Source organism: Asterias rubens, chromosome 15 (assembly GCF_902459465.1).
Source record: "Asterias rubens chromosome 15, eAstRub1.3, whole genome shotgun sequence".
In the NCBI taxonomy this organism is placed as follows: Eukaryota; Metazoa; Echinodermata; class Asteroidea; order Forcipulatida; family Asteriidae; genus Asterias; species Asterias rubens.
The window spans coordinates 1,030,707-1,172,604 of record NC_047076.1 but is presented as its reverse complement, the minus strand read 5'-3'; the positions used below and the strand labels follow the sequence as shown (position 1 = coordinate 1,172,604).

Genomic DNA, 141,898 nt, shown 5'->3' with positions numbered 1-141,898 from the left:
AAAAACCCAGACCGAATATATAAAAGATGCAATATAAGAGTTTATTTGTTCTCCCATTGAGTCACTTAGGTGTGTGCACTTTGTGCCAGCAGGAAGTCCACGCTCTGTGGCTCATTTCAGTTTATTGTGTGAAACATCGATTTTAGTGGGAAAGAACGCATTTTCATAATAATGAATTATTTTCTTTCTGATTTACATGCAGCCATTTTAGATTAAACTGAAGGTAAATTCGGTCAGATATGAAACTGCAAAAAAGGACGGTGAAACACCGAGTCAATGTTATAATTATTCATTTATTTGTATTTTACTTTATTTTTGAAGGTATTTTATTGTATTTTTCAAGGACGCATCTTTTTTTCTTTTCTTTTTTAATTAACTGAAAACAAGCATGGTGAGATATGAAACTGCAATAAAAATTGAACATTGAAACACTGAGACAATGTTATTATTATTCATCCATAAATAGTTTCGCTATTCCTATTGGTGGAGAGCGCATCACGTGGGGGTGTTTAAACGGTTGATAATGACCAGCTGGAGCTCTGTTTATAACCGGTTAGTCTAAGTGCAAGACGTTTTTATATTACGGATGGTGCGGGCGCTGTCGGTGAGTTGGCCGCCCTTTATTCCCTTATTTATGTATTTTTGAGGGACGCATTTTTGTTTAGATTAGTTTACAAGGTTTTAGACAAGAACATTGCAAACATATGTTGTACCTTTTCACATAGTCTCGTTCTTATTCATAAATGTTGTAAATTTAAAACATATCCATTTACATTTTGCACTGAACTGTGAACATTTTACACATCATACAACAGCTTTTGCTATAGAGCTTCAACGTACACAACATCATTAATGTATGGAAATTGCTTTGCAGTCGATAGTTGCTACGTGGGTACGGGTCATTAGTTTAATTAGCCAAAATTGGCCAGAGTTATTTCCTTCAGGGCTTGTAATTACCTCGAGAAGAGACTAATGGTGACGTCATGGTCCCAATGGTGCAATGAGACTTTCTTAAAGGAACACGTTGCCTTGGATCGGTCGAGTTGGTCTTTGAAAAGCGTTTGTAACCGTTTGTTATAAAATGCATATGATTAGAAAGATATTTTAAAAGTAGAATATAATGATCCACACAAGTGTCACTCGATATTGCGTGGTTTTCCTTTTACCTCGTCGACAAACACAGTCGGCCATTTATGGGACTTTCTAGTCCTTTCTAGCAATATAATATCAACTGCTATCCAGTGCTCTTTACCAAAGTTGGTCATTTTTGGAGTAATTACCAAAAGTCCACACTGCCTTTAAGACCCATTCAGGTACCACGGTATGTAGTATTATTATTCCCTTAAAGGCAGTGGACACTATTGGTAATTTTCAAAGACCAGTCTTCTCACTTGGTGTATCTCAACATATGCATAAAATAGCAAACCTGTGAAAATTTGAGCTCAAATATTTTGCGTAGAAGTTCCGAGATAATAATGAGAGAAAAAACACCCTTGTCACACGAAGTTGTGTGCTTTCAGATGCTTAATTTCGAAACCCCCAAATCTAATTCTGAGGTCTCGAAATCAAATTCGTGGAAAATTACTTTTATTCTCGAAACCTACGTTACTTCAGAGGGAGCCGTTTCTCACAATGTTTTATACTACCAACAGCTCTCCATTACTCGTTACCGAGTGAGTTTTTTTGATAATAATTTTTTTGAGTAATTACCAATAGTGTCTACTGCCTTTAAATGAAAGTACAACACGCCCTTTCAGATACCACTGTATACACTGCAGTCAGCAATCCCTTTACTAAAAGGAAAATACAAAATAAACGTTATGTCGCCAACTTGCTCATTTTTATCAATTATAAGTAGATTTGTAATGCCGATGTGCGTTTAACCACACCATATATCCAGATGGTCATAAAATATATAAATTTCCGTCTACACTCTAACAGAATTATGACAAATGAATGAACTCCTCTACATCAGGCAACGATGGAGTCGTTTCAAAGAGTTACCATCCCAAACGATGGTTATAAAACTCTCTAAAGCGTCTGGTCGCCATGACAACATTTAGTTAATTGGAAATACCTCTGAGAGAGAAGTGTACAAAATAACGTCGTAAATTAAGGCGAGCAAACACACACGCTTTACTGTGGGCATCCTCCAAGCATTTTATCATGAGCCGGGACTTCAAGAGATTTGAGTACAGGGTTCGAGCAAAAGTGAGATTTCAGTGTGGAATCTCACTGCACTGCAAAAACTGGGGTGTTAAATTGATTCTTCCTGGTATGTGACAACACTAACATGGTGTTATTTATCCCCATTACTATATCGTTGGTGAAATTAACACCGTGTCAATGTTGTCACAAGATACCAAGACATTCAATTTCACACCCCAGTTTTTGAAGTGTAGGAGTCAAATTCATACCCAGTACACATCCACAAGAGAAATATGGCCTTTCTAAAATACTGTTTAAGTTATACAAAAAGAAAGCAGTAAAGCGTGGGAAATAAACCGTGCGTGTGGATAAAAATAGTTTCGTAAACGGATTCTACTTGTGTTCAATACTTTCTGAAACAACAGCACAACAACACGATCATAAAGCTTCGATCAGAGCAAAAAGAAAGGTTCGTCTTTTATCGTGTTTTGCGTGTTATTCATGCTTCTCTACAGCTTTCTATTTCGTTGGAAGCTTTAAAGGCAGTGGACACTATTAGCATTTACTCAAAATAATTATTAGCGTAAAACCTTACTTGGTAACGAGTAATGGGGAGAGGTTGGTAGTATAAAACATTGTGAGAAACGGCTCCCTCTGAAGTGACGTAGTTTTCGAAAAACAAGTAATTTTCCACGAATTTGATTTCGAGACCTCAGATTTCGAATTTGAGGTCGTGAATTCAAGCATCTGAAGGCACACAACTTCGTGTGACAAGGGTGCTTTTTCTTTTATCTCTCAACTTTGACGACCAATTGAGCTAACAAATTGTTATTTTATGCATATGTTGAGATACACCAACTGTGAAGGTTAGTCTTTGACAATTACCAATAGTGCCCAGTGTCTTTAAAGGAACATTACAGAATCGGTAAAAAAAAAAAACTCGTCTAAGGTCCACATAAAACTTACAGGGTCTAATGGATTTTCCTCAAAGGGTTTTCCTTTCTTGAATCGATTTAGAAGACAAAAATGTCCCCTTAGTAACGCACTACGACAGAGTGTGCAGGCAAAAACTGCAGGTGAAGACGCGGATCGTGAAGCGCCAGGGGGGAGTGGGGACAACCCATTCAATGGTTGAATACCATGCATCGATGCTGGTTATTGTGTGTACCATACTCCATGAAGACAACGAAAGACAAATGACTACAACGATAGCAAAACAATAAATCAGATACAAATTCATATTTTGTTTATGGTGGAAGACGATTTCACCTGCAACAATATTTACACATTAACAAATGGCCTTCTTTTTTAAACAGAGTTAGTTTTTAATAAAAACAAACTTAGCATACATTCCCTAACAATTTGCTTCTCGCTCAAAAGTAGGCCTTACTGTCAAAAATCCATTTCCTCAAAACCTCGATTATTATATGATTTTATATATTCTTTATTTCTTTAACTGATTGAAAACAAATTGTTTCCCTTTTTCCTATTACCTTTATCGAAGGTCGATCATCTTCAAATATTTTGTGAGTATTTCTGAATATTTTTGCATTTAGCGTATGGTGTGTACACGTACTTAGTGTGGTGTACCCACAACAAAAGGGGTCTCTTTTACCTGCAGTGGAGGCCTAATACTCCAAAGTGGGTTGCCTCCATCCCCCTCGTGGTAGAAGAAAACATCCCTTCAACTATTTCTGTATGATATGTCGTATTTTTAATGAGAAATAAATAAAACTAAATCCCTCGTTGGAGTTTTGTATCACTCAGTGAGCGTTTTATTCATTTTTATTTCAAATCGATGCTATGCTAAATGTGGGATCGTTTCTTTTTTTCTCAAAATTTCTCGTGACACAGATGGCCGATCGATCTCAAACTTCTATAGGTAATTTGTGGATTATATAAAAGTACTTGCACTGCCAGCAACTGTTCTGTAAAACAGCAGAAACCAATTTTGTGATGTTACTTTAAAGGCACCGGACACTATTGGTAATAACTCAAAATAACTGTTAGCATAAAAACTTACTTGGCAACAAGCATTGGAGAGCTGTTGATAGTATAAAACATTGGGATGAACGGTTCCCTCTGAAGAAACGTAGTTTAAGAGAAGGAGGTGTTTTTTTCTAGGGGGTTTAGCTGCACGTTATGGGAGCAGTGTGAACGTGAACGTTTGAGAAAGAAGCAATTTCTCACTTAAACTGAAGTCTCGAATTCAAGCATCTGAAAGCATCTGAACTTGTGCGACAAGGGTGTTTTTTCTTCCACTATTCTCTCGCAGCGTCAACAACCAATCGAATTCAAATTTTCACAGGTTTATTCTTTTATGCATATAATGTTGAGATACACAAATAGAGAAGACTGGTCTTTGACAATTACCAAACGTGTCCAGTGTCTTTAAACTGGAACAAAATCAGTTTACCCCGGAGTTCATCACAAAGATATTACATTATGTTTCAATTTAGTCCCAAATCGGTACAGTCTAAAAAAACTGTTACGTAGGCTGGAAGGCTTAACTCAATTAAACATCTAAGTCAAGGCAAATTGATTCTCGTGCCTTAATAGACGTTTTAATGCAATTTAAATTAGATTTATAAACCTCGCCGCAACATTTTCAGAGAAAGGGGAGGGGGACGAACGTCAATTATGGCCACTAAATAGGCTAGTTTATATCAAATAGATAGTCTGCTTTTCAATCTTGTGTTCTGAATTTGTTTCTATTCATGGTTATATACAAGGATTACTTCATGATTGTATAAGTTAGCATTATAAAAATCCAATTTGCTTGGATCAACCCAACTCCTAGCACACGATCAATTTATGAGCTAATTTTAAGAGAAATATGCTTCCGTTTTTACAGTTCAGCAAATTATTTTAAACACAGTTTTGGTTTAAAGGGTCTGTTTATATTTTCGTTTGGTTACGACTCTGAAAACGAGTGTCAGTAAAACTCAGTTGTAAGAAGTACATCAGCTTTGGATCATTACTAACGGAAAAAAGTGAAACTTAGATACAAATTCAAGGGTATGTTGAAATAATGGCATTTCTACTGTAAGGTATTCTCCTGGGGGTTATAGATTTCAAGGAGCATTTGGAAAAAGTATCCAAAGTACTAGAGAAGTAGACCAACAGGATTAAAAATAAAATATTGTCTGATTTTCTTCACCAGGCCGACATAAAAAGTCTGAATCCAGCCAAAAATTCTGAGCAATCCCACCCCTGGACATAATTCATTTTGATAAACTGTTCACTTCGAAGTAGGCGACTGTGGTTATAAATGGACAAAAATGGCAATTGTTATCCTCAAACATTTGATTAAAACAAGCTTCCCCGAAACGCTTATGAGAATAACGTGTATTCCTCTAGTATCCTGTGGACATACTCCCTCCGAATTTTCTGCGATTTCTCAAAAAAAGCGACCGCCTTTAGAAATGAAGTTTTCACATTTTAGTTTCATCATAGACGATGTGACCTGTGACATCACATGTTTACAAGACAGCCACAGAGCCTGGACTTCCCGCAGGCACGATTTGTACACAGCCTTATAGAAGAAAACATAAAATCTTGTATTTTATGGAGATTCACTGTCTTATTATTATCAACTTTTGATATGAAAGGGGGCACATCTCAAAACTCGTCCAGCTTTTGCTTTCGTAATTCTTGGATTTATGTGGAAATTATGACACAAAATGTCAACTTTCCCATGACCTGTGCAGTATTGTGCCTGCCAGAATACTCAAGGTCACACTTCTTGTAGTTTAAGTTTACATGGTCTGTACATCTCAATTATACAGGATAAAAACAATCTAGCGGTTCCCAAAAACCAAAGGTACACATTGCCGTTAAACATTATGCCTTTGCTTTCACCACTGATGTCCATTCAAACGGGTTATTTGCTTCCACGCAACTTAAAATTTCATCTCCACAACCCATGTTCAATTTCGCCCTAAATATGAGCTAACCTACTACCCTTAGCTTATCAAAAACATGATATCCACAGAGACGCTAGTCTTCCTGCCAGTCCCAAGGGTCAACAATAAGATCTTACACTGTATTGGTCTTGATTGTTCGCTAACTAAGGATACAGTGTTACTGATTGAGAGCAGACTACGAGTGCAGTGTAAATTACATCATAACACTTTCTTGATATACGTCATCAAAGGCGCACCATCCGCATTATTCTTACTTTACCCATTTTACAAAGAGCCAAGATTGATCTTAACCGCAAATCTCTCTTAATTGCAGGCTAAGTGTGATATCATATTACAAATCACCATGGTGATATTGCATTACTCACCATCTTACGAACAAGATTGATCTTAGTGCTATGTTTATTTTTCTACCTTCAATCCAGGCAAAAAAGCAAGACAGTTCTTTTCAGACCTGAGGAGTCTCCCGAATTCCGAAAATCTACTTCAAACAGAACATAATCTACTCTAGATATATACATTTTCCTTGTTTGCATTGACACACTTAATAATAGAGTAGATTTTCTACAGAAAGTACAACGTCAAGTCTCCCTTTTATCGAAACCAAAAATCCTACTCTTAGATGGCTGTCGAGGGTATTTAAGCTTTTTTTTGAAAAGACATTTCAACAAAAAATGATCAACAGAACACGAATTAAACTCGGTAAAAAAAAGATAAAAAACGCCAGCGGCATCTTCTGCAAATTGCGACACCTTGCAGTCGACTGATTTTCAAATAAAAAGTTAACCACTTACCTTTGATCTTCGAAGAATCTTGGTCAGGAAAAGTTCTCAAATCTTAAAAGCAGCTGGAGCATTGCTTATATTAAGCCATTCCCATGACAACGTCAAGACGTTTCTGACATTTTGTTCGTTTGACTTCTCTACTCGTCTTATTTATAGTCACTCAGCCGAATCTCACAGTTCAAAGACGTAGACTAGTCTCATCTTATCACAGCCTGTTGCTATCTCTTGTCCTTGTTCAATTCTTTCACGGAACTCCTAGCTTCATTACTTTGACCTTAAAGGGGAGGTAACCATTTGAAGTCAGTATCAAGAAACAGTTAAGAACTTGATAATCAAAAATGACAAATGTGGTGTCAGCATCATAGGTATATATGGGGCGAGGGGGCAACTGCTCGCTAAAATTCGGGCAAAACAATGGGGACATTTCTGGCATCAGCAAGAGAACAACTGAAAATGGACAAAGATCTGACCCGTGTTTTTTCTACTTTGTACAATTGTTGGTAAATCGACCCTTCTGCCCCGGTTATAGTTACGAATGGTTACGAATGTCTGTCATCAGTCTTAACATGAGACCCAGGAACTTTAGGTACGATTTCAAATTTCTTAACATTCGGGCGATTATTAATTATATGGTTTTGGTTTCTAGCTTTTAATTTTTTTTTATTGTTTACTTGATTTAGTTAGTTATAGGCGTAAACATACATGGAGTAAACTGTCAATTATAACACCCCTCCTATTCATTGACAATCTCCGACGGTTTCAAATTAATTCAATTGATTTATCTTTTAAGTAGTTTCTCCATTTACCTTTAAGATGACACATTCAGCCCAAGACGTTGGCACCAGCAGGCAATTTAGCCTTCGATTGCAGCAGTCTTCAACACCTCTCATAAATACATTTATATTTCCTTCTTTCATTGTGCCTTGTTTTGGGTCACCTTGAAAAATAACCAAGTAAAAAATTCAACCTTGTAAGCATTTACACCGAGAAAAAAAATAAACCACTCCCAAATATTGAACAATTTACTTCCTCGAGGTTTAAAGGCATGGACACTATTGATAATTACTCAAAATAATTCTTAGCATTAAAACTAACTTGTTAACGAGCAATGGAGAGCTGTTGATAGTATACAACCTTGTGAGAAACGACTCCGTCCGAAGTAACGTAGTTTTTTAGAAAGAGGTAGTTTATCACTTAAAATAAAACACCCAAAAACCTAATTTGTGTGCAACAAGGGTGTTTTTTCTTTCATTATTCTCTTGCAACATTTCGACAACCAATTGAACCCAAATCTGTACAGTTTGATATTTTATATTGGGGTACACAAAGTAGGAATACTGGTCTTTGACAATTACCAAACGTGTCCATTGCCTTTAAAATTAACATGTGTTAAATTTGCATAGGGGATAAAGAAGGTTATTTTTGGTGTTATACCCTTACAAAAGCACTGTATACTCAATACTGTTTTGAGGTTTAATAATGCAAATTGTTGCAAAGATGTCATTGTTTTATAGAATATCCCTTCTTTTAGAAAGGTTTCCCAGATTTATTTTTGAACCATTCTAGCTGGATGTCACTTTTAATCACAAAAAGGCAAAGACAAACCTGGGGAAAAACAATCCTACAGTTAGAAACCTCAATAACAACATTATGGAAATAAAAACCCAATAAAACCGCATGGACAATGAACAAACAAATTAATCAAATAAATAAATAAACAAACGAAACAAGAAACAATTTATTAGTAAATAATACACATACTTGCAACTTGTAATTTTCAACATGAAATTCTATCCCACCAGAACTAGTACAGTATTTTTTTTATTTTCAATGGCATAACATTCCAAACAAACAGAAACATTCAGATGATCTGTTGTAACCAGCAGGTGTGAAAATAATGCATCATTTATAGCCACCTGAACAAACTGATTTATAGACAAAATAAAATATAAAACTTTCTAGAATATAATTTTCTATTCAGTGACATTCGGTAATGTCTGCAAGCAAATATAACAACATTCATTTGCAAATATTGTTTAACTCTGCAGTTACACAGTCCAGAGGGCCTTTATTTGCAGCAGCCTATATATTGCAGTTAATGAAGTGAAAGTGATTAAAGAAATAGGACATATTTATTTGTTGGACATTTTGGTTCCCAGAAATATAGCGTGGGAGCATGAGAGAGGGGAGGGGGTAATATTTAATTCTATTTTCCTAGCCTGGATCTTAGGTGTAATTTATATGGATAAACCAGGATATGCAAAACCAGCCTCTTGAACATTTCATAAAATGTCAATAATTTTGTTGTGTCTGTTTTTCTTTGTGTTGTGTTTTGTTTTTGTTTTGTTTTTGGTTTTACTGCGCCTTGAACACCCAGCAGGGTGGATATGTGCGCATTACAAGTCTTATTATTATTATTATTATTATTATTATTATTAATAAAAATAAATTAAATCATTAAAATTATTTGCCCTCTGAAGAAGAAACAAAGATAATAATTTTGATGAGTATGCATAGCTTTTGATATCATTTTCAGGCTATAAACAAAATCTCGAACAAAATAATTGTATAACAACTAAGTCCAAATCTGGTTTACAAAGGAAGGACTTAATATCTGCGAATTTTAAAAAAGTCCTTCATTTTTTCCTTCCTGTGTAAAATCCTACTCGACACCCATTCTACTTTGTAAGTTGTCACTTTCATTATTTTGTCTCGAGAAAATTAATAATAATTGTTTTAAAAACTATCATCTGATCACTGCCTAAGCAACTGAAGTACGTCACGAGGGTTGACTGTACGCCAAGCTGATTATTTCAAGGCACCAACAATCACTCCATCATTCAATTAAGTACAATAATAGGTCCCCTTGGGATCACTTATATCCCCACCTTCCCTCTCTCTTTCTCTCTAGTTGACCGAGGTCGGAATCATGATGAGATTTTCAAGTTCTTGTCCATCCCTCATTAATTTAGGGAGATCAGTTGGAAGCAACCCAATGCCAATGACAACGACATCTTTATAGCGGAGCTCTTGTCTAAATCTCCTGTTTCTCCTTTCATGTGTTGGTATTGGGTGATAAGCTGGGGCCACTTATAAATATTCGCTTTTTATGTTAAAAAAAAAACTTCTTGATATTCTCAATTTTAATGGAAATATACAACCCCGAGATTCCCATGAGCAAAAAGAATTTCACATTAACCGCGTGGACTGTTACAGTGAACTATTTATACACCTGGGTGAAGAGAAGCCCATTATGGTTTAGTGATTTGCTCATTAAAACCAACAATCTGAAGTGACAGCCACTAATAGTTAGTTTTAAATCGCATCATGATTGCATCTTGTGAGATTTCACTATTTATACACCTGGGTGAAGAGAAGCCCATTATGGTTAAGTGTCTCGCTCAATAAAACCAACAATCTGAAGTGACAGCCACCAATAGTTAGTCTAAATAACATCATGATTGCATCTTTTAAGATTTCACTATTTATACACCTAGGTGCAGAGAAGCCCATTATGGTTAAGCGTCTTGCTCATTGAAACCAACACTCTGAAATGTCGGCCACCAATTAATCACATCATGATTGTGGCTTTTCAGATTTCAGAATACTAATTGCTCCACTTTCTTCAAGTTGTTGTACCTGGGTGGGGTCGTATCCAAGGAGCTCCTGGAGCACCTGTTGTGTGTGTTCAGCTAAACGAGGCGGGGGAAGTCTAGCATCGGTCTGGATGGTACTGTAATCAACAGGTGGTCCTGAAGGAAAGGACAGAGAAGTCATTTCAAACATTTGTTTTAACTCAAGAACTTATTACAATTGTATATAGGATTTGAGGCATTGCATGGTGAGGTACCAATATGTATTTGGTTTGCGGTAACACCATGTGTGTATCTACTTGCCAGGTAGAGTTTATTCTTAGAGAACCATCTGGTCTTGATATATATTATTACAACTGATTTCAAATTGCCTCCTAGAGAATCAGCCCAACCCCAACACAGACTCCTAGCACCCCAAACCTAAACAAAGCACTCCAAAGAAACACCCTACTTCTAAACAAACTAATCCTGCTAAGAAACAAACTAAATCTAAAACAAAATTCAAAAGAACAGCCCAACCTAAAAATAGCACTCATAAGAAACACCACAACCTCGAAATAGTCTCCAAATAAACACCCCAAACCTAACTCAATTCAAATTCAAAAATGGTTTACACTAAAACGAGTTTCGCAGTTAAAAACTGAATTGCACATGCAAACATCAAATATGTAATTACAAATATAAAATCGCCTAAAAAGAGAAATCCAAACATAAACAAAAATAACCTCAAAAGATACACCTCAAACCTAAAAAATAGCGTAAAAACACACCCTAACTGAAATTTAGCCTAAAAAAAACACCCTAAACTTAAAAATAGCCTTCAAAAAAACACTTAACCAACAAATACCCTCAAAAGAAAGGCCCCCATAGGCCTAGAAACACTTCGAAATCTAAACCTAAAAGTAGCCTCCGCAGAAAAACCTTTACCTAAAATTAGCCTCCAAATAAACACCCCAAACCTTTATAGACTCAAAATAAACACCCTAAACCTAAAAATAGCCTCTGAAGAAACCTCTGGCTAGGTCACTTCCCCCTTCCTTTCCATGTAAAATAAAATTCCCAGCTACATCCCCCCCCCCCCCCCCCAAGAAAAAAAATATATATATATATTTTGTAGGATCCTGTTTAAAACAGCTTTCAAAATTTTGTTATTTACGCTCTACCACTTATGTTCAAGTACATTGATGTACATAAACAATAATATAGATTGGTCGTCATAGATGGCCATCATCACAATACAACACAAAGCTCGAAGCAACGCAGAGATTTTTTGTTTAACCCACTAGGGATTCAGAAACCACTTAGTCCTAACTTTCCTATGAATGTGAAGTTTCCGCTATTTCATTGTTATAATTTGATTCATGTCAGTTATGTATATATTAGAGTTAAGTCAAATGGTAAGTTGTAACAACGAGGGAAAATGGCTGGGTTAATTTTGAATAATTGTTGGTCAAACAAAGCGAATTGACTAGAGCAGGGGGAATGAAATAAATTACATTTTGTAATGAGCTTGATGTCAGTAACATAGTAACATAGAAAAAGAGAGGGGAAAGGGGTAAAGGGAAGGATCCAGAAAGAAGCGGGGAAATAACAGCCAATCAAAGTTTCTACTGCAGAAACAATTGGCGGCTATGAACCAATAGGAGTAAAGTGGCAAGGACAAAGGATGCTTAGTATGAAAGGATGGGTTACTGGACCATAAAAGTAGTAAATGCATTGTTCGATAACAATGCAGGGAAACATGAAAGGGTAGGATTAGAGAAATAATATTATAATAGAAATAATATTATATTAAAAAGCTCTGATTGTGCAAATGTTATAAAGTCAAAGACCAAAAAATTGACTTTATCAGAGGAATAATTATAAAGACTCTAAAGGGTTCTTTTACATGTGTTACACAACACATTAGATTATAATTCTTTATTGTCCGCATAACATATACAGATAATTCTTTTCCATTGGCAATTGGAGACATTAAAAAATTATGGGACCAACGGCTTTACGTCCCATCCGAATGACGAAACAATGGTCAAGTGTCTTGCTTAAGGACACAAGTGTCACGGCTGGGGATTCGAACCCACACTCTGCTGATCAGAAACACCAGAGTTTGACTTTGATGCTCTTAACCGCTCTGCCACGACACTTCCATTATGTGATGCTGTCAAGCTAACTGAGTCGTTTGTTGCAAATAAAAATTTAAAAAATGATCTTATTTGATATTGGCAACCTCCTTCCTGATAAGTAATATCAAATAAGGCTTAAAATTAGCATTGAAAGAAAATGTGCGGATGTGTGCTCAATAAACAACTCAACTTTTAACAAATTGGCTGCCGATCAAATTGCAGTTCACATATAAGTTCAACTTAATCACTTTCGAGGTTCTTTATAGCCGATGGCCTGTCAATCTATATTTCTGATCTTCTTCATAAATAAATTTCTGTTCGTCCTCTTCACTCTGCTGGACAATCCCTACTGATGCAGACTACTTTTTCCACTAAATTTGGTCAAAGAGCCTTAAACTTTATTGCACTCTCGTTATGGAACGATTTACCCCTATCGGATTCCTCCAAGCTGACTCTTTGATTTTCAAGGGACTTTTAAAGACTCATTTACTTTGAATCTTTATTGTTGTAACTATTGCTTTATATCTTTCATGTCAGTGTTTTATGTTATGTGTTGCACATACAGGCTCCTACATTATGTCTAAATAAATGTCTTGAAGTACTATTATTAAAATAAGCACCTTGAGCGTCACTGATGACGGATATGCGAGCTATATTAAAAGCTACTATTATTATTTTTATTATTATTAGTTAAGGCACTGAACACATTAGGTAATTACTCAAAACATATATCAGCATAAAACTGACTTGGTAATAAGCAATGGACAGCTGTTGATAGTATAAAACATTGTGAGAAATGGCTCCCTCTGAAGTAACTAATTTTTAAGAAAGGGGTAACTTCTCATGAAAGTATTTGAATCTGAGAAAGACTTCAGGCCTGAAGCCTTTCTCAGGCATCTGAAAGCACACAAATTTGCGCAACAAGGGTGTTTTTATAGGATTTGAGGCATTGCATGGTGAGGTATCATTGTATATTTGGTTTGCGGTAACACCATGTGTTTTTTCTTTCATTATTTCTTTGCAACTTTGATGACCGATTGAGCCAAAACTTTCACAGATTTTATATGTTACGCATACTGTATGTTGGGATACACCAAGTGAGAATACTAGTCAAGGTGTCCAGTGCCTTTAACAATCGTGTTAATAATTGCCTCCACCTGTCCTTACCTGGTACTCGCACCTGCCCAACGGTAGGATGCTCCAAGCTCTGGATCATCTTATTATGAAGAATCTGAGGATCTTGAAAGACTTGCTCCATAGATTGAATGGGACCGTAGGGGATACTACATCCATCAAAGACATCTTCCCATTCCGATAGCGTCTTCTCTTGAAACCTGGCAAGGTGGACAAATTAAATTACTCAACTTTAGATTTGGAGTATACTGAGTACATGTAGGTGATTGTGAAATTTTAAAATCTATGGTTTATTATGGACTGTAAAGAGGTCCATCCATAGCAAGGTGTTTAAAAGAGTGACTGCTCTATATTCCGACAACCCTATGTTCTGACTAACCTATATTTTGAAACCCTGATGTAGTTTACATGCTAGGGCTGGGGTTAGGGTTAGGAATAGAAAATTAAATTATGGTGTCTGTTTGTTTGTTTGTTTGAATAATCTTACCATCTCGGCAAACTCCCACAAAGGGATATAAACACCAAGCTAGCAACAGTCAATCTCTCACATACAAAAATCAGTTTAATGTCTATGATTATGAATTGCACAAATCAAGAAATTGTGATTCAGTAACTAGACAACAATATTTATTCCAGTCATTCTGAACATACGGGTGTAGGAAACAAAGTGGAGCAACCATTTAGTTACAATCCCAGTGAACAGTGGTGCTATTTATATACAAATCTGACCAACAAAATCCATCAACCAAGGCAGTAGTTGGGGAGGGATGTATCACCCCTTTCCAAGACAACAAAGAAAGTTGTTGAGACATATAGTTTTACTTGTTGGCAAGAAGGACGTGTCTTTTGCAAGCGCTGTATATATAGACTCAATACCAGTACTGGTAAGTACGCCGGACATGCTAAAATAATTGAGAAGAATATTATATTAACTCATTTCTCTAAAACTACAGCACCTCAGCTAGTAATATTTTAAGGGAAGCTTTCTAATATCATTATTTTCAAACCGTGTCAGTTTAATGTAAATCTGTGGACTGTGTGTTTTGTGTCCTTACAAAAAGTACCAAAACCTTTTTTTTAATTGGTAATATCTTACTTACCTTTGAGACAATCCTTCTATAAGTGGTGTTCGGTTGGCAACCCTTAATTCATTAGATTCATATCGCTCATCATTTAATAGATGATCCATTTTCAGAAGCTGAAAAAGATGGGGAAAATGTCAGGGCATTGATGTAAAAGGTAATGGCAATCTATTTAAAGATCGCAACACCCGTTTCACACAATGGGGGACTTTTTGGATGCTCTGTGGCACCAAAAGTACCAGTTAATAAATTGATCTTGGTAATGTGCTCAGAGCTATATAAACAATGGAAATTTACGTGGGGCCCAATTTCAAAGAGTTGCTAAGCACAAATGTTTGCTTAGCATGAAATGTTTGCCTCGATGAAAACAGGACTACCAACCAAATTTTCACGTGATTTTCAGGATAAGCAAACAACAGCTGAATACCAGTAACAAGCACTATACAACAAATGGAAATTTAGTTGGTAATCATGTTATTATCAAGAAAGGAATTTCATGCTAAGCAAATGATCGTGCAATTCCTATGAAATTTGGCCCTGGTAAGTTTGCTGCCACCTAGCATTCCAAAGTCTCCCATTATAGACACATTGTGTTTTCTTCATAGGTATTTAGGCCTAACAGCTAAAGTACTAACTAGGCCTACATGTAGTAATTATTGCATAACAGCTAAAGTACTAACTAGGCCTAGTACTTATTGCATAACAGCTAAAGTGCTAATTAGGCCTAGTACTTATAGCATAATATGGATTGCATTGGTTTTATTTTATAAAAACGATATAAATAAATGAATTAAACCTAGGTAACCTCAGGGTTTTAGACAATTTAAACACAGAATAAAGAATATCTCAGAAATGATAAAGTTATCACATAGTATTAAATGTAGTAGATGTTAAATAAGCAAAGTGTTCGAAAGTAGATTAAAAACATCTTCTGGTGGTCCAATGCTTTGTGGGCGTGTGCCCACAGGAACGCTCATTTGCAAATTAAAAAGCCAGAATTTAGAAACGCACCTAAAAAAGAAAATGAACAGAGGACACCAGCTGATCAGCTGGTGAACTGTAAATATAGTAGAGAAGTATAATTCATAATAAATGCAGATTTTTGTCCAAATATACATATAGAAGGACTAGTTTTCACATAAACAAGCAAAAAACAACAACAAATTACAATTAACCATGAAAAAAACATTTAACGCATTCAAAACAAAATTCATAAAAAACAGTAATTGCAATCAATCAATCAATCAATCAATCAATCAATCAATCAATAAATCAATTCAATCAGGAAACATTTATTCAGCACCAAAATCAACAGAAATTTTCCATAGGCGCTAAAGACAGTTACATCAAGTAAGTTACAGTACACTTGTTGAAAAAGATAATTTTTTTGCGCAATTTCTTAAAAGTATGAGTACTCTAAGGTCATATCCAAATTAGCGGCTACGGCTACGGTGGTTGCTGAGGGTGTTGTTAAGGCTGCCTATACCTCAACGCATGATGACGCGGAAATCTAGCCGTAGCCGCCAGTTTGGACACGACCTGAGCAACCTTGAGGCAAATGACATCTGAGGTGAGACAAAAGAGAAAACTTGGGTACCTTGCATAAAATCTTAAAGTGACCATTATTGCCAGCTCCGACAATAAGAAATCTGCCATCAGATGTCTTGAACGCCTAAAACATTAAACAAACAAAAATCAATTTCAAAATAAAAATACATCATATCAGTTTTGAGGTTTACATGTTTTGATGATCAATAATTTCTAATAATGTGACCTTATTGTGTTGATTCAGATTTAAGTATCTCTTTCTATATCTCTAACTTTCAATAAATGTTCCCAAAGACATAAAAGAAAACAATATTTATTAGAATTTCAAAAGACAACACATTATATCAGTTTGGGGGTTGACATATGTTTTGGTGATCAATAACTTGTAATAAAGTGAGATTATTTTGTTGTTTCAGATGTAGTTTCTCTTTCCTCTCAATTTAAAGTGCATTGAGATGTTATTGTGATTTGCTAGAGACTCCTTAAAACGCTACAGGGTCGCTGAGCTCACTCACGCTCATGTTTTTATGCACAAAGAAAAGCTATCGTTTTCCTCCTTTGACCCCAGAGAGGGCGCTTTTTACACCCAGTGAAAAACATACCTGGTAAGGGACGATGCTACTATGCCCAGTTCCCCATCTTTTGGCCTCCATACCTCCCATTAAGTAATTAGTTCCAATGTGAGACATGATGGCGACCTTCACAGAGAAACAGAATAGAATAGCAATTTTTTTTCAACCTTAATACATTCAAAAACAGTTGTAAAAATTACTTAAAAACTACAATACAATAAATTAACTGTACACATTTGAAAAACATTTTAAAAAGGAATCCGTCAGACCGAAAAGCAATAGCAATAAGGAAAATACAAACAAAACAACAGAAAAGCGACTGAAAGGAGAATGGGCGAGAAATTTAAAACTAGAAGTTGTAAAAATAAATTTATAAATTTCACAATGAGATCAGCAACAAGAAAAAGATTTACAAAACAACATAAAAAACAAATTAACGTATAAAGTATAACAGAACTAATACAGAATGAACTACAGAGCAACTTAAAAAACATGAGATAAAAAATATTTGTTGCTTTATGGCTAATTATTGGGTTGGTTGTACTGAGGACTGTACTGATTAAAAGCTTTATTGGATCAAGCACGACCATCTGACCATAATTGATATTATTTTTTTTTTTAAATAGTGGTCCCTACTGGATTGCACTGTTTGGTTTGGTGGATGTGATCAGATTTAACCAACTGTAATAGTATTATAGTATTTTGTCCGCAATACTTCAAATTATTATTATTATTGTTATTAATTTTTAAAAAGATTTATAACAGTAGGATTTGAAACTTTGCATGGTTGAAATACGATATGGAAAGGTTTGTGGTAACACCATGTAAAGATTTATATAGCGCGTTTCCAAAATAGACCAATGCGCTTTACAATAAAAAATTAAATTATATACAATTGAAAGCAAAAATGCACACATATAAAGGCACAAGAAACAGCACATTAAAGAAGTATATAACAAATTTGAAAAATATCAAACCTACGGGAAAAGCTTTGCCAAGAAAAAATTAAACACGCAACATTAAAATTCATTTGGAAAGAGGAAAGTTTTTAAAAACTTCTTAAACATTTATAAACTAGCTTATTGAATTTTGTTAGAGTGAGGACAAATTCTAATACCTCACCCCACGGCGTCATGGTTCGGAGAAAACAGAGTCCACAAATACAGTGGAAATAAATGGATGTATAATCACGAGGAAGAACTATAAGATAAGAGGTTGAGGAAACCTTGAGAACTCACTTGGGTTGAGAGAAGGTTGCAGTCGATCTTCTGCCCCTGACCAGTTCTTTCTCGGTGGTAAAGAGCACCGAGTATTGCCGCTTTGGCAAACAGACCCGTTGATAAATCAGTCATGGCCACGCCCACTCTCACTGGATCACCTTGCTGGATAGCAAAAGTAATAACAACATTAGGACCACACCCATGATATGCTACAGCCACACCCATCAATGACCAATTGAGCTCAAATTTTCACAGGTTTGTTATTGTATGCATATGTTGGGATACACCAAGTGAGAATACTGGTCTATGACAATTTATCAAAGGTGTCCAATGCCTTCAAGACTAAATGTTTATGTCATAGCCATGCCTTATCACCATAAATTAATAATAAAACAAATCCAAACACAACAACCCCCCACACGCATTTTTCATTGCCACACCCAATCTTTTGATCCTCTTACCTAAAACCAAAACCATTTTGTAAGAGATGTTAAATTTGCATCGGGGATAAAGAATATTATTTTTATTTTTTTTTACCCAAACACTGATGTGTGTTAGCACTGTATACTCAGTACTTTCCTGAGTCCTGTGAAAAAATATCACAGGCATTAATTTACTCGGGTGGGATTCGAACCCACGACCCTTGCAATTCTAGAGCAGTGTCTTACCAACTAGACTACCGAGGTTGCCCGGTAGCTAGAGGCAGTTCGAATCCTATGTTTTGGCAGCGGGTACCGTTTTGCTTAACCACACCCACTTTAAGTCAAAGCCACACCTATTGCATACGTTAGCTTACTGGCTTACTTGTGGTCCAGTGATGTGAAGGAGACCCCCCATAGCGGCTGCCACTACATCGTACCCACCACGCCCAGCATAGGGTCCGTCAGGCCCATAACCTTAGTACACAACCACAAAATCAGAGATAAACCAAGCTGCCATAATGTTTGTCATGTTCCCTGTCTACATTAGTAATGCTGAACACTGGTTTGTAGTATACCAAAAAGGCACCAGACTGTTTTTGTCCCTCTAGTTTCAAGCCCGGTTCATATTGCAAATGAAAATGCTATACGAATTTTGACGTCACAAATGCGCAACGAATAGTTTGCAACAGCTGAAATGAGTTATTATTGCGAAACATACGCAGCGAAAACAGAGCTGTGAGGTCAAAATTCGCTTTGCATTCGCATTTGCAGGAAGTATGACCCGTCTTCTGTTTAGTAAATGCATTTATTTGATTTCATTCAATTACAAATTTCTTGGCCCACAGTCAAAATTGGATGTAATCAACATTAATCAATTAGGAATAAATAGCAATTTAAAAAAAAACATTACAAGAAGAGTTAAGAAACTGAAACAAAAAACCTGAAAACAGAAAAATGGACAAAATGTTTAATCAACAATTACAAGTAATAAACAATGACTGCAAAATCACAGTGAAATATAGGAAAAAGGATAAAACATTGCAAGTAGAATTAAAGTGTAAATAAAACATAAAACAGAAATGGGTGAAATATACAATCAATAACAATAAGCAATAAACAATAACTTTAAAATCACAGTGAGATACATGTACAGCAATGATCTGAACGGAAGACAACAGTTCAAAAATAGTTGGATTAAAAACAATCAAAAATTATCAAAGTGATAATAACAAAATTATACATTTTTTAATTATTTTTTATTTTTTATATTTACCTGTGATCGAGCAATAAATGAGAGAGGGTGCAATCTTTCGTAGGTCTTCATAGCCGAGACCGAGCTCTGTCAATTTACCAGGAACGTAGTTTTCAACAAGAATGTCACTCTTGGCCGCTATCTTCTGAATTATCTTCAGACCATCAGGATGTTTTAGATTCACACATATACTCTGGTTGTAGAGACAACAAAGATGAATTATTGGAACATTTATTTTCACTCTTTGATCGTTAGGGCCATGTCACACTGGATGGATCACCGGCCCGAGGTCAGTTATTACATCGTCAGGCCAGTTAAAGACACTGGACATTATTGGTAATTGTCAAAGACTAGCCTTCACATGTGTATCTCAACATATGCATAAAATAACAAACCTGCGAAAATTTGAGCTCAATCGGTTGTCGAAGTTGCGAGATAACTATGAAAAAAAAAAACACCCTTGTCACACGACGTTGTGTGCTTTCAGATGCTTGATTTCAAGACCTCAAATTCTAAATCTGAGGTCTCGAAATCAACCTCGTGGAAAAATACTTCTTTCTCGAAAACTACGTCACTTCAGAGGGAGCTGTTTCTCACCAAGTTTTATACTATCAACCTCTCCCCATTACTCGTTACCAAGTAAGGTGTTAAGCTAATAATTATTTTGAGTAATTACCAATAGTGTCCACTGCCTTTAACTCAAGACAGGACAAGCCTAATGGCCTCCTGTTTTCAATACAATATATTTGTTTACAAAAAAAACGATGTTAAAATTCATAAAGCTGAATGTCTTGTCTTACCTTTTTGTTTCGGTTGATCGATAAAAAGTAGCAACTTTCGTCAGCAACAAACGGTGGACCCCACTGGCGAGTATCATCACCAACTCCTGCAGTAATCAATCATTTAACTTATAGATAACTGATATAACTGATAAATAACTGATATTTATAACTGATGAAAAAAATCAACATGAATACCATACCTTGAACTTTGCTTTTGAAGGGGCACAGCAATTTTCCTCTGGTAAGGGGAACTTCCATGGGGAAAATGTGAATTTGTATGGGAACATTGCAGAGGGCACCACAGGGAAATCACAGGGCAGCAAGACAATTGCTATGGGTGCAGTTGGTAATTTTGAGGCCTGCACTACACATAAACGTATATCTGACTAATATAACTCTTTGTTCAGACGACTTATCAAAACCATACATGTAGCACTTGAACAAATTTCTTTAGAGAGATTTGCATCTCATTGACAACAAAGAATGTATTTCGAGATCTGCTCAGCGAAGAAATCAGTTAAGAAAAAATCTTTTTCTACACAAACTTTAAAATGTCTTCTGATGCAATAGTGGCAGCAGGCTTACCTGGTCTTTCCACTTTGATAATGTCTGCCCCTAGATCACCGAGCATCATCGTACAAAAAGGACCTGCAAGTACTCTAGAAAAAAACAAAGTTTGTTTCTTTAAAGATGAAAAACAAACCAAAAAGCTCTTTTTACATTATTGAATTTTCTTGACAAGAAAGAATGTAAGTAGTAGCAATTGTCCAAACTTTCTAGCCCCTTTGGTCCAAATCCACAAAGTTACAATCATTGCATATAGACTTATTAGTTTGGTTACAATTTTTGACAACAAAATCATATAACACGGATGTTTTACAGTGATATAAATCATATAATTTAAAACAATAACCAATTGCAGAAAAATGCATAAATAAGTACAGATAGGCCTACTCAAAAGCAAAATAAGAAACGGAAGGAAAACATGCATCGATAACACTTTAATATTGAAAGGGTTAAAAATAAGAAGAAAAAGGCAAACAGACAATTAAGTTTGAAATGGTAGAAAACCAAAGGAAAAAATGCACAGATAAACACATTCATATTGAAAAGGCTGGCAGAAAACAGCAAAAATAATGCATCTATAAGTAGGTCACACCTGAGATTGAAACGATAGAAAACAGAAAAAAAATGCATTTTTAAAATGAATAAACAATTGAAAATTGAAACGATAGAAAACAGAAGAAAAATGCATTTAATGAATACACAATTGAAAATTGAAATGGTAGAAAACAGAAGGAAAAAATGCATATAGGCAGTTAAAAATTGGAAGGGTAGAAAACAGAAGAGAAAATACATAAATGAATAGACACTCAAAATTTAAATGGTAGAAAACAGAAGAGAAAATGCATAATTTAATAGGCACTGAACATTTAAATGGTAGAACCGGAAGATAAATGCATTATTACACTTCATTAAAAGTTGAAGAATGGCAGAAAACAGAAGAAAAAATGCATGTATAATAAATAGACACTTGAATTCAAAATGAGTAGATGAAGAAACGCATAATTAAGATAACTAGACACTTAAAATTTGAAATGGTGGAAAACAGTAAGGAAAAAATGCATGAATAATTACTAAGGGAAAAACAGAGATATCTCGACCGCCATGCATAAAATACAGGCACTCAAAAAATTAAGACTCAAGGTTATAAACTTCACCCAAAGCAAAAACTAAAAAGCAATGACCAAACCAACCTTGTAAGGTCTAGCACCCTGACACCTACCAATGGAGATTTGAGTTCAGAGTTTTCAGTTGGGTTCTTCTTGGCATCTTGTGTTTCTGTGTAAAAATAAAATAATATTATTTTCCAACAAAAAGGGCCTTTTAGGTTGCGTTATTTCTTTGTTTTTAATGTATTTCAAATACTACTTTAGATCACATCCTTCTCATTCAAAGCTTTACAAGATCATGATGTAGGCACACATGGTGTAGGACCCCAACTTTTTAAAACTTGATTTAAAACCCTAACAACCTCTATCCCATCAAACTCCAACAGCAGGTTTTGTTGGGATTTGATGGGATGTGTACTGTACATCTCTGATATGGTGTTGGGATATGATGGGATTAGGTATGCAGGCCTTGGGTAACAGTGTTGGGATTTGATGGAGTGGATGGAGTGGGTTAGGTGAAGTTGGAGTTTTGGGTAGTTATTTCAATGGATTAGGATAAATAAACAATTGATAAGGGTAAATAAACAATTGATAAGGCATGTAAGATGCTGGGGGTTGTGTGTGCTGCATTTTTTATGCACTGAAAAGTGAACAATGTATTTCTTGCATAATTATGGCAGACCATACCATTTATTTGCTGGGGTGTATATTTATTTTGGGGGTTAAATATGGCATTTTCAATAAAATTTATAACAAAGGCTATATCATAATGGAAAGCATTATGATGAAAAGGTAAGTAATATTATGTAACCTTATGTAATAATTTAGTTAACAATGGCAAGTTTTGCTATAAATAAGGGTGTTTCTGGGGCTCATCCCCAGTCTTACATTGACTGCACCAAGTCAACATGTGTTCCAGAGATGTTCTCAATCTGCAACAAAACTTAACAACTGAAGAAAGAGAAATATTAACAGGAATGGCGAAATCTAAAAGAAAAACCCGGCCAGAGTCTGAGTATGGAGGAAAGATCAAGAAGGGGAGTGGTGGAGAGAAGGTAAAGCCTACAGGAAAAAGTAAAGGAAAGGAGAAAAGATCCGGGAAAGCCAGGGGTAAAGGCAAGGCCCCTCTTTCTGATGACACTGCTCGCATGGAACGGCTCTATCAAGATGAGTTGCAGAGTCTCAGGGCGGCAATACGTGCCAGTATCAAGGATGCTGGATTGAGTATGAGCAACAAGGTCTATCGGGCAATTGTTGAGACATCAGACAGCGAGGAAGAAGAGTTTCTGGATAGGGCTGTGTCGGAGGCTACAGCAATGTCTCCATCGTGCCAGGCAGTCGAGACGGAGGGAGAGACTTCAGAAGACGAAGGGGAAGAGGAGAACAGTGTTGAGGAGGAAACGGATGGGGATACAGGGCAGGAGGAGGAGAGAGGGCAGGAGGAGGAGTCAGGGCAGGAGGAGGAGACAGGGCAGGAGGAGGATACAGGGCAGGAGGAGGAGACAGGGCAGGATGAGGAAGGAGACGTTGCTGAAACATCAACTGCTGGACCATCAACCCGACCATCAACCCGACCATCAACCCGACCATCTACCCGACCATCAACCCGACCATCAACCCGACCATCGACGCGACCATCAACCCGACCACCACCTAAACAACCAAGCATGAGGAAGAAGAGGACGAAGAAAGTTCTTCCTGCAGATTCTGATGACGACCCGGACCCCCCATCTGCGTACCAACAAGATCATGCCCCTGATGAAGAGGGATGGAGTAGGTGTTTGGAGGACCTCAGCTTCAGGTCATTCAGGGGGAAGAACCATGGGCCAACTTTCAAAAGGAAGAAGACTCCACTGGAGTACTTTTTCAAGTTCTTTCCCCTGGTGCTCTTCATCTCCATGGTCAAATGGACAAATCTGAAGCTGAGGGCCAGCCGACAGCAGTTGACAAGTCTCCAGGAGCTGAAGGCATGGTTTGGAATACACATATTGATGGGCCTTGTCAAAATCAACAACTGCAAGGATTATTGGTCGTCGCATCCAGGGCTGAGGAACACACTAATCTCCACTACGATGAAGAGAAACAGATTTGACATCCTCAGCCAACATCTAGCATGCAACAGGCCAGAAGACGATCCTGAACTCATCCGAGACAAGGCCCATCGATATTTATCCAAGCGTACCAAACCCCTTTATCCCCTACAGCCGTTGTGGGACAAGGTTCGGAGACGTTGTCTCAAAAAGTACAATCCTGGCCGAGAATTAGCCATCGATGAAGCCATGATTAAGTATCGTGGTTTCAAATCCAGCGTGAGGAAGTTCTTTATGCCGCTGAAGCCGATTCGTGCTGGATTCAAGATATATGCCATAGCTGAGTCAGCAACCGGGTTCTTCTTGAACTTTATGATTCATCCCCATGGAGAAAAGCCAGCAAAGATGGTGGATATTGCGATGGATGTAGCTAAGCAGCACTTGGGGAAATACCATCACATTTTCACTGATAAATTGTACACATCTGTAAGCCTGGCACGCTTACTTCATTCAAAGCGAACATACTTGACGGGAGCAGTGAAAAGCAACAGTAAGGGACTGCCCCACGACTTTTCACCAAAGCAAAATAAATTGAAAAGGATGAACAAAACAGCTCGGGGCACCTTTTACACCCGCCAGAACGGCCAACTTACTGCAACTGTGTGGAAGGATAGCCGGGTCATGATGTTGCTGTCCACTGCTCACCAAGGATGGAGAGACCCGGTAACACACACCCTCAACAGAAAATGTACCGATGAAGCGACAGGTCGGTTGAAGGCCAAGGTCATCCCTGCTCCTCCTCAAGCAGTAGATTACACCAGATGCATGGGAGGAGTAGACCGAGGCGACCAGCTCCGATCTTATCATACCTGTGCGAGGAAGTCGCAATACTGGTGGCGGGGCATTTTGTTTTTCCTGATAGATGTCGCCAGAGTAAATGCTTGGTTGGCATTCAAGCATCACCACCCAATTACCACGAATGACAGCAGCAGTAGCAGTGACGAAGATAAGGAAAAACAAAATGTCCCCCAGACAACCAAGAAGACCACCCACAGCCAGTTTGTGTTGCAAGTAGCCAATGGTCTCATTGATGGATTTGCCAGGGGAGACACTCCAAGGCAAGTTGTAGGATCCTGCCCTGTCCCCGCACACAACGCTGCAGGCCACTTCTCAACAAAGATGCCTGGGCGGTATGCACGGTATTGCCGTGTGTGCAGGAAGAGGAACGTGACAACCAAGAGTGGCAAACCAAAGACAACGAGACGAGGCTGCCCAGTATGTGGAGTAAGCCTCTGCCCAGGTGAATGCTTCCAGCTGTACCACCAAGCCACTGCACCACCGGCTGACTCCTCCACTGCCACCAGCACCGAGTAAAGAAGTCCCAAGCCAGCCAAACTCCCAGTCTACTTCGTGCCATAACAACCCCCCTCCCACAACTCCCATCCCACCCTACCTCAAAGTCACCCTAATAAAAAAAAAAAAAAAACACTAAATGTATAAAAAAAAGGCAATGATGTAACGGTTATCTGTGAACAGCCAGTCGGTTAAAAGTCGCTGAATCTGAAACCATGTGCGAGGAAACATACACAGTAATTGGTCTGAGCCTACAAAAAACAATAATTTTTAGAAATTTATAAAAATATCTGCACTGAAACAGGTGTTGGGATTTGATGGGTAAGGCACTGCAGGCCCACACTCTTCATACTTTGTAGTAAGCCAAGAGTACACAACCCATCAAATTCCAACAGGTATGAGCCTGTTGGGATTTGATGGGATGGGTACTAATGCAGAATGTGTGCTGTTGGGATTTGATGGGTTGTGTACTGTGTACTAGCAGTGTTATTCCTTGGTGTTGGGATTTGATGGGATGAGGACTGATATTATAAAATATACTTAGGAGGTTAGGGTTAAAAAACCTGCCCACACTGTAAAATGCTAAATTTGTCCCAAAAAAATACACACAAAAATACTTTAGTCTAGAAGTCTCATAGAATTTTTACCAGTAAATTAGACCCAGTGACTGGGGCGCTATATACCTTTTTTCGAAATTTTGACATTATCGGCAGACCCAGTGACTGGGCCGCGAGATTCCTTTTTTCGAAATTTTGACATTAGCGGTCATGTCAAAATTTTGAAAAAAGGAATCTAGCGCCCCACAGATAATGTCAAAATTTTGAAAAAATGAATCTAGCGCCCCAGTCACCGGGTCTACCAGTAAATAGGAAATTATTCATTGATTCTTGAACCTTTATCCTCTGCTCAATTGTATATGGAAAGTCCCAGGGCCCGTCGAGTTATTCTCTCTCCCCCCTAAGTACAAAAAACCCCAGTATGCTATTGCTATGCTACACCGCGGTCATTAAAATGTAGGCTACAACAACGGAAGGCACTAAAAACTAACCTCTACAGCGGTTCGGAACTTTTTGTGTGCTCTCGGAACATTCCGGCACGATTCGCGACGATCCCCCACGCAGCAGGTTTGGGGAGTTGCTACATAAGAGTGGACTAACCACTAGGACCTGGTTGTTAATGATTTCATGTCTAAAAGATGCAAGTACTGCTTCAGACCTCTTTATTCAAGTACATTTGTAGCAGCAGGTTTGGGGAGTTGTTACATAAGAGTGGACTAACCACTGGGACATGGTTGTTTATATTTTCATGTTTAAAAAAGATGCAAGCACTGCTTCAGACCTCTTTATTCAAGTACATTTGTAACAGCAGGTTTGGGGAGTTGTTACATAAGAGTGGACTAACCACTAGGAACTGGTTGTTTATATTTTCATGGGATAACTTTCCGTATGGCGCCACCACTTTTTCACTCATTTTTACAAAAAGGGATATCTCATTGAGGTAAATTAGATACTATATTATTTCATATCGAATGAAAAAGTGGTGGCGCCATACGGAAACTTTTCCTTTTCATGTTTAAAAGATGCAAGCACTGCTTCAGACCTCTTTTATTCAAGTACATTTGTAGCAGCAGGTTTGGGGAGTTGTTACATAAGAGTAGACTAACCACTAGGACCTGGTTGTTAATATTTTCATGTCTAAAAGATGCAAGCATATGCAAAATGACGTCATAAGGTCATTCTCGCTCGGGTATTCTCCGATGGGCCGAACCGCTGTGGAGTTTAGTATTTAGTGCCTTCCTACAACAACACACCCACACAATAATCCACGACCACACCAACAAAAATGAAGTTAGTTCGATGTCGTCAACAAAACGCTTCTCAAATGAAACTTTTAACAAGCCAATGTACAACCAAATCTTACCAAAAGTCGCAGACAAAGCCCTTGAGTTAATATGCACACACTTAGTGGGAAATTTAACATTCCCATCCAGCAATTTTCTAAATAATATCTTGACATCGACCAGACGAACTTTTCGCATGGAGGCCGCCATTTTGGTTTGACCTTTGACCGAAGAGGGCGTACCCACAACTACAACATTATTTGCATAAAACTTTCCGAAATGGCTTCTAAAAAACAAGATTTTGTTTAATGTTAAAAGTAAATATTACACAGAATTTGCCTCTGCGCTTCTTTTATTTATTTATTAATTTTGTGTGCGAATCAATTTGTGAATTAAATGAATTTATACCAGCCAGTCTGAAAACAAGTTTAAGAAGGGGGGGGGGGGATTCAAATGTTTTATCATAGATATGGTCTAAAAAACACAGGGGTAAAACAAAATAATATTTTTTCCCCTAATGCAAGTTTATCGTCTATTAAATAGTTAAGGCATAAATTAAATGTTTGAGCTAATGAGTCATTTAAAAAAAAAAAATTCTCAACTCATTAGTACAGAAATAACAAAACTACTGAATAAATGTCTGTTAAACTAGGGTCAACTTTTTATGGAGGCATGTTAAATTAATGGCATTTCTTACTTTCAATAACCTTCTGAAGTTTATAGACTTCAAGGAGCTTTTTTTATCAGCAGAGAAGAAGATAACAAAGCAGGATTTCTTTATAATTATCTTTAGAAGATATAGGTTTTTTTTTCACCAGGCAGACATAAAAAAGGTCTGAATTTAGATAAAAGTTTTAAAGTTCTCATCCCTACTAACTAATCTAGCAACAAAAAAACAGTTCTCTTTTCTACCAAAAGTAAAAGAAACAAACAATAACAAAAATAAAAAAGGAACTGGATATTTTTTATTGTGAAAGTATTTTTTATTATACAAACAAAAACAACATGAATACAAAATGCTTCAAGGTACTCTCGCTAATCAGTACTTTTAATAGTTCAGTCATTTAAAATGTAAAATGTCAATGACTAAATTCAGTCAGTTTGTGCAATTTCTTACACAATTTGTGTAAATCTTGACATTGTTTATGTCATTTCAACACAATTTGTGCCACCTACATCATATAGTTCTGAATGGCAGGAACAAATCAGGTCTTAACATAGAGTTATATATAAGAACTAGAGGGCGCACTGGCCTAAATACCCAGCGACCCGGCATGTGCGCAGGCGGCCATTTTGTAAGTTGACAAAACAGGCATCGCACAGCGTGTGTTTGTGCGGCCATTTTGTAAGTTGACAAAACAGCATCGCGTAGCGTTCAATAAACACCAACTCCAACGTGAACTTCATATTCAACGCGCGTACAGAATGGTGCGCGTGTCTCCTTGCGATCCCGTTGCGTTTGTGCAAGAAGCATCACCAGTGCGCCCTCTAATTCTTATATATAACTCTATGGGTCTTAAACAGAACCAAATATTTGCATAGTTGTAGAGAGACAATCTTTATAAAAGTTATAACTTTTCTTAAAATATATACAGATATCTATTTTTTGACAATGCTATAAGAACAGTGGCTCTTAAAAGAAATGGAAGACATTTATAATTAATATATGATGTTTATCTACAGGATCCATCATTCAAACTTACAGTACTGGGGCCACAATTTGCAAATATTGTGATGATGCAAGAGCTCAACCTCACTGAAGACAAGAATTATAACAAGATATTATTTCTGGTAATAAAACCAAGGAAGCCTCTTTAGTGAGCCTGAGGAAACCTGTAAAGAAGGGTGCTTGCTACGGAACCAGAAACACAGGGTTTCCCTAGTCTCGAAATCAAGTCGGTCATTTTTAAGCGCGATGTGGTCACGGGGACGGTACACTCATCCTCGATCCAAGTATGTGTGTGAGTCAGTGGTGTTAGAGCTGCGCACGCGCTACCTACTAATGTTGCATGAATGTAAAATCGCACTGTGACTGTTGCATGAATGGCAGAATGTGTGTTTGCAATAGGCAGTGCCTAACGACTTGTCAGCAATTCTAGGTTAACCACTACTCTTCCATGATAAGTATTACTACCAATGTCTCAACCGAATGACAAAGCAAATATGGTGCAGTATCTTGCTCAGGGACACAAGTGCCACGACCGAGACTCAAACACATTCTGCTGATCAGAAACACCAGAGCTCGAGTCTGGTGCTCTTAACCGCTTGGCCATGACGTACCACCTCGATGTGCAGTTTGAAAGGATCTTCACACCAGAATCACCCCCTGTCCTAGGGATGATCAATCCTACCAAGACAATTTTTTTCCAGGATGCCTTGCTGGCTCATAACCCTTGAAACTGGTTCATTATAATGTGCTGGAATCTGGCACATTTCAATTAAGCCTGCTGACAATCCATGCCAGCTCAAGTACTGTATTGTAACCTGCAACAGAGGCATCAAGGTAAAAAAACAACTGCCCCCCCCCCTTATTCTTCTTTGATCATGTGATTTGTCTTAGGCCTACTGCATGACGTTTTGGGTGACTGTGTAAAAACATGATTCAGTTTAAATGGAGTTGCGTCAAAATACTTGCATTTGCAAGTGCCACACAAGCACAAGCCAGTAACCACACAAGTTTTTAACAAGTGCGCACACAAAGTAGTAACTTTTGGGAGCCAATCATCAGCATTGTTTCTCAGTACATCCCTACCAGGGTTAAGTGATGAGGGCCATTGTTGGTACGGCGCGCTGCCCACACAGCATCAGCATCTCTCAAAGACTTTATATAAGTCTGGCAGGTTGGCAATCTGAAGAACGCTAGCGTCTTCTGCTGAACTCTTTGGAGGTAAGAGAATTGATTTGAAGGCTGGATAGATGACGTGTTCAATTGTCCATCTCCAATTATAAGATGGCATCGCTGACTCAGTTGACGATGGAACACTCGACTCCTAAAAGAATATGAAAACATCAAATTATTAAAATCTGTAAAAATCAAGTCACAACAATTTATAATAGCCTGACGTTTAATCAAAAAGGATTTTAAATGTCTGTTAACAGGGTTTATGAAATCAGGCCCTGGTGGATTATACCTTTATAATAGAGAGGTTTCGCAAAGTGTACGGATACAGATACAGATATGGATATGACAACCGTATCCCTTCACGTCAGCCGCGTGTTGGATTTTGTTTCGCAAATTATAGGTATGTGTCACTTATGCGTTTTTCCTGACAAGCACGACCTATAGAGACCCCCTGTTTGATACACTGCATTTTCTTATCGTTTTGCTTGAAAATGACTAACAATTTTCTATCCATATCAAGCACGATACCAGTGAAAGCAATTCCAAGGGAAATGTTTTTGATCTGGGACAAAATGATAACTAAAAGTCTGCAAAACAATATCCGTTTTTCTCGGACGTGTACGAGCTCCTGTATCCGTTGCTAATGTGTGTGCAAAATACGATAGTCGCGGCTACGCGTCACCTGAAAACACAAAGTGTTGACGTATCGGTATCTGTATGTGTATCCGTAGACTTGCGAAACCTCTCTAATATCTTTGTTTCACGTGCCAGTCAGAAGCCATACTACCAGTCAACTGGCAAAAAGCCAGGAATCCTACCCAAGTTTATGATACAACCTGGAAAGCGGCAGCCAGAGGATCAACCTAAACTGCTAAAGGGATGCAACTTCTTTTTTGGGGGGGTTCACAAAGATTAATGACAACCAAAGCATTTTTATTATTTCATACACACCTGATCTTGTTTTTCATCTCTCTCCTTCAGACGGATGTTTTTATGGATTGAATAAAAGAGACCCGTCTCTTTAGCAAAGCTCTTAAAACAATCCTCTTCTTCATCCCAGTCAACCTGGTATGGAAAAATGAAAATAAGCAAGAGATAATAACAAATATTTTTGCGTTGACAACATGTAGATAAATACCTTTTAAGTATGATGGTTTTTAGAAGAACCATAGGACTCAACATTTCAGAATACTCTGTCCGCACTCGGGACTGCTGGATTCCAACTGGGTCTGGGGGTTGTGAGCCTTACATGCTGGATGCGTCTGGCAAGTTACGGAGACCGTGCCTTTTCCAGCTGCGCACCGCGTCTCTTGAATTCCTTGCCAGACAAGCTGAGGGACACACCTGATCTATCTACATTCAAACACAACCTCAAGACTCATCTGTTCAATTTGTCAGCTTGCTAGCTTCCGGCGCCTTTGAATGGTACCATTCCAGATACTGTGCGCCTTATAAATTTTGTGTTATTATTATTATTTTTATTAGCTGGATATATTTAGAGCTGCCTATTTCAATTTCTGCTGGTTTTACACAAATTGGCTTATTTGGAATTACCTAGGGTTGTAGTGTGATTTAGAGAAAAGTATTCTTAGGATCTGCTGTTATATTCTTTGGAGCTAGACTCTTATTTTTAATTAATCAAGGGTTTCTGATATTTACCTCTGTGGCTAAGCGGAGTACATACATCGGCAGTCTCTCTAAGGCTGGTATGTAATTATCCAGTAAAAGGGGTAGAGTACAAAGGTTTCCGTCCTGCAAACGAGACAAATAAAACAAATTATACAGAAATATTTATTTGTAAATAGCAGATAATAAAAAAGTTATGAGAGTCACATATCAACACAAGACCACGGACAGCCACTTCAAGGTGAGGGCTACTATTAACTGATTTGGGCTGTCGACCCAAGTCAACTGCTACTAGGGTCACGTTGCCACCTACTCCTGGGGCTGAAACAGGGTTACCCCCTTCACAGTCTGTAAGTTCTCTTTCCTTCCTCAGTATTGGATTTAATCGTGTTGTATCTCTCAATGTTTCACCACTGACATTATTGTACTTTTTATCTGCCCAAGAAATGAAATAAATATACACATAAATGGGGCATAGGCCTTAGGCAATGAAACCCCGATGACCAGTCACCTTATCTATCTGCATTGAGAAGTAGTCGTCGAGTAGTTCCGCTTTGGAGACGAGAAGATCTTGAACATATTGAGCCAATTGTTCCTTGGGTCCATCATCGGATGTCCATCCACTCTCCTCTGAGGTCAGAGCTAACATCGCTAGATCGTAGATCGAAGCTGGTGTCTGCATCAATAAGGAATAACCAAAAATTTAGTATCGATTATGAACACTGTGATTACAATAAAATTTACTTAACTGGGCCAAATTTCATGGCTCTGCTTACCGTAAGCAAAGAATAGGGGAGCAGGGAATTCCGCGCTTACAATAAGCGTATTTCATGGGTTAGCAGGGAAATTGCCCGTGCGCCTGCGTACTCCATGTCCTAGGCATTCTTCGCTTACACAGCTAGCGCAAACATTTGGCGCTTGCACAGGTGATATTGGCGGTAAGCACAGCCATGTAATGCGGCCCTGGTGTTGAACATAATTTACTTTTACCCAAACACTGAGGTGTATTAAGCACTGTTAACTCAATACTTTCCCCCGAGTTCAGTAAAAAAAATCCACAGGCAACTCAATCGGACGGGATTTGAGCCCACAACCTTTGACAGATGGACCTTCTGGAGCAGATGTCTTTGTATTAATATTCAACATTTATATAGCGCCTCTCCAAAGGACCTTGGATAAGGTCAAAGTTCAGAAGGTGAGTTTACTTACAGAGAGCCTCATGATGCCTGAGTTGCTGAAATCAAAGATCATGAGTTGATAGAAGAGTTCTCTGGTCAGCTTGGAGGTATTGACAAGATACAGCTTAGTTTGATGCTGTAGCAGCGCAAACTCTGCGTTGACGCAACCAACAAAAGTATGATGTCTCAACATCTCTCTCAAATCTGTTACGAGAAAACTGATGAATCAAGGATCGTTTGAAGTATTCATTGTACCCAAGAACCTGTTTTTAAAGGCAGTGGACACTATCAGTTAATACTCAAAATAACTTTCAGCATAGAACCTTACTTGGTAATGAGTAATGGGGAGAGGTTGGTAGTATAAAACATTGTGAAAAACAGCTCCCTCTGAAGTAACGTAGTTTTCGAGAAAGAAGTAATTTTCCACGAATTTGATTTCAAGACCTCAGATTTAGAATTGAGCTCTCGAAATCAAGCATCTGAAAGTACACAACTCCGTGTGACAAGGATGTTTTTTCTATCATTATTATCTCGCAACTTCGACAATAGAGCTCAAATTTTCAAAGGTTTGTTATTTTATGCATATGTTGAGATACACCACATGAGATGACTGGTCTTTGACAATTTACGTATAGTGTCCAGAGTCTTTAAGGCACAACAGTTTATCTCTGTTCTCAAAATTTCTCATATTTTGAGTTAGGATGATTTGCCATGGTACAGCCGAGGAGTATACAAGAAGAAGCAAAAGTTAAAGGAAGGGCAGATGAGGATCGTCGATTTGGAAGTTTCTTTGAAAAGAGTTCCTTGATTTACCTTTATGCATGTCATCCTCAATCTTCTGCTGTAAAGATAAGACGCTGGTTAATTGAATCTCTCGATGATGGTGTCCTTCACCCCCACGCCGACCTTTACTTGAACTTTGACCTGACATCTGGACATCTTCATCTTCTTGCAAGACATCATCGATTGGGCGTTTCCTGTAAGAGAAAAGAGAGAGAGAGAGAAAAAAAAAGCTTTTATGCCTAAAATGTAGCATACTTTCAAGATGACCAAATAGAATTAGCTGTTGCAAACAACTTACCAACCCAAAGGGCCGATGGTATAAATGCAAAAAATAGGGTCGAAATGTCAGGCAATTAACTATTTTTTGGGCAAATTTTTAAGGTGCTGCATTACCTGGCAGTGAATGTTGAAGATGTAGCTACATCCTTTTTGTTAATTTCCTCCTCCTCAAGATCTTTGATTAACTCAACGTCGCCTCCTTTACTCATCTCAGAAAGTTCATCATCTCTTTCAGAGTCTGGAGTTGCAAAAAACAATCAAGTATTACTATGTTACAAATAGTAATAGTGGCTTTTAATATAGCGCTCAGTGACACTCGTGGCGCTTCAACATTATAACCCCTGGTCACTGGGACATTATATATCATTTATTAAACCATCTCATCTCTCTTGGGAGTTTACTGCACGTGCTGATGAGCATGTATCGCACTATAAGCTAATCAATCACAGACACCATCTCTGCACAGGTACCCATTTATACCCCTGGGTGAAGAGAACCAATTACAGTAAAGAGTCTTGCTCAAGGACACGAGTGTCATGACCGGAATTGCATAATTTCTGAACCAGTAATTAAAAAGTCGCATCAAGGCGATCCTTCTGCTGCCACTTCCAAGGTTCGTTCAACCCCAAATTTCTGAACACGTCAAAAAGGTTAATCTTGAATTATTTAGTCAATTTAATCAACTTACCAACTGATGGCGACATCATTTTCATTTTGGGAAGAAAAGCTTCTAGTTTTTGAGCCTTGTCATCAGTTCTGACCATCTGATGAGCATAGACTGCGGTCTTAGACGCTGAAGAACTTGAGATATCCGAAGACCCAGACGACTTCTGGGTAATTTCTGAGACAGATACTGGAGCTCCAGGAAGCAATGCCTATCAATTCAAAAATTGCGAGTTGAATACAGATTTGTGACCAAAAAATAACATTTATTTCTTTCTCTCTTTTTTTTATAGAATAATCCACCTGTTTATTACAAGAAATTATATATATTTTTTTCACATGTTTTTTAAACCATTTTTTCCTAGGATTGTGTTTTACTTTTAGGTTTGTTAATAACATATTATTTTTTTTATTTTTTTTTACCACTTTTCTTTACAGGTGTTCACCCTCTTTTTTTATTTACAGATTTACATAACCATACTATTTTTGTCACAGGTTTTGTAACCCATTTTTGTTCCGCAAATATCCTTAAAGGTGGTAACCCTGTTTCAGCTTCAGGAGCAGGCAGCAACGTGCCGCTGGTGGCAGTTGATTTGGTCCAAGAGTCCAAATCAGTTAAACGTAGCCCTCGCCTTAACGTGGCCACGGGGCCTTGTGAGTTGGTCGATACCTCATTAAAAAATATAATCTTGATTGAAAACAAACCATTTGTTCACCTGAGTAAAATAAGTCCTTGAGGCGTTTGAGCCCAGAAGTTTCTGCTCCACACATTTCTGGATATCTTCAATTATTGCTTCCTCGTGTAAGAAATGTACTTCTTGTTTAGTCGGATGCACGTTAACATCAACGTTGCTTGGTGTAATCTCAAGACTGTTTACAAATCAGTAAACAAACAAATTTAAATTGTGTCAAAAAAGAATGAATAAATGCCAAGTAACAAACCACAAGGGAAATTGACTGGGTAAGTTTATATAAAAAGTTTGGGGTTTGAATAAAGAAAATTGACTGGAGTGGGACTCGAATCACGACCTCCGGATTATTAACTGGGATTAACTGAGTCCTAAAAATTGGAAATTGCAGAAAATGAAAATAAATAAATAACTCATAAGTTTTGATAGATCTATTTTATAATAGGTGGATTTAGAATGCACTCTAGCTTTAAATATCAATATCCTAAAATCCATAGACATTTTTTGCTTCCATGGAGTTCGGATATATATTAGTTTATAAAAATGTCTGATAATTTCTGTATATCGTTTTTGCGAGTAATATTAAAATTAACTCACCTAAGGTAAAGAAATGGATGGGAATTCTTGGGGAGGTATGCAACATAGACCATCTCAATAGCTTTCCTTAAACTGGATGAATCAACAAGACGATCTAAAGAATAACAATTAAAAAACACAATTTATGAATAGAAGTTACTTTTTTACACTTTGTAAACAAATCTACTACAAAAAGTAAAAATGTCAGAAAATAAAATGAATATTGTGGAAACTGCAAGAATTTTTGTTAAATTTCCGAAGAAAATAAATTTAAGTTGCAGAGAGTAAAATTGGAAATTGCAGATAATAAAATGAAAATAGCAGACAAGTACTTACGATTGATGAAAAGTAGGAAAATACATTTCTTGACGGAGTAATTTGCATTGGAGATGAAACCACGGAGCTTAAAAGCAAGCTTACTATTCTCACTCTCAACTTCCATAACTTCCCTGAAACAGAAAAAAATAAACAAAGAAAATATCAAATTAATAAGTAGGATTTGAAACTATTCAGGAAATTTTTGCACTAGCACCATGTGTAAATCTCTTTTGAGTAGCGGTGGTTCTGAAAAGAACTGGTGGTTGACAACTCAACGTTTTGATCAGCTCTGTTTAGTTTCGGTTTTAACCCTTACACCGATGTGTGTTAACACTGTATACTCTTAACTTTTTCCGAGTTCTGTGAAAAAAAATCACAGGCATATTACTCGGGTGGGATTCGAACCCACAACCTCTGCAATTCTAGAGCAGTGTCTTACCAACTAGACAGAGCGTACTGATCAAAACGTTGAGTTAGTCAACCACCAGTTCTTTTCAGAACCAAAATTATTCAAAAGAGATTTACACATGGTGCTACTGCAAACATCACCTGTAATTACAAATGGTTGAACTGATAAAGCTATGGATGGGATGCAAAGCCAATGGTCCTGCATGTTGTGTGACGCACATACAAAAACCAGTGAATTTATCGAAAAGAGAAGGGGATCGCCCCGGTATTCCTGGTTTGATTGGCAGCACATTGTGCCACAGCACTGCTATGGATTAGGTCATATAATTCTAACGTAGCTCCACATTCCTTGCAGGAAATACTGTATGTAACAGCACCAGGAGCGTCACTAAGTGATGGATATGGGAGCTCTTTAAGAAGCGACTATTATTATGGCTGATTCTAGCGACTTTGGTTACAGCTATGGCGATCAGTGATCTAGCCATAGCCACTACTGAAGTCTTCAACTCACGACAGTTTAATCTTACCTAGCAACAGACGGGCCATAGATGGTTCTTATCGTATCGAGAGTGGAGGAATTCTGAGTTGTTCTGACGTCAGATGAACTCTCACCTTGCTGAGAAATATGAAGTAGAGATCAAAAATAATTTACATAATCTTAGAATTATAAAAAATACATAATAACTTGTTCTTGAATGTATATAGTGCATTTTTACAACAATGTATCAGTGTGCTTTACATTTGTAGTGATGTATAGTAAGCAGGTTGTAGACATTACGTATTGACAAATAATAAAGTCACCCAAGCGTGCCAGTGGCCGGACTGTGTGAGCGGACCAACCACGAGGCAGTCTTGAGTCAGCTGTTAACCGAGTAAGACGTTCGTCCTCTGCACCTTTATTCAGCCGAGTCTCAGGACCCAACCATAGCCAGCGCTATACTACACATTAGTGCCCTGATGTCGATTTCACCAAACTCTTCCTAGGATTAATCTTAGGAATTGGGACAAGTAAAAGTTCCGTATCCATAGATGTTAGGACGCCTTAAACTCATCCTAACTCGAGACAGGATTCATCCTAGCATTTTGTGAAATCAGCTGCTGGTCATTGGGCAAATGACATTCCTTTAATCTTTCTCAACTCCCTTGCTGAGCTTGGCAAGGTTAATTCAAGGCCTGCAATTCTTTGTTTTGATATTTCAGAATCTTTTGTATGTTTCCTCCTAGAGTTGATCCAAACAAACTCTACTCAAGTTTTGCTGACTTTCTGAAGAAGAAATCATACAGGAAGAGTATCATGCTCGTCAAACACTTCACTTATTTCTTTGTTCTGATAGTTTAGAATCATTTATATTCTACTAGAGTAGATCCAAACAAACTCTACCCACCTTCTTCAGGGTGAAGGCTACACCAGCATTGTGTATAGCGTAGCGACTCACAACCTCAACTATTTTATTATGTTCTTCACTGGCACTCTTAAGGGCTTTCCGTCTGGTTGTCACATTATAAAACAGATCTTCAACCTAAAAAAAAACACAAAGGTAATTGTTCAGTCATACATAAAAATGAAATTCAAAACTTTCATAAATTCACATATAGCTCTTTTAATTACCACCACCCTTCCTCCAAAAGGCATTTGCCCAATTAGCCTTTTTGAGACATAATGGACACCAGGAGTACTTGATTTTGGAAGATAGAAACCCGGCCGGGACTACTACTAAGGCTATAGGATCATTATTAACTTCACTACCACGGAGTGAGTACTTAAATGGTCTCAACGTTTCGACTTGCTTGCTTTTGTCATCGTCAGGAGACTAACTTCTTTAGAAGAAAATAAGAAAACGTCTGAAGGAGAAGACCTACTGTTATTTGCGTTCCTTTGTTTCCTGCACACGGCTTGACCGGACCTTTAAGTTTACCGTCCCCATAGCTGCCCCTATCAAATAAAAAATAGTATAAGTATGATAAATTATAACTTTTCTTGGAGATGAGCAGAGATCTGTAGAAACATCACCAACCAAATCAGCTTTAGTTGTAATATCTCAAGTTTACTAGAAATAGATACTTCTTAGTACAAGGGATGAGAGTCGTTGCTGACAAAGAAGTCTCAAACTTTGATCACAAACTCAGAATGTACCTTGAAGTGATGCCAAGTCAACATTTTGATAACCCCTGAAGTTATGGATTTCAAGGACGCTTTTGGAAACAGTGTCCTCAGTCATGTCAGTACCAAGAGCATGACTTATTTAATTTGGAGAAGAATACAGCATCTTCATACCAGGTAGACTGTAAAATGTCTGAATTCAGATAAACGTCTGAATTATGTCATCCCTGTATTATCCACACCATGCAAAACTTGAAACATCACTGAACTTAAATGAATTGGTGGGTTCGAATCGCACCCGAGTAATATGCCTGTGATTTTTTTCACAGAACTCGTGTAAGTACTGAGTATACAGTGCTAACACATTGGTGTAAATGGGTAAAAACCAAAATGAATTGAACCAAGTTACACTTGAACTTTATAGAGGTAATAAAACTTGTACTATTTGAGAATACTTACTTATAAGCGCACTTAGATTCTTCAGTTCTGGTTGTGATCGTTACATGGGCAACGTGACTGATACTTGCTAGAGCCTGGAGGACAAAAAAAACCAACCAATTAATAATAATAAGTTCTGCCGGGGTTCTTTTGTTCTTTTGTTGGTTTCCGATTGTTTGAGTGCACCACCCCAACAGGAGGTTGTTCCTACATACATGTTTATCTGCTCGTATATATATTTTTGTATTCTTTTTAAAACTATTGTATTGTTTGTTCTTGTTGATCCTTTGCAATTTTTAGTTTTGTTAATGTTTATTGGTGAATAAAATGAAATGTAAAAAAAGAATTTGTTTAAAATTGGAGTAATCACATCCGTCATAAAAGTTTAAACAAGTTTGGATTTGTTTACCTCACCACGGAAACCATAGGTAGCAATATTACTGAGGTCTTCAAACTGACGCAGCTTGCTTGTTGTAAAACGTTCACACACAATGTCCATGTCTTCTTTCTAGATTAGAACAGAAAAATGTAGTTTAGAGAAGATCCAGAATTACATTTATTGAGGAAATTATTGAGTAATTGGGAGGGTGAAATTATTGTAAGTTATCTGTGAGATGGAGAGAGCGGGTTTAAGGCCGAGTAGAAGTCAAGGTGGAAGTTATTTTAACTGCCTCTAGCTACCAGGCAATCTCGGTGGTCTAGCTGGTAAGACACTGGAATAGCAAGGGTCGTAGGTTCGAATCCCAACCAAGTAATATGAATGTGTTTTTTATCACATACCTCTGGAAATTACTGAGAATTACAGTGCTAACACACACAGGTGTTACACCAAAATGAATATTATTGATCCTGGATGCAAATTTCCATCTATTAAGGAAGTTGCAATTTTCCTGATGGTCATAGATCTGAGGGTATATTTGGCAATGTTCTCCTCACCTTTTTACAGGTATACAATGGGAGACTTTCTGGGACGATAGAGGGCAGCAGACTTACCGGGTAAATCCATTGTTCTCAGAATTATGCGCATGTTCAGAACTACGTAAACAATGGAAATTTACCCGGTATGTCTGCTGCCGCCTAGCGTTGGAAAGTCTCCTATTGGATACACCTAAATTTGAAAGTAAAAGTTTTAAAATTGCAAAAGTGTAATGAATGGTCCCTCGTAGCTCTCAGGTACTCAATGACAAAATGACTCAATGAGACATGGCCACAACTACACAGTTACTCATTGACTCAATGTCTCAAAAACTAAAAGACTCAAAAACTCACTCGTATTCCTGTTCCGTTGTCCTGAATCTGCATGAGTTTCATCCCTCCTGATTTCACAGTCACTTGAATACTGGTGGCTTGAGCATCAAGGCTAAGGAAAGAAGTAGTTCAAAAACCTTTAAATTATAATTTTTTTTTGATAAACCGGGCTGTCGAATGTCTACAGAGTATGATATTTGGTCTTTGATGGAAAAGTAGGAAAATTTTATTGAGTAGTACGGCTGATCAAAATCATGTACAGTAGTGTTTTAATTTAGTCTTTTCCAGCTACTTTACTTATTTATTAATTTATCTGAGGGAAAAGAACTCAGATTTCAGAAAGAGGAGTACAGCAGCCGAGTTAATAATGGGTCCAATATAATGTTTATAGTAGTGTAACCTATTCCAAGTTTTTTTTATTTCTTACCAATTTTCAATCATTTCTTTGAGTGCATTTGCAGGTCGCTGAATGACCTCTCCAGCCGCTATTCTGTTAACAACGGTCTCATCAAGCCTCCTTATAGTACTTGCTGCCATGGTTACAACTGTTTACCTTTTCCTAGCGGAGGTGCGACTTTGATAAAGGCATTTCATCTATAAAACACAAAATATGATTACTTTTACCATTATGCTTTGGGAGACCAAAACAGAACATTGGTTGACATAATAATTATCAATACTGTATCAACTTTTAATATTCAGTCAATGAAGCATGAAAAAAACAAAACATTCTATTTAATGAGGGAATCATTTAATTTTTTTCTTTAAAAGTAGACACTGGACACTATTGGTATTTGTCAAAGTTCAGTCTTCTCACTTGGTGTATCTCTCAATATGCACAAAATAACAAACCTGTGAAAATTGAGCTCAATCGGTCGTCGAAGTTGCGAGATAATAATGAAAGAAAAAACACCCTTGACACACGAAGTTGGGTGCTTCCAAATGCCTGATTTCGAGACCTCAAATTCTAAACTTGAGGTCTCGACATCAAATTCGTGGAAAATTACTTCTTTCTCGAAAACTACGTTACTTAGAAGGAGCCATTTCTCACAAATTTGTTTATACTATCAACAGCTCCCCATTTGTCGTTAAGGATAACTTTCCGTATGGCGCCACTAACTTTTCACTCATTTTTACAAAAAGGGATATCTCATTGAGGTAAATTAGAATTTTAAAGATACTATATTATTTCATATCGAATGAAAAAGTGGTGGCGCCATACGGAAACTTTTCCAAGGGTAAATTTAAGTCAAGCATAGACCCAGGAACTGGGATGCTGTGTACTCCATGTTTCTTCTCTTATCATAGACATAAATGTTTGTAACAAACAAACTACAATTTAGGAAAACCACTTTTTAGTGGATCCCTTTTTAGTTTCACACAGAACAACAGAATTCCGAACACACATCATGTCATTGACGTCACATCACTGCACATGAACCAACATGACGTCAGGGAAAGGGTGATAAATCATTGTCATCCAGCACAATCTAACTAATCAGTTTGTTTACAAAGTAATATTTCTTCACTTACCAAGTCTAATTGCATTTAATAATGCTCATCCTCATGTTAAAAAAAAACACACAAACTGTACTCCGTCCATCTCGTCCGCGCGCGCCCTGTTGAATGAAAAAATTGAAAAGAAATAGCGCCCTCCAGTGTCCACACAGATTACACAGACGGGGAATTCCCCGCTTCACCAAGCTGGAATTTCCCAGGATGTGAGCAATAGCTTGTTTTTCGCAAACAATCTGCTGCAGATCTGCGCCGACATAAATAGCCAAGTGGGTTTTTTACGAAAGCTAGATTTCTTACCGACGTTATTTAATGTTCAATTGGTGTAACTGAGGGAGAGTTTGACGGCCAAAATAGTGTGTTTTTATTGCACATAAATTTTGAACTTGGGGCATTTTCGTTGGAATTGAAGGGCGTATCCTCGGCTAACACATCAAGTCATTGCAACCGTGTTTGTACGCCTAGAGAGAGAACGTGCAAGGAATCGTCTGACAGCCAGGCTGAGTTTTGTTCTTTGTGAAATGCAAGTATTTAGAAGACATACTTTCTTTCTTTTGGTCAGTGAAGTTTGCACACAATGACTGTCATTACTTTCCTAATAAATACAATCACAACTTTGAAACCACTGTCAGCAAAAACTGGGTGCGGTCAAACAAACGAACGGGCTTGCTGAACTAATAACATGATGTCGTCAGGATATAGAGCAGGGGTCCAGAGGTGTAGCATGTAGGCCTATCATTTTAAATTATCTAACAAATGTGTAAATCCCAAGATTCGATGAAAGTTATGACTAAAACTGTAAAAGTAATATTTTCACCATTAATAGTGATCAATCTGTATGTTGTATTGCAATCATGCAGAGAAACATAGTAGCATCCCCTGGCCAGAACCCTTGCCCTCCTTGACCCCCTCCCCAGTCCGAACCTGGGCTAGCTCAGAATCTTTACTGGGCCATGACTTAAGTTACTAGACCAGAGTCAACATCAAAGTGGACTAGGGGTGTGTGCAGTGAAAATGTACTCTTCCAAATGGAGTTTCGTGGGGCACCTCAGGCATGACCGTGAAAAACAGTTTTAATTATAATGGATAAATCAAAATGAGAAAACATCATCTTAACTGATTTATCTGAACAAACAGCATATTAGAGAATATTTACATATTCGGTTTTATATAATTTGGGTGATGTTCAGCAGGGTTGAAACATCATTCTTTTGAGAGACAAAGATGTTGAGTTGAAGAAAAAAACAAGACCACCTGACTTGTTCCTGTCTTGATACACTAAAATCATCAGCATTGGGCTGGTGGTCCAGTGTAAAACCCTAGCACCTAGCCTCTCAGTGCTTGAAGTATAAACAGAAAGACATGTAGATTGTAAAACAAGATGATTGAAAGAATAAAGGAACTGGACACTATTAGTAATTGTCAAAGACCAGTCTTCTCACTTCGTATATCTCTCAACATATGCACAGAATAACGAGTCTGTGAAAATTTGAACTTAATTGGTTATCGAAGTTGCGAGATACAAATGGAATAAAAAACACCCTTGTCACACACGAAATTGTGTGCTTTCGGATAATGATTTTGAGACCTCAAATTCTAAATCTTAGAGGTCTCAAAACCAAAATCGTTCAAAACTACTTGTTTCTCAAAATTTACTTCACTTCAGAGGGAGCCGTTTCTCACTATGTTTTGAACTATCAATCAGCTCCCCACTATTCAATACCAAGTAATGTTACACGTATATGCTAATAATTATTTTGAGTATAATATAAACAAATAGTGTCCACTGCCTTTAAACACTGTTTCACTGTGCATGTAAACCCCCTTCACATTACACTTAAATGAAATCTCCTAGTTTGGAAACTTTTAACGCAGAGATTCTCTGGATTGAAAGGAGTGTTCACACTAAACTGTTTGTGGTTAAAAATTCTCTGGATTATCAAGCCCAAAACTGACTGATTCAAGGTACAATTTTACCCTGACAAGCACTGAGGTTATCCCACGGGTCTCAATGTTAAGTACGGAACTGGGTTCACTTTTCTCTGGGTAAGATATTGTAGTGTGAAAAGAATCCGTTTGAATCCAGCTGTAAAAGACCTTTTGCACGGGTTGCCATTTACGCAGATCAAAGGTAGATAGTGTGAAAATGGCTGCTTTATCTCACACCATCCTGTGTTGATGTACCCAAAAGCTTTTAAAACCATATCCCCATCTTATGAAACTAAAATTTAACTTAAAAATGTGCAACAAATCTTGTGTAGCAGAATTATTTCTCATAATAGCTATAATTGCCATGCAATTAATAATTGACTAATTTTTGCTCTGTTTTTTCTCTCTTCTAATTGTAGATTATAGCAGTGATACAACACAGTTAATGATGGCTTCAAGGGAACACTTTCCAATCATTTTATCTTCTGATTGTGGTAATATGGGAGAAGATGATCTGATGGTGCTCAGTGACTCTACTGGGTCCTCGGAGGAAACAAGTAGTGAAGAAGAGACCGATGCAGATGAGGAGGAGGGGGAGGAGGAGGAGGAGGAGGAGGAAGTTGGGGGAGGTGGTCTAGGTAAAGATTTACCCAAAAAAGACAGAGAAGGAAGCATGGGAAAGACAAATGTTTCTGCTGTGAAGAAAGCGGTGCAAGATTCATCTTCAAAAGATACTTCCTCATCCTCAGCTAAACAAGAGAAAAAAACAAGAAGCAGACCACCTCGAGAGAGGCGCAAAAGGAGGACCCTAGAAACCAATGCTGCAGGAGAAACAACGTCTCAGAGATTGAAATTACAAGTACAGGTGAAAAATGTATGCACTGACCAAGACTCATTCAAAACTTTTCTGGGCTGCTTAAATGTCACAAATTACAAAAAAATATACTGGAGGATGAAGGATTTGCAGAACAGCCAAGCCAGCATTCTGTTTGTAAATCAAGAAGATGCTGCTGCAGCACAGAGGATTCTCAATAATTGCTCAATAGGTGCATCTGACAGGAAACTGTCAGCTTTTTTACAAGACCGAAGATCGCGTCGTCCCAAACAAAACAAAAATGGAAAAACATCCTCAGCTGTTCATAGAAACAATCCACACCAAAACAAGGTTCATCCTGATGGTCAGTCTCCTTCATATGACCAACGCCAGAGACATCAACAAGGTCACCGTAATCATGACCAATATTCTCATCCAGAAAGTGAACAGCATCCATCTTCTGACCAAGGAAACTATTCAGGTTCCCATAGAGGTTGGTATACACAAGATGACTGTCCGCAACCCTCAGACCATAATCCATATAACCCTCGATCTTCACAGACTGGCCGCGGTAATTCCTCTGGGCGAGGAAACTATCGAGGTCACCCTAGAGGTGGTTACACACCACATGACCGCCACCGACCTTCGGACATGGCATATGACCATCAATCTTCACAGACTGGCCGGGGTAATTCCTCTGGGCGAGGAAACTATCGTGGTCACCCGAGAGGTGGTTACACACCAGATGACCGCCACCGACCTTCGGACATGGCATATGACCATCAATCTTCACAGACTGGCCGGGGTAATTCCTCTGGGCGAGGAAACTATCGAGGACACCCTAGATCTGGTTACACACCAGATGACCGCCACCAACCTTCGGACAAGGCATATGACAATCAATCTTCACAGACTGGCCGCGGTAATTCCTCTGGGCGAGGAAACTATCGAGGACACTCGAGAGGTGGTTATACGCCAGATGATCATCCCCTACTCTCGGACCAGAATCCATACATGGCAAATGACCCTCAATATTCACAGACTGGCCGTCGTAATTCCTCTGGACGAGGCAAATATCAAGGACACAAAAGAGGTGGTTATACACCAGGTGACCGCCGGCCCAGCCTGACACATTCTGAGCAAGATGTTCAACTGAGGGCTGACCAAAGCCAGCATCCAATCGGGCTACCTAGACAGCCCCAAGCTCCTGAAAAGAACATCCCCTCATTGATGTCGATGCCTCTTGCTCCAAATATTCCTTATGATGGAGATGATGACCAGAGCAGCATTGCATCAGGAATGAGTGAGAGGAGTGGTACATCATCACAGCCAATCTCATTACATGTGAAAAACATCGATGACGGAGTGAGCAATGATGGATTTTGTCATTTCTTGTCCGACAAAAAGATATCATTCTCAGATGTAGACTTTTTTACTTCCAAATCAGGGAGGCGATTTGCTATTATCCATTTTGCATCTGTCACGGAAAGACAAAAGGCAAGAGGTATTCTGCACAACCGCTGGATTTTTCGTGGTGGCCCTGTAATGTGCGTAAGCTACAGTCATCGAAAAGCTATGTCGAGCCCCAGTGAAGATTTGCATCCCCCTTCCTTTGAAGCAACTGGAGACCCTGAAGGGGCAACTCGAGGAAGTCATGAAGGGAGGGGTCAAGGCTACAGAGGTCGAGGATGTAGAAATCGAGGAGAGAGCAGCCGTAGAGGGAGAAGCCGTGGAGGGAGAGGTCTTGGAGGTAGAGGCCGTGGAAGGAGGACAAGAAACTGGCGACAGAAAATGGGAGAAGATTCTGATAATCAATCAGAATGTAGTGAAGTGAGGAGCATCTGCTCTACTGTGGTGAGTCATGCCAGTTCCTCTCAAGTCAAACAGTCTTCACCTCTCTGGGTAACAAATATTGGGGAGAATTTCGATCTTGCGGAATTCTATGACTTTCTGGAGTCCCTTGATTTAAACTGTCAGTGCTCGGGGTTGAAACCTTCCCAAAAAAACAACAACCAATTTGCTGTTCTTCAGTTTCCAGATCTCAAGATGGCAACAGCAGCTTTCGGTGTTTTGAACAATGACCCGTGGCGTCTTGGGAATGACACTCCAATTAAAGCCAGTTTCCCAGTATCAAAAGAGTCTTACCGAAACAAGAAGTCCGGCCTGTCTCTTCATGTTGAACAACTTGGTCACGGTCCTGATGAGGGTCGGGTAAATGTTGAGAGATGGCTTGAGGACGCCCAACAAACTAAAGATTTGAAAGAGGAGAGTCAAAGGGGATATCGTCACACAGAAAGGGAGCAAGAACAGAGAGGTGGGCGTGGTCAAGGTAGAAATGGGCGTGGTCATAGAGGGAAAGGTAGCTCTGTAGGAGATGTAAGGTCTCAGTTGAGGAGTGGTGAAAAAACTGATGAATCACATGACGGTGATAAGGGAACAACTGGCGGGCTTGTAAGGTCAAAACATAAACCATGCACAGTCAAAGATAATACACAGGAAAGAAAACCAAATGAAGTTGTCTTAACAGATCTCCCAAGAAACATCTCAGAGAGTGATGTTGTATATCTTGTGAGAGAGGAATGTCATGGATTTGTTGACGCAGTGTTGGCCTCCGGGAGATGCTCTCTGAAGTTTAAGAGACGGGAAGATGCGATGGAGGCAGTTTGTAAGCTTTATGGGAAACCAATCTCTGGCCATTGTATAAAACCTGTCCTCTCCTGGCACAATGAAGAAGTGGAACCACACATTGCAAAAAAAGTACTAAAGGACTTAAAAGAAAGAGAAATGCCAGAGAAAGTCTTTGAAATTAAACATAGAATTAAAGAAGAATGTAAAGTCATCAACTCGGATTTGTCAGATTGCAGAGACGCCTTCAAAGAAAACCTGTCCTATGCTGAAATTCAGCGATATGAAATTTCTATCGAAACACATGAGCACCATTTGGAGGAGAAACAAAGATTCCTGGATGAGTTCAACAATGCATGTCTTAATATTGAAACCGCTTTGGAAGGTTTAGAGCCAAAAACCCAAACCTTGTCAGAGGTACACAAGATCCGTCATCAATTTCTGAGAGAATGTCGCCGCTTGGATTCCCCTCTACCAGTCTATGGCTACAGGTCTAGGATTGAGGAAGCTATGCGGCGGAATAAAGCTGTTGTCTTGCAAGGCGAGACAGGATCTGGAAAGAGCACACAGATTCCACAGTATCTCGTAGACATGGCCCTGGAGAGTCAGGAAGATGAAGGCTCCAGCCAGAGACCACAATGGCGGGTAGTTTGCACACAACCTAGAAGAGTTGCGGCACTCACTCTTTCTAAACGTGTCGCTGAAGAATACGGATGCCAGGTTAGCGAAGAAGTTGGATATTTTGTCGGCAACAAGAAATCTGTCAGTGCCAAAACAGTTGTCACTTTCATGACGGATCGGAAACTCCTCAACTTGATCATCGCCGACCCAAATTTGTCCGACTATACTTGCGTCATCGTCGACGAGGCCCATGAGAGATCTGTAGACACGGATATTTTGTTGGCAACTCTGAAGAAACTCCTTCGAACCAGAAAAGATCTCCACCTTCTCATAATGTCTGCCACAATCGACACCACCTTATTCTCCAAGTACCTCAGTGAATGTAAAGAAATAAAGGTTCCTGGTCGGACGTTTCCAGTGGATAAACAATGGATTGGTGATGATGTCAGCATCGGAGAGGGCGACTATGTTGGGAAAGCCGTCAAACAGACTGCAAAGGTGAGAAACCCATAGTGTTTGGTTTCCTGCTTAAAGGCAGTGGACACTATTGGTAATTACTCAAAATAATTATTAGCATAAAACCTCACTTGGTAACGAGTAATGGGGAGAGGTTGATGGTAAAAAACATTGTGAGAAACGGCTCCCTCTGAAGTGCCATAGTTTTTGAGAAAGAAGTAATTTTCCACGAGTTTGATTTCGAGACCTCGGGTTTAGAACTAGAGGTCTCGAAATCAACCATCTAAACGCACACAACTTCGTGTGACAAGGGTATTTTTTTCTTTCATTATTATCTCGCAAGTTTGATGACCGATTGCGCTCAAATTTTCACAGGTTTGTTATTTGATGCATATGTTGAGATACAACTGTGAAGGCTAGTCTTTGACAATTACCAATAGTGTCCACTGCCTTTAAGCCGGTTCATATATCCTGCGAATGTAAATACGATTAGAATTTTGATGTCACAGGGCTATTTTCGCAGCGAATGTTTTGCAGGAGTTGAGCACAAGTCAACCGATGCGAATTATTTGCTGTGACGTTGAAGTTTGTATTGCATTCACAGGAAGTGTGAACTAAGCTTTACCTAGTAACTAGACCTTTATCATGGTGCAGCCATCTTGATTTTCTTCCATTGGAATCAATGTAACCAAACCGAGGCCGGAAGGAAAAATAGTCTGGTTCCTTTTTGTACAATAAATAATAGCATCTATTACTGCTGTCAGGATACAGGGAGGATGACCAAGATGGCAGTATGATAAAGGTCTATGCACAGACTAATCTCACTCCTAGCGTCACTTTCATGACTTTGGTTCTGTACATTTGATCTCGAACGAAGGGAAAAATAAAATGTACCCGATAAGTCCATAATTGTTTTCAAAGTTCAGATGATAATTGTTTTCTACAAAAAGTTTTTGTTCTCTTCTAAAATGATCAAATGTTTCAAACAATAAGCCCTTTTATCATGAAATATGCTAGTTACATTTAATCACGCATACAGGCCCTACTTGTTATAAGTAGAATTTGAACCTTTGCATGGTAGAAATACACTGTATAACTTAGAGAGATTTGCGATAACACCATGTGTAACTCTCTTAAGAGTTGTGTTGGTTCTGAAAGTTTTTAACCACCAGTTCTTAACAGAACCAACACTACTCAAAAGAAACTTCACATGGTGTTCCCACAAACCTCTCTAAGTTAATATTCTTTATCCCCAATGCAAATTTTAAATCAATTATATATTAAAAAAGGATTTTTGTTTTTCTTCTTAAATTCTGCAGGTGCATCGAGATGAGAAGGAAGGTGACATTCTAGTCTTCTTGACGTCGGCCAATGAGATAGAACAAGCATGTAGAGACTTATCTACTTCCCTCGGCCAAAGACCTGATGACCAAGATAAAGAGGCATTGATACTACCCCTTCATGGACGACTCCAGCCAGAAGACCAGATGAAAGTATTCGCAGACGCAAAAGCTGGACAGAGGAAGATAATCTTTGCAACCAATGTTGCTGAGACCTCAGTGACTATTAAAGGTATCCGATATGTCATCGACACTGGCGTTGTCAAAGAGTGTCAATATGATCCAAAGCGTAGCATGAGTCTTTTGAAGGTGACAACGATAACTCAAGCGTCAGCTCAGCAACGGGCGGGCCGAGCAGGTAGGACCGGCCCAGGTGTTTGCTATCGATTGTACACCAAAGAAGAGTATAACGACCTGAATGAAATGATGAAACCGGAGATTTTGCGTGTTCACCTCGGGATGGCAGCACTGCAGCTTTTAGAGCTTGGTGTCGAAGACGTGGCGAACTTTGATTTCATCCAAGCCCCTGATCGAGAAGCTACACAGCAGGCTATGACTACCCTGAGGTTGCTGGGTGCCGTGGATGCAGCTGATAAGTTGACCTCTTTGGGTCGTAAGATGGCAACATTTCCAATGGAGCCACGTCTCTCAAAGCTTATTCTTGAAGGAGTAGAGAAACATCTTACCTCTGAAGCTGTCATCATCGCTGCCTTGATCTCTGCTCCTGGAAGTGTGTTCTATAGAGGAGGCTCTGATAAAGACAAAGAGAAAGCAGACCGTCTGAAGCTCAAGTACTGTCATGACAGTGGAGATGTTATAACAATGCTTAAAGCTTACGGATCTTGGAATAGCCAAGCAGCTGCTAAGCAGAAGGCCTGGTGTATGGAGAACAGCATGAATTCCAAGACGCTGAGAGCTGTTCGAGAGTCTGCTAACGAAGCAGCCCAGGTGTTAAAGCTTAAACATAACATCGAGTGTAATGCAAGGGACTACAAGATGGAAGCCATTGATGCGACAAAGACTGAGTCACTTCAAAAGATCATCATGTCGGCTTACTTTCAAACGTTGAGTTTATACAATGGTCATCCAAGAGCAGGTTACACGGTTCTTCCTCACCAGAAGTCAGGGTTCATCCATCCATCTTCGTCTCTCGTTGCACTAGACTGCAATCCTAAATGGGTAGTGTATGAAGAGTTCAAACAAACATCCCGAAGCTTCCTCTTCAATGTGACTCAAGTTAACATCGATTGGCTTCAGGAAGTTGCTCCGATGTTTTATGACGAGATTGATGTGGACGCACTTCATGAAATGGCTTTGCAAGAGGCTCCTGCGATCCAACTTGGAACTGCTGTGATGAGACGTCTTACCATGAAGAGAAATGAAAAGGTCCGGGCTATGGAAGAGTTTATAACAGAAGCGAAAGGTTCTCCTTGCATCATCCAGGTCAACAGAGCCACAAAAGAGTTGCAGATGTTCATGAAGATGAACATTTGCGAGTTTGCAACATCGTATGTTGAGATAATTCTTAAGGAAGAGCTGGTGTCTATCCAGAGAGAACAGATTGAAGTTCCAGTAGGGGAATCAGGAGTTGTCCGTCAAGTCGTCGTAGCAGGAGGTCAGACAAAATACATCATGATGCCAAATGATTACAGAAGCCTGGAGGTTAGTTATGTTACAGAAGACATGTCCGAAGATGATTTGAAGAGAATGATTTGTCTCTCATCTTATTGCACTCAGGAGGAGATTCTTGACGTGTACAAGTTTCAAAAGCAAACTACAGCCAAGTGGGGTCGCGTTACCTTTAGTTCCCCCGAGACAGCAGAAGAAACAAAGATGTCGCTAGAAGTAGAAGACACCCTTCAGCTCAAACCAATTCTGGGACGTAGTTTTCAAAACAGAGATATCGCTAGAGTCAGCTCAAGGATCGTGGTCATATGGTACACTTGGCCGTCAAAAGGCCATGCGTTTATCAACTTTGACACGTCAAACCAAGCCTTAGAAATGAAAGAAAGCTTGCAACATTTTGACTTCAAAGGGAAGCAAGTGGAGTGCCAACTTAAACGGAATAACACAAGAGCTCTGTACCTTCAAAGGGTTCACAAAGATGCAACCAATGAAGAGCTGGAAGAAGCTATTGAAGATTATACAGACTGCAAAAAAGTCAAATGCAGTATTGCTCGTCAACCCCCAGCAATTTCTATCACAGACAACCAGGTCACTCAAGACATCTACAAAATGTTCGAAGGAACACTACGAGAAGATCAACTAGACATCAACATACTGTTGGCGCGATCGGAGAAAACACAAAGCAGGAAGGCTATCGTCAACTTTGAGTGTGACAACGAAGATGAAGTAGATGCTTGTATTCTGAATATTCAAGACAACCCTCCACGCAACTCGGCAGGCCAGATTTATATTGTGAAGCTTACAGCATCTTGCATGCTCTTCTGTAATCCTGACGTCTACGTATGCATCGAGCAAAGAATCACAAAGCTCGTTGAGGAGGTGAGAGAAGGAGTCAGAAATTTGAACGTCAGAGTGAATAAGAGCAAGAAGACGAGTGACTGGGTGATAAACGTCGCTGGTGAAAACATCCAAGAAGTTCATAGGACACGTCGAGAACTTCTGTCTTACATCCGGGGCGAGACGGTATCACTGAATGATCTGTGCGAGGAGGAGGTTTCATTTCAGATCAAGTATCACATTCTGAAGTTACTCCACAAGAATGGGTTGAGGTAAGTTTCTTAGATGAGTGAGTGATAATAATAATAATAATAATAATAATAAAAGCATTTAGAATGCGCAAACACATATCCACCCAAGGGTCGCTCAAGGCGCTAGCAACAAGAAAAAATATTTGAAAAAGCGTGTCATAGAAAAGAGAAGGAGTTCGCCCCGGTGTTCCTGGCTGTGGCTGCTGTATGCGCAGTAGCACCTTGTAAACCCTTAGAAGGTGCTAAATAAATAATTGGGTCTCAGAATTCATCACTTCAATAACCTATCATTCTGAAAGTTTGTATATACTCAGCGCCTTGAGTACCTTGTTTGACACGTGCGCTATATAAGACTTCGGTATTATTATATTATTATTATAGGATGAGTTTTCAATTTGGTTTTTAAATTATCAACAGTCCCGCATGTCTTCACTGAGTTTGGAGTTTGTTCCACATTCTGTTTTTGTCCAATTAGCTCCACTTTAATAATTCGTATTAATGATTCCCAAGCATTCTGTCTCAATAAACAAACATCAAATTTCAGTTCTGGTGGTTAAGTCATCGGAGCGTGGGGTCAAATCCAGTTCGTGATACGTGTGTCCTTAAGCACAGTACTCAAATCGCCTCTCTTCACCCAGGGGTATAAATGGGTACCTGTGAGGGTAGAGGTTTATATTGTGTTTGAAAAAGCCTTCCAAGTGCCACGGCAGTTTGGGGCTGTATACTCCCCAGGGAGCTGAGAAAGATAAAAGGAATGTAATTGGTCCATGACCAAGGCACTTATGTAAAGTGCATTGATACGGTTATTGTAAAATGCCCTATATATATGTATGAACTAGTTATTAACTGTGAACACTCGCTCAAATGTGTAAGTTAAAACCAGAAATAATCTTACTTATTTGTCTTTTACTTTATCCTTTCCCAGGCATCTTACTTACGGGTTGGAGGCTCATGCAATGGTAGACACTCGTCGCCATCTTATTGTGATTTACGGAAAGGATGAGGTCAGAGAAGTCTTGAAGGAGCAAGTGAAGAACTACATCAACATCATCTGTAAGAACAAACTGAAAGAAATCTCATTAACTGCAGGTCTGTCTGAAGGTTGTACTAAAGGGAGAGCTATAAGGGCATTAGTGAGAGCTTATGGACCTTGGCTTAAGGTGAGTAGTTGGTCAATAGTTTCTATTATAACACCCCTTACAAATATACTGCCTTTTCATTGGTTTAGAGCGCGTCACATGATATGTCTTAGTTTTACTAGACGGCGGCCTGTGATAGTGAATCGTTTGCCGTGTGATAGTGCATCGTTTGCCGTGTGATAGTCTGACGACTATCACACGGCATGCAGTACCCAGTCCTCTTTTTACCCACCTCGGACCCAATCAGTTGTGCATCTGTGTATCTGAAACGCGCGTTCGAACGTTACGTGTACGAAGATGATAAAGAGTATGTTGGGGCGTTATAAAACAAATATTGACTGCTTTTAACTCGTTACTTAACACTTATTTCGTTTTCTCCTCTTTGAATTCTTACTACGGACTGAATATCTGTAATATTTGTAGCAGATTGGTCAGAATAACACGGTCATGTTATGGTCAGGTTTTCACAGCTATAATAATGTAAAAAGTCAATGACAGATTGACAGTGTAATAATTGTTGTAATGTGTGAGAGAAAATTTGTGTGTCCCAAAAGTGCAAAGGTGTAACCTGATTTTTGAACTGCAAATCTTCTTGAAACTAACCCTGATGTTGTACACACAAACATCGATGACGCCAAAAATTATTGCTTTTGCCCTGACCCCAATTTCATAGAGCTGCTTAAAGCAGAAATAGTAGCTAAGCGCAAAAACATTTTGCTTACTAGAATAAGGTTACCAGCCATTTTGTGACTGGTATCCTGCTCATTTCCCCTTAGCAGAACTTTTTTGGCAGTGGTTGGGCCCAGATGTGAGGATTTATTATTCTCTTTTTTTTTCCTTTTTGACAGAAACTTGTTGAAGAAACTGGAGCCGAAGCAATAACACTGAACATGCGCCAAGGTAACCTTCTCATAGAGGGCGATCAGAACGTCTTTGATAACGCCCATAAGATGGTGAGAAACTGCCTCCAAGAGGCTGGACAACAAGCTGCCATCAGGTGAGGAAAGATAATCATTGGTTCTTATTTAGCGCACACATCCTTGTAGAAGTACACAAGTTTGTGCAAAGAGTTTTCTTGCAACTTCGATTACTGATTGAGCCAAAATTTCTCCAGCCGTCGATTTCAGCAAACTCTTCCTAACATTAGGATTAATCTTAGGACATTAGGATGAGTTAAGTTCTGTATCTGAAGACGTTAGGACGCATTGAACCCATCCTATGTTAGGACGGGTTACTTGTTCTAACTTGAGATAGGATTAATCCTAACGTTTCGTGAAATCGGCTGCAGTGCTTTTAATAACAGACATGAAAACCCTTGCAGAACATCAACATTGTTTTCCTTTTATTTCAGAGTTGGAGGAGATGATGCAACCACTGAAGTGGAATGCGGCATTTGTTACACAGCAGTGGAAGCCACTGAGGAGGTGTATCGTCTGAGTGCTTGCTCCCATGGGTTCCATCTTCAATGCCTTCATGAGATGTTTACCGTCAGGTTACAGAACGCTAGCAAGGATTACCCCATTGGTAAAACACAATATCTTAACGATAATTATTTGGTTCATGACATTTTGTTTGAGTCAAAGCTAAGTGTCATATCCTCAAACAACCATCAACAGTGCTGTAACAGAGGGACAGACAGAGGGACAGGACTTAAAGCCGTTGGTGTCGTGTGTTGAGTAATGCTTGTATAAGAACCCAGAACCCTTATCCTAAAGAGAAGGGGTTCCTCATATTGCACCACAGCACCCTGTAAACAATTACATGGTGCTTTAAAGGAAAAGGTCTCATACTTCAAAATGTAGCTCCACATACTTTGCAGGAAAAAATACTGAACGCTTTGATACACTCCTAGGGTGGGATAAAGTGCTATAACCTAGTATTAATATAATGTTCTTTATATTTGGTGCTGTTGCCCTGGTTTACTATAGTCTTCAAGGACACCAGCACCATGCGCTTAGAAACGTAGCATAAAGCGTGGTATAAATTTATATAATTATTATCGTTTAAAAAATGTACCCAGTCAGTTTCCCTTGTGGTTTATTATTTGATAATTATTATTATTATTAATATCTCGCCGAGCTCAATGACAATTCAAATCACATTGTGGACAAATGAGAAGCTACCCTCTGTCCAGTAATTGGTAGACAAGAAAGATGAATGGTATTTCTTACTGACTATGTTTTAAACTTCAGAGTGTCCATGCGAAGGATGTGGCCTCCCAATGTTGCTCTGCGATTTCCGTGTTCTCTGCAGCGATGAAACAAAGAGACGACGCTTGTTCGATCTGGCCCTGGAGTCACATGTCACCCAGAAGAGCGAGGGAAAACTGAAGTTTTGCCCAACACCTGATTGTCACATGATCTATAAGACGACAAAGGATGCCGGGGTCTTCTTATGTCCGGAGTGTCGGAACCGTTTGTGTTCTTCGTGTGGTTCAGAACCTCATATGGGATATACATGCGTGGAGTTTAAGGTAACGGTAGCGACAGATGACTTCTGGAAACAAAATAATGTGGTTGAGTTAAACTAAACATTAACAAGACCAGTATCAAAGGCAGGAGAAAAAACGAGCAAGCAAGAGTCGTTGTTTCAGATCAATGCCGTGAAAAAATATTGAATGTGTACATATTTTGTATTTCACACAGAGGTGTACCTGCCATGCTTAAGAATTGAGAACTGGCTCCTCCAAAACTAAAAACACAAAATGAAATGAAACAAACACTTGTATAATATGTTTCTGATTAAAGAGTCGGGTACTTTTTGTAAGACACAAAACACAATGTCCACAGATTTACATCAAACAAGTCAAAAAAAATAGTTTTTGTCTCAGGAGATGAAAATTATTTTAGCATGTATAATGTATTTTTGTGACACTTTTTTACTCATTTCCCCCAAAAATGCAGCACCTCAGCAGGTAATATTTTAAGGTATGCTTTCTTCCATCATTATCTTCAAACCGTGTAAGTTTAGCGTAAATCTGTGGACATTATGTTTTGTGCTACAAAAAGTGCCCAAATCCTTCATAAAATATTCAGCAGTGTCGAGTCCGCTCAACTGTATTTGTGATAATTTGATCAACAAATACTTTAGCAGCTGCAGCTACATGTATGGCTATGGCATATACTTAGCTGTGGGGACATTTACACAATGGATCAATGGTCCACACGAGGTTTTTCTCCGTCAACTTGGTACCTTCAGGAAAGAAAATTGTAAAACACTAGCTGAAATATTAAAAAAATATTTATAGAAAAAAAAAAAGCAAAATCTTTAAAAGAAATTTAATTTAAGTCGGTAAAATTTGAAAGTACAAAACACGCAAAGCCTAAACATTTCGTCCCCACAGCTGTGTGTGCAACAGTGTTTGCGTTTCGGGTGTGTGTTTGTGTTTTTATGCCCGTGCCACTTTTTTCCTCTTGCAGGCTTCCGGCAAGAACTTTGACGACTTGGCATTTGAGAAATGGATTAAAAGAAAAGATGTCAAGAGGTGTCCAGTACCAAACTGTGGAATCCCTATCGAGAAAAATGGAGGATGTTTTCACATAAAGTGTCGTGAATGTAAGAAGCACATCTGTTGGCATTGCCTGGAATTCTTTGATAGAAGCAAAATGTGCTACGATCACCTATCAGAGAAGCATGGTGGTTTTTTTTAATTTTAGTCAAGTAAACACCAAGCTAAAATCCAGAGCATAGTTGAATAGAGCATAGTTTCAGACATGCGCGCCAGAGTCACGCTGAACCAAAGTAGGAGTGACTACAAGTCTAACCCAAATAAATTTTGGTTTTATTTTTATAACATAACATTTGTTTGGCTCATGACAACATCAACGTCTGAAACCAAGGTGCTCCAGAGTTGTTCTGAACGACTGCAAAAGTCGTTCTTTTGACCTGTCGCTTGTCCAGTCACTCCCAACTGTTTTAGACGTCAAACTTTTCGTGTACGTAATTCAGAATTTGATTTGGCGAGACTCTGGAGCGCCTCTCTGAAACAGGTGTAAAGCCATTCTGAAAATCATCAAAATCAGGCAAAAAGCCACGGATGAGTTCTGGAAGAAGGCGTAAATGTAGAGTAACTGAAATTATACAAGATTAAAATAAGTGTATGCACAAAAGCAAAAGGATTAATAGTATGTTTAAGCTCATTATATGAAATCTTTTAGCTCAGTTATAACTGTTCTAAAGTATTGCCTGAAAATATGTTGGTATTATTAACAAATTTAAAATGTTTGTATAATTAAATTATTATCAATTGGAGAAAAAGAACATTGGTACTTAAAATAGAGCTATTTTTGTTGTTCCTCAAAGTTATATTAACTCATCTTTAAATAAATGTATTTTGAGTAACATTGAAGAATAATCAGGGATGTGATAGGCTGTTCCAAAAAACACCTGAACTGTGAGCGCAAAGCGTAAAAACTTGCAAGCACGAAGCCTTCTTACATACATGTACATCTATCTTTGGTTTTAAAAACCCTACTCTGAAATCAGGGGCCTTTAATATGGTTTTATCTTCATGTTTTTAGGAATTCGATCTCAATTATAAACAATTTTAAACAGAATTCATCAATGTTGTGACATGAAATACTTAACTGGAAGGTATAATTTAACAGTGTTATTTACGAAAAATACTAGAGTATTATAGTCTCAAGCAACGCTTGTAGGTTTAGCAACCAAATGCATTTGGTTGAACTTTTCATAGCTTTAAAAAGACTGCTATTGGCAGAAATTGGGCGGCTGCTAAATAAAATACCATGTTATGGCTATTACGTTTCAACTGAACGGGGCCCGATATCATGGCTCTGCTTAACGTTGAATTGTGCGCTTACGATCACCATTCTCAGCTTACTGTGCAAGCGCTGAATTTCTGCACAAGCTGTGTAAGCGAAGAATGCCTTATAGCATGGAATTAGAACACACACTAGCAAAACTTACCTAGCTTGACTTAAGCACGGGATTCCCTACTTTTGTAAGAGCCGATTCTTTGCTTACTGTATAGCAGAGCCATGAAATTGGGCCCAGGTATGTGAAACCGTGCAGTGACATGATCATGATGTTGTTTTTTTTCCTTCATTTTATAAATGTTTGTTTTTGTTCAAGCTCTGTGAGAAACTTTTGTTTGAGTGCGTAGTGAACATTTTTGTTTCGTATATAAGATCATTTCTAGGTAAGTTGAGGGAATTTCCATTTTAAAATTTCAAATGCATACTATGCATGGATGTGATTATAACATGCCCTATCTCCGCCTCTTTACATTTTGTCCTGTTTTATGGCAAAACAACTGATCTCTGTACTTGCTTTTCCCAAAACGTCATTTTTTGAGTAAGGCCGTTTTTGCCATGGAAAAGAGCCGTTATTAGGCCGTGTCCGTACCGGCTACAGCTTTGGCTAGATCAGCGCGTCTGCCAGTGTTTAAGAATAGGCAGATGCGGGCAATCTAGCGGTAGCTGTAGCCAAAATCGCCGTATTAATACATGGCTCCACAAATAAATGACTCATAAACAATGTATTATGAGATATGTTTAGCCAGTTGCTAGTTTAATAATAAGAATCCGTATTTAACAACAATTCCATTGTAAATTTTTCGAGAATATTTCTTCCATTTTGATTAATTGCTTATGAATTACATGTACTCCATGCTAACTCAAATTGATTCTATGATTAAAGAACACAGCTTATAAGTAAATCTGATTCCTTCTTGTAGTAACCAAAATTGAGATTGGCTTAGTTGTTTCTTCCCCTGACTTTCACACCTGTGGACCCCGGTTCGAATCCTACCTCAGACTGGAGCCTTGCATGTGGATTGGGTTTTCAGTCCCTACCTGGGCCCAATTTCAAAGAGATGCTAAGCACAAAAATTTGCTTAGCATGAAATTTCTTCCTTGATAAAAACAGGATTACCAATCAAATGTCCATTTATTGCATATTGCTTGTTACTGGTACTCGGCTGTTGTTTGCTTATCCTCAATACGGATCGAAAATTAACCCGGAGGTGTTCACACTACGGCTTTCGATCCGTGTTGGAATCTTCGACACGGATAGAGATTTTTCAACCCACCTCCTGGGCAGGGTTGGTTTCGACACGGATAATGCACCATATCCGGATCGACAACGTGTTAATAAGTTGTAGTGTGAAAAGGTCAGTGCACATTATCTGGATCGTATCCGTGTCCAACACAGAGATTTTTTGAAGTGTGAAAAGGCCTATAGTTTCAGGTTTTATAGTCGCAGCGCTAGTCGCTTCGGATGGTCCTTTGGTTTCATGAACAGAAAGATATAGTTAAAAGAATCTCTTAAACTCCTTTCCTCGAGAAAAAGAGATAAAGACCACACCTTAAGGATCCTTCCTCACTTAAACAAAAACAAACACTAGATGATAACTCAACACCCAAACTGTTGGACTCTGATTATGGTGGTTTGCCTGATCCCATGTAAAGCATCATCAGTTTACTAGTGCAGTCCTCAGTCCAACACCATTCAGTAACTCAACACCCAAACTGTTGGACTCTGATTGTGGTGGTATGCCTGATTCCATGTAAAGCATGAACAGTTTACGAGTATAGTCCTCCACCCAACAGAATAAAACAAAATGTGCTGTTGTAGTTTGATGAGTTAGTTACAGTGAAACGTGAAATATATCTGCTTTGGTTAGTGTTACAGGACTGGAATTTCATCTTTGAGTAGGGCAAGGCCATTTTCATTTTGAAAGATTCATTTGTCAGTATTACCAGAGTAGTTAGTATTGTGGCATCACACTTTGCTAAGCATTCAAGATTGATTCGCAGTTAAGGTCAATCTAAACTCTTTGTGAAATCCGCCCCAGGGGCAACAAGTTCATGGCCTCTGCGAAATTCCAGGTCTGGGGTTAGTTAGCAAAGATGGTTTCCTCCTGCCTTTTCTTCCTGTTCATGACGGTACCGGGTTTATTTTGGGCTTCTGGATGATTAGCGAGCTCCGGTGGACATGTTGAGATCGGACTTCCTTGAAGAATCTGCTTGAGATCGTAGAAGACCTCGCTGTCGTCTTGGGTCAGGAAAGTAATAGCTGTTCCTGTTTTACCGGCACGACCAGTACGACTGATGCGATGATTATAATCTGAGGAAATAGACGAGAGAAGAAGTTTCATTAGTAATTGTCAAAGACCTGTATTTTCACTTTGTGTATCCCAACATATAGCCTAAGGCATAAATAAAAAAAACTGTTTATTGCCCTTTTCCGACCGACCAAAAAAGTCAGAAATCCACGGTCGTTTTTTTATTTATTTTTAAAAATTGTGTTAAAAAAAGAAAATTTAAGTACAAAGGTAGTTTTTAGTCATACATAAATATTAAATTCATAACTTTCATAAATTCACAAATAGCTCTTTTAATTATCACCACCCTTCCCACAAAAGGCTTAGCTTTTTTGAGATGGACATGTATACATATAAGTTTTAATAGCGGAAGATAGAAAATTGGCCAGGACTACTTCTTTAGCTTATATTGGATAGCTACTAACTTCACTACCAAAGAGCACTATCAAGGCAAAAATTTCATGCTAAGCAAATTTTTGTGCTTAGCAGCTCTATGAAATTGGGCCCAGGTAGACTTTTAAATATCTAAACTCGAATAAAAGTCTGACCTATCTTGTTCCTGTATTATCCACACCATGCAAAGCTTCAAACATCACTGATCATAAATGAATTGAACCAAGTTAGACGATAGAATTTACAGAGGTAATAAAACTTGTACTATTTGAGAATACTTAAAGCGCACTTAGATTCTTCAGTTCTGGTTGTGATCATAACATGGGCAACGTGACTAATACTTGCTAGAGCCTTGAGGACAATAAAAACAACACCAGGTTAATGATACTTTACCTTCCAGTACGCGCTAATCCAACAATCAGATGATTGAACTGGCAGTGGTATAAAAACCTATAATACTACTTCCTCTGTTTTTAATGCACAGTGCGTATTGTGAATGTCAACGCGTCACGCTCCATAAACAGACAGTGCAAAAGTTGCATTCTAAACTTTGTGCGCTTACATGCTGTTCATCGCGAAATAACGTTCTGAAATTTTAAACTTTGCCGTTGCACGTGAAACTTGAAGATAAATTCGTTATAACACGCGCGCTCGTGGAATACGGAAAAATACAGCGTGTCTGCGTCCCATACAGCCTCGTTGGATATGGGACGCAGATACCTATATTTTTCCGTATTCCACTTGCGCTTGTGTGATAACTTATATTATGAATTGACATAATCACGCCCCCATCTTAGAGGTCAAACAATGATGCAACAATGGAAAACACACACCTATGCACGGAGAGGGTGGACCAATGATCAACCTCCTTTTGACCTCTAGACAAGGACTCCACACAAATGATGTCATGTGCACATAAGGTCTATAGTATCCTGTCAGGGTTCTTTTGTTCTTTCATTTTGTTTCCAATTCTTTGAGTGCACCACAAACCCAACTGGAGGTTGTTCCTACAACATGTATCTGCTCGTATGTATTTTTGTATTCTTCTTAAAGTATTGTATTGTTTGTTTTTGTAGATCTTTGATTGTGCAGTTTTTAGTTTTGTTCATGTTTGCTGGTGAATAAAATGAAATGAAAAAAAAAGAAGTGATTTTTATTTAAAATTTGAGAAATCACATCCGTGATAAAAGTTTAAACAAGTTTGGATTTGCTTACCTCACCACGGAAACCATAGGTAGCAATATTACTGAGGTCTTCAAACTGACGCAGCTTGCTTGTTGTAAAACGTTCACACACAATGTGTCCATGTCTTCTTTCTAGATCAGAACAGAAAAATGTTGTTTAGAGAAAATCTATGTAGAATTTTTTATGAATTTATTGCATAATTGGGAGGGTGAGATTACTGTAAGTGATCTGTGAGGTGGAAAGAGCGACTATTAAAGGCAATGGACACTATTGGTACTTACTCAAAATAATTATTAGCATAAAACCTAACTTGGTAACAAGTGATGGGTAGAGGTTGATAGTATACAACATTGTGAGAAATGGCTCCCTCTGAAGTGACGTAGTTTTCGAGAAAGAAGTAATTTTCAGCGACTTTGATTTTGGGACCTTAGATTTAGAATTTGAGGTCTCGAAATCGAGCATCTGAAAGCACACAACATTGGTGACAATGTGTTTTTTCTTCCATTATTATCTTGCAACTTCGACGACCAATTGAGCTCAAACCAAAAGTGTCCAGGGTCTTTAAGGGCAATAGAAGGCAAGGTGGAAGTTATTTAAACTGCTGCCTCTAGCTACTGTGCAACCTCGGTGGTCTAGTTGGTAAGACACTGCTCTAGAATTGCAAAGGTAGTGGGTTCGAATCCCAACCAAGTGATATGCCTGTGATTTTTTTTCACAAAGCTCGAGAAATACTGCTAACACACACAGGTGTTAAACCAAAATGAATATTCTTTATCCTCGATGCAATTTATCATCTATTAAGAAGGAAATTGCAATAATCAAAATCCTCAATTCTCCGGAAGGGCGTAGATCTGAGGGTTATGACGATATATAGGCTCAAATTTGGCAGTATTCTTGCCCTTTTTAAGTATATATAATTGGGTACACCTTATTTTGAAAATAACAGTTTTAAACATACAAAAGTGTAATGAATGGTCCGCCTTAGCTCTCAAGTACTCAATGACTCAATGACAAAATGACTCAATGACAAAATGACTCAATTAGACAAGGCCAAAATTACTCAGTTACTCATTGACTCAAAAACTAAAAGGCTTAAAGACGCACTCGTATTCCTGTTCCATTGTCCTGAATCTGCATGAGTTTCATTCCTCCTGATTTCACAGTCACTTGAATACTGGTGGCTTGAGCATCAAGGCTAAGGAAAGAAGTAGTTCAAAAACCTTTCAATTATTGTTTTTTTATATAAATATTTGATATACCGGGCTGTCAAATGTCTACAGAGTATGATATTTGGCCCTTGAGAAAAAGTTGGAAAACTTTGATTGAGTACAACGGCTGACCATTATCATGTACATGGGTGTTTTAATTTAGTCTTTTCCGGCTACTTAATATAAGTTTTTCTGAGGGGGAAAAAAAACCCCAAATCTCATTTCAGAAAGAAGAGTACAGCGCCTGAGTTAATAATGAGTCTAATTTCTAGTAAAGTAGTATAAACTGTGCTAACTTTTTTATTTCTTACCAATTTTCAATCATTTCTTTGAGTGCATTTGCAGGTCGCTGAATGACCTCTCTGGCCGCTATTCTGTTGACAACGGTCTCATCAAGCCTCCTTATAGTACTTGCTGCCATGGTAACAGCTGTTTACCTTTTTTCTGGCGGGGTGGGGCTACACATTTCATCTGTAAAACACAAAATATGTTCAGTTATGGAACAGTCTTCCAGAGGTTGACAAACAGGCTGAGACATCAGAACAATTCAAAACCCAGTTGAAAACTTATCTGTTTACTTTGTACAATAATTCAATAACTGTTGATTTCCTGAGCGCATAGGGACCTCACGGAGATATGCGCTATATAAGAATGGTTTTATTATTATTATATTATTGTACCATTATGCCTTGGGAGACCAAAACAGAATAGTAATTTTATATAATCATCAATTATTATTATTATTATCGAATATCAATTAAATTATTAATATTCAGTCAATGAAGCATACATAAAATGGGGAAACAAATATGTATCCTGCCCCCATTCTCATCGATGGATTAACTTGATTTTTTTCTCAATGGATTTTGGTATTTATTTCCCTCTTTCATTCAATATTCCTCAAGAAACTGGTACTGCCAGATTTTGCCGTTGAAAAAAAAGGGTAAAATTAAGTCAAGTCAAGCGCACATTTCATCGTCTGGACGGAACTCTTGCGCACTACTCCTGGCCCACCTTGATGGGCTGTTAATGTATGGCTAGAGCTCTTGAATACAGACAAGATAGCCCCACTTGGCTAGCCTTGGCCACACAAATGGGGCTACAGACAAGACAGGATGTTAGACATGTTAGAAGAGAGCTAGTATACAAATATTGACTGCTTCGAGTGCTATGGTTAAAACTATGACTCCCGAGGTGATCCCCGGAGCTTTCTATTTTTCCGAGGCGAAGCCGAGGGAAAATAGAATGCTACGGGGATCACCGAGGGAGTCATAGTTTTAACCATTGCACGAGTAAAAGCAGTCAATATTTGTTTTATAACACCCCAAACATTTCTAAGTAATGTACTATTATTATTAAGTTACAGACCTGAATGCTACAATCCACGGACGACGCGAATACAGATTGCAAACACTTTTACTGTGCTGCACCATAGTGTCGTGCAATCCGAAATGGTTACAGACTATTAATTTATCATCCTCGTACACGCAACGGACGTCTGGGTACTGCACGCCGTGTGCTAGTCTTCGGACTAGCGCACGGCAAACCGACGCACTATCACACGGCCGTCGTCTAGCAAAACTAAGACATGTCATGTGACACGCTCTAAACCAATGAGCAGGCAGAATACTTGTAAGGGGTGTTATAAATAACAAGAACAGCCCAACAAGGTGTGCTAGCGCAGCGCACTCCACATGCCAAGACTCTTAATTAAGTCTTAAGTCTATACTGAGTGCAGCAATGTCAAGACCACCATTTTTAGACCCTCCCAATTTCGTAGTTGCGAAAACGGCTCCACCGTCGGCAATCGGCAGGATCAGGAGGGTTACGTTATTGCAACTACCCATTTTGACACTTTTTAAGACGTTCAAATCAGAGTCAAAAGTGTCTGCGACTCTCTGGAGTCTGTTTTGTCAACATCAACCCTTCTGTAGAGCTGGCGAGGTAGGCTAAATAGGCCTATCCTTATTTTACTAATAACCCTAAGAGAGAAAATAGGTGGTTAAATACAGAATTTTCAATTTTTTATAAAGCCATAAATTTTAAAAGTAAGCAATTGAATTTTACAACAAACTTAAAAACTACAAACATGACAAACAGAACAGGAACCCATGAACAACAACATCATAACGTCAGGGGAACCAGGGAACGATTTCATCCAGCATTTTTGCATGCATAGCAAACTATTTCGACTGCACAATTTTTGTGCACACTGAATGGTAATATATTGAGTTGCAAATGATGATTTTTGAATAGCAACTAACACATTTTGCTCTGCTATGCAAGGACCATCGTGGATAACTTTCCGTATGGCGCCACCACTTTTCCCCTCATTTTTACAAAAAGGGATATCTCATTGAGGTCAATTAGATACTATATCATTTCATATCGAATGAAAAAGTGGTGGCGCCATACGGAAACTTTTCCAACATGGTACCCTGGAAACGATGATAAATCTTTGTCCTCCAGCACACAATCTAACTGATTGTGATCAGTTAGTTTGCACAGAAATGTTTCTTCACTTACCAATGTCCATTTGCATTCGCGCGCTCTGTTGAATGAAAAATTAGAAAAGAAACAGCGCCCTTCAGTGTCCACACACAAATATACAGACGGGGAATTCCCCGCTATCTCAGACCAAATGAAAAGTTCGCTGGTTTCCGGATGTGAGCAATAACTTTTTGGCAAAACGATCTGCTGCAGAACTGCGGGACAAAAATAGCTTAGTGGTTTTTCACGAAAGCTAGATATCTCACCAACGTTATTTGATTATTTAATGATCAATTGGGGACGGAGAGTTTGATGGCCCAAATGGTGTGTTTTTATTACATAAATTTTGGAACTTTGGGCATTTTCGTTGGATTTGAAGGGCGTAGCCTCGGCTAGCTTCTTACAACGTCATTGCAACCGTGTTTGTCCGCCTGGAGAGAGAACGTGCAAGGGATCGTCAGACAGCCAGGCTGGGGTTTTTTCTTTGTAAAAAGCAAGTATTTAGAAGACTTTTTTTTTTGGTCGGTAAAGTTTGCACACAATTGTGACTGTCATTTACTTTCCCAATCCACTGTCAGCAAATACGGGGTGGGGTCAAACAAATGAGCGGGCTTGCTGAACTAAAATGATGTCGTCAGGATATAGAGCAGGGGTCCAGAGATGTAGTATGTAGGCGTCGATGTAGTATTTAAGACCTTTAAAATTATATAACAAAAGCACAAGTGTAAATTCCAAGACTCGATGAAGAAAGGTAAGAGTATCATTAACCAAGACTATCATTAACCAAGGCTATATAGTGATGCAACATGGCATAACCCTTGCCCTCCTTGCGCCCACCTTCCCCCACCCCCCCCACCCCCTCCCCCCTCCCACATACCTATTTGCTATTTTCTGCGGATCAAAAGTAGATAGTGTAAAAAGGGTAGCTATATCTCACACCATCCATTGTTGATGTACCAACAAACTTTTAAAACCATATCCCCATCCTATGAAACAAAAATGTAACTTAAAAATGTGCAACAGATCTTGTGTAGCAGAATTATTAATAATAGCTAATAATTGCCATGCAATTAGTAATTTACTAATTTTTGCTCTGTTTTTTTCTCTCTTCTAATTGCAGATTCTAGCAGTGATACAACACAGTTAATGATGGCTTCAAGGGAACATTTTCCAATCATTTCATCTTCTGATTGTGATAATATGGGAGAAGATGATCTGATGGTGTTCAGTGACTCTATTGAGTCCTCGGAGGAAACAAGTAGTGAAGAAGAGACCGATGCAGATGAGGAGGAGGGGGAGGAGGAGGAGGAGGAGGAGGAAGTTGGGGGAGGTGGTCTGGGTAAAGATTTACCCAAAGAAGACAGAGAGGGAAGCATGGGAAAGACAAATGTTTCAGCTGCGATGAAGGTGATGCAAGATTCATCTTCCAATGCTGCAAGACAAACAACATCAACGAGATTGAAGTTACAAGTACAGGTGAAAAATATATGCACTGACCAAGACTCATTCAAAACTTTTCTGGGCTGCTTAAACGTCACAAATTATCAAAATATAGACTGGTCGATGAAGGATTCACAGAACAGCCAAGCTAGCATTCTGTTTAAAAATCAAGAAGATGCTGCTGCAGCACAGGGGATTCTCAATAATTGCTCAATCGGAGCATCTGACAGGAAACTGTCAGCTTTTTTACAAGACCAAAGATCGCGTCGTCCCAGACAAAACAAAAATGGAAAAACATCCTCAGCTGTTCATGGAAACAATCCACACCAGAACAAGGTTCATCCTGATGGTCAGTCTCCTTCATATGACCAACGCCAGAGACATCAACAAGGTCACCGTAATCATGACCAATATTCTCATCAAGAAAGTGACCAGCATCCATCTTCTGACCGAGGAAACTATCAAGGTCACCCTAGAGATGGATACACACCAGATGACCGCCACCGACCTTCAGACATGGCAGTTGACCATCGATCTTCACAGACTGGCCGGGGTAATTCCTCTGGGCGAGGAAACTATCGAGGACACCCTAGATTTGGTTACACACCAGATGACCGCCACCGACCTTCAGACATGGCATATGACCATCAATCTTCACAGACTGGCCGCGGTAATTCCTCTGGGCGAGGAAACTATCGAGGTCACCCTAGAGGTGCTTACACACCAGATGACCGCCACCGACCTTCGGACATGGCAGTTGACCATCGATCTTCACAGACTGGCCGGGGTAATTCCTCTGGGCGAGGAAACTATCGAGGTCACCCGAGAGGTGGTTACACACCAGATGACCGCCACCGACCTTCGGACATGGCAGTTGACCATCGATCTTCACAGACTGGCCGGGGTAATTCCTCTGGGCGAGGAAACTATCGAGGACACCCTAGATCTGGTTACACACCAGATGACCGCCACCGACCTTCGGACATGGCATATGACCATCAATCTTCACAGACTGGCCGGGGTAATTCCTCTGGGCGAGGAAACTATCGAGGTCACCCTAGAGGTGCTTACACACCAGATGACCACCACCGACCTTCAGACATGGCAGTTGACCATCGATCTTCACAGACTGGCCAGGGTAATTCCTCTGGGCGAGGAAACTATCGAGGTTACCCGAGAGGTGGTTACACACCAGATGACCGCCACCGACCTTTGGACATGGCATATGACCATCAAACTTCACAGACTGGCCGGGGTAATTCCTCTGGGCGAGGAAACTATCGAGGAAACTATCGAGGACACCATAGAGGTGGTTACACGCCAGATAATCATCCCGGACCCTCGCGCCAGGATCCATACATGGCATATGACCCTCAATCTTCACAGACTGGCTGTGGTGATTCCTCTGGGCGAGGCAAATATCAAGGACACGAAAGAGGTGGTTATACAACAGGTGACCGCCGGCCCAGCCTGACACATTCTGAGCAAGATGTTCAACTGAGGGCTGACCAAAGCCAGCATCCAATCGGGGCACCTAGACAGCCCCAAGCTTCTGAAAAGAACATCCCCTCATTGATGTCGATGCCTCTTGCTCCAAATATTCCTTATGATAGAGATGATGACCAGAGCAGCATTGCATCAGGAATGAGTGAGAGGAGTGGTACATCATCACAGCCAATCTCATTACATGTGAAAAACATCGATGACGGAGTGAGCAATGATGGATTTTGTCGTTTCTTGTCCGACAAAAAGATATCATTCTCAGATGTAGACTTTTTTATTTCCAAATCAGGGAGGCGATTTGCTATTATCCATTTTGCATCTGTCACGGACACAAATATGGCTCAAAGTTTTCTGCATAACCGCTGGATTTTTCGGGGTGGCCCTGAAATGTGCGTAAGCTACAGTCATCGAAAAGCTATGGCGAGCCCCAGTGGAGATTTGCATCCCCCTTCCTTTGAAGCAACTGGATACCCTGAAGGGGCAACTCGAGGAAGTCATGAAGGGAGGGGTCAAGGCTACAGAGGTCGAGGATGTAGAAATCGAGGAGAGAGCAGCCGTAGAGGGAGAAGCCGTGGAGGGAGAGGTCTTGGAGGTAGAGGCCGTGGAAGGAGGACAAGAAACTGGCGACAGAAAATGGGAGAAGATTCTGATAATCAATCAGAATGTAGTGAAGTGAGGAGCATCTGCTCTACTGTGGTGAGTCATGCCAGTTCCTCTCAAGTCAAACAGTCTTCATCTCTCTGGGTAACAAATATTGGAGAGAATTTCGATCTTGCGGAATTCTATGACTTTCTGGAGTCCCTTGATTTAAACTGTCAGTGCTCGGGGTTGAAACCTTCCCAAAAACACAACAACCAATTTGCTGTTCTTCAGTTTCCAGATCTCAAGATGGCAACAGCAGCTTTCGGTGTTTTGAACAATGACCTGTGGCGTCTTGGGAATGACACTCCAATTAAAGCCAGTTTCCCAGTATCAAAAGAGTCTTACCGAAACAAGAAGTCCGGCCTGTCTCTTCATGTTGAACAACTTGGTCACGGTCCTGATGAGGGTCGGGTAAATGTTGAGAGATGGCTTGAGGACGCCCAACAAACTAAAGATTTGAAAGAGGAGAGTCAAAGGGGATATCGTCACACAGAAAGGGAGCAAGAACAGAAAGGTGGGCGTGGTCAAGGTAGAAATGGGCGTGGTCATAGAGGGAAAGGTAGCTCTGTAGGAGATGTAAGGTCTCAGTTGAGGAGTGGTGACAAAACTGATGAATCAAATGACGGTGATAAGGGAACAACTGGCGGGCTTGTAAGGTCAAAATATAAACCATGCACAGACAAAGATAATACACAGGAAAGAAGTCCGAATGAAGTTGTCTTAACAGATCTCCCAAGAAACATCTCAGAGAGTGATGTTGTATATCTTGTGAGAGAGGAATGTCATGGATTTGTTGACGCAGTGTTGGCCTCCGGGAGATGCTCTCTGAAGTTTAAGAGACGGGAAGATGCGATGGAGGCAGTTTGTAAGCTTTATGGGAAACCAATCTCTGGCCATTGTATAAAACCTGTCCTCTCCTGGCACAATGAAGAAGTGGAACCACACATTGCAAAAAAAGTACTGAAGGACTTAAAAGAAAGAGAAATGCCAGAGAAAGTCCATGACATTAACTATAAAATTACAGAAGAATGTAAAGTCATCAACTCGGATTTGTCAGATTGCAGAGACGCCTTCAAAGAAAACCTGTCCTTTGCTGAAATTCACCGATATAAAATTTCTATCGAAACACATGAGCACCATTTGGAGGAGAAACAAAGATTCCTGGATGAGTTCAACAACGCATGCCTTAATATTGAAACCGCTTTGGAAGGTTTAGAGTCAGAAACCCAAACCTTGTCAGAGGTACACAAGATTCGTCATCAATTTCTGAGAGAATGTCGTCGTTTGGATTCCCCTCTACCGGTTTATGGCTACAGGTCTAGGATTGAGGAAGCTATGCGATGGAATAAAGCTGTTGTCTTGCAAGGCGAGACAGGATCTGGAAAGAGCACACAGATTCCACAGTATCTCGTAGACATGGCCCTGGAGAGTCAGGAAGATGAAGGCTCCAGCCAGAGACCACAATGGCGGGTAGTTTGCACACAACCTAGAAGAGTTGCGGCACTCACTCTTTCAAAACGTGTCGCTGAAGAATACGGATGCCAGGTTAGCGAAGAAGTTGGATATTTTGTCGGCAACAAGAAATCTGTCAGTGCCAAAACAGTTGTTACTTTCATGACGGATCGGAAACTCCTCAACTTGATCATCGCCGACCCAAATCTGTCCGACTATACTTGCGTCATCGTCGACGAGGCCCATGAGAGATCTGTAGACACGGATATATTGTTGGCAACGCTGAAGAAACTCCTTCGAAGCAGAAAAGATCTTCACCTTCTCATAATGTCTGCCACAATCGACACCACCTTATTCTCCAACTACCTCGATGAGTGTAAAGAGATAAAGGTTCCTGGTCGGACATTTCCGGTGGATAAACGATGGATTGGTGATGATGTCAGCATCGGAGAGGGTGACTATGTTGGGAAAGCCGTCAAACAGACTGCAAAGGTGAGAAACCCATAGTGTTTGGTTTCCCCGCTTAAGCCGGTTCATATATCCTGCCAATGTAAATACGATTAGAATTTTGATGTCACAGGGCTATTTTCGCAGCGAATGTTTTGCAGGAGTTGAGCACAAGTCAACATGCGAATTATTCGCTGTGACGACAACATTTGTATTGCATTCACAGGAAGTGTGAACAGGGCTTTCCCTAGTATCTAGACCTTTATCATGGTGCAGCCATCTTGATTTTCTTCCATTGAAATCAATGTAACCAAACCGAGGCCATATGGAAAAATAGTCTGGTTCCTTTTTGTACAATAAACAATAGCACCTATTACTGCTGTTAGGATACAGGGAGGATGACCAAGATGGCAGTATGATAAAGCTCTAATGCACAGACTAATCTCACTCCTAGCGTCACTTTCATGACTTTGATTCTGTACATTTGATCTCGAACGAAGGGCAAAACAAAATGTACCCGATAAGTCCATAATTGTTTTCAAAGTTCAGATGATAATTGTTTCCCACAAAAAGTTTTTGTTCTCTTCTAAAATGATAAAATGTTTCAAACAATAAGCCCTTTTTTCATGAAATATGCTAGTTACATTTAATCATGCATACGGACCCTACATACTTGTTATAAGTAGAACTAGAACCTTTGCATGGTAGAAATACACTGTATAACTAAGAGAGATTTGCGATAACACCATGAGTAAATCTCTCAAGAGTTGTGTATGTTCTGAAATTTTTTAACCACCAGTTCTTTACAGAACCAACACTACTCAAAAGAAACTTCACATGGTGTTCCCACAAACCTCTCTAAGTTAATATTCTTCATCCCCAATGCAAATTTTAAATCTATTTTATATTAAAAAAGGATTTTTGTTTTTCTTCTTAAATTCTGCAGGTGCATCGAGATGAGAAGGAAGGTGACATTCTAGTCTTCTTGACATCGGCCAATGAGATTGAACAAGCATGTCGAGACTTATCAACTTCCCTCGGCCAAAGACCTGATGACCAAGATAAAGAGGCACTGATACTACCCCTTCATGGACGACTCCAGCCAGAAGACCAGATGAAAGTATTCGCAGACGCAAAAGCTGGACAAAGGAAGATAATCTTTGCAACCAATGTCGCTGAGACCTCAGTGACTATTAAAGGTATCCGATATGTCATTGACACTGGCGTTGTCAAAGAGTGTCAATATGATCCAAAGCGTAGCATGAGTCTTTTGAAGGTGACAGCGATAACTCAAGCGTCAGCTCAGCAACGGGCGGGCCGAGCAGGTAGGACAGGCCCAGGTGTTTGCTATCGATTGTACACCAAAGAAGAGTATAAGGACCTGAATGAAATGATGAAACCGGAGATTTTGCGTGTTCACCTCGGGATGGCAGCACTGCAGCTTTTAGAGCTTGGTGTCGAAGACGTGGCGAACTTTGATTTCATCCAGGCGCCTGATCGAGAAGCTACACAGCAGGCTATGACTACCCTGAGGTTGCTGGGTGCCGTGGATGCAGCTAATAAGTTGACCTCTTTGGGTCGTAAGATGGCAACATTTCCAATGGAGCCACGTCTCTCAAAGGTTATTCTTGAAGGAGTAGAGAAACATCTTACCTCTGAAGCTGTCATCATCGCTGCCTTGATCTCTGCTCCTGGAAGTTTGTTCTATAGAGGAGGCTCCGATAAAGACAAAGAGAAAGCAGACCGTCTGAAGCTCAAGTATTGTCATGACAGTGGAGATGTTATAACAATGCTTAAAGCTTACGGATCTTGGAATAGCAAAGCAGCGGCTAAGCAGAAGGCGTGGTGTATGGAGAACAGCATGAATTCCAAGACGCTGAGAGCTGTTCGAGAGTCTGCTAACGAAGCAGCCCAGGTGTTAAAGCTTAAACATAACATCGAGTGTAATGCAAGGGACTACAAGATGGAAGCCATTGATGCGGCAAAGACTGAGTCACTTCAAAAGATCATCATGTCAGCTTACTTTCAGACGTTGAGTTTATACAACGGTCATCCAAGAGCAGGTTACACGGTTCTTCCTCATCAGAAATCCGGGTTCATCCATCCATCTTCGTCTCTCGTTGCACTAGACTGCAATCCTAAATGGGTAGTGTATGAAGAGTTCAAACAAACATCCCGAAGCTTCCTCTTCAATGTGACTCGAGTTAACATCGATTGGCTTCAGGAAGTTGCTCCGATGTTTTATGACGAGATTGATGTGGGCGCACTTCAAGAAATGGCTTTGCAAGAGGCTCCTGCGATCCAACTTGGAACTGCTGTGATGAGACGTCTTACCATAAAGAGAAATGAAAAGGTCCGGGCTATGGAAGAGTATATCACAGAAGTGAAAGGTTCTCCTTGCATTATCCAGGTCAACAGAGCCACAAAAAAGTTGCAGATGTTCGTGAAGATGAACATTTGCGAGTTTGCAACATCGTATGTTGAGAGACTCCTCAAAGAAGAGCTGGAGTCTATCCAGAGAGAACAGATTGAAGTGCCAGTAGGGGAATCAGGAGTTGTCCGTCAAGTCGTCGTAGCAGGAGGTCAGACAAAATTCATCTTGATGCCAAATGATTACAGAAGCCTGGAGGTCAGTAATGTTACAGGAGACATGTCCGAAGATGATTTGAAGATGATTTGTCTCTCTTCTTGTTGCACTCAGAATGAGATTCTTGACGTGTACAAGTTTCAAAAGCAAACTACAGCCAAGTGGGGTCGCATTACCTTCAGTTCCCCCAAGACAGCGGAGGAAACAAAGATGCTGCTAGAAGTAGAGGACACCCTTCAGCTCGAACCAATTCTGGGACGTAGTTTTCAAAACAGAGATATCGCTAGAGTCAGCTCAAGGATCGTGGTCATATGGTACACCTGGCCGTCAAAAGGCCAAGCATTTATCAACTTTGACACATCAAACCAAGCCTTAGAAATGAAAGAAAGCTTGCAAAATTTTGACTTCAAAGGGAAGCTATTGGAGTGCCAACTTAAAAAGAATAACACAAGAGCTCTGTACCTCCGAAACGTTCACACAGATGCAACCAATGAAGAACTGGAAGAAGCTATTGAAGATTATACAGACTGCAAAAAAGTCAAATGCAGTATTGCTCGTCAACCCCCAGCAATTCTTATCAAAGACGACCAGGTCACTCAAGACATCTACAAAATGTTCGAAGGCACACTACGAGAAGATCAACTAGACATCAACATACTGTCGGCGCGATCGGAGAAAACACAAAGCAGGAAGGCTATCGCCAACTTTGAGTGTGACAACGAAGATGAAGTAGATGGTTGTATTCTGAATATTCAAGACAACCCTCCACGCAACTCGGCAGGCCAGATTTATATTGTGAAGCTTACGGCATCTTGCATGCTCTTCTGTAATCCTGACGTCTACAAGTGCATTGAGCAAAGAATCACAAAGCTCGTTGAGGAGGTGAGCGAAGGAGTCAGAAATTTGAATGTCAGAGTGAGTAAGAGCAAGAAGACAAATGACTGGGTGATAAACGTCGCTGGTGAAAACATCCAAGAAGTTCATAGGACACGCCGAGAACTTCTGTCTTACATCCGGGGCGAGACGGTATCACTAAATGATCTGTGCGAGGAGGAGGTTTCATTTCAGATCAAATATCACATTCTGAAGTTACTTCACAAGAATGGCTTGAGGTAAGTTTCTGAAAGTTTGTATATACTCAGCGCCTTGAGTACCTTGTTTGGTAGACACGTGCGCTTTATAAGACTTCAATATTGTTATATTATTATTGTAGGATGAGTTTTCAATTTGGTCTTGAAATTATCAACAGTCCCGCATGTCTTCACTGAGTTGGGAGTTTGTTCCACATTCTGTTTTTGTCCGATTAGCTCCACTTTAATAATTGGTATTTATGATTCCCAAGCATTCTGTCTCAATAAACAAACGTCAAATTTAAGTCGGTGGTTAAGTCGTTGGGGCATGGGTTCAAATCCAGTTCGTGATACGCGTGTCCTTGAGCAAGATCCTAAAATGGCCTCTCTTCACCCAGGGGTATAAATGGGTACCCGCTAGGGTAGAGGTTGATATTGTGTATGAAAAAGCCTTCTGAGCGCATGACAGCTCGGGCTGTATACTCCTCAGGGAGATGAGAAAGATTAAAGGAAATGTTGTTGGCCCAATGACCAGGGCACTATTATTGTAAAGATTGCGCTATACAAACTATAGTTAGTGAACGCTCGCTTAAAGCCAATGGAACCTTTCGGTACAGAAAAAAATAAAAAATTCACAGATTTACAAATAACTTACAGGGTTTACAGAAGGTAGTGGTGAAAGACTTCTCTTGAAATATTATTACATGAAATGCTTTGCTTTTTGAGAAAACAGTAAAACAATATCAATTCCGGATATCGAGAATTACGGATTTATTTTAAACACATGTCATGACACGGCGAAACGTGCGGATACAAGGGTGGGTTTTCCCGTTATTTTCTCCCGACTCCGATGATCGATTAAGCCTAAATTTTCACAGGTGTGTTATTTTATATAGAAGTTGTGATACACAAAGTATGGGCCTTGGACAATACTGTTTACCAAAAGGGTCCAATGGCTTTAACTGTGTAGGTAAAACAAAATACAGTCTTACTTTTTTTTCTATACCTCATTTCCCAGACATCTTACTTACGGGTTGGAGGCTCACGCAATGGTGGACACCCGTCGCCATCTCATTGTGATTTACGGAAAGGATGAGGTCAGAGAAGTCTTGAAGGAGCAAGTGAAGAACTACATCAACATCATCTGTAAGAATCAACTGAAAGAAATTTCATTGACTGCAGGTCTCTCTGAAGGTTGTACTAAAGGGAGAGCTGTAAGGGCATTAGTGAAAGCTTATGGACCTTGGCTTAAGGTGAGTAGTTGGTCAATAGTTTCTACTATGGACTAGTGGAATTATATTTTGTATAAAGCCAAAAATAATGTCCATTGTTGTTGCTGATGGAAAAGTTACTTTGTTGCATCACAAACATTTATTTCATTTTCCCCTCTTTGAAATCTTACTATGGACTAAATATAGCTATAATATTTGCAGAAGATCCGTCAGAATAAAACACAGTCATGTTATGGTCAGGTTTTCAGAGCTAAAATAATGTTGCAGAAAGTCAATGACAGATTGACAGTGTAATAATTGTTGTAATAATGTGTAAAAGAAAATTTGTGTGTCCCAAAAGTGCAAAGGTGTAACCTGATTTTTGAACTGCAAATCTTCTTGAAACTAACCCTGATGTTGTACACACAAACATTGATGACGCCAAAATTTAGTGCTTTTGCCCTGACCCCAATTTCATAGAGCTGCTTATAATAAAGCAGAAATAGTAGCTAAGCGTAAAAAACTTTTTGCTCACCAAAATAAGGTTATCAGCCAAACTACCATGTCTCATGTACATTTTGTGACTGGTATCCTGCTCATTTCCGCTTAGCAGAATTGTTTTGGGCAGTGGTTGGGCCCAGATGTGAGGATTTATCATTCTCTTTTTTCTTCCTTTTTGACAGAAACTTGTTGAAGAAACTGGAGCCAAAGCTATAACATTGAACATGTGCCAAGGAAACCTTCTTATAGAGGGCAATCAGAATGTCTTTGATAACGTCCACAAGATGGTGAGAAACTGCCTCCAAGAAGCTGGACAACAAGCTGCCATCAGGTGAGGAGAAAATAATCATTGGTTCTTATTTAGCGCACACATCCTAGTTGCTAGATCAAGACATCTGAAAGCATACAAATTTGTGCAACAAGGGTGTTTTTTCTTTCATTTTTTCTTGCAGTTTGATAACCAATTGGGCCCAAATTTTCACAGATTTGATATTTTATGCATATGTTGGGATACACCAAACGAGAAATACTGGTCTTTGACAATTACGTGTCCAGCCGTCGATTTCACCAAACTCTTCCTAACATTAGGATTAATCTTAGGACTCAGGACGAGTTAAGTTCCACTTCTATGGACGTCAGGACGCATTGAACCCACCTAAGTTAGGACGGGTTAGAGATAGGATTAATCCTAGCATTTCGCGAAACCGGCTGCAGTGCTTTAAACTGGCATGAAAACCCTTGCAGAACATCAACATTGTTTTCCTTTTATTTCAGAGTTGGAGGAGATGATGCAACCACTGAAGTGGAATGCGGCATTTGTTACACAGCAGTGGAAGCCACTGAGGAGATGTATCGTCTGAGTGCTTGCTCCCATGGGTTCCATCTTCAATGCCTTCATGAGATGTTTACCGTCAGGTTACAGAACGCTAGCAAGGATTACCCCATTGGTAAAATAAAATATCTTAACAATAATTATTTTGTTCATGACATTTTGTTTGTTTTAGTCAAAGCAAAACACATCTCATGAAACAACCATCAACAGTGTTGTAACAGAGGGATGGGACGTAAAGCTGTTGGTATCGTGTGTTGACTAATGCTTGTATAAGAACCCAAAACCCTTATCCTAAAGAGAAGGGGTTCCTCATATTGCACCACAGCACCCTGTAAACAACTACATGGTGCTTTTTGTTAGCAAAAACCAATTATATAATGTTCCTTTAAGAAAGATGAACCGTATTTACTGACCATGTTTTGAACTTTATCTCTTCAGAGTGTCCATGTGATGGATGTGGCCTCCCAATGTTGCTCTGCGACTTCCGTGTTCTCTGCAGTGATGAAACAAAGAGACGACGCTTGTTTGATCTGGCTCTGGAGTCACATGTCACCCAGAAGAGCGAGGGAAAACTGAAGTTTTGCCCAACACCAGATTGTCACATGATCTATAAGACAACGAAGGATGTCGGGGTCTTCTCATGTCAGGAGTGTCGGAATCGTTTGTGTTCATCGTGTGGTTCAGAACCTCATATGGGATATACATGCGAGGAATTTAAGGTAACGGTAGCGTCAGATGACTTCTAAAAACAAAACAAAATTATGATAGAGTAAAACTAAGGAATGAATCCAAGGCAGGAGAAGAAAGCTAGTTAGCAAGAGCCTTTGTACCAAAGTTTTAAAAAATACCACAAAAAAATATTGAATAATGGGGAGAGGTTGATAGTATAAAATTTTGTGAGAAACGGCTCCTCTGTAGTGACGTATTTTTCGACAAAGAAGTATTTTTCCATGAACTTGATTTTGAGACCCCAAGTTTAGAATTTAATGTCTCGAAATCAAGCATCTGAAAGCACACAACTTCGTGTGACAAGGTTTTTTTTTTCTTCATTATTCTCTCGCAACTTTGACGACGTGTTGAGCTCAAATTTTCACAGGTTTGTAATTTTATGCATATGTTGAGAAGGCTAATCTTTGACAATTACCAATAGTGTCCAGCGCCTTTAAGTGTACAGAACTAAAGGAATGTCCACACGGCGACTGCAACACAGAGCTACATGTATGTGTGTGTTTGTATTGCCCATCGTCTGAGGACATTTAACAAAAGGGACAATAGGTCCTCACTAGTCGGTACTTTGTTTTCAGGTGTCCTCACTAGTCATCTGTGTACAAAACCAATAAGGATTGCTTCAATACAGGAACAACAGAAAGCACAATAGGTGTCCTCTAATGTAATGGACAAACACGACTGTGTGTATGCAATAGGTCCTCACTAGTCGGTTCTTTGTTTTCATGGGTCCTCACTAGTCATCTGTGTACAAAACCAATAAGGATTGCTTCAATACAGGAACAACAGAAAGCACAATAGGTGTCCTCTAATGTAATGGACAAACACGACTGTGTGTATGCAATAGGTCCTCACTAGTCGGTTCTTTGTTTTCATGAGTCCTCACTAGTCATTTGTGTACAAAAACCAATAGGGATTGCTTCAATACAGGAACAACAGAAAGCACAATAGGTGTCCTCTAACGTAATGGTCAAACACGACTGTGTGTATGCAATAGGTCCTCACTAGTCCGTTCTTTGTTTTCATGGGTCCTCACTACCGGTAGTCATTTGTGTACAAAACCAATAGGGATTGCTTCAATACAGGAACAACAGAAAGTACAAAAGGTGTCCTCTATTGTATAGGAGTGCTGTACCTGTATATGTTTGGGAGTGTGTGTTTAATTTGTTCACACCTATATGGCACTTTTTCCTCTGCTTTTACAGGCTTATGGCAAGGACTGTAGCGACGTGGCATTTCAGAAGTGGATTCAAGGAAAAGATGTCAAGAAGTGCCCATGTGGAATCTATATCGAGAAAATTGAGGGATGCTTTCACATGACCTGTTCTGAGTGTAAGAAGCACTTATGTTGGCTTTGCCTGGCTATCTTCGATACAAGTGACCTGTGCTACGCTCACCTATCACAGATGCATGGAGGTTGTTTTCAATATTAATCAAGTAAACGCCAAGCTCGCTCCAAAGCGTAGTTAATACACTCATTTCAGACAGGTGCACCAGACTCGCGCCGAACCAAATAGCTTAGGTGCGACTCTAGGTCTAACCAAAATCAATTTTGGTTTCAGACAGACGGACGTAACAAAACATATCATTAGATTTGGCTCATGGCAAGATCAATGTCTGAAACCAAGGCGCTCCAAAGTTGTTCTGAACGACTGCAAAAGTCGTTCCTTTGACCTGGCGCTTGTCCAGTCACTCCAAACTGTTTTAGGCGTCAACCTTTTCATGTACTTAATTCAGAACTTAATTTGGCGAGACTCTGGAGCGCCTCTCTGAAACAGGTGTAAAGCCATTCTGAAAATCATCAAAATCAGGCAAAAAGCCACGGGTGAATTCTGCGAGATTGATATAAATGTAGAGTTTTCCTGAAATTATACAACAATATTATATTATATGCGCAAAAGTAAAAGGATAAATAGTATGTTTGAAGCTCATTATATGAATCTTGAAGCTCAGTTATAACTGTTCTGAAATATTGTCTGAAAGTGTGTTGGTATTATTTAGCCAATTAAAATTGTTTGCATATTGGAGAATTAGAACACCAGTACTTAATATATAACTAGTATTTAGTTTCCTCGGAACTGTATTAACTCATCTTTAAAAAAATGTATGCAGGAATGTTTATACTTACTTAAAATGAAAGATAGTTGTTGAAAGACGTCGGTCCAGTGTGTTGTGTAACGCACGTAAAAGAACCCAGAGAAAGGGTTCGCCCTTATGTTCCTGGTTTGATTGGCAGCATATTGCGCCACAGCACCTTGTAAACCATTACATGATGCTATGTAAAAAGGAGTAGGTCTCATAATTCAAATGTTGTCACACATACCTTGCAGTAAAATATTGGATGTTGAGTGACGGACATGTTTGCTAGATAAGAAGCCACTACTATTATTATTATAAAAAAAAACAAGTAGGCCCCCCCCCCCTATAGAATCTAGCTTTGTGTTACACGTATCTGGCTGTACCCCAAACTACACACTAGACACGATGTAGCAATCCGATATATAACGGCCGACCATCGACCCATGCTAGATTGAAAAGTCTGTCTCCCATAGAGAGATGTTGGCTTCATGACAATGGAGAATAATCAGGGATGTAATAGGCTGTTCAAAAAAACACCTGAACTGTGAGCACAAAGCGTTAAAACTTGCAAGCACGAAGCCTTCTTACATACATGTACATCTATCTTTGGTTTTAAAAACCCTACTCTGAAATCAGGGGCCTTCTTTATGGTTTTATCTTCATGTTTTTAGGAATTCGATCTCAATTATAACGAATTTAAAACAGAGTTCATCAATGTTCAACATTGATGAATTCTGTTTTAAATTTTTTAACATTGTTATGACATGAAATACTTAAAGCCATTGGACACTTCTGGAAAGAACAAAAATTAAAAGTTCACAGATGTACAAATAACTTACAGGGTTTACAGAAGGTAATGGTGAAAGACTTCCCTTGAAAGGTTATTCCATGAAATGCTTTACTTTTTGAGAAAACAGGGTAGAGGTTGATATTGTGTATGAAAAAGCTTTCTCTTGAAATATTATTCCATGAAATGCTTTGCTTTTAGAGAAAACAGTAAAACAATTATCAATTCTCGATATTGATAATAACGGATTTATTTTAAACACATGTCATGACACCGCGTAACGTCCGGAAACAAGGGTGGGTTTTCCCGTTATTTTTCCCCGACTCCGATGACCGATTGAGCCTAACTTTTCACAGGTTTATTTTATATTTAAGTTGTGATACACGAAGTGTGGGGCTTTGGACAATACTGTTTATCAATGTTGTGTGATTGCTTTAAAAGCAAGGTAAAAATTTAACATGTTATTTCCAAAATACTAGAGTTAAATGCTTGTAGTTATAGCAACCAATGCATTTAGTTGCGTTTATCATAGCTTTAAAACTCTGGTACCAATTACTTTTACATAAAGCTGTTTCAAATTTGTTTTATGCGACTGCTAAGCAGAAATTTGCCGCCTGCTAAACAAAATACCATGTCATGGCTATTGCCGGCAAATTGAAGCTTTAAGTAAAAATTTCAACTAAACAGGGCCCAATTTCATGGCTCTACTTTCATGACTTTAAGGCAAATTCTGTGCTAGCTGTGTCAGCAAAGATTGCCTAGTAACAAGGAGCATGCAAGGGCACAAGCAAAAATTATCTGCTTAACTGTAAACAAAATACACTTGACATAAACGCAGAATTCCCTGCTTTCGCAAGTACTGATTCTTTGCTTACATTCAGCAGAGCCATGAAATTGGGCCTAACTATCTATCAATTACATAATCATTATGTTTATTTCCTTCATTTGAACAAATTTTCTTTTTGTTCAAGCTCTGTAAGGAAATTTGTATTAGAGTGCGTATTGAACATTTTGTTCCGTATATAAGATCATTTCTAGGTGTGAGTTGAGGGAATTTCCGTTTTAATATTTTAAAAGCTATGTATGGATGTGATTATAACCTGCCCTATCTCCGCCTCTTTTACATTTTTATCCTGTTTTATGGCAAAACAACTGATCTCTGTATTTGGTTTTCAAAAATGTAATTTGTGAGTAAGGCCATTTTGCTATTAAAGAATCATTACTGGTTCTCTCTTCACTGTAGCAGACTGCGAAATGGTGACTTCGGCTACAGCTACGGCTAGATCAGCGCGTCTGCCATTGTGGAAGAATAGGCAGACGCGGGCGATCTAGCCGTAGCTGTAGCCGAAGTCGCCATTACGGAGACGGCCTTAGACTCTGGTACTATTTTTATTAATAAATGGCTCCACAAATAAATGACTCATAAACAATGTATTATGAGATATGTTTAGCCAGTTGCTGGTTTAATAACAAGAATCCGTATTTAACAACACTTCCATTGTTAATTTTTTCGAGAATAATTCTTCCATTTTGATTAATTGCTTATGAATTACATGTACTCCATGCTAACTCAAATTGATGCTATGATTAAAGAACGCAGCTTATAAGTAAATCTGATTCCTTCTTTGTTTACCTAGTAACCAAAATTGAGATTGGCTCAGTGGTTTCTTTCCCTGCTCAACTCTGTGGACCCTGGTTCGAATCCCACTTCAGACCAAACCCTTGTATGTGGATTGGGTTTTCAGTACCTACCTGATTGCGTGTTTTTTTTCCCCTGGGTGTTTTTTTTTTAAACTGGGTGCGTTCGATAAGCTTTCCCAGGTCTACCCAGGTTCGTCTGCCCCCGGTACGTTCAAATAGCTTTGACTTCATTCCAGGGACTCACCCGGGTCAGCCCCAAGTGCTCTGCTTGTGGAACGGGTCACTTGGTACATGATGTCACCACGAGAGGGCGAGTGATCGTTTGATTAGCTCTTGTCAGGTTCTCACCCGAATGAGCACCGCAGGGTCGACCTGGGGAAGCTAATCGAACGCACCACTAGACATAGTTTCAAGTCGCAACGCTAGCTGCTTCTGATGGTACTTTGGTTTCATGAACAGAAAGAAATAATTAAAAGAATCTCTAAAACTCCCTTTCCAAAAGAAAAAGGGATACAGACCACACCTTTAGGATCCTTCCTCACTCAAACAAAATCAAAAATTAGATGATGAAAATTAGACTCAATACCCAAACTGTTGGACTCTGATTGTGGTGGTATGCCTGATTCCATGTAAAGCATGAACAGTTTACGAGTATAGTCCTCCACCCAACAGAATAAAACAAAATGTGCCGTTGTAGTTTGATGAGTTAAATACAGTGAAACGTGAAATATATCTGCTTTGGTTAGTGTTACAGGACTGGAATTTCATCTTTGAGTAGGGCAAGGCCATTTTCATTTTGCAAAGGGCACTTCAAGTGGAAAATCTTAAAGTCTTTTGCAGGGGCACCAAGGCCAAGACCAGGGCTCGATTTCACAAAGCACTAAGATTCATCTTAAGATGAGTGGTCAGTATTACCAGAGTAGTTTGTATTGTGGCATCACACTTTGCTAAGCATTCAAGATTGATTCACAGTTAAGGTCAATCTAAACTCTTTGTGAAATCCGCCCCAGTGGCAACAAGTTCACGGTCTCTGCGAAATTCAAGGTGTGGGATTAGTTAGCAAAGATGGTTTCCTCCTGCCTTTTCTTCCTGTTCATGACGGTACCGGGTTTATTCTGGGCTTCTGGATGATTGGCGAGCTCCGGTGGACATGTTGAGATCGGACTTCCTTGAAGAATCTGCTTGAGATCGTAGAAGACCTCGCTGTCGTCTTGGGTCAGGAAAGTTATAGCTGTTCCTGTTTTACCGGCACGGCCAGTACGACCGATGCGATGAGTATAATCTGAGGAAATAGACGAGAGAAGAAGTTTCATTAATAATTGTCAAAAACTAGTATTCTCACTTAGTGTATCCCAACATGCATAAAATAACAAACTGTGAAATTTGAGCTCAATTGGTCATCGAAAGAAAAAACAACCTTGTTGCACAAATTGGTGTGCATGCAGACGCCTGAGAATGGCTTCCAACAGGAAGTCTTTCTCAGATTCAAGTATTTGACTCAGTCAATTCTTTGTTCAACCCCAAAAATCATTCAAATAATTTAGTAAGAAATTGCTTCTTTCTCAAAAACTTTCTCGTTACTTTACTTTAGCAAAATTCATGATAAAAAGGTAAAAAGGAAACACTTTAAAATTACAAACAACAACTTTCATAATGAAACAAATGCACTTCCACCAAAACAAAATCCTACATCAATTTGAGTTGCTTACCTTCAATACTCTTGGCCATGTCAAAGTTGATAACAACGGACACATCTCGGATGTCGATACCACGCCCGGCAACATTGGTAGCAACCAGGATGTCTTTGACGCCTGTTTTGAGACTTGCGAGGGCGTACTCTCTCTGCTCCTGACTCTTGCCTCCGTGGAGGGTGATGGCGTTATACTGCAGGTAACCATAGAAACAGTCAATCAATATAATGTACGGAAATGACAAAAATAGACAACTAAATAGAATTGAAACAAACAGTGGGTTCCAATTGCCAAACGTATACAATCCCTTAAAGGCCTTTGTAAAGGCGAAATTGTGAATGAGAAGCAGGAAATTCCGGACTCACTTCAAGCGCATTTCATGGGTTTGCAGGGAGTTTTTGCCACATCACTAGCCACTCTTCACTTTATACACAGCTAGCGCAAAAATTCAGCGCATGCACATGCACAGTAAGCGGAGAACGGTGATACTAAGCACATAAGTCTGCGGTATAAACCTTTATCATGTTGCCTCCATCTTTGTCATGTTCCTCGTATCGAATAACAATCATTAATGATAACAATTGTTTCGCAAATAGGAACCAGACTATTTTGTTCTTCCAGCCCAAGTTTGGTAACATTGATATCCATGGGAGAAATTCAAGATGGCTGCACCATGATTAAGGTTATTGCAGAGCCATGAAATTGGGCCCTTGTGAGTATTTTCAATTGTAACCCGAATGAAAATAACTTACACCCATTTTTTCCAGTGATTTAGCAAGGACATCACATCCCTTCTTCTGGTTGACAAAGATCATGATCGGAGGATCGTAACCCTTCTCCAGAATCTGGACCAAGCGATGCCTACAAAGAAAGAAAAACAAAAGACATTCATTTAATAGATGTTAGGCCTTGGGTTCGAATCCCTCCGAAGTAATATGTCTGTGATTCTTTTCACAGAACTCAGGGAAGTACTGAGTCTAAAGTGCTTTAATACACACATCAGTGTAAGAGTAACAAATTGTCACATTGTTGAAGTTCATTATTAAATAGATGTTATTATATAACACCCAAGCAGATCCTTGCCATTTGATTGGAGGATTGTCCGTCACGTGATAGCAAATAAAAGTACCATTGCACGCCGAGTCACTCACCGTGCTTTTTCGTTCCATCCGAAAAGTACCATTGCACGCTGGCAGCGTGCAATGGTACTTTCCGGATGGAACGAAAAAGCTGAGTAAAAACATCACTGCGTGCGCGTGTCTTTGGTAACGCAGCAGGTGTTACTGCAAGAAGGCATAGTAAAATTACTAGCATTCGGCTTCTACAGTTGAAATTGTTTGTTTTGAAAGTTGTATCTTTCAATCAAAATGACAAAGATCTACTTGGATGTTATATAAAACAAATAATGAATGTTTTTCATTTGTGCAATGGTGCGAATATGTTCATTCGTTGAAAGCTGGAATGTTCCATTCAACTCGGCTCCGCCTCGTTGAATAGAGCATTCCATCTTTCAACTCATGAACATATTCGCACCATTGCACTCATAAACATTCATTATGTGTATACTATCAGTTTATTAACACCAGCACAGAGGCTGAATTGCACAGTGGTTACGGCAAGAAAAAAAAGCTAATATGCAAAGTCTGTAATTAAAAAAATTGCAATTTCCACATTGTAGATATGAACTTATGGTACAGGAATGAACATAAAAAGGCACATATACCACAACAAAACTTGTGGACAAACAAAACAAAATAAAAGCATTTTATGCTAATGTGTTGGAACAATCAATTACCTGATCCTTGAATTATAGACTAGAAAACAGGGATGAGATTTAATGAATGTGAAAATGCATGAGAACCCTGTACAAAACCTGGGCTGTTAAAGGAACACGTTGCCTTGGATCGGTCGAGTTGGTCTTTGAAATACGTTTGTAACAGTTTGTTATAAAATGCATATGGTGAGATATTATTGTTAGTTCGCAAATGTGTGTGGATCGTTGTATTATACTTCTAAAACATCTTTCCACCCATATGCATTTTATATCAAACGGTTACAAACATTTTTCAAAGACCAACTCGACTGATCCAAGGCAACGTGTTCCTTAAATAATTTTAATAAAGGGTTGGTAAACTCCCTGGTTACAAGAGCAGAAGGGATAGTTGAAAAAGCTTCTTTGGATATCGTTTCAAGAATCCAACTTACCTCTTCTCTTGATTAGAAACCAAGTAAGCGATTTGTTGCACTTTGTCGACTGGTTTGCCGATAGAGCCGATGTAAACGATGGCTGGACGTCGGAGGTAGGAACGAGCTACACGCTCCACAGCTGTCGGCATGGTAGCGGTAAACATCACAGTCTAAAAGGAAAAATGCTGAAACTTAGTGTGGAAGACTAAGATGAGCAGGGAATACTTTTTCAAACATCATGACCAATAAACTGGCTCTATTCAGAGCCAACACTCCCTCAAAAGGGAATTAACACATGGTTGTTGTACCTGCAAGTTTAATATTATTGATAGTTTGTTCTGATTACTCACACCACGCAAAGCCTCAAACATCACTTACATGTAGTAAGAATTAAAAACTGCAGAGAAATTAACATTTTACCAACTGAGAGAAGTAGAATATAGAAAGACAAGTTCTCTAAAGAACAAACTCTACCTGGCAAAAAAGGAGACACACACATGGTGTTACCGCAAACCAAATAGATATTGATAGCTCACCATGCAATGCCTCAAATCCTATAACATTTTTGTTACTGTTGCTTTTGGTTTTTACACCGATGTGTGTAACCACTGTATACAAAGCGTTGACTGACTCTACACTGAAACCTCTGAATCCCTATAAATAAGCCCACTGCTAACCAGGCTAAATAAAATGAAAATAAAATGAGACTTGATAAATACACAAGAAACAAACAAGGAATTGTATAATCTGGTTTTACCTGTCGGTATTTCTTCTTAGTAGCAAAGTTAGCCAATAGCGTCTCTGAGTCTTCAGCCTCATCAGTATCTGGCTTCTGATTGGTCACTGGGAGATACTCCAGGATCTTTTGGACATCGGGTTCGAAACCCATGTCAATCATACGATCGGCCTGTCATGTGATCAAACAAAAGGGAAAAGATCGGTAAAATAAAGGTTTTTGTATGATCCAAGAATATATACATTGTGTTTCTTAAAAGTGATTTATTTTTATCAATATAAAATCTTAAACAGTAATCATAGACTACATTTTACTTAATCACAAAAAGGGAAAAGGTGAGGGGAGAAAAGGTAAAATGGCAGTTCATATATTTATTTCAAAAGCTGTGTTTTTTTTTTAAAGCATGCCTAGTTAACATTTACATAAATTAACAATAACAAGTTGTGAGCCCATAAGGTGCCCCTCTGCTGCCACTTTTCTTGTTGCGTTGTAAGGCTTCTGAATGCCAACCTCCCCAACGAAGACATTGAAACAATAGAGGGACCCGCACCATAGGGCTTGATAGCTCAGATGCTAGAGTGCCGACATAATAACCCGGAGGTCATAGGTTAAAATCACACTCTAGTCAATGTTTCTTTCTTCCTCTCATAAATAACTTAGAAGACAGAACTCTTACCTCATCCAAGACAACATACGTGCATTGGTTCAGCACCAAATACCGATTCTCCAAGACATCGATGAGACGGCCAGGCGTCGCTATGACGACCTCGCATCCCATCCTCAGCTTGAAACCCTGATCTTCTCTAGAGATACCTCCAATGATTGAGACTGAGCGGATACCGAGAGGTTGACCGAAGCGTAGGGTTTCCTCTTCTATCTGCTGAGCGAGCTCACGAGTAGGTGCTAAGATGATGGCATAAGGACCTTGATCTACATCTTCCTCCCTACGAAAGTCAGATTTCAATTTGTGTGGTGTAAATACATAGGGACCTCATGGTGATATTATAATAAGAACAAAATGAGCCCGTAAGCATGTTGATAAGCCATTTTGAGATATGGTGAACACATTCATATGACACTATAGGAGACTTTCCAACGCTAGGTGGCAGCAGACATACCGGGTAAATTTCCATTGTTTACGTAGTTCTGAACATGCGCATAATTCTGAGAACAATGGATTTACCCGGTAAGTCTGCTGCCCTCTATCGTCCCAGAAAGTCTCCCATTGGGTTTGGGTAAAATTATCTGTATTACACCGGACCCAAACACTGCACTCATAAGGTGTCCACCATAATGTACCTCATAAGGGCTAATGATCTTTCTTGTGGGTAGTGTTGGCTCTGAGAATTGTGTGTTGGTTCTCATAATTTAAAAGAAAAAAGGTACTAACAGCAAAACGTATGCTGTACTCTTGAAGTGTTCCTTATAATAATAATAATAATAATAATAATAATAATAATAATAATAATAATAATAATAATAATAATAATAATAATAATAATAATAATAATAATAATAATAATAATAACTGGATTGATATTGCGCCAATTTACACAAGGATGCAAGGCGCTTAGGGAGAAAAGAAGGAACCAAAGTGATGGTGACAACCAGCTACAGATTTGAGAACAGGTGTGTCTTTGAGACCCTTTGTGAAGGACAAAAGTCTGAGGGTTTGTGATGGGGACAGGAAGACCGTTCCATAGGCAGGAGGCAGTAGTAGAAAAAGCTCTCTCACCAGCTAGTTTGGGTGACTTGTTCACCACAAGGGAGATGGCATCATAGCTTCGAAGGGAGTATTGGCAGCCGTTTGCATTGTGTCTAATTATGAGAGCTTGAGATTGTTACCTTTCTATCTTAGGGAGGGTCGTGATCCACACAAGGAGAGGGATTAAGAAAGCTGCCGTCTTTCCGCTGCCGGTCTCTGCAACGCCAATGATGTCACGATTCATTAAACCAATAGGAATAGCTTGCCTCTGGATTGGTGTTGGATCCTAGAGTTACACAGAACAAGAAAAGAGACAACAGAACTTTAGAGATATGTCCATAAAGGCGCTGTGGCGCTCCAGTGAAATTCTCAAATACAATATCAACCTCTACCCTCGGAGGTACCCATTTAAACCCCTAGATGAAGAGAAACAATTATAGTAAAACATTTTTGTAATTCTTTTCATTCAATGCTTAAAGCCATTGGACACTTTCGGTAAACAGTATTGTCTAAAGGCCCACACTTTGTGTATCTCAACTTATATATAAAATAACAAACCTGTGAAAATTTAGGCTCAATCGGTCATTGGAGTCGGGAGAAAATAACGGGAAAACCCATTCTTGTTTCCGCCCGCTTCGCCGTATCATGACATGTGTTTAAAACAAATCCATAATTCTCGCTATCGAGAATTGATAATTGTTTTAATGTTTTATCAAACAGTAAAGCATTTCATGGAATAATATTTCAAGAGAAGTCTTTCACCATTACCTTCTGTAAACCCTGTAAGTTATTTGTAAATCTGTGAACTTTTACTTTTATTTCTGTTCCGAAAGTGTATAATGGCTTTAAGTTAACACAAAAACTACAACAAACATACAAAATAGGACAATAGTGTCAAGCCCGGGATTCGAACCCACATTCCATTATGTCCAAAATATTAACTTACTGTGTACTCCAATTTCTTGATGACTTCACAGATATTTTCCGGGATACTCGGACATTCTGCCCATGAGCGAAGCGGGTTTGGAATGCGTCCTCCTTTCGTACTGATATTATAATCTTCTCTGAAGATACGCCAATCTCGTTCTGTCATCTCGAATTGCTTCTTATCTTTCCAATGACGGTCGTCCCATTTCTGTTTCTGCTCCCTCTTGTCCTCTTTACCAAGGCGTGTTCTTCGATGAAAACAAAAATAAACATGACTCTCAAAAAAAATTGAATATATACCCGCTGCTAAAAATATAGGATTCAAACTGCCTCTAACTACCAGGCAATCTCGATGGTCTAGTCGGTCTAGATTGGCAAAGGTCTTGGGTTCAATTCCCACCTGAGTAATATGCCTGTAATTTTTTAACCCGAACTCAGGAAAGTACTGAGTATACATTGTTTTAATACATCAGTGTAAGTGTCAAGCCAAATACATTAAAATAAAGTGAAAATCTGATTTTTTTTTTGAGATCCAAGATTTTCCTAGACCAAAAATCATTCCATTTCGTATTAAAATGAAGAACTTACTTTTCTTGCTCTTTTTGTTTTCCAGTCCGTCTTTTCTCCAGAAGATCTGAGTAAAATCTGCTGTCCTTCTTCTGTGCCTTGATGTCAATCCCACCAATATGACCCCGCCCAAATAACTGAGCTTCGTGTTTCTCCTTGTATCTTGAAAGTAGAAGTAAAATCATGAAAAAGCAGATTATTACACTTGTAAGAAATCAATATAAACCAATATTTCCCTCGTGGTTTATATTGATGTCTGAAACAAAATGTCGCATCCCCTTCAGGTGATCCCCTGGCTGCCGCTTCCTGGGTTGTTTAGTTTAGTTTTAGTTTTATTAGACTTTACATTGGCATAAAAATATAGAAATACAAATCGATACATAAAGAAATAAAGAATCAAATTAGCTATAAAAAATACCAAGCCAGTGAGTGACGAGGAGGAACAGGTGACCAGCACCTCTACAAAGCCGTCCTGTCACAAGAAATGTCCCCTGAAACCCACCCCATAGCAAAAAACCACCCAACCCACAAAAAAGAGGGAGCGCTTTAAGGCGGGACTGACAATTACAGACGACAAGAAGAGCAATGGCAGTGCGACACCCAAGTGCAGACATCATCCGCTGAAAAGTCAGATGCAAACTTGTCCCTGTAAAATTGGAGAAGAAGAGTCTTAAATGCTGACAAGGACACGCTAGATCTGACCGACAGCGGAAGCTGGTTCCACATGGGGACAATCCGCTGAAAATAAAACGACTTATGGGACTCTGTTTTACAACGAGGAACTGATAATTTGAAGGGATCAGAAGACAGTCTAGTGGCAGGACGGCCCTGTGTACCATTAAAACTTACATATCTATTAACATTTATGTCAATTTGACCGTATTTACATTTAATTAGTATCGTAATTAGGGTGTGATCCCTGGCTACACGGCAGTTAACGATTGTATGGCTTCTGACTCGCACCCCCGAACAAAGATATTGACAAAATACGGACACCACCAACATAGGGCTAGATAAGTCAGTTGATAGAGCGCCGGCACATCAATCCAGAGGTCGTTGACTCTAGTCAGATCTTTGTTCAACCCCCAAAATCACTTGTAAGAAATCTGAGGAATTTGATTGTTCTTGAGATGCGATGAGTTAGGAGAAGAGTAAAGGAGATTGGAAGTCTCGCTACCATGGCCAGCGCACCGTATCGATACCTCTCATCACTAACCCTTGGTAGGGATGTACTCAGAGTCAACGCTGATTGGCTCCTAAGGAGGATTACTTTGCGTGCGGCTTGTTAAAAAAATGATTGAGCGCTTGTATGGGGCTACACAAACTGTTAGTGTGTGAAAATGCAAGTATTTTGATGTAACTCCATATCAAATGAATCATGGTTTTACATAGTCACATACTGCATACAGTTAGACATATCACAACATCAAATAAGATTACGAAGGGATAAGTTGGTCTTTGACTTGATGCCTCTTTTGCAGGTTACAATACTTGAGCAGCCACGCTGAGTGGACTGACCACAGGCCTAAATATCTAGCACATTTAAATTAACCAATTCCAGGGGTGCATTTTGGCGGTCATAGCTAATCAATGTTTCGGTTGAATTGACCCATTGGTTAACACTGGCGATTGAAAGAGCTATTGGTTACGACCGCCAAAACGCACCCCAGGGGTTATGAGTGAGCAAGGCAAGCTGGGAGAAAATGGCACGGTGAGATTGAGCACCTCTGGGAACAAGGTTGGGAGATTAGTGACTTACATCGGATTGAAGTCATTGGAGGTGTCTTCTCCAGCATCCCAATCAAAGACAAACTTCCTGTCGTTTAATCTACGGATCCTTCTCTTCTTCTTAACCACACCCAAATAGCGATCCTTCAAGAAACAAAAAACAAAAACTGATGGTTATTCCAGACCTGGATATTCCTCCAGAGAATGTACAAACTAAAGATGGTCAAAAACTCAATATTTGAACAAAATGGCAAATCTAAAAATGGTCAAATACAACTGGGCCCAAACTCACTTCTGCTCACTTAAATGGAAGGAGGGAACTCTGCACTTATGTCAAACGAATTTCATGGGTTAGCAGGGAAATTTCGCTCGTGCACGTGTGACTCCACACTACTAGGTACTGTTTGCTTACACAGCTAGCGCAGAAATTCGGCGCTTGCACAAAAGTAGAAAATGATGATCGTAAGCGCAGAATTCAGTGGTAACCAGAGCCATGAATTTGGGCCTTGATCTTGGTGACCTAAGAATGCAAAGTTCTGTCGTACCTTAATGGCTTGCTTCTCTTTTTCCTCTTCTCTATCTTTCCCTTTAGAGGAATCCTCATCCCGGTCTCGACGCTCACGTCTTTCTCGCCTCTCCATTCTATCGCGCTCCCGAGGATCACCTAAGATCAATGATAACCAAAATGAGTAAAGACATCCTGTTTTGCATTCAAGATATTCAACTTTCTAATTGCAAAAATTAGGACATGGCTGATCTTACTTAACTTTTGTACAGTGTTTTTCAGTTTTCTATGCCACTATTTTGAAAAGAAAAGGGGAAATCAGCTGAAAAGTTGCATACCTGTATATTGTAAGAATATCATTAGCTAAGGTTTTGCGGTAGCATCATGTGAAAATCTCTCATGAGTAGTGTTGGTTCTGAAAATAACCGGTGGTTGACAACTCAATGTTTCAATTCAGTTTGCTCTGATAGTCTTCTAAAGATGATCAGAGCAAACTGATCGACTGCTGAAGACGACCAGAGCATACTGATCGAAACGTTGAGTTGTCAACCACCAGTTCGTTTCAGAACTAACACTTCTCACAAGAGATTTACATATGGCAGTTTCAAATCCTACTTATAAGAGCCTCAGGAGAAAACAAACTATATCGAGTAACAAAACTACAAGGGAAATTTTTTTTAATAAAATAACTACTACAAAAATAAGATGTACTTACCGGCTATCTGAGACATCTTAATGAATTCCATTTGCTTCTTGCGAGCTTCGTCTTGGGCCTGACGTTGAGCTTTAACAGCCTCTTCTCTCTTCTGGACCGCAAGTTTCGCTCGCTCTTCCTTGGTCAAAAATTTAGGCTGGAAAAGAAATTCAATTGAAACAATTTAAGACAAAGTTTTTATTGAATAAATGGTTTCAGATAACACCATTTGTGTATCTACTTGCTAAGTACATGTAGGTTATGTTCCTTTAAGAAATTGTCTTGCTTTATATTCTCCTACCGCGGAGTGGAATTGGGCAGACTTCTCAGTTCTGAAAAGAACTGTCCTGCTTTTAACTATAAACTACAGTACTACCTGGGTGGAAGGTAGGAAATTGGCCAGGACTACTGCATTCACTTTAGTGGATCGAGGGGACTTCTCATTATATATTGGTTTCTATTAACAAAAGATTACGGTTTATCAATTTGTTGTCCTTGACAGAGAGAGACAGCTGGGACAAGTTTCAGAAAGCTGGTTAGCAGAAAATGGTGCAGAGCAAATTTTTCGCTAAGCAAAAAACTAGCAGGGAACCAGTCACAAATAGTAAACATTCATGTTGTTTTAGCTGGTAACCCGTTTCTGCTCAGCTGGATTTATCTGTGCTAACTTCTAAGCAACATTTTGCCCTTGATGAAACTGGCCATAGTCATAAAAAAATAATAACAGGCAACACACAAACAAATTAATATAGCAATAAGTAAACTAGTCAACTTGACAAGATTTTAGATGTACCTTTGAAAGCGCCTCTTGCTCTTTAGTTTTCTTTGCGATCATCTCTTCCAGAGATATCGGTTGCTTCTTCTCAGCTTTCAAATCTTCCTCTTCTTCCTCCCCTGTTGTTTTATCACCTTTGTTCCTGTTTTCAAGATATAATTCGGTTCACTTCAAGGACAAGCATTGATGATAACAGCACATCTTATTTCCTCATTTGTTTTTTTGTGCTTCCAATTCGTTGATCACAAGTTTTGCTTCATGAATGTTTAAGAATCAAGTATCAAGTATCAAGAATATAGCTACAGAGGTTTTGATTGCTGCTAAGCAGAGTTTGCCTGTCAACTTAGACTATGATTTGTTTCACGAAAAACATTTTACTCAAAAATTTGGAGCATGTAGTCTGTTGTAAAGGCTTGTGGGCAAATTACTTACCGTTTTCTTTTGTCGTTTGGCGACCTTGATCTGTCCTGACGTGATCGATACCTATCTCGATCTCGATCTCGATCACGGTCTCGATCAGGACGATCTCGATCTTTCCTCTCATCTCTTCTGTCATCTCGATCTCTTCGGTTCATATTCATACGATCAGACTGGTTACGATCTCTTTCTCGCGATCTAGAGCGAGACCTACATGTACCAAGAGGAAAACATCTTTAAAATACAAGTTTTCAATGTTTAAATATTAAGAGGAACATTACAGAATTGGTTTTGCTAACAAAACAGTTGCTGGCAGTGTAAGTACTTTATGTAATCCATCATAAACATAAACTGACAAACCTGTGGAGGTTTGAGATCGATTGGCCATCTGGGTCTCGAGAGAACAATGAAAAACCGACTACAAATTTTGCATTGCATCGATGCCAAAACAAAAATGAATAAAACGCTCACTGAGCGATAAACACCAACACGAAACTAGATTATTTATTTCGCATCAAATATGGCATTTCAGACAGAAATATTTCAAGGGATGTTTTCACTTATCATCATCATTAGACTGTGTAAGTTTGATGTAAATCTGTGATCTTCACGATTTTATATATAATTTGTGATACACAAAGTGTGGGCCTTTGGACAATACTGTTTACAGATGTTGCTTTAGTACTACTAATAATAATAATAACTATTTTAATATTTAACATTATTAAATAATAATATTATTATTAAATTAGGCCTATTAGTATTAGTATTAAATCATTATTAAAATAATAATGAAAAAATAAGAAGGGCAGCCAAGGGGAGCAAAAGTAGGTAGATTTTGTAGCCAATCCGCCATCAATAAATCATGTCGCGAAACTAGTGCTAAATTATCTGGTACCACGGTGTATTAATTAGGAGACCCACCACGGTAATTATGAGGCTTGACATTGTGTTGGGGTACTTGTAGAGACTGCATCAGTTTAGGGAAAGTTTTTTGTTATGCTCACCTGACTCTTCTGATGTCTCTATCTCGCTCTCGATCCCGAATCCTGTCCTTGGACGACATTATTTTCAAGTCAAATACTTACAGCCGATTGTAAGGAACAGAAACACGTTGCTCCAAATCGTATTAAAATCTGCCAAAACGCTCAAAAAAATAAAACCAACGTGACACAAACGAGCCAAGTTGATTTGGTTTGATGCGAGTAGTGTGAGTTACGGTGCGCCACTAGAGGGCGCTATGTAACATAAACGGGGGGGGGGGGAGGTTGCATCAGGGGCGGAAACTTGTTGTTCATGTGGTGGGGGGGGGGGCTCGCGAAAATCTGTACAATTGTAACGCTTTGATTGCTTTTATATTTATGTAAAATATTGATTGATGAAAAGTGTTTATTTATGTGGCTGTTTCGAGAATATATGGAGCCGCTGAAGGGACAGGTTAAACAAAACTGAAAATGTATCAATACCAAAAATGTTTTAGTTGCATTGAAATAACGAATATTTCGGGGGAACGAAATTATTTCAGTATTTTTTTTTGTAGGACCTGTCCCATCTGGAAAAGAATACACATATTAGTTCGACGGGCCCATTTTACTATTCATAATGTTATTGATTAAATTGATTAGGTCCCCCGCTATGTAACAATAAATAAACTACAATGGGTATAACATGCAACACTGAACTCAATTTCATGATAGAGCCTACGGGTATGAAATTATTTAGTTGATGATTGCGCTCAAATTTTGACCATTTCATGAAATGTAAAGGCTAAAACTCTAAAGAAGACAGGGTCAGAAGTAGAAACGGCCAGACGCATACGACGTCCATTCCATCATCAGTGCTGTATGATTCCATCTCTACAATTATTACAACCCTCTTCATCACAGGGGTTTGTATCACTCACGTCTATGGATGGGATGGCCAGTACTAACAAACCAGAATTAAACATGGATTGTTTAAAGTGTAGTCTACCCAAGAACTATTCCTGAGTTAACTTACTTCCCAAGAACGGCATCCGGAGACAGATAAGGAAGCCCCCTAGCAAGAATCTGGAGTGGTTCTCATCTGATGGCCAACCTGAAGAAGCTCTTTCTATTGCTACTCTCCTTCACCAGTGGCAGCTTCCTGACGTGGATGGTGACAATGAGCACCTTGGAGGAATATAAGATGCTCCTGCAAGAAAGGGCTAAGATGTTAAGGAGTGATGATGACTCCTTCACAACGAGAGCTGGTGTCTTACAAGACGTGACGCATCCTACCACTAGTCATGCTATTCGCACTCAAGGTAAGAAGGAACCACCCATTTCAACCCCTAATTTCATAAAGTAGAAAATATCAAAGATATTCTCACCGTTTGAGCAGAAATGAGAGGTGGATACCAGTCAGAGATTTTGTACATGTGACATGGCAGTTTGGCTAGTTATTCTGGTAAGCAGAATTTTGTTGTGCTTAGCAACTTTTGTATGCTTAAGAAGCTCTTTGAAACTTTGGCCTCGTCACAAAAGATTATTACCCCCCCCCCCGCCCAAACACATCACTCTTCCAGGGCTTGATAAGAGTCATGTTAAGATGGGTAGTCAGTTTTAAGAGTGACTTCGCTGTAGCTTTAAGATCTATACATTATTATTACTTATCTGTTTTATTCTTTAAATCTTTGATTTCCAGGTATTAAATCGAAGACATTGCATAATCCGGACTTAAAAACCAACAAAACTAGAGTGCTATGCTGGGTTCTGACGTCACCGTCCACTCTTCAGACCAGAGCCATCGGCATCAAGGAAACTTGGGGTCCTCGCTGTGACGTCATATTGTACATGAGCTCTGAGACCGATCCAGAGTTCCCAACAGTTGGGCTCGATGTTAAAGAAGGAAGACCAGCTCTATGGAACAAAACTAGGGCCGCTATCATGTACATCTATAAGCATCATTTCAACGACGCTGATTGGTTCATGAAGGCTGATGATGACACCTACGTCATAATGGAGAATTTGCGAGATTTTCTGCAGGATAAAGACAGCGGTAAACCGGTTTACTACGGCCATCATTTTAAACCGTATATCCCCCAAGGATATTTGAGCGGTGGAGCTGGTTATGTGATGAGTAGAGAAGCCCTTAGAGCAATTGTGGTCAACCAACTAGAGATACCATTGGCTACACCGAGCTGTGAATACTACAAGACGATTAGAAGTGAAGATGTAAGGGTGGGATTGTGTATGCAGATGGCTGGAGTAACCGTTGGAGATTCAAGAGATGATCAGAATAAGAATAGGTTCTTACCATTGACTGTAGAGAGTTTCTTCACAAAGAATGTACCAGAGTGGTTTAATCGTTTCTCGAAACATAAAACTAAACTGGTAAGATTTGTTTCAGTTTAGTATGATTTAAAATTTAAACATCTTTTTCTTTAAGTGGTTTGAAGCTTTGTATTGTGTGAATAATAAGAAGTAACAAAAAAATCGTATAAACTTGCGGGTACAACATAAATCTCCCTGATGGGAGTATTGCTCTGAAAAGAGCAGGTGTTGTCTCGTCGACGTTTCTCCTGAAGACGCGCGGAGTGTACTGATCGAAACGTCGAGACCACACCGTGTCTTTTAGAGCAAACATTCCCACAAAGGAGATTTGATACATGGTTGTCCCGCAAGTTTACTAATTTTTAGTTACTGCAAATGTCTAGCATGCATGGGCCAATAATAATTGTATATATATAAATAAAATATATATTAAAAAATATATTAAAAAAACGAGTAATAATTTTTTCTTCTCTGATTTGCAGGGTCCGGAATGCTGTTCAGAAAGCCTGATATCAATCCATTACGTCACCGATCGGGCGTCGATGCAATTGCTGGATTATTACATCTACCGCTTAAGGAGAAACAAAACGTGACGTCATCACGTCAAAGCGATCGTCTGCAGAGATATCTTTCCAGGGCCGATATGTGACTTTAAACAATTGTTTACCACTAAAATTATTCCAACAACTGAAATTCCACAGTACGTGTCTTGTAACAGGTGCAACAGCACTTTTAAAAGTATACGTTGAAATCGCATTACTAGAATTTTGGTGACCACCAAATCATTCTTTAGAAAGCAAACACTTTCTTTGTGGGTTATCGTTCATTTTATTCTAATAAAATTGTGATGTTGAAAGTTCTCACAAACTGAAACTGTTTGTATTTAGATCTCCCAATACCACTTTTTAAAACTATGTTTTTTGTGTGGATATCTTTCGTGTAGTAGGCCTACTTGTTTTTATTCCAGCATTTATTTATTTCTGTAGACAGAATCAATTTCACCCAAATCACTGTACCAAGAGTGCTTTGTGTTAATATCGACTATGACATGCTTTCAATCACACTACGGTCTGTGAGTTTCTAATCACTTCAAAAACAAAGCGATTTTTCACATCAAAGACAATGGAAGCATGCACCGTCTGTTCCAATATTCAATAAACATCTCCTTTTATGTTGTACACCATTGATTGTATTCCATACTATTGTTGGACATGAATAAAAAAGTTATTTAGGATTTTGGAAACACAAATTAATAGTTATAATCCAATTACCATATGGTACCTCAACAGACTGATATTGTCAGTAATACATAACCTCGCCAAAATCACGGGCGGTATACCATTGAGTAGACATTGGGCAAGTTCGAGGAGCGACCATTTGTCAACCACTAGTCAATGTTCTATGGTTACCTATGCATGAAATACATCCTGGGTACCAGGCAAAATCACCCAATGGTCAACGATAGTCAACCATAGTCCCTTGCTCGAACTGGCTCTAGTTTTGCAATGGCAAATTACCTGGAAACTTTATTCATGTTACTACTCGCCTTTTTCGGTGGCAGTTTCTTGACGTGGATAATAGCAATACATACAGTGCAGAAGTATGAGTCCGTTTTACGAGAGAGAGAACCTAAAAACTTGAACCGGGATTCATTACAATCCGACTCCATCATGAACTTCGTCAAATATGGCGAGAGATTTCATAAAGTCAAGACCAACGCATCCCATCGTCTCCCGCCGGTACACACGGCGCAAAAGCCCACCGTGAAGCAACGCATCTCAGCGAACGGTAAGGTTTACTTTTTTTCAGTCAGGGAGGAGAGTGTATGTTTGTGAAAATTCATGAAAATGTCTTGAAACCCTCGTTCCCCCTTATTTTTTTAGACCATGAACCTTCCATATGTTTACAGGTTTTGTTTAATATTGTATGTTTTTGGAAACAGAAACAACACTCTGTTTGGACACCGTGTGGACCATTTCTCTCCTTTTCATTGGTGTTGCCTGATTTTTCAGAAATAGATGCTCACTATTTGTTTGACAGACTGGTCAAAACCCTTGCAGTTGTACAAATTATGTAGACAACTTCAAGGGTACCGCCCGTGATATTGGCGAGGCCATGTTTTATTGACAATATCAGTCCTTGAACTATACCCCTGTTCAGTTGTCAGAGGCACACTGTGTGGTGCTGTCATTTAAATTTGTGACAAACTTGGCTGAAACTCCTCTTTGGTCACTCAAACGGTTGCCCCCCCCCAAAAAAAAAAGGATGGCAAAAACAATGATACCATTGAGATGGGCACATAATCTATTACTCAATAAGTAGGGCCTATACGTGTGTGTAAATGTGGCCCATCAACCCATTTTGGTTTCAGTGGACAGATAATATTTCTATTATGTGGTAATTAATATTTTTTGTGGGCCTTTAGCACATGGGTTTTGAAACGAATTGAAAGCCTTGCAAACATTATTTGAAGACACGAGGTCTACACAGAAAACCATCGAAAGGCATCAGTTCACCTCTTCACTTAAGAAGATACAACAACCAACAACATGTGACGAATGTATACCACCCCCCCCCCCCCGCAATGCGTTTGCGTTTTTTGTGACGTATGCATACTCGTGACGTAATGCTTACTTATGGCGTAGCTAAATTATTTGATTTTGTTTCAACAGATCATCGCATAATGTCTGAGATCAACAATGCAAACAATCCCAGGGTGCTTTGCTGGGTCATGACGACACCAGAGACTCTACACAGTAGAGCAATCGGAATCAAGAAGACTTGGGGTCCACGCTGTGACGTCACACTGTACATGAGCTCAAAAACCGATCTTGACTTTCCAGCAGTTGGGCTTCCAGTGAACGAAGGAAGAAAACATTTATGGAAAAAGACAAAAGAAGCAATTCTTTACATCTATAAGCACCATTTCAACGACGCTGATTGGTTCTTTAAGGCTGATGACGACACTTACGTCATAGTGGATAATTTGAGAGGTTTTCTGCGGGACAAAAACAGCAGTGAGCCGGTTTACTACGGTCATGAGTTTCATCAACAGGGTTGGCATGTGGGGTACATGAGTGGTGGGTCAGGGTATGTAATCAGCAAGGAGGCCCTCAAGAGGCTGACTAATGATCAACTAAAGATTGATGGGAATTGTCACATCAGTGGCAAGATTACTGCAGTAGAGGACATGATGATTGGCTGGTGCCTGTCCAAAGTGAATGTACTACGCGGTGATTCAAGGGATGAGTACCAGCGAAGTCGATTCCTACCTTTGCGTACTGACGATTACTTCAAAGATAATATGCCGGAATGGTTCTTCAAATCCTCGAAATATGACGTGAAATTGGTAACCGATGAAAACACATCTTAATAGACCCCAATCAATGTTCTTATTGATCGTTCTTATAGCAGTTTTGTTTTTGCTGTTATTGTTGTTGTGTTGTTGTTGTTGTTGTTGTTGTGTCATCAGCATTTCAGCAGAGGTTTGCCAACGAGACTTATTTATTTTAAGAGATTGTAAAATTCGGTTAAACTGACAATGTTACACAGAACTTTAAATTTTCTAACAATTCTTAGTAATAATGTTGTTCATATAATTTTCTCAAAACCTTTTTTTTTATTTCTTTTGTTTAATTCCAGGGTCCCGATTGCTGCTCAGATAGTTTGATATCTATCCACTACATCAAAACTGAGGAGTCGATGTTAACTCTTGATTATTACATCCACAGAATCAAAGTCAAGACAAAACCAAATCCATAATTCATAGCAATCAATTTTGTTATCTCAACTGGAAATGTTTAGCGGGACAATCGCGAAATTGTTGGCCCATGAACTTTATCATCCTTGCCTCGTGGTCGTCTCATGTGTATGGGTTGGCCTCTTTGGGGAAATCTGTCCGACGGACTCGATTCTGTCCCCCATATAAGGGAAATTAACAAGGGCTGAAGGAGGATGTTTCAAAAAAGGGTCCTGTAACAAGAAGTTTGTACACACAGATCGCCATAAGTTTTACGCCACTTGGAAACCATTACCTTTACCATTCTATCTGAATCTGAATCTGAATTATTTTAGTGTACGAAGTGTGAAATGTATCAACACTAGAGAGCGCTATTCACATAGCCCTTGTTGCCCTAAAGATGACCTTAATTCGTCTATGCCAGAACTATTTATTCTATCAAGCAGCTCTTGCCACATCCATTTTGCAAACCGATCGATCGTGTACGAACGTTGAACGTTGTTTACTTTTTTGAGCGAGGTGCCAAATTTTTCCCACAGTCCTTTGCGCGCACATGCGCAGTTGTTCAAAATTGCTATCTGCAATAAGGTCTATGGGGAGATCCGGAAATCAGAGAAACAGAGCGCCCGCTAGCGTTCGTGTATTACAAGCGTGTACAGTTTTTGCCGTGCATAATCGGAACGTTGGTTGTGTGTGACCACGCAACACCAATGGTCTAGGAACCTAGACTACTTCTTACGAAGTCTAGAAGTTTGATCCCCTAAAATGTAAATGAATTGTTCCATTCCCGGCTGTGCACTCAAGCCGTTACACAGTCGGCTCACACAGTACACAGCGTGAGGGATTATCTGCTCAAACCGGGGCCAAAGTTCTTCATATGGACTGTCCTTGTACACACATAATGGGTGGTATTTGTGTATAACAATAAAGGTATAATAACTGTACTTACTTTATGCTGACCTGCCTGCCTGTAAACCTGCCTGCCTGTCCAGGGTGTAGTTAAGAGGTGCGCTTGCTGTGAAGCTGTGAACTTTTGGCCTAACCTAACCAAAGATGTTGTGGTGGGTAATTGTCATCATCACTTTTGCCACTGTCTTCCTCACCAAGATATGCCTTGCCCTTAGTGGTATACTCCAGCGAAGATGTGCGATCTGTAAACTACCCAGCCCACCAGGGGCCCACTGGCTGGCCGGTCACCAGAAGCAAAAACCACTAGGGCCGGGCTTCAAATGGCTCCGTGATACAGTCAAGAGCTTCCCCCGTGCCTACACGATGTGGCTCGGGCCCATCGGGATGCCTACGCTGGTCCATCCAGACACCATCAAACCCTTGCTGTCCAGCACCACTGGGTCAGTCAAGTCTGAAATCTACGACCTTTTTGCTGACTGGCTTGGGGAGGGGCTAGCTATCTCTGACGGGGCTAAATGGAAGAGGAATCGCCGGTTGTTGACTGGGTCTTTTCACTTTGATGTGTTGAAGACGTATGTCCCAATCTACAATGATTGTATTGAGGTGCTGCTTAGGAAGATGGGTGATCTTGCAGCCAAGGGTCAACTCTTGAATGTTGACCATGCGATCGGTCAGTGTACGTTTGATATTATTCTTCGGACATCATGTTCTCATCAGTCGAACTGCCAGGTAATGTTTTTTTTCTCCTTTTTTTCAACACCAATAATAAATGAATAAAGAAGGGGATAACCCTGTATCGGCCCAAGGAGTAAGTGGCCACGGCCCAGGACAAAAATGGTTGATTGTAGCCACATACACCTTGAAGTGGCCTTAAGGCCTTGTGTGTCTGGCGAAAAAAAAAACCTGTGAATAACATCAAAGGCATATTACTCAAGCGGATTTTAAACCATAATCTTTGCAATTCTAGAGCAGTGTCGTACCAACTAGACCATCGAGATTGCCCGGTAACTATAGAGTTCGAATCCTATATTTTTGGCTGAAATTTATAAATAAAGTTACACAGCGGTGGCCATTATTGTAATTTAGACACTACTTTATTTCATTACGAATTAAAAAGTGGTGACAGGATACGGAAACTTTTCCGGTGTTATATATTCCATTGTTTTAAAAAGCAACATCTAATTCTATACAAATTTTCCAAAAAGTCTTTCAATTTAATATTTACAAAAAATAGTTAATGGCCTGACGTTTCGACCCTAGCAGAGTCTTTCTCGAAGGCTAAATGACAACACAACAAACATGAACAGGTAACTAAGTGAAGCACAAACAGTGAAGTGGAAATACATGAATGGGGTTAGAAAGCATACATAAAAAAGCAGGGGGTAAACAATGAATAGGGGGACAAAAAGGGGGGGGTGAAGGGAAGGGACTGGCTTGACCACAAGCAAGAATTTAATATTTAGCATCAATAATTTGTCTATGTCCACACATAATTCTGAGATAAAATCAGTGGTAAAAAGAACAATCAACAACTCTATTATTCTTTCCTTTCCAGTTGAAAGAACCTCCCATCAACGGGGAGTTGGACCCTCTCTCCGCGACCAACGTCTTGACCGGGATCGTGCAGGCCCGGACAACGGGGAGTCCGGTGTTTTTGAACCCATTGGTGTTCCGGTACTTCAGCCCCCTCTACCCGGAGTGGAAGAGGGCGTGTCATTATTTGACTGATTTCGCTAGTCAGTTGATTAGTGCAAGAAAAGAAGAACTTGACCAGAAGGTGAGAATACTGATGAAGGATTCCTATAATATTTAATGGTCTATCGTATCAAGAGCTTTTGAAAGGTCAATGAACATCCCCGGGGTAAGTTTGGAGTCATCAATTGCATTAGAGACATAAACAATAAAATCAAGAAATACACGAATGACTGAATGTTTACTACAGAAAGAAAGTGCTGATAGTTGTCAAGCTTATTCAGAAGGTCAAACTTAATCACAGTTCGGGCATAGAGACAGGTTTCAAAAACCTTAGAAAAACATAAAGAACACAAATAGGCCTGTATAATGATTAATACAGCTACGATCACCCTTTTAAAAAGAATTGACGACTTTTGCAATCTTTATTTAAGAAGGAACAGTGCCAGTCCTTAAAGAAGAACGGCAATGAGCAAGAGGTGTACTATGGCAGAGATAGACTTTTTTACAATGGAAATATATCTCAAGTCATGACCGGAGTTGTTTTTGTTTTTCAACTTAGTGTCAGTGTCAATAATCTCACCTTAACTTGTAAGTGTTACATAACAAGATCTAACAAGTTTTTCGCCAAATCTGGGTTGATTCTGAACCGGGAGATTCCTTTTTCGGCGTCTTATATAGATGAAGAGTGGCGACCCCTTAAATAAACCTCGAGACTTCTTGGACACCGTCTTAATGGCTCGAGATGAAGACGGCACCGGGCTGACCGTCCAGGAAATCTCGGATGAGGTCAACACTTTCCTCTTCGGTGGCCATGACACTACGGCAAGCACCCTGACGTGGGTACTGTACGAGCTGGCTAGACACCCAGAGCACCAGGCTAAGGTCAGGGAGGAGGTGGATGAGATACTCGACGGGAGAGATTCTGATAGGATCACGAGGTGCGGAAACAATTTAAAAATTGTTCAACAGATTGAAGAAACAATTGTTGGCATTTTGTCTAACGTAATGCTTTCTATGAATTGTAAATATTTGTCCCGTCTCCATGTTGTAGTTTGCCTGTGTCTGTCTAGGTTGTCTTACATAAAAAATACAAGCCTTTGCGAATGTTAATTTAAGTGAATTTTTGACGTCACATGACTGCTTTCACATCGAATGTTTTGCAGGAGTTGAACACTGATTTCTCTTTATTTTGGTTTAACTCTTCCCCCTCCATATGTGCTTATTATCTTGCTAAGCTATGTAACATTGTGTGTATCAGTTCATGGTATCGATGACGAAATGTTTAGAAGAGTATGTAATATGAAATAAATGTTGAATTTCGCACATACAGCAAAGATATGATTCAGATGGAGTACATGTCACTGGTCATCAAGGAGGCAATCCGTATGTACACACCTGTCATCCTGCCAACCCGTACCCTAACCGCACCCTATGACGTAGACGGAGTGACGTTACAGACTGGTACCAGCTTAGCAATCAACCTCTACCAGCTCCATCATAACCCGACCGTCTGGGGTGAAGACCACATGGAGTTTAAACCATCTCGGTTCCTGCCGGAGAATTTCAACAAGATGGATCCGTTTGCGTTTAGTCCGTTCTCTGCCGGTCCGCGGAACTGCATCGGGCAGCAGTTTGCATTGAACAAAATTAAAGTATTTGTTTCGAGGATTCTAAGGAGGTTCAACTTGGGCTTGGTAGAGGGTGACTCGGAACCTGTTCCGAATCTTAACGTTGTTGTCAAACCCCTTAAGGAGTTGCATCTAACTGTTGCACTCAGGAATAATAGTAACAAGTAAATTTCATTAGGTTACAGTTGACAAGATAACAAGATCACTTGGTAGGATTTGTTTCGAGGATTCTTAGGAGGTTCAACTTGGGCTTGGTGGAGGGTGACCCGAAACATGTTCCGAATCTTAACACCGTTGTCAAACCTCTTCTGGAGTAACACCTAACTGTTGAATCCAGAAATAACAATAATAAGTAAATTGCAATCAGGTTACAAATGACTCTCGTTGTAACACGATCACTTGGTAGAATTTGAAACTTTGCATGGTGGAGATACGATATAGTATAGGTTTCCAATAGAATACAATACAATACAAAACAAAACAATACAACTTCATTGTCCCTGCATGGGAACTTCCTTTGGCCTTTTAGCTCACATAAAAACACACCAACAAAAAGAGCAAACGTCACAGAGATTGAAACAGTGTGCCTTAATACAACGATAATCTCTAAATGAGTTGGGGTGGTACTGAAAAGTATCGTTGGTTCGATCAGTATGCTCTGTTCGTCTTCTGTAAATTTTCCGTAAATCTTCTTGTGTTGTTACTTTTAAGAAAAAACTTAAAACGTATCTCTTTCCTGAGTAGTAGATTAATGTTTTGCTTCCTGGAAGTTTTAGTTTATCCTTTTCTTTGTTATGCGCTTTGATCAAGTTTTGGAAAAGCGTATTATAAATACTTTTTTTTTTTTCTCTCTTTTTTTTTCTGGTGAAAGCTGTTCTAGAGTATTGTGATGGATAAATCACCTCTTTATAACAGGAACGTTGTTATAAGAGGGCAGCAAAACAATGAAACATGAAGCAGAAATGAGATTCAGGACTTCAGAAAATATTCTGTATAAGCAGAATAGCTTTATATCGTGGTCTTTATAACGAGGGTTGACTGTATTATAACATAAAGTTATCCAACGGTGCTAGAGCGATGTCCGTTTACAGAGAGGGGGTTTTATGTTCGTTTCATTTCCGAATTTCAAGATATGGAGCAGAGGGCGCCCCACACCAATGTTGTTCACACACTTTAACGCACTGTTTTTCACACTACATGTATTAACTTTAACACACTAATTGTGTTCTCGCATTGAAGTACCCCGCCCCCTAAAACCCTCTAAAAAATTGCTGGGATTCCGAGCACTACGGGAAGACACGTTTTTAAGGGGGGTACACCACGCCCATAGCGACCATCAAATAAATCATAGATCTATAGAGTGGTGTTATATTGTAAGTTTAACATTTGTGTTATTGATGTAACCCTTCTACAGGGTATGGAGTTTGTTCCGTTTTTTTTTAAATTAAATTAATACAATTAATACAACAATAATATGCACAGAAGTGGGTCACAGCATTCAATAACATATCTTTCTGTAGCACCTTGAGTACCTTGTTGGTAGATACGTGCGCTATAAATAAGACTTCGAAATTATTACTATGCAACAAAATACACAACCATTCAATGGTTCAACAAATGTAAGTATTAAAGTAACACATTATTTTAGAGAACTGAAAGTGTTCAAATAAAAGTATCATTTGAATCACAGAAGTGTCCTGGATAATTTAATCACAGAGCCCATTCAAGTAAAAACTGTCAAATAGTCTTAGACTAGTCTTCTCACTTGGTGTATCTCAACATATGCATAAAATAACAAACCTGGGAAAATTTGAGCTCAATTGGTCATCGAAGTTGCGAAAAAATAATGAAAGAAAAAACACACTTGTCACACGAAGTTGTGTGCTTCCCATTCAGATGTTTGATTTCGAGACCTCAAAATCTAATTCTGAGGTCTCGAAATCAAATTTGTGAACTTACCAAATTACCTCTTTCTCGAAAACTACGTTACTTGAGAGGAAGCCGTTTCTCACAATGTTTTGTACTATCAACCTCTTACCATTAGTCGTTACCAAGTAAGGTTTTATGCTAATAGTATTTTGAGTAATTACCAATAGTGTCCACTGCCTTTAATACAACACCAATGCCGTGGCATTGGGGATTTGCAGGTCCTTTGCTGACGTATCTATTTATTTCGTATTATTTAACCAGGGTAGCCCAATCAGTTTTCCTTGAACGGTTACCCATGAACCCTGGATACATAAACACACAGGAATCAAATACAAAAGCATCTGTTGACAAAGTGGGCACCACCCGACCGGAGCGTCCCTCACCTCTCATAACGTCATTTAAAGGGAAGTTATACGTTTGGGTATCACTCATAAAGGCTCTGCAGTGGGTACTTTTTACACAATGTCCACAGATTTAAATTAAACTTTAAACAGTTTGAAGATAATGATAATAGAAAGCTTCCCTCAAAATATTAATCACTGAGGTGCTGTAGTTTTTGAGATATTAGTAAAACAATGTCACACAAATGATTTTAGTCTCAGTTTTAGCATGTAAAAAGTAAAAACGTATTCAATGGTATTTTACCATCACATACCATGTTTTTACATGGAAAATATTTTCGTCTTACCGAGAGTGAGACGAAAATTATTTTTGTGACATGTTTTAGTACTCATTCCTCAAAAACTACAGCACCTCAGCAAATAATATTTTAAGGGAAGCTTTCTACTATCATCATCTTCAAACTGAGTAAGTTTAGTGTAAATTTGTTGACATTATGTTTTGTGTTACAAAAAGTACCACCATCCTTTTGGAACAACGATTTTTGTGAGAAACCTTCTACAGTGTTTGATAGTATAAAGCAGTTTGAGAGCAATTTGAGTTTAGAGTCATAGTGGGTTATGTATTAGATAACAGTTTTTTGCCTCATAATTTGAATCTGAGAAGCGTTACCACGTAACGGTTCTCAAACTGTGTATTCCTTAGGGATTATTCTACCAGCATGGATTTCGCTCCGGATTTTCGGCGATGTCTAAAAAATGCGACCACCTTTTGAAATGAAATTTTCACAACGTGGTTAATATCTTTTGTACATCTATACATTCTGATTAAAACAATTAATAATGGTTAAGAGTAACTATAAATGTAAATATGAATAGTAAACTTGCGAGTACAACCATGTGTACATTTTTTTTGGAATAAGTGTTGGCTCTGAAAAGAGCCGGTTTGGTCTCGACGTTTCAAACAGTATACTCTGCTCGTCTTCAGGAGAATCAAATGGTTAACAAAAAGTATACTTTGACTTCGCATTGTTTTATTAGCAGTCTGAAAGCGTAGTTTGTGTGCATAATTGTATAGAGTAAGCTTGCTCTAATGTGTGTGAGGTTAGAGCATGGAAGTAAAGCAGGGAAAACAGACCATAGATCAAGGGCAGAGACTCCAACTTGAAACCCATGTCAATAAACCTCTCCCTTGAAACCAGATTGTTTACCTTGTTCACCTCTTCAAATACGTCATTTTAAATAATCTAAAAGCCTACTTCGTGCGAGCTTTTGACCTTCGATATTTTTGTCAATAACTTGTTGCCTTGAAACTAGCTCGTGTACACAATGAGTTGTTGATATCAGCACGAAGGACGTGTTTTGTGAATTGGTATCTGTGCCCTCTTGGACAATACAACTTTACCAATTGGTGTAATTTTCACATTTGAGTGAACATGTACTGTAAGTGCTAGGCCAAGACCAACTTCAGCAATTGGTGTCATTTGAGTGAACGACGTATAATGTGCACTCACTGCCGTGACCATTGTTAGTAACTGGTGTGTAAGTTTGATTCGAGCGAACGACGGGTACTATGCACTCTAGGCCGTGACCATTTGTTAGCAATTGGTGTATTTTGTTTTTACATTCGAGTGAATGTGTTCTGTGCACTAAAGGTCAATATCATTTTACAGCAGGAGTAATTGTTGCCATTTTCCCAACACGACAGTAACGTTTTTAAACATGTTGTGGGTAACTCTATGCATCGTAATAGCGACTATAGTTTTCATGCGGGTGCTCCTATCTGTTCGGGATTTCATCAGAGAGCGAGCTGCCGTCAAGAAGCTCCCATGCCCCCCAGGAGCTCACTGGTTGAAGGGCCACACCAAGCTAGACCCGTTCGGAGCCGGCTTGCAATGGATGCTCGATACAGTTAAGGTGTGTCCCAGAGCCTACGTCATGTGGAACGGCCCGTTCGCTCTACCCGTTCTGGTCCATCCAGAACACATCAAAGCACTCGTGGCGAGCTCTACCCATTCCAATAAGTCCATCTTGTACAAGGTGTTCGAGGATTGGGTTGGGCGTGGGTTGGTTACCGCCAACGGGGCACACTGGAAGAGGAACCGACGACTGTTGACTGCTAGCTTCCACCTGGATGTTCTCCGGACATACATCCCGGTCTTCCACAAGTGTACCGACGTGTACCTTGATAAGTTGGACCGGGTAGCAGCTGCGAAGACACCCATGAGGGTCTACAAGGAGCTGTCCCTCTGTACCTTTGATGCTATTTTGCAAACTGCGTTCTCATACGAGTCCAATGTCCAGGTAGGTGCACTTTGATGATGATGCTTGAACTTAAAACAAAATTGAAGTTCAACCTCGCTCTCTAATAACTCCCGAATCCAGGTCCCGTGGTGCCTAACCATTTTCTAGGTCAGTGTGATCCGGAATCTGTACCAAAGTGACCCCTAAATGGGTCAGAATGGAACAGAATCAGAGTATACAAATCCCTCTAAGACTGAGAGTCACTGCCGACAAAGTATGAAAGGGGGATCCAGATCTTAGGAGGTAAAAGCATTTCCACATTTTGGTAACCCCTGAAGTTATGGAGCTTCTATGGAACAGTATACAGCATTAAATAACTTCGGGCGGCGACTAAACTTGACCGACTACACTATACCATAAACCATAGAGCACAGGAAGATTTACCACATTGACTATGTTGAATCATGGAGGGGGTTCTTCCTCCATGATTGAACCATGCATGCACTGGCGCATGTTCAACAATAGTCAACTCGAGAGCTACGTCACAGTTTCTGGTCAAGTCTATTAGTCACTCGCCCGAACTTGCCGATTGCTTAACCACAGACTTGTTAACTGCAGGCAGACTTTAAAAAGCCTGAATTCAGATTTCTCATTCCCCTCTTTATCAATTCAGAATCGACCTCTTCAAGATGGAAAGTATGATGACATGCTCCACGCAACCGAGGTCCTCAGTAGGGTCTCCAACGCCCGGATGGTTTCTGGCAATCTCCTGGAAGTTCATCCATGGACCTTCCCGTACTGCTCAATGTACAGTGACTGGGCAGAGAATACGAAGTATGTTCGCAACTTTGCTAGAGGATTGGTCATCAAGAGGCAAGAGGAACTGGACCAAAAGGTAAAAATAATGGGAGATAATTGATGGTTCTAGATTCGGCTCAAGCTAGCTTGGGCCCGCGGTTGTTTTGACAATAAATTGATGGGCGTGCTTTGCGTGGGCGTTTAGGGCTTCAGACGAGAGGACGGAGCCTGAAGCCGAATCCAAAGCCGAAGCCGTGGTTACGAAAAGGGCCGTAGTATTCGGTGATGGAACGGATAAAGGGGTGGGAAGGTGATGAATAACATTGCACAACGATGATAAAGACACTTAGTATATGAAAATGAATAAGATTTCGAACAATGGGTAGAACTCAATGACAAATTTGCTTGGAGTTTATACCAAAAGTTTTATTACAAAAAAACACGTTCTTATCTCCTATCTCTTAGATGAAGAGTGGAGACTCCTTGGGGAAACCCAGAGATTTCCTTGACACCGTCTTAATGGCTAGAGATGAAGACGGTACCAGGCTGACCATAGAGGAAATCGTAGACGAGGCGAGCACGTTTCTCTTCGGCGGCTTCGAGACCACATCAACCACTCTGACATGGGTGCTGTACGTACTCGCCAAGTACCCGGAACATCAGGAGAAAGTCCGGCAGGAAGTTGATGATATCCTTGCTGATAGAGAGGCAGGCGATATCATGAAGTAAGTTTAAACTTCATCATTCGTTTTCTGGAAATCATGAATATTTTAAAAATACAAAACACAGTAAACTAAAATGAAGGCTCGCACGTAGGCTCCCATTAAAGTGACTGTCCGACATGGTTTCCATCACTAGCTGAACGTAGGGTCACGCTTCGGTTATGACCCCAAAAAGAAATGGCATATTTTGTTATCAGACAGCCTACTTGTTATAAAGATGGTAACGGAAAGCATCCTGCCAAATAATTTCGTCTTTAGTGCCCCCATGAGAAATCAATAATAGAATGACAGAATAAACAGTTGAATCTCCAAAGATCGCCTTTTGGAAATTTGCTTGGTGTCCGTTTGAATGTTGCTGTCAGAAGAGCAAGAGATGCGGTTGGTATCCGTGGATGAAGTTCATTGACATAGGAAAACAATTCCCAAAGCCTACTGAATTTGGAATGATGTAGTTATTTTCTTTGATACACAGCAAAGATTTCGTCCACATGGAATACATGACCCTCGTCATCAAGGAGACAATCAGGCTGTACAACGTTGTTGTGCTGTTGTCCCGTACCCTGACCGAGCCATTGGAAGTAGATGGCGTGACCCTCCTTACTGGAACCACAGTGGCAATGAACCTCTACCAGCTCCACCACAATCCGACCGTCTGGGGTGACGACCACATGGAGTTTAAACCATCTCGGTTCCTCTCGGAGAATTTCAATAAGATGGATCCTTTTTCGTTCATGGCGTTCTCTGCCGGGCCACGTAACTGCCTCGGACAGCAGTTTGCCTGGAATGAGATGAAGTTGATGTTAGCGAGGTTGGTGAGTCGGTTCCGGCTTGGTCTAGTAGAGGGTGAACCGGAACCAGTTCCATGTTTTAACCTCACCATTAAACCGCAGAAGGAGTTGGTGCTCTCCTTAGAGAAAAGAGAGCACATTTAAAAACATTCTCTCAAGGCCAAAACATTTCACAAAGAGTTAGGACTAGTCCTAGGAGATATTAAAAACTAAAGGCTAGTCCTAAGTCAAAAACTAACTCTTTGTGAAATCCACCCCTGATACTTCACGGAGGCAACATTGCCTCCATACCCCCTGGTCATTGCCTTGGTGCCCTTGAATGGCTCCAGTAGAAATTTACAAGTTCCTCACAGGGTGCTTTTTACCTAAGGAAAAATGCCTTGGTGCCTTGCCCTTTCAAAAACGAAGCATTCAGGCCCCAGACTATACAATAATTTGCTTTTACAACCATTTGCTGAACACAATAATTTACTTTATACAATAATTAGTTCGCTTTACACAAAACCTTGATTGATAAATACGTTAATAATTAAAGCCATTTTTTTCATATCACTTTGCATTGTGATGTTTAATTGATGGGTGAGGGGAATTCAATAGCAAGTTAACAATGCAGGTTTACTTTAAACAGTGTATTTCGAGCACGTAGCGACATTTGAAGTTTATATAAAGTTCCACTCTTCAACTGTCCATCGGGCACAACGTAACTAAGTATGGTACAAAAACAAGTCTTGTGAATTTGTAAACATCGACAATTGGATAACTGTGAACGGTAAGTTTCTTTTGATGAAAAAAACAGACAGTTGCAGAGTTGGGAATAAAAAAAAATGTGTGTGTGTAAAATAAATAGTCTTGTGAATTTGTAAAGATTTAGAATTGGATAACGATGAAGGGAAAGTTGTGGCCCAATTCCTTTGAGAGAAAATACCAACACTTTGTCTTATCCCAGTTGGGGGAGGATTAATGTAATGTTAACGTGTAACAACTTAAAACAAAATTACAAAGTGAGTTGATAAGCTTAGCAAGGTGTTTGTTAATTGTAAGTATATGTACACTGCACATGGATATGTATGATTGCTAATTGCTACAAAGCCTCTTATTCAGTTTATAGGTTTTTTTCTACATTTTTCTTCCGTTAATTTTGATTCTGATTTTAAATACTATATTCTTCTGTGAATTTAATTGAATATTTTCTAGACTTAAATATTGGCAATAAAATATATTCAGTAATGAATTTCGTTTGGGGGAATCTGAGGGAACTTGCCTATATACAAAAATAAATACTTTTTGATACAATAAAGGATTGAAACATACTTTACCCCTTAAATCTGTTTCAGAGAATACTCAATTGAAAAAAGTTCATCCAATGACCAACCCTTTCTACACAAGTTCCGTCAATAAATATTTCTTCAAATGAACAAGTAAGAGATGTTATTTTTGCATCGCGATAAAGAATGTAATTTGTTTTCACCCTTACACCAATATCTATGAAAAAAAAAATCGACAGTCAAATCACTCCAATGGGATTCGAGCCCACAACCTTTAAGTTACTATACAGCTATCCCAGTAGCTGGAGGCATTTTGAATCCTACGTTTTAGCAAACGGTACCGCAACGATTTGTTTTTTGCATCAAGATAAAGTATATCATTTTCTTTTGATCCTTTTCATTACCTTCCCGAATTCTTTGACGAAAAAAAATCCACAGGCTAATCACTCAGGTGGGATTCGAACGCACAACCTTTGCATTGCTAGACCATTGAGCTAGCCCAGTGACTAGAGACAGTACGAATTATATGTGTGAACAGCGATTTAATAGATGTTATCTTTACCTACACTGATGTGTACTCGGTACTTTCCCCCCAAGTTCCGGCAAATCACTCCAGGGGGATTCGAACCCAAGACCACAAAGTGTGACTTACTGAATGACACCATTTGAGGTCTCTGCTCCCCTCAGCCAAGCAGGCTTAGCATTTTTAATCTCAGTACACAAAATTAAAAGCTATAGTTTATAAAAATACTTGTCTTTCCTGTTGCGTAGTTCCTTCAAGATGCTTGCTCTGTTCTCTTCTTTATCTACATCCAACCCATGATCTGACCCCTCGTCTTTTCTCAGAGCTTGGACGAGAGACGATGAAGAGGCTCTTAAGAAAGGATTGTAAGACCTTTCTTCTGACACGGAGGAAGGCGCCTGTGGATTTAAGAAAAGTTATTTCAAGTTGTCATCAGTGGTTTGCTTTTATTATTGAGATTTGATCATAATTAGATTATAATTTTGTTTGATACTAAAGTCATACTTTGCTTAATACAAGAGTCAGATCCAAATTCCTACCTAAGCTCAGGCCTTGAAGTTACCAATAAACACAATTAGCTTTATATCATTAGTAAATTAACCCAGTTATAAAGACAGCAAAATTTAAGTAGCCCGTCTTGGGACCACCATATCTAAAAATGTACAGATCTGATCTTCAAAGTAGTTTTGACTGTTGGTCTTAAACGCTAGACAAAGTCACCATGACATAATTTATTGCAGGTTTTGTATTTTGTTGTGTGTGTACAAAAACCAACAACTCTAAAAAATAGGTATACATGGCTTCAAAAAGGATACACTTTATACATTGGAAAGTTTCACAGTTACATTTGTACAATGTCAAGATAGGTATTGAAAGTTAACAGCCATCAATTGCTGTTGCATGACTGCTTGCAAAAGTTTATTGTCCGATATGATACAATATAATACAAACTATTTATGAAAGTTTATAGTCTAGACACCATTGTGTACATTTAACCAGTAAACACATTTGAAAATTTGATAGCCGACAAGAGAACATTTTTTTTCCCCATGATAATGCACAATATTGTACAACACAGAGCCTCAAGTCTACTGTAGTCTGTGATAACAACAGAGAAAACAAACCAATATAACAAAATGGAGATGGGAAAATATTATAGTATTATTATTATTATTATTTATTCGGCAATTCACATAAAAATACAAAAATACAAAAATTTTATACGTAAAGGATAAAGCTCTTAAAAACATTAAATAGGCCTATATAAATATAAACATCTGGATTGGAAAACATTAAAAAGGGAGATACATCAAGATATAAAAAAGGAGGACAGGCAGTAAAAGAGAAGACAAAGCAGTAGACTGCATTAAATTATAAAGCATGTAACACCAAACTACACAAAATGACAATTATTGACTAAAACTGAAAACTACAATTCAGTACAAACAAAAGCTTGGACTTCACTACAAACAGAAAGTAGTAAAAAAAAATATAAAAAAAATCAGATTCAGTGTAAGAGTCAGGTCAGAGTCGGGGTCAAGTTCAAAATATAAATATGGTTAGGGTTTGGGCACACTGAGAGCAGTTTTTAGGGTTCCTGCTGGGTCTAGGGTGGGGTCTACTTCTTAAAGGAACATGTTGCCTTGGATCGGTCAAGTTGGTCTTTGAAAAGCATTTGAAACCATTTGTTATAAAATGCATCTTCTGACTGGCACCCCCGAACAAAGATATTGACAAAATGGGGACACCGCCAATATAGGGCTAGATAGCTCAGTTGGTAGAGCGCCGGCATGTTAATCCGGAGGTCGTTGGTTCAAATCCCGCTCTAGTCAATTCTTTGTTAAACCCCAAAAATCATTATATTCTACTTTAGAAATATCTCTCTAATCATATGCATTTTATAACAAACGGTTACAAACGGAGACCAACTCAACCGATCCAAGGCAACGTGTTCCCTTAATTTGAGGGTTCGAGTCCTATCGTCATAAAAAACGAAACAGCTTTGTGTTATGTAATTTTCTTTTTTTTAAGTCTTACCGTTATTAACCTCTCTTTTCTTCTTTCCTTTACCCATGAAAACTTGGCCTGTAACAAACAAACCCATGATATATGGGTTTTAAAAATGATTTAAATATACAACCAAACATTAAGTTAGCTTAAAGTCATTGGACACTTTCGGTAAACAGTATTGTCCAAGGCCCACACTTTGTGTATCACAACTTATATATAAAATAACAAATCTGTGAAAATTTAGGCTCAATTGGTTATCGGAGTCGGGAGAAAATAACGGGAAAACCCACCCTCGTTTCCGCACTTTTCGACGTGTCATGACATGTGTTTAAAATAAATCCGTAATTTTTGATATCGAGAATTGATATTGTTTTAATATTTTCTCAAAAAGTAAAGCATTTCATGTAATAATATTTCAAGACAAGTCTTTCACCATTACCTTTTGTAAACCCTGCAAGTTATTTGTAAATCTGTGAACTTTTAATTTTTGTTCAGTTCTGAGAGTGTCCAATGACTTTAAAGGAACATTACAGAATCATTAAAAGAACGTCAAGATCACAGATTTACATAAAATATGCACGGTCTAATGATGATGATAGTAGTAAACATCCCTTGAAATATTTCTGTCTGAAATGTCATCTTTGATGAGAAATAAAACAAACTAATTACCCGTTTCGAGTTTAAGCGTTTTATTCATTTTCTTTCTGAATCGTTGTCAAGCAAAAACTGTGTAATCGTTCTTTCACTATTTTCCACGTGACCCAGGGAGCCGACCAACCTCAAACGTTTCCTCAGCAACTTTTTTGTTAGAAAAAAACAAATTCTGTAATTTTGTCTTAAAGAGGAAGGTCATCTCACCATCACTTCTTGATTTCCTGGTTCCAAGTTTTGGGCAAAGTCAAGGTTATCCCTGGCATACTCATGACCTGAAAGAATACATAAATAAAACAATTTTATACCTTTAACCAGTAGAGCGACTTTAGCGTCTTCTTAGGCAGATTTTGGCGCTAAACAAATACTGTTTATTATTAATATATTATAAAACAAAAAACTAAATTTTGAAAATTCTTAAAGTGAATAATTATTTGAATCAATGGTTCATATAAATTTACATCTGAAGAATATTGTTTCTTTAAAGGCAGTGGACACTATTGGTGATTACTCAAAATAATTATTGACATAAAATCTTACTTGGTAACGAGTAATGGGGAGCGGTTGATAGTACATGTATAAAGAATTGTGAGAAACGGCGCCCTCTGAATTAACGTAGTTTCCGAAAAAGGAGTAATTTTCCACGAATTTGATTTTGAGACCTCAGAATTAGATTGTGAGTTCTCGAAATCAAGCATCTGAACGAACACAACTTCGTGTGACAAGGGTGTTTTTTCTTTCATTATTATCTCGCAACTTCGACGACCAATTGAGCTCAAATTTTCACAGTTTTGTCATTTTCTACAAATGTTGAGATACACCGAAGTGAGAAGACTGGTGTTTGACAATTACCAATAGTGTCCCGTGTCTTTAAGACTAAGCTTGGGCGGTTCCTTCGGTTACCCGGTTCTACCCGGTTCCAAATTGAAAACCGGACCGGCGGTTCCACTCTTCTGTGGAACCGGGTACCTGCTTTTGTCGGTTCCGATTTCAAAAGACCGAGTCCCAATTATAAAAGGCTCTGTGGAGCCGATCCTGGGACGAACCGGCTCTAGAAATTGAGGCTTGATGTTGAAAGCAGTGACCGCAGATACACTGTGCAAAGGCTTCAAGCCGACATGAGCATCAACTATCACATGTGGCTGCATTATCATACAACACACCGTGCACAGATGCATAGGCATATGCTGAGATTATACAGAGTCCAAAGTCCAACCAGACAGCATGTTGTGATTGGCTGCCGATATATCCATATTCATAAAAGCTTGGCCCATGCACAAAACCGCAGTACTATATGCATGTACAGGCATGTACACTTGTATGTACAGAGACGGCACACTGCATGCACTACGGACATACTGCACCACGGACATACTGCACTACGGACGTACTGCACTACGGACATACTGCACTACGGACGTACTGCACTACGGACGTACTGCATTACGGACGTACTGCACTACGGACGTACTGCTGCTGGCCAAATCAAAGACTTGTATAAATGCATGGAGAATAGGTGCTCGGTGGCACAATGTCTGATTGACTAGGTGGGTATTCTGGTATTAATTTTTCGTTAAAAATACATCGGCTCCAATTGTATGTGTGTGAGCTCCGGACTGATGTCTGATTAACTTGGTTATTTTCAGTTAAAATAGATCGGCTCAATTGTGTGTGTTTTATATAGAGTGGAACCGGGTATGTCTCAGAACCGAGCTTTTTTTGGGAACCGGAACCGAGCACCAAATTTCTGGAACCGCCAAGCTTATTTAAGACATACCTGGCCAAACAATGGTGTCTTGAGACAGCTCACATATCTTATCTAGACTCTGAAGCATCAGTGACGCTGGACCTTCAAACATCCGACCTTTAAGAAAGATGAAGGAAGTTGAACAAGTTGAGTCAATCAAAATATATATATCCTTTCCATGTTGTAGAAATCACAGTATTTCTAAATGAATACTACAAAATATTACAATTATAGTCAAAATGATAGTACACATATATTTTATAAAAGTGATACAAAAGTGAACTTAAACGGATGGCAACATCTAGGTCAGGGGAATCAACAGCCTGTAGACGGACAGGACTTAAAGTGATAGAAAATAAAGCAGTTATTATAAACAAAATTACATACTTTATAATGAGGGTAGACTGTACATATTTACTCCTGCAAGGAGTGAAGCAATTAATGGTTAATCTTACCACAACCACCAAGGAATAAGAGATCTCCTGTGAATACACAGTCTGGGGAATCCCCTCCTGGACTGTGTAGGAGGTATGCCATGTGACCTACAGTGTGACCTGGTGTGAAGAGAGCTGTGAACCTCAGACCACCCACTTGAATGCTTTCCTGATCAACAACATGGCTGTGCAGAAAAGAAGAAAACAATTATATTTTGAAATCTAAATGGTAGAAAAAATTTACAGTAAGAACTGAAATAAGAGCTGTTTGGTAATTGTCAAAGACCAGTACTTTCATGTGATGTATCCCAACATATGCATAAAATAACAAACCTGTGAAATCTTTTAATCAATTGGTCATCGGAGTTGCACGAAATTAATGAAAGAAAACAAAGTAGACATAATCACATGATGTTACCGCAAACTAAGGGAGTGTCTCAAAAGTCAGGCACGTTCCGCTCACAAAAGAACGTTCCTACGATATAAATTGCCAATTGGAACGATCCTAAGGAAAGTTCTAGCGGTCCTACGGACCGGTCCAGGTATTCACATGGGCATACTCTATCATTCCAAAAGGAACATTCCTACCGTTCCGACTTTTGAGACGCTCCCTAAATAAGAACTGCATCTGCGTTTTACTCTCTGGTATCAATGGGGATTTGAACAACAGAGGTAGGGTTTTTTGTTTGAATAGGTAGTGAAAATGACAATTGAGTAATAACAATTTTTATGGACTGTTCTAAGGGTCATGTTACATGAGGCAAGTTACAGGCAACCAGTTACAGGCAATATCCAAGAAGAGATACCATTCACATATTATTATTGGGAATCTTAATCATTGTTTAAAAAATTACTCCTGTGCTACTAAACTGGTTCTATAGCATTTGCTGCAGTTAGTTGCCTCAAAGTTGCCTCATGTGACAAGACACATAGAATGAAGTGTAACTGCAGACTTACTGTGTAAGACCTGGTACTGAATCTGTTGAACTCCCATACACAGCAAGCTTCTTATAAACTTTCCTGAGAGATGTGTTTCCACCAGAATGATCCCTGAAAGAAATGTTACAAGAAGAAGTTAGTTTGGATAAAAAAAAAAAACACAGCGATTTAACAACTTTATATCATTGGGCATTGGCATCTTACTGTCTTGACAAAAGAAATCCGCAATTCTCTGCCTTGGTCAGTGGCCTTCTATGGCTTGAGTTTCCCTGGAATAATTCTCTGGGATTTTCCTCCAACATCTGAAACTGGAACTTCCTTCCTTGTCTTTTCTCCTTTGAGTTCTATGCTAGTATAGTGATGAAGGTCGCTTCTCCTTTGAGTTCTATGCTAGTATAGTGATGAAGGTCGCTTCTCCTTTGAGTTCTATGCTAGTATAGTGATGAAGGTCGCTTCTCCTTTGAGTTCTATGCTAGTATAGTGATGAAGGTCGCTTCTCCTTTGAGTTCTATGCTAGTATAGTGATGAAGGTCGCTTCTCCTTTGAGTTCTATGCTAGTATAGTGATGAAGGTCGCTTCTCCTTTGAGTTCTATGCTAGTATAGTGATGAAGGTCGCTTCTCCTTTGAGTTCTATGCTAGTATAGTGATGAAGGTCGCTTCTCCTTTGAGTTCTATGCTAGTATAGTGATGAAGGTCGCTTCTCCTTTGAGTTCTATGCTAGTATAGTGATGAAGGTCGCTTCTCCTTTGAGTTCTATGCTAGTATAGTGATGAAGGTCGCTTCTCCTTTGAGTTCTATGCTAGTATAGTGATGAAGGTCGCTTCTCCTTTGAGTTCTATGCTAGTATAGTGATGAAGGTCGCTTCTCCTTTGAGTTCTATGCTAGTATAGTGATGAAGGTCGCTTCTCCTTTGAGTTCTATGCTAGTATAGTGATGAAGGTCGCTTCTCCTTTGAGTTCTATGCTAGTATAGTGATGAAGGTCGCTTCTCCTTTGAGTTCTATGCTAGTATAGTGATGAAGGTCGCTTCTCCTTTGAGTTCTATGCTAGTATAGTGATGAAGGTCGCTTCTCCTTTGAGTTCTATGCTAGTATAGTGATGAAGGTCGCTTCTCCTTTGAGTTCTATGCTAGTATAGTGATGAAGGTCGCTTCTCCTTTGAGTTCTATGCTAGTATAGTGATGAAGGTCGCTTCTCCTTTGAGTTCTATGCTAGTATAGTGATGAAGGTCGCTTCTCCTTTGAGTTCTATGCTAGTATAGTGATGAAGGTCGCTTCTCCTTTGAGTTCTATGCTAGTATAGTGATGAAGGTCGCTTCTCCTTTGAGTTCTATGCTAGTATAGTGATGAAGGTCGCTTCTCCTTTGAGTTCTATGCTAGTATAGTGATGAAGGTCGCTTCTCCTTTGAGTTCTATGCTAGTATAGTGATGAAGGTCGCTTCTCCTTTGAGTTCTATGCTAGTATAGTGATGAAGGTCGCTTCTCCTTTGAGTTCTATGCTAGTATAGTGATGAAGGTCGCTTCTCCTTTGAGTTCTATGCTAGTATAGTGATGAAGGTCGCTTCTCCTTTGAGTTCTATGCTAGTATAGTGATGAAGGTCGCTTCTCCTTTGAGTTCTATGCTAGTATAGTGATGAAGGTCGCTTCTCCTTTGAGTTCTATGCTAGTATAGTGATGAAGGTCGCTTCTCCTTTGAGTTCTATGCTAGTATAGTGATGAAGGTCGCTTCTCCTTTGAGTTCTATGCTAGTATAGTGATGAAGGTCGCTTCTTTGAGAGTATTGGCTTCAAACCATAAATGAAATTAACAACTCTTTTTAAAGGGAAGGTACACAATTGGTAGTTACTCAAAACAAATATTAACTTAAAAACTTACTTGATGACGAGCATTGGAGAGCTGTTGGTAGTATAAAACATTGTGGGAAACAACCCCTTCAGAAAGAGGTAATTTCTCACTAAAATAATAAAAGACTTCTAGCTAGAAGTCATTTATTTCTAGCTGAAAGCACACAAATTCGTTTAACAAGGGTGTTTTTCATTCATCATTATCTCGCAACTTTGATGACCGATTGAGCCCAAATTTTCACAGGTTTGTTATTTTATGGTTATGATGGGGATACACCAAGTGAGAAGACTGGTCTTTAACAATATTACCAAACGTGTACCTTCCCTTTAAAATTTGTTTATCAGAACATGGCAAGATTTGTTGATTTTCCGGGAACTTTCAGCAGAATCAGGGAGAGTTGACAGCTCTGCCATACCCTCCTCTACCTGGCTGTAATAGGATGACGCAAACCAATACCTAAAGTTTTCTCATAACTCACCAGTGTTTGTGTGTGGTTAAGATGGCCGTTATAGAAACACCCTCTTGTTCTATCCAATACTGCAACAATAAACAAACAACAAATTGTAAACAAAAACAAAATATTTCATTAATTAAACAGACAATCAAACAATAAATCAAGTCATTTTTGTCCTCTGCTGAAAATGGTTTCACTCGATATTCATTCATTCATGAAGAAAAGAAAACACTGAAAATGCAGGAATAATCAACATGCAAAAATCTGCATCTTCTATAAACGGGTTATCGTCTTATAATCTGAGAAAACTCATCTTAAGTTACCTGAACGACCTCTGGATCACCTGGATCGATAACGACGGCCATGTTTGTCGCTTTGTCAATCACAAGATACGCGTAGTTATCCTCTAAGTATGGTATCGGTCTGATCTTAATACCTGATAAAAATGATGTCAAGAAACAAACAAATTTAAAACAAAACTGTAATACGATAATCATAAACCCATGGTGTACGTGATTTGCCCTTAACTGTTTTAGAGGGTGTTTTTTCTTTCATGAAAGAAAAAACACCCTCTTGTCACATGAAATTGTGTGCTTTCAGATGCTTGATATTGAGACCTCAAATTATAAATTTGAGGTCTCAAAATCAAATTCGCAGAAATTTACTTCTTTCTCGAAAACTATGTCACTTCAGAGGGAGCTGTTTCTCACCCCATTACTCGTTACCAAGTAAGGTTTTGTGCTAATAATTATTTTTTACAACAATGTCCACTGCCTTTAACAGATCACATAAACTACCATAGTCAAGATAGATAAAAATAATTTGTAGTATCCTTTGTTTGTTATATTCCAATAGAACTTTAGAAGAACTGAGTAATAATTAATCACAGAAATGTCTTGGACAAATGTTGGTTTATTTAACATCTGGCTTAACATTAGTTTATGTCTGACCTACCATTCATTTCAGTGACTTCCACCACTGAATGCCCATCAGGAAACTGATCTCTAGCCTTCTTGAGGTTCTTGGCATGGTAGTAGTGACCTAACCTTGTCTTGGAATAGAATTGGTATCTGAAGGAAAAACAATAAGTTTGTAGGGATGACAAATAAGTTACATTTTGTATGCTTTGTTTATATATTAAAAGCTATTGCCTATAATATCATGATTTTGTACGGGCATGGGCATTTCTTACTGTGGCTCTGTCCTGTGTGACAGGAGATTCTGTCCTGCTTCTACTTCTACTTCTACTTCTACTTGTATACTCGGTAGGGTCCATAAAAGGCAGGACGTGAAGCCGAGGAGAAGGCTGTTCCCCCATCTGACAAACTGTTACAAACTTCTTCTGTCTTCTGATACTTACTTAGCGTGCTCCCTCTTTTGAATCCTCCTCCTCCAGCCAATATTACCCATAAAATAAAAGGCCATATAGGCCCTAAGGCCATGAGATGAAACTTTTAGATTTGCGTCCGAGCATTGTTGAAATGACGTGAGGCTTTTTTTCATTTTTCATTATTCATTATTTTTCACACGAAGATGCGCAAACTGGAGCTCGTTACACAAGTTTGCCTATTCTGCATAGCGCAAATTTAATTGCGCAGAATATTTTTGCGCAAATTTGTTGATTGCGCTCGGCAGATGAACGACAGCAGATGCGTGTTTTACTGCAAATAAAACAATCGCAATCACGATCGCGACGGAATGTCTGCCTTGTATAGTACTACTACTAAAATGCGTAAATATAGTCTTTTATCTTTGTTCGATGATTTGAACTTGAAAATTTGTGATGCAGAGTCTTTTTTTATGAATATAATGAAATTTTGTGAAAATAATGAAATTTTTCGGCGGTAGCTTTCAGAGCATGCGGGCGGTTGACGCAAATCTATTATTTTCATTCTCATGGCCTAAGGTTTATCGCGAATAGCAAAATATCAAGAGAGGGCGCTGTTGAACCCACACAGAGGTATAGGCGCTGCGTGCGCGAGTCGTAGAAACTGCATAGAAACCGCCCCATATTCCTTCCCACAATGCATTGCATTTCTGAATCACGATAAACTTTATGGGGGACAGAATCTCCAGGGCCGGGGAGGGGGACAGTCGACTTCCCTACGAGTATTATTAGTTAACGTAGGACAACTGCCAGTCATGCTAGTCAGCCTAGGGCTCTGCCTCCTAGTGATCCGATATCCAACACACACCATTTATTTATTTTATTCATTTCATCGACAGTTCAGACAACTATGCAGTCACTTGTCTTGTCATATATTGGAATGATAGACCCTTTTAATTTTAAAGTAATGCTCTACAATCCCTACATGCTAGGGGATGGGACTTGGGGATAGGGATAGGGATAGGCTTATATTATATAAAGAATATATTAGGACATTAGGGGTGTCTTAACATAATTGGACATTTCGAAACAGGTGTGTTACCCAATTGTAATTTCATAAGGATGCTTTGCCGACTATATAATTCAGATTCAGATTAAGATTCAGATTCATAACTGGTCAACTGTTTTTTGCCATCACCTGTTAAGAAGTGTTTAGTGTTACTGTCCCCAGCAGTAGTGTTAGCGGCTGTTTTTTGTTCGCAATTCCAATAATGAATGAGCTTACCCAAGAGCAAAAAGAGGGCTACCGGGCTTAAACATCCTCCTGAGTAGCTTCGGTTTCCTCCTGGCTATGAACCAACAAAGTCCTAGTACCACGGAGGAAAAAACAACCAGTTGAACTATCATAACACACACTTCTTTTTCACTGAAAACTTCAGCATGTCACTCCTTCGACATTTTGCATTTCAGAATGAAAGGGCGACCTCTGTTGTTTACTCATCAAATATTTATTTAATTTTGAGGGGTGCGGTTGGCCGGGTTGGGGGGGGGGGGGGGTGCAAAGAAGGACGAAACCTTTGATCTTCCATACAATATTTTTAAAGAAAGAATCAAACTAAGTCCCTCCCATGTTATAACCCCCGTGTTTCTGGTTCACATATCAAGGACAATATTGTTTTCGCAAGCTAGTGATGAAGTTTACTTATGAGGCATCCTTTGTTTTATAATCAGAATCCTTAATATAAAATACTTATTATAAAACCAAACCGATGGGTTTTAAAATGTCCTTCAATCTCATGTGGATTGTTCCTCTCTATTGTTCAACTCAGTTTTCACATTTCAAAACTACATGTCTACAGATGTTTCGGGGTGGGGGGAAAAGAGATGACAATTTACAACCAAAATAATTTCACAAACAAAAGTTTTAAATAAGAATTCCATTTACATTTAACCTTCCAATAAAATAGGACCAAATCTTTTCAGAATGGTCAAAAACTAAACATACTTTTTTGCAATAAATACTCTACCTAGACAGTTTTACTACACAAAGTTTGTTTATATAAAGAGCGGGCAAATTCTTAGCAATTTCTTACAATAACCTCCTTGTCGACTTAGAGTTTGGGTTGAGGTCTGAGGACAATCTTCACATTTTAGGAATTCATTTTTTAAGAAAACATCGAAAATGCAATTATTTTGCTGTGCCATTTTTTAAAGGTAATATTGGTGAATATATTATCAAGAATTGGATAACAAATATTAAACAAAAAGTAATCAATAAATTAATGAATGAGACACAACTTATTAACACATTCTTCACAAATTAATTAACTTTAAACCAAAACTTGTAAACCTTGGAAAGACAGACTTTGACAATAATTGACCAAAGGCATTCCTTACTACAAACAGTAACCCTGTGTTTACATTTACTTAACTTAAGCACACACATAACTTTAAGGTAAATATCTGTTTTCCTGTGTAAATAATGGAAGCCTGTCTTTGAACTCCATCTAGGCTTGTGGATCCTGCGTCAGGTTAAGCCCTTTTAGAAAACTTGAAACTGAACTTTGCAGATCAGGTTTCACACTGACCCGACTTAGGATGTTTTAGCCTAAGCCTTAGCCAGTCATACCCATGAGCCTTTTTGAGATATGGCGGACACAATGCTAAAACACTATCAGGTTTGTGTACCTTTTCCAGTGAACACCCGAACAAAACAGTGCACTTATTATAGTGTCCCCCGTAAATCAAAAAGGCTCATAGCCAACACTGTAGGCAAATTTGTAAAACGGCTCTAAAAGTTATTCATCAGATTTAAGCAGCTTTTGACTACAGTAAAGATGTTCATTTGACTAATTCCAATTTATGGATGAAAAATGGAGCTCAAACTAACAAACTTGTCAGTGACGTTTCACCACTACACTAGTGGCTTCATCAGACAGGGCCCAATTTAAAAACCCTGCTTAACAGTAAGCTTACTGTAGCAGAAAAGGTTGCTAAGGTGCAAGGGTATGTCACAAGTTAGCAGAAAAATTAGGCGGCCATATTGCACGTTCACTATGGATTTGCATTGTGACGTCAGTTATTTTTGTGCAGTAAGCACCGGAAGGTTAGCATGCCTTTTTGTGTGCTTACAGTTAGCAGCGCTATGAAATGGAAATTGAACAATAAGCACAAAATACACCGCTAAGCAGCTCTATTAAATTTGGACCTGGTAACTCATCACAGCTGGTTTTCTCCTTTTATAGTTATCAGTGACAAACTATGAGCTGATTTCTAAATGATGAGTGATGAGCTGGTTGTAAATGTTTTGACTATTACTTTCTAAACATTTTAAAGTAAAATGCACAATAAACTAAAGGCCGGTTTATAGTCGGTCGCGCGACGGAAATCTTGCACGCAATCCTAAGACTGAGGCCTAAAAACCATGTCTTTTTATGATCGCGCGCCAAGATTACCGACTCCCGACCATCGCGCGACCGACTATAACTTGGCCTTTACACGCGCCAACCTGTCCGCCATTCTGGGTTTCAAAATGTACAGAGGATTTGACTCTCAAAATAGACAAAATACATGTAGTAGACATGCGTTGTGTGGAGGTACGCTCTGCATTGTGCAAGGAGTCTGAGGTAGCCAGCCCATAGTCGGGAAAGTAAAAACAGCTTGTCACTAGTTTTAGGGTTAAGTTAACTCATTTCAGTTACAACCATTATCTTGGTCAATATCCCTCCATCCGATAAGTAATAAATAATGGCAAAAGTCAGCTCACCAATAGGGAACCAGACTATTTACCAATCAAACCTGAGTTTGATGACACTGTTCTAAAGGAAAACCTAAAGACTGTGTCGTGATAAAAGAGCTCCATAGATTATTTCCAGCTTATCAAGGGAAAATTATTCAATCAAAATTCAACACAAGAGTGTTTTTAGAAAGGTTTTTAAACAAACCTCTTCCCAGTTACGTAATAAGTTTATAATACTGTGCAGAATGAAATGCAATGCGCTTCATTTCTGTTTTAGCTGGGTTTTTTTGTGGACAAGCAAACCAAGTTGTCGCGACTAATGTTTTGGATTATCATTTCACAACAACACACTTTGATACTTATTTTGCCCGAATAGATCCTACTTTTTTCCATTCTTGGTGACGCCGTTTTTGATCACTCCATTTGTCTTTCCATTTGTAGTCTTTCCATTTTTAGTTGCTCCAGGTTTGGGTCCTTTTTGAGCCTTAACAGTTTTGACATCGTCTTTCAGAATGAGTTTCTTTAGAGTTTGCTTGTAAGACGAGATGTCTCCAGTCCACTTCGTGACAGTCTGTTTCTCACACACCCAAATCTCTTCAGCAACCTGAATAATAATACAAAAATTAGAAATGTAAGTAGGATTTGAACTTTGCATTGTAATAATAATAACACCATTTATAAAGCGCCTTTTCCTAAGGTTGCAAAGCGCTCAGAGAATGACAAGAAAAAACAACAACAATGGGAATAAAATTAGAAACCAAGAGGGAAACCACGACTAAGCCAAGCCCGCATTGTGGCAAAAAAAGCTTAGCAAAAGCCGGTCTCTCTTTGACCTCTGACGGGAACCGGTGGTTCCTGACTCAACGTTTCAATCAGTATGTTCTGATGGTCTTCAGGAGAAATTAAAAATGTATTTGTATTGAGTATCTTGAAGTTGAAGCTATATAACTTTTCAAGGATGATTACCACACGGCCCGGCTCTTCTTAGCCAAAAAAGCCCACTCAAAAATATTAGTTTCTTAAAATAAGAAAAATGTCTGGTTAAATTGAAGGCATACTATGTATGGATGTGAATATAACATGTCCTTGACTTCTTTTTACACTTTCATCCAAGTTTAATGACAAAGCTTTTCTCCTTACTTGGTTTTTTCAAAATGTAATTTTTCAAGTTACGCTGTTTTGCCATGAAAGGGCAGCACAGGCCTGCTTTTTCAAACTTACTTGATTGATTAATCTAAAGTCGTGGCTAACTAAGACCAAGCCTCCCTCGAATTCATTGATGGCGCTGGCAAGTGCATCGATAGTTTCTATATCAAGATGGTTTGTAGGTTCGTCAAGTAACAGCATGTGTGGATTCTGTGAGGCCAACCAAGCGAAGATGCAACGACAACGTTGACCATCGGAGAGATTGCCGATTTTGCAAATCTAAGATAAGAACAAAGATGTTATTATCATTTACATAAAAGGCACTGGACATTGTTAGCATAAAAGCTCACGTGGTAACAAGTAATGGAGAGCTGTTGATAGTATAAAACACTGTGAGAAACGGCGTTTCTAAAGTAGTGTAGTTTTCGAGAAAGAAGTAGTTTTCCACTTGAAGTTGATTTCAAGACCTCAGAATTAGATTGTGAGATTTTGAAATCAAGCATCTGAAAGCACACAACTTCGTTTGACAAGGGTGTTTCTTCTTCCATTATTCTCTTGCAACTTCATAAACCAATTTTTCACAGGTTTGGTATTATATGCATATGTTGAGATACACCAAGTGTGAAGACTGGTCTTTGACAATTACCAAAGGTCTCCCAGTGCCTTTAAGCCCAATAAGAGCCACTTAGGTCGAACAAAAGAATTCTTGTTTCCTATTACACTGTAACCTGGGAATAGGGTAGAATACCTTTTTTAATTTTTGGCTTAAAGTTTTTATGGCTCCAAAAATTAGGGTAGGCTAATGTTCCAATACTTTTATGAGGTATTTTCTAACTAAAATACTTGACAGACCTCCGGTCTGAAGCCTTTCTCAGGCATCTGTGGGGGTGTTATTTTCCTTCTTTATTTTCTTACAACTTTGATGACCAAATGAACCAAAATTTTCTCCGGTTTGTATAAATATTTATGTTGGGACACACCAAGTGAGGATACTGCTCTTTGACAATTACCAAAGTTGTCCAATGTCTTTAAAAAGGAATTCATAAATACCCCAGACAGTTTTCGCTATTCCTAATGGTTGAGAGCGCACCACGTGGGAGTGTATAAACGGTTGGTAAAGGCCCTCGCCTGGCCACGACCCTGCTGGTTTAAACAGCTTAAAGAACTCAACGCTACCGTTGTATTCCTTTAGTGAAAGTTGGATTAAGACGTATTTGATGATTTATAAAAGAGAAACAATAATTCAGATCAATTCTTACCTGTTGTTTTCCAGAAAGACCATAACGTCCTATAATCCTTCTCATGGCTTCAATATCTTTAATATCAGGGAAGTTCTTCATCATCCAATCTAAGGCACTAAGATCCAAATCGAGAAGATCTTGAAGATGCTGTTATTAAAGAAATAAGATTATTGTTATTAAAGGCACTGGGCACTATTGGTAAATACTCAAGACTAATTGTTAGCATAAAAAAATACTTGGGTACGAGGAATGGAGAGCTGTTGAGAGTATAACACATTGTGAGGAACGGCTCCCTCTGAAGTAACGTAGTTTTCACGAAAGAAGTAATTTTCCACTAGATTTTGAGGTATCGAAATCAAGCATCTGAAAGCACACAACTTCGTGTGACAAGGGTGTCTTTTCTTTCATAATTATTTCGCAACTTCGACAACCAACTGAGTCAAAATTTTCACAGGTTTGTTATTTTATGCATATGTTGAGATACACCAAGTGAGACGACTGGTCTTTGACAATTACCAATAGTGTCCAGTGTCTTTGACCCTTTAAGTGCCTGCTATTTGTTTGCGTTTTGAACCCCTAATGCCCAGCTTTCTGAAGTCCACTTTTTGAATACATAAAATAGATCGTACATGTACGATATCAGCCCTCAAAGAGTCATAGGATTATCCAAAGGTTTGTCTGTGTCTCTTATGGACACCCTGTTTTGTCTGTCATTAACATGTGAATGTGTTCTTAATGAACAAATTGGAAACTTAGTTTTAAGTTTCCAGCAACAGTTGAGACCCTCAAACAGATCCTGTCAATACAAGAATTGTTCTTACTGTTATGCTCTGGAGCTTTAATAAGTTAGTAGACAATCATGTAAATTTTCCATTTATACATTTTAAAAGAGTGGACAATAAAGAAATGAATTAATTTCAATTTATTAAAATTTAATCCACCTTATTTACTGTGAAATAAAATACAAACACGCCTGGACCGACGCCCGAACTCAAGTTGAAAACGACAAGATTGAGTTTTTACCTGGTGATATCTGCCTATACGTAAATGAGTATTCTTTCGTATAAGTCCGTCAGTGGCTACGAGTTCTCCAGCAATGAGCTTGAGTAAAGTGGATTTGCCGGCACCGTTGGGTCCAACGAGAGCTATCCTACTGTCCAAGTCCAGACCGAACTCAAGATTCTTGTATATATGAGGCTGTTAATGACAATTCAAAAGCAGAAATTAAATCTCGGTTGAAAACTCAGCACATAGAAAAACAATAAAGCTAGACCGAACTCTAAATTAATCTAATATGAGGCCGTTAACAACAATTCAAAACTGTAAATTAAATCTCGGTTGAAAACTCAACCAAAGAAAAACAATTAAGCTTTGATTAACTGTGGTCGTTTTCACAAAGAGTTGGGACAAGTACTCACTTAGGAATAGTCTTAGGAGATATTCAAAACTCAAGGCTAGTCATAAGTTTCTTAACTTGAGATAAGACTAGTCTTAACTCTTCGTGATATCCACCCTGGGCCCAATGGCATAGAATTGCTTAAACAGAAGATGCTGCGTAAAACAATTCTGGTCAGCAAAATTAAGCAGGATACCAGTCGCAGAGAGAACATGTCAAGTGGTATTTTAGCTGGTAACTTTACCATGGTAAGGATAATTTTGATATGCTTAGCTAGTTTTTGTGCTTAAGCAGCTCTGTGAGATTGGACCTTGATCCATAAGACAGTAAAACTGTTAAAACTGAGAGTTTAAAATTTGATTAAATTTCTCTCAAATCAAACATTGAAAAATTTACTTTCATCTTCATACGACTGATCTCTACAGTTGAAAGGTTTAATTTTGATTTAAAAAAAATCTTAGTTGATAATGAAGTGTCAGTAAGTTTCCCTTGTGGTTTATTACTTGATATTTCAAATGTTACCTTATCATCAGCATATTTGAAGGAGACATTCTGAACCATGATTACTGGAGGTGGAATCTTGTTGCAAGATGGAAAGTAGAAAGACACCGTCTGATAAAGAAAAAAAGAAAATTAACAGTTACTCACCACCATTTACCAAGCCACATACTATATCATCCTCAAAATAATTATCAGCATAAAAACTTACTTTGAAACAAACAATGTAACTTCTCACTACAATATTTGAAATTCAAGCATCTGAAGCACACATCTTGTGCGCGAGGGTGTTTTTTTCACTCATTATTCTTTCACAACTTCGACGAGCAATTGAGTTAAATGCTTCACAGGTTTTTGATCTGATACACCAAGTGGGAAGACTAGTCTTTGACAATTACCAAAGGTGTCCAGTGTCTTTAAGCTCAAGATTCTAATATTTACCTTGTCATCTTCCACTTTCTCAGTCAGTCCTGCAGCCACCATCTTGCTTAGTGTTTTCTCTTTACTTTGAGCTTGTCTGGCGAGCTTAGCGCTACCGTGACCAAACCTCGCTATATAGTCCTACAAAATAAAAATCACATTCATTTCATTAGTATCAATAATACAATTGTCTCAACAAAACCCATACCGGGGATAAGTGTGGCTCAACGGAAAGGTCATAACTTTTTAGAACTTTGTGGGTTAGCATGGAGCCAGTTCTAGTGGGCACATTCAGTCGACCCGTGATTAGCTGCTGACCAGCATCAGAAGTCTAGTAAACCTTCCTCCACCTTTCCGTTCTTTTTGCATTCTTGCTCCAGTAGGGGGCATCTTAAACTATGGAACACCTCCTGAGATGCCTTCTACTGGAGCAAGAATGCAGAATTGAGGACCCTGCTGAGTACAATGATATTACAAGGAACTGTGTTCAGCTCTGGCTGAAACACAACATCTAGTGTGTGGACACGATAAGAAGTAGACCTTTTCGCAATCATGTCACTGGTTCCCCTCTGAGCTTTACACATGTTAGAATTGAACAAGCTGTTGGGACCAGTGAAGAAACCATGCTCATAAAGCAGGTTTCAAATGGTCGACCACAGAAGTCAACCAATGGTCGACAAGCCTGGGTTGGAGTTAAAATAGTCAACCTTGAGTTAAAGAAACCTTGGGCTCGAGGCTGGTTCCAAATGGTCGACCACAGTAGTCAACCAATGGTCGACAAGCCTGGGTTGGAGTCAAAATAGTTCACCTTTAGTTAACCATGGTGCACACTCAAACTCGGTCAGGGATGGGGGGAAGGGGGAGGGGGTGTGGTGGTATGGAGAGGGCATACATTATTATCATTATTATTTATTTTCTTACCTTCATGTGTTGGATCTGGTCCTGTTCCCATTTGTATTTCTTCATCTGATTTTCCTCCAACTCAGTTCTGGTTTTGACGAATGAGTCGTAATTACCCTGAAGAAAAAAAAAATAATAATAATGATAATAAACTCAAGTTTCAAATATCATCTTTATTTTTTTGTAAGAGGAAGAATCGTGTCACTGCAAGTTTTAACTTCACCCAGAAACACAATTTAAAACAAAATGGAAAATAATAAACTGCACTTGTATAGCACATGTCACTGCTAAGTCCCAATGTGCTTGAAAGGAATAAAGAAACAGGAAAATAATTACCAAAAGAACAACCTGTGATAAATGGTGAACAGATGAGCTTGAAGGCGATTTTTAAACAAATCCTAAAAGGCCAACTGTCGAATTCACCAAACTCTTCCAAAACTTAGGATTAATCTAAGGACTTAGGACGAGTTAATTTCCGTATTCATAGACGTTAGGATGCATTGAACCCATCCACGGTTAGGACAAGTTACTCGTCCTAACTCAAGATAGGATTAATCCTAGCGTTTTGTGAAATCGGGTGCTGGTCACATGATTCGCTTGGCCCCAGCGCCTTGCCTTAACCAAAGGCACTGGGATGGGCAACATATCAAGCACGCTCATCGGTTAATGCTCAGTGAGTACTATCACACTCACACTGCGCGCAGGACCTACTTACTGAACAAGAATCTGTGCAAGCTGATTAGCCCATCCCAGCGGTCTTGGATAGACTGGCCGCTGGGGTCGAGTGAAGTGACACGAGGCAAATTACAGTTACATGCAAATGTTTCCGAGGGAACAATACTTACACTGTAGTAGTTGAGTTTACCTAGATGCATATGGATGATATTTGTACACACACCGTTGAGAAAGTCCTGAGAGTGGGATATAAGAATTAAAACTCTCTCGTAGCTGAAAAGAAAGAAGACAAACTAATGTTAATTCTAAAATCCATCAGCATTAACAAGTCAACAACATTGACATATTCACACTTGTCAACAAACTTAAACCCAATACAAAAAAATACATGGAGTTCAACTTCAATATAACTTTCCCTATGAATAAGAGAATAAAGAGTGGTGGCAAGGTCTTAATGGCCTTTACAAACAGGTACATTCGAGGCCTTGCGATAACATTTATCTCTAAAATATACACTGGTGTTAAGGCTCATCACTGACAAAACGGTCTAAATGAAGACATGCCATCTATTTTAGTAACCCCTGGAGTTGTAGAATTGAAGGAGCTTTTGAAAACAGTATCCTCGGAGCTTAAAAAGTAGATCAAAAAGCAGGATTTGTTTTATCTAAATAAAGGTCTGAACTTGGGTCAAATATTCACTCCTAAAATATTGAATGATCACAGGCTAATAATTTTAGCCCGGTAAAAGTCCAGCAGTCATGTGTTTTATATTACCCTGCTGTATAAATATCTTTAACGGACAGAATCTATATTTAGATGCTGACTTTAAGTCGAGTCTGGTGATTATCTTTCCATTCTTTTCAATACAAAAATATACTTTATAAAGCCTATACAACAAATGAGCTAAATCATCTCTCTAGTGTTTGTTCAGATGTAAAACAGTTTACAAATAAAACTCTGCAGAAAGTTCTTTCTCATTAAAGATTTTGGTCTCGTAAATTTGATTCAGTGAAGATTGTGAGCTTGAAGCCCTGCTGTCTTGTGGAATGTACACCAAAATTCAAGCAATAAAAAATAAAACCAAACAACTTTTTCTTACTTTTTCAACTCTTCTTCTAACCATACACACGCTTCAAGATCGAGATGATTTGTCGGCTCGTCTAGAAGCAGGAGATGGGGTTTGACGAACAGCGCCCTCGCCAGCGAAATACGCATGCGCCAACCTCCGGAGAAGTCCCTGGTTTTGGTTTGCATCATGGAGCTTGTGAAGCCCAAACCGTGGAGGATACGGGCGGCTTTGACTTCTACTTGGTCCGAGTCGAGCTCGTCGAGACGTTCATAAATCTCCATCAGAGTATCTTCAGCCTCTGTTGTATCAACAAAGAAGAAGGCAGGTGTGTCATAGATATTTTATAAATAAAAAACTAACAAAATGAAAAACCTTATGTAAAAGCTGCTCTATCTTCAGGGTTATCATCATGTCGGTCCTGCCAGCACTCTTAAATTCCGGGCCTTAACCAAATTAGCCAGCACAAGTTTTAGGCTATTCAGGCTACTGCAATTCCTGGGCACAATTTTTTATAGCACTGCTAACCAAAGAATTCTTCACTCGTAGTTTCCGACAGGGACTTCAAAAAATTAGCCAGCAACAAATGTAGGCTAGTGAGAACCTTGATTATCTTTTACTTCGCAATTCCTGGGCACATTTTTATATTGCTCTGCTTACCATAGAATACTTCACTTATGGTCACCATTTTCTTCGTACTCTGCAAGAGCCGAATTTCTGCGCTAGCTGTGTAAGTAAGCGCAGAATGCCTAGTGGAATACACATGCGCATAAAGCCAAAATAACCTGCTACCCCATGAACTACGCTTGACGCAAGCACAAAATTCCCTGCTTCCCTAAGCGCTGATTCTTTGCTTACAGTAAGCAGAGCCCTGGAAAATAGAAAGACGACAACTCTTGAATCACAAGAAGAATCTTCTTGCAAAGTTTACCTTGTCCTTCCATTGCGGACAATTCTTCGGCTTCTCTCTCCAGACGTACTCTCATCTCATCTACTTCCATAACGCACTCCAAGGCAGTCTTATCCGATGCTGCAATCTCTCTCTTTAAGTGAAATATATCAACGTGGTCTGGAATTGGAACTTCTCGTTGACCCAATGATGATAGAAATGAGGATTTACCTGAAAGGGAAACAACAAATTTAATCGAAATATTTATTTGTGCAAAGAATTTACAAGTACATGTAAAAGCATTAAAAAATAAACACTTACGTTAAACAAATGCCCAGGCGAGCATAAAAGTTAAAATTTAACAGAGCCAAAAGAGGTATGTTTCCCAAAACCCAGAAAAGCAAGGATTAAGGCAAGATGGGCAAAGACAACAAATTGCAAAAAAGTAAAAAGGCCTAACAATAACAAAAAACATTGAAACTTTAAAAAAAAAAGAGTCTAAAAAATAGCAATCCAAGGTATCAAAACCAGAATTTGATGTAGTACCCTTCGAGGAAATTGTAAAATTTTTACTCTAGCATTTTACCAGGGGCATCGAGGCAATTGCCTTCGTTGCCTCCTGTGCCTCAGAGCTCCATGAAGTATCAAACCTGGGCCAAATTTCATAGAGCTGCTAAGCACAAAAATTTTGCTTAGCATGAAATTTCTTCCTTGATAAAAACAGAGCAAATTTCCATTTGTTGCATATTGCTTGACACTGGTATTCAGCGGTTGTTTGCTAATCCTGCCTTTATTTTCATACTAAGCAAGTTTGTCTGCTTACGCTCAGCTCTATGAAGTTGGGCCTGAATTCTACTTACCACAACCATTAGGACCAATCAAACCATAGCGTTTTCCACACGTCAACTCCACATTGGTATCTGAGAAGAGCTCAGCACCATGAAACGTTAAGGAGTAGTTGTCGATCTTGATGTCTCGACTGCTAGGATGTGAGGAGAGGACACCGGTGCAGGCACGAGCGTCAGTCGCTAAGTCCAGTGAGTCCATCTCATCTATCAAACCAGTAACTTTAGCTGTAAACAAAATAATTGACATTTACAAACAAAATTAACAAGACCCAAAACAAAACTTTTGTTTAAATATTTTTAAACAATTTATTGAACAATAACCACCTTGTTTAGGATTTCGACTGCCTCTAGCTACCGGGTGATCTTGGTAGTTTGTTGTTAAGACACTGCTCTAGAATTGCAAAGGTTGTGGGTTCGAATCCCACTTGAGTAATATGGATGTGAATTTTTTTCACATGACTTGGGAAAGTACCGAGTTTACAGTGCTTACAAACCTTGGTGTACGGATAAAAAAAAAAAAATTTAAAAACCTTGTTGTTCTTGGTAGTTGGAATATTTTATTATTTTGACGTGTTAACTTTCTGTCTTACTCCGCCATTTTCTGGAGTCAAATATTTGACTGTACAAAATAGCCGTTTTAGTTTACAACGTAAAAAAAACCCCATGCATTTGAGGCATATTTGTGTGGATCATTATATTCTATTCTAACCATAACAAATGGTTTCAAACACTTTTCATAGAGCAACTTGCCCTGGATCCAAGGCAACCTTCCTCTTCTGAAGGGGCACCAAGGCCAGGACCAGATGTGCAGTTTGTTTGACTGACCTGTTCCATTCTCTGCTTTGCCATTTGTCGCAGGTTTGTCGTTTTGTGCAGCACTTCCTCGTCTTTTGCCTTGGGGAGCTCTCTTCTTAGGCATGATGAAGATCAGTTGTTTCAAACTTCTGTCATGAAAAGTTATGAAAACAACAGATTAAACAACTAATTGTTAACAACGACTGTTAAATAGTGAAAAATATGTGAAAATTAATTTAAACTTAATTTGAACCATGGAGGGATAAACTCCCGATAAAGAGATATTCTGCAAACTTATTCTGGACCTGTATTGCATTTTCTGTACACCTCTGGCTCTTCTTTTAAGTTGCACTACGCAATGTCCGCAAATCACTATAATAAGTTTAGGAACAGTGTGTTTTGCTCTTGCTTCCTGTATTCTTTTGGAAGCAAGTTAAAAAAGCCACAAATCTTATGATCAGGATTTAGTTCCACAATCTCTGTCATGACTCATCCACTAGATTCTAGAAATTGAATTTGATGTGAAATGAAAGTAAGTAAGCTCTTGGCAATATAAATTATCTAATTATAAATTTAATTGTCCTTTTTTCTGTGTGAAAAAAATGGCAAACTCCAAAAAAAATCTCAAGTCAATGGAATTCTAAGTTCACTAGCCCATACATACACTATAGCATGACTAGGACTTTTTAGGAGGAAGAAACGGAGACCGAAATAACTTAGTTATTAGCGCCATAATATGTAGTTTTCCACCTATGGTTCTGTATTTCCTTCCTCCATCCATTCCATGTGGTTGAATTGGTTCTCAATATTAACAAAAGGCAAGTGAAATTGTGAATGTCTCATCACATTTTTATTTTGTCTGGACTCTGTTTAATTTAATGGATCGAATGAAGTGTTTTCATTTCTCATCAACTACACTTTGAAATACATAAAAATATAGTTGAGAAATAAATCTAAGTGTCACAGATGTTTGAGACAGACTGAATGTCGACACGGGGCGCGCAGTGTAAAATACTGTACAACATGACGTTGCAGACGTAGGCGATCACACCACGAGATTTTTGTCCCATGGAATTTTTTTTTCCGATGTAAAAATTAAAACAATAAGACCAATAAAACGTGAAAAACAAATCGAGATGTACGAAATTAGTCGTGAACACTTACTGAATTAATATGTTTAGGAATCGGACAAATCTGAAATGTACTTACCACAAAATGTGTCTTCGAAAATTGGAATATGCGGATCAAAACGCCGGTACTGTCGCGCCAAGGAACAAGGATGTCGCAATAGCTGTAGTCTGGCACGCGCCTCCACAGTGAACTGCCAGACAGTGGAAACGAGAAGAGGCGGGGATACGACTGAAAACAGGTGAAACGGATGTCACCACGTGAATGACGTCATTTACGTGTTAACACATCGCATGCGTCACATCGTGTAATGTTTATTCATGAGTTATGTACACGTCACAATTGCCATGTATTTTATGAAAGGATTTCCATATTAGGCAAAATGGTCGATATGTTTTGCAATGTGTACAATTTCGGGAATCGAAAGGGAATTATGGGAAAAGGTTTTTCTTTAAAAAGGTATACATTTTTTGGTAATGACTATGAAAAATAATGGCAAAACTTACTTGGAAAGAAGTGCATCAGTTTTGAATAATGCATTTTGAGAAACTTCACTTCGACGTATATACTGCATGGCAAAACATGTTAAATCTTTTCCCCAAAAATCTGAATATATGAGCCGTGTTACTCAAGTAAAGTTTTTTCAGATTCCAATTGCTGATTATTCTTCCTTCGTGGACATTAACCGCTCCAGATTTTCTGCAATATCTAAAATCACAGTTTAGTCAAACACTTAGTCCACATTGGATTCAATTTAGTAATCGAACGGTTTCAAAAACTAAAGGTATACTTTGCTTTTAAAACTGAGTCAGTGTTAGAAGAGGCCCTTTGCTAACTTCGTAATCATAAAGGTGTCACTTTTTTTTCCCGTGCGATGATCGTTCTGCCTTAAACTCATGGCGATATTGTCTTGAGCAAAGTGAAGATGTTGGGGCCAAGACTCCATTCTCAAATATTTTACTATCTCTGGTAAAGTTTTCATGATAAAAGAAAGAAAGAAAAGTCTTGAGCCTACTTATAATTTTAATAAGCATACAGTAAATCCTCAGTGTGTTGTGCCGCGGTAAGCGCATGCCGACTGCACTCATTGAACACAAACATTTATAGCGACCTCACCCGTTTGGACCCATAGCAATTTTCTCAGAGATGAATGTCACAATTTTCTAAGGTGTTCCCCACCCCCACCATCACAAGGAGCCCACAGCCCAATTAAGTAGGCCAACCCAGCGAACTTCAGCTGTGCCGAAAATGTTCCCTTAACAGAGGACAAAAACAGGATGGCATTAAATCGTACGGAAGCACATAGTTATAACTTAGCTTTGGCTTAAAGGCACATACATAAAGAAGCTTCCTTGGTTAAAGGGGAGGTTTCCATACCAAGCTTTGTCAAACGTCTTCAAGACATAGGAAGAAAGATATTTCACAAAAGAGATTTATGTACCCGCAAGTTTACTATGTATTATTTAGTTATAGTTTCTTCCCATTCCTCCACACCGTACCATGCAAAGCTTAAAAAATATACTTGTCTTCAAGACGGTTGGTTGATTGAACTTGGCTTACTTTGAGACTTTAAGATCTGCCTCGAAGTAAAAAGGAAAACTCTTGGGAGAAATGTTTTGAGTTGATAAATTGTGACACAGTTTGTTTCTTAAATGTGACCTTTAAAGTGCATGTGGTTTAATAGGATTGTTTTAAAAATGGTACTCCTCAAAAAAAGCTATCAAGGGATACACTTTTTCCCGAAAACCAATGATGAATGCATACACTCTAAAGAACATCTTTGTTTGAATAATGCTTCATTTTGGTCAAAACATAAAGCTAGTTCAGTGACAGTGTCTCAAGCTTATAGTTGTCACTGGCTGGTTTCGAGCTGTTAGGGTTCACTGAAATAAAGGTACTTTACACTGTTGGAAATTACTCAAAATAATTGTGAGCATAACAATTTACTTCTTGGTAACGAGCAATGAAGAGCTGTTGATAGTATAAAACATAGTGAGAAACGGCTTCCTCTGAATTCGTAGTTTTCGAGAAAGATGTCTGACTCAAATAAACGATTACTGGGATGCTGAATCCTTTTTTATATGCATCTTCTGAAAGCACACAAAGTAAATGCAATAAGGGTATTTTTGTCTGTCATTATTCTCTTGCAAAATTTAATGACCAATTGAGCCCAAATTTTCAAAGAGTTGTTATTTTATGAATAGTTGAGAATACTGGTCTTTGACAATAACAAAGGTGTCCAGTGCCTTTAAACACTAAAATACAAGAGTTTATTTTTGGAACAGCCAGTGTCTTTAGAGGAGAAGCTCCGTTCGTTCAGCAGCTGGGTGGCATGTATTGTTGACATGAGCTTGACACTGAGAGTGCAAGTAGTGCGTCTTAAGATCGTCCAGACACAACAGCTCTAACGCCTTGGGATATTTTTAAGATGCTGGTAAAGAATATTGAGGAGTTGATGCACTTTTAAGAAAATCTCAAATTCGGCCTAACCTACCAGGATGTCGCAATGTCTCATGGGAAATGAAGCTGTTGATGACACTGGATGAATAAGGTAATTAACATTCACCAGTCAATGAATTCTTGTTTCTCAACCTCTTGCTGACTAAGTTCATTTGAGAATACTTTGTGGAGAACACCGTACAGGCCTGTAACAGTATTTTTATCTGTGTTATTATTTTGCCGCACAGAAACATATCGTAGACTTTCCGCTTCGGATTGTTTTTTTTTAAATGTTGCCCAAAGTTTTTTTCTTTTTCTGGGGGGTTTTGAAGGGGTAAGACCTTAACCTCTTTCAAGGAATATTTGTTTCGGTGGGACAAAAACCCAATTTCATGCTTAAGCACAAAAAAGTGAGCAAAACATATTTATATGCTTATCAGAACAGGGTTATCAGCCACAATACCACAT

The 141,898-nt window shown here is 39.1% G+C and overlaps 11 protein-coding genes and 1 pseudogene across 16 annotated transcripts; 6 read left to right on the top strand and 6 right to left on the bottom strand.

The window, feature by feature from the left end:
• Positions 1-6,894: 6,894 nt before the first annotated feature.
• LOC117300186 (succinate--hydroxymethylglutarate CoA-transferase-like) lies at positions 6,895-27,679 on the bottom strand. 2 transcript variants are annotated; one of them, XM_033783910.1, is made up of 14 exons: positions 27,561-27,679; positions 22,342-22,426; positions 21,170-21,243; positions 20,603-20,688; positions 19,824-19,995; positions 18,933-19,024; positions 18,147-18,290; positions 16,939-17,034; positions 16,386-16,460; positions 14,807-14,904; positions 13,740-13,906; positions 10,496-10,608; positions 7,663-7,793; positions 6,895-7,130 (listed from the first exon to the last, which is right to left on the bottom strand). In XM_033783910.1, exons 1-13 carry the CDS (start codon positions 27,676-27,678, stop codon positions 7,770-7,772), a joined length of 1,344 nt encoding a protein of 447 aa, XP_033639801.1. In that variant the 5' UTR covers position 27,679; the 3' UTR covers positions 6,895-7,130; positions 7,663-7,769. The 2 variants fall into 2 exon arrangements, with proteins under 2 accessions (XP_033639801.1, XP_033639800.1); XM_033783909.1 differs by lacking the exons at positions 6,895-7,130; positions 7,663-7,793 and having other exon boundaries at positions 9,308-10,608.
• Positions 27,680-28,922: 1,243 nt separating this feature from the next.
• Positions 28,923-42,246, bottom strand: LOC117300012 (DNA mismatch repair protein Mlh1-like). Of its 2 annotated transcripts, XM_033783663.1 has the most exons (19): positions 42,163-42,246; positions 41,057-41,223; positions 40,651-40,741; positions 39,791-39,889; positions 39,403-39,476; positions 38,703-38,775; positions 38,228-38,362; positions 37,370-37,458; positions 36,453-36,565; positions 36,138-36,231; positions 35,568-35,721; positions 34,877-35,063; positions 34,303-34,426; positions 33,940-34,103; positions 33,158-33,330; positions 32,460-32,624; positions 31,982-32,074; positions 31,274-31,387; positions 28,923-30,470 (listed from the first exon to the last, which is right to left on the bottom strand). In XM_033783663.1, the coding sequence occupies exons 2-19, from the start codon at positions 41,164-41,166 to the stop codon at positions 30,285-30,287; spliced, it is 2,238 nt and encodes a 745-aa protein (XP_033639554.1). In that variant the 5' UTR covers positions 41,167-41,223; positions 42,163-42,246; the 3' UTR covers positions 28,923-30,284. The 2 variants fall into 2 exon arrangements, with proteins under 2 accessions (XP_033639554.1, XP_033639555.1); XM_033783664.1 differs by lacking the exons at positions 39,403-39,476; positions 40,651-40,741; positions 41,057-41,223; positions 42,163-42,246 and having other exon boundaries at positions 39,791-39,883.
• A 78-nt stretch (positions 42,247-42,324) lies between these two features.
• LOC117300011 (ATP-dependent RNA helicase DEAH12, chloroplastic-like) lies at positions 42,325-59,467 on the top strand. Of its 2 annotated transcripts, XM_033783662.1 has the most exons (9): positions 42,325-42,667; positions 44,493-46,741; positions 46,919-48,631; positions 49,909-52,664; positions 53,569-53,803; positions 54,631-54,779; positions 55,134-55,306; positions 55,975-56,255; positions 57,202-59,467. In XM_033783662.1, exons 2-9 carry the CDS (start codon positions 44,519-44,521, stop codon positions 57,430-57,432), a joined length of 7,761 nt encoding a protein of 2,586 aa, XP_033639553.1. In that variant the 5' UTR covers positions 42,325-42,667; positions 44,493-44,518; the 3' UTR covers positions 57,433-59,467. The 2 variants fall into 2 exon arrangements, with proteins under 2 accessions (XP_033639553.1, XP_033639552.1); XM_033783661.1 differs by having other exon boundaries at positions 44,493-48,631.
• Positions 59,468-60,232: 765 nt separating this feature from the next.
• Positions 60,233-66,241, bottom strand: LOC117300010 (annotated as a pseudogene).
• An 82-nt stretch (positions 66,242-66,323) lies between these two features.
• Positions 66,324-80,767, top strand: LOC117300008 (ATP-dependent RNA helicase DEAH12, chloroplastic-like). Of its 3 annotated transcripts, none has more exons than XM_033783657.1 (9): positions 66,324-66,617; positions 67,245-68,615; positions 68,721-71,653; positions 72,555-75,307; positions 76,284-76,518; positions 77,160-77,308; positions 77,752-77,924; positions 78,248-78,528; positions 79,741-80,767. In XM_033783657.1, exons 2-9 carry the CDS (start codon positions 67,271-67,273, stop codon positions 79,966-79,968), a joined length of 8,097 nt encoding a protein of 2,698 aa, XP_033639548.1. In that variant the 5' UTR covers positions 66,324-66,617; positions 67,245-67,270; the 3' UTR covers positions 79,969-80,767. The 3 variants fall into 3 exon arrangements, with proteins under 3 accessions (XP_033639548.1, XP_033639549.1, XP_033639547.1); XM_033783658.1 differs by having other exon boundaries at positions 67,245-69,763; positions 69,941-71,653; XM_033783656.1 differs by having other exon boundaries at positions 67,245-71,653.
• Positions 80,768-83,871: 3,104 nt separating this feature from the next.
• LOC117300009 (probable ATP-dependent RNA helicase DDX23) lies at positions 83,872-96,181 on the bottom strand. Its single transcript, XM_033783660.1, has 15 exons — positions 95,982-96,181; positions 94,990-95,184; positions 94,576-94,699; positions 93,804-93,939; positions 93,129-93,247; positions 92,615-92,727; positions 90,877-91,017; positions 90,308-90,536; positions 89,502-89,647; positions 88,333-88,600; positions 87,678-87,827; positions 86,939-87,090; positions 85,486-85,594; positions 84,752-84,926; positions 83,872-84,324 (listed from the first exon to the last, which is right to left on the bottom strand). The coding sequence occupies exons 1-15, from the start codon at positions 96,038-96,040 to the stop codon at positions 84,095-84,097; spliced, it is 2,346 nt and encodes a 781-aa protein (XP_033639551.1). The 5' UTR covers positions 96,041-96,181; the 3' UTR covers positions 83,872-84,094.
• Positions 96,182-96,799: 618 nt separating this feature from the next.
• Positions 96,800-98,899, top strand: LOC117300101 (glycoprotein-N-acetylgalactosamine 3-beta-galactosyltransferase 1-like). The gene is made up of 3 exons (XM_033783794.1): positions 96,800-97,258; positions 97,639-98,327; positions 98,750-98,899. The coding sequence occupies exons 1-3, from the start codon at positions 97,042-97,044 to the stop codon at positions 98,858-98,860; spliced, it is 1,017 nt and encodes a 338-aa protein (XP_033639685.1). The 5' UTR covers positions 96,800-97,041; the 3' UTR covers positions 98,861-98,899.
• Positions 98,900-99,590: 691 nt separating this feature from the next.
• On the top strand, positions 99,591-102,150 carry LOC117300100 (glycoprotein-N-acetylgalactosamine 3-beta-galactosyltransferase 1-like). Its single transcript, XM_033783793.1, has 3 exons — positions 99,591-100,055; positions 100,940-101,616; positions 101,910-102,150. Exons 1-3 carry the CDS (start codon positions 99,773-99,775, stop codon positions 102,027-102,029), a joined length of 1,080 nt encoding a protein of 359 aa, XP_033639684.1. The 5' UTR covers positions 99,591-99,772; the 3' UTR covers positions 102,030-102,150.
• A 788-nt stretch (positions 102,151-102,938) lies between these two features.
• LOC117300099 (cytochrome P450 4F4-like) lies at positions 102,939-108,054 on the top strand. Its single transcript, XM_033783792.1, has 4 exons — positions 102,939-103,644; positions 104,471-104,692; positions 105,289-105,548; positions 105,941-108,054. The coding sequence occupies exons 1-4, from the start codon at positions 103,060-103,062 to the stop codon at positions 106,404-106,406; spliced, it is 1,533 nt and encodes a 510-aa protein (XP_033639683.1). The 5' UTR covers positions 102,939-103,059; the 3' UTR covers positions 106,407-108,054.
• Positions 108,055-109,450: 1,396 nt separating this feature from the next.
• LOC117300308 (cytochrome P450 4Z1-like) lies at positions 109,451-113,266 on the top strand. The gene is made up of 4 exons (XM_033784049.1): positions 109,451-110,809; positions 111,423-111,644; positions 112,013-112,272; positions 112,742-113,266. The coding sequence occupies exons 1-4, from the start codon at positions 110,228-110,230 to the stop codon at positions 113,199-113,201; spliced, it is 1,524 nt and encodes a 507-aa protein (XP_033639940.1). The 5' UTR covers positions 109,451-110,227; the 3' UTR covers positions 113,202-113,266.
• A 248-nt stretch (positions 113,267-113,514) lies between these two features.
• On the bottom strand, positions 113,515-125,706 carry LOC117300028 (probable hydrolase PNKD). Its single transcript, XM_033783678.1, has 10 exons — positions 125,536-125,706; positions 123,878-123,993; positions 123,247-123,359; positions 122,948-123,006; positions 120,645-120,737; positions 119,709-119,872; positions 119,284-119,370; positions 117,714-117,781; positions 116,883-116,930; positions 113,515-115,243 (listed from the first exon to the last, which is right to left on the bottom strand). The coding sequence occupies exons 1-10, from the start codon at positions 125,655-125,657 to the stop codon at positions 115,055-115,057; spliced, it is 1,059 nt and encodes a 352-aa protein (XP_033639569.1). The 5' UTR covers positions 125,658-125,706; the 3' UTR covers positions 113,515-115,054.
• A 1,961-nt stretch (positions 125,707-127,667) lies between these two features.
• Positions 127,668-139,176, bottom strand: LOC117300317 (ATP-binding cassette sub-family F member 2-like). Its single transcript, XM_033784061.1, has 13 exons — positions 139,073-139,176; positions 137,894-138,012; positions 137,081-137,293; positions 136,263-136,451; positions 135,365-135,632; positions 134,436-134,538; positions 133,612-133,707; positions 132,712-132,831; positions 132,295-132,384; positions 131,400-131,573; positions 130,395-130,523; positions 129,211-129,414; positions 127,668-128,593 (listed from the first exon to the last, which is right to left on the bottom strand). Exons 2-13 carry the CDS (start codon positions 137,985-137,987, stop codon positions 128,369-128,371), a joined length of 1,905 nt encoding a protein of 634 aa, XP_033639952.1. The 5' UTR covers positions 137,988-138,012; positions 139,073-139,176; the 3' UTR covers positions 127,668-128,368.
• Positions 139,177-141,898: the final 2,722 nt, after the last annotated feature.

Bases quoted from the DNA above. Each gene is read 5' to 3' on its own strand.
- LOC117300186 (XM_033783909.1), bottom strand. From the start codon at position 27,678: ATGCGAAAAGTTCGTCTGGTCGATGTCAAGATATTATTTAGAAAATTG. The intron at 19,996-20,602 runs GTAAGACAAGAC...CTCTACAACCAG, and splicing joins CGATCAACCGAAACAAAAAG to AGTATATGTGTGAATCTAAA. The intron at 18,291-18,932 runs GTAAGCCAGTAA...TTTGCTATCCAG, and splicing joins TTCACATCACTGGACCACAA to CAAGGTGATCCAGTGAGAGT.
- LOC117300012 (XM_033783663.1), bottom strand. From the start codon at position 41,166: ATGGCAGCAAGTACTATAAGGAGGCTTGATGAGACCGTTGTTAACAGA. The intron at 40,742-41,056 runs GTAAGAAATAAA...TTCTTTCCTTAG, and splicing joins AAAGAAATGATTGAAAATTG to CCTTGATGCTCAAGCCACCA. The intron at 31,388-31,981 runs GTAAATATCAGA...TTTCCATACCAG, and splicing joins TACTCCGCTTAGCCACAGAG to GTTGACTGGGATGAAGAAGA.
- LOC117300011 (XM_033783661.1), top strand. From the start codon at position 44,519: ATGATGGCTTCAAGGGAACACTTTCCAATCATTTTATCTTCTGATTGT. The intron at 52,665-53,568 runs GTAAGTTTCTTA...ATCCTTTCCCAG, and splicing joins CTCCACAAGAATGGGTTGAG to GCATCTTACTTACGGGTTGG. The intron at 54,780-55,133 runs GTGAGGAAAGAT...CTTTTATTTCAG, and splicing joins GGACAACAAGCTGCCATCAG to AGTTGGAGGAGATGATGCAA.
- LOC117300008 (XM_033783656.1), top strand. From the start codon at position 67,271: ATGATGGCTTCAAGGGAACATTTTCCAATCATTTCATCTTCTGATTGT. The intron at 75,308-76,283 runs GTAAGTTTCTGA...CTCATTTCCCAG, and splicing joins CTTCACAAGAATGGCTTGAG to ACATCTTACTTACGGGTTGG. The intron at 76,519-77,159 runs GTGAGTAGTTGG...CCTTTTTGACAG, and splicing joins CTTATGGACCTTGGCTTAAG to AAACTTGTTGAAGAAACTGG.
- LOC117300009 (XM_033783660.1), bottom strand. From the start codon at position 96,040: ATGTCGTCCAAGGACAGGATTCGGGATCGAGAGCGAGATAGAGACATC. The intron at 93,940-94,575 runs GTACATCTAAAA...TTTCTTTTCCAG, and splicing joins AGCAAGAGGCGCTTTCAAAG to CCTAAATTTTTGACCAAGGA. The intron at 93,248-93,803 runs GTAAGTACATCT...CATTGATCTTAG, and splicing joins TAAGATGTCTCAGATAGCCG to GTGATCCTCGGGAGCGCGAT.
- LOC117300101 (XM_033783794.1), top strand. From the start codon at position 97,042: ATGGCCAACCTGAAGAAGCTCTTTCTATTGCTACTCTCCTTCACCAGT. The intron at 97,259-97,638 runs GTAAGAAGGAAC...TTTGATTTCCAG, and splicing joins TCATGCTATTCGCACTCAAG to GTATTAAATCGAAGACATTG. The intron at 98,328-98,749 runs GTAAGATTTGTT...TCTGATTTGCAG, and splicing joins CGAAACATAAAACTAAACTG to GGTCCGGAATGCTGTTCAGA.
- LOC117300100 (XM_033783793.1), top strand. From the start codon at position 99,773: ATGGCAAATTACCTGGAAACTTTATTCATGTTACTACTCGCCTTTTTC. The intron at 100,056-100,939 runs GTAAGGTTTACT...TTGTTTCAACAG, and splicing joins GCAACGCATCTCAGCGAACG to ATCATCGCATAATGTCTGAG. The intron at 101,617-101,909 runs GTAACCGATGAA...GTTTAATTCCAG, and splicing joins CGAAATATGACGTGAAATTG to GGTCCCGATTGCTGCTCAGA.
- LOC117300099 (XM_033783792.1), top strand. From the start codon at position 103,060: ATGTTGTGGTGGGTAATTGTCATCATCACTTTTGCCACTGTCTTCCTC. The intron at 103,645-104,470 runs GTAATGTTTTTT...TTTCCTTTCCAG, and splicing joins CTCATCAGTCGAACTGCCAG to TTGAAAGAACCTCCCATCAA. The intron at 104,693-105,288 runs GTGAGAATACTG...CGTCTTATATAG, and splicing joins AAGAAGAACTTGACCAGAAG to ATGAAGAGTGGCGACCCCTT.
- LOC117300308 (XM_033784049.1), top strand. From the start codon at position 110,228: ATGTTGTGGGTAACTCTATGCATCGTAATAGCGACTATAGTTTTCATG. The intron at 111,645-112,012 runs GTAAAAATAATG...CCTATCTCTTAG, and splicing joins AAGAGGAACTGGACCAAAAG to ATGAAGAGTGGAGACTCCTT. The intron at 112,273-112,741 runs GTAAGTTTAAAC...TTTGATACACAG, and splicing joins GAGGCAGGCGATATCATGAA to CAAAGATTTCGTCCACATGG.
- LOC117300028 (XM_033783678.1), bottom strand. From the start codon at position 125,657: ATGATAGTTCAACTGGTTGTTTTTTCCTCCGTGGTACTAGGACTTTGT. The intron at 123,007-123,246 runs GTAACTTAAGAT...TTATTGTTGCAG, and splicing joins GTGATCCAGAGGTCGTTCAG to TATTGGATAGAACAAGAGGG. The intron at 119,873-120,644 runs GTAAGTCTGCAG...TTTTCTGCACAG, and splicing joins TCAGTACCAGGTCTTACACA to CCATGTTGTTGATCAGGAAA.
- LOC117300317 (XM_033784061.1), bottom strand. From the start codon at position 137,987: ATGCCTAAGAAGAGAGCTCCCCAAGGCAAAAGACGAGGAAGTGCTGCA. The intron at 129,415-130,394 runs GTAAGAATTGAT...TTCTTATCTTAG, and splicing joins GTCTTTCTGGAAAACAACAG to ATTTGCAAAATCGGCAATCT. The intron at 128,594-129,210 runs GTAAGTTTGAAA...ATTATTATTCAG, and splicing joins ACTTTAGATTAATCAATCAA to GTTGCTGAAGAGATTTGGGT.